This window comes from Tiliqua scincoides, chromosome 1 (assembly GCF_035046505.1).
Source record: "Tiliqua scincoides isolate rTilSci1 chromosome 1, rTilSci1.hap2, whole genome shotgun sequence".
NCBI classification, from domain to species: domain Eukaryota; kingdom Metazoa; phylum Chordata; class Lepidosauria; order Squamata; family Scincidae; genus Tiliqua; species Tiliqua scincoides.
Window position 1 is genome coordinate 313,877,050 of NC_089821.1, and position 142,133 is coordinate 314,019,182.

The window sequence follows — 142,133 nt, forward strand, 5'->3', positions numbered from 1 at the left end:
TGAAAGTCCAGATATATAATGTCCACGGGTTCTCCCGCATCCACATGCCTGTTGACCTTTTCAAAGAATTCACAATCCTGAGGTGCCCTTGGGCCAACACATCCTCAGACACAATCCTCAGACACATCCTCAGACACAATCCTGAGGTGCCCTTGGGCCAACACAAGTCCCTTGCACCAGCCCTGGAGGGTCACAAACATGCCGTAAAGCATGTTTGTGCCTCCTCATGAGTCAGCTGGGCTGGCGCAGGGATGTGCGCTGGTCCATGAAGGCTGAATTCAACCTTTGTGCCAACTCTGCTGGGGAACTTTGCGTTGACCAATCTTGGCTGATGCCAGACTCTGGGATGGGCGAGGAGAAGGCTGGGAGGGAGGCATTCTGTGGCAGGGAGAGGTTGGTTCCGGGGTCGGGTGGGTGGCTGAGGAGTGGGGGAAGGAGCTGGACCTGGCTCTTATGCTGGATTCCAAATCCCATTCCCAACCAGCGCGGAGCGGCTTCAAGCCACTCTGCTCTCCTCAGACTTCTGCCACCTCAGGAGGTGGTGCAAGTCTGAGGAGACCCATTGGGGCTGCAGTGGCTTACCCAGGGGTAAGGAGAAGAGTTTCCCCTTACCTCTGGCTGAGCCACTTTGACCTCCTATCTTGCTCCGGATACAGCATAGGCCTCCTGGCCTGCCTGTTCCAGCGCAAGATAGGATTGTTCTGTTAAGAGTCCCCCGTGACAACTACCTCATGTTTCCTTGCAGTGCCTGCCAATTGTTTCAAGAGAACATTGTCCGCTTCCTAATCCTGGCCTAGCAATCTATAATAGACGCCCACTATAATGTTACCCCTACCGTTTTGTTTGATTTCTGAGCAGATGTATAAATTTTTGACATGTAATGCCACCCCCGTCCCTTTTACCACATCTGTTCTTCCTGGACCACGGATAGCCTTCCATTTATGCATTCGGATCATGGGAGTCACCCCGCCAGGTTTCAGTTATTCCTATCAAGTCAAATTTTCCTTCACTTGCTAGAAGTTCAAGCTCATCTTGTTTCTTTCCCACACTCCATGCATTCATATATATGCAACAAAAGCTCTGGGGTTGTGACTCAGTGGGCACAATCCTAACTCACTTTCCAGCACTGACATAAGAGCAATGCAGCTCCAAGGTAAGGAACAAACATTCCCTTACCCTGAAGAGGCCTCCATGATTGCCACCCAACTGCAGGATGCAGCACACGTCCTATTGGCACAGCTATGCCAGTGCTGGAAAGTCGGTTAGGATTTGGGCCAATGTCCCTTCCCCTTCTTTAGCTAGGCTGGGCCTCTCCAGATATTTTTCAGAGGTGTCCTGAGGTGTCCCAAGGGTTCCCATCTGGAGCACTTACCTGTGAAATAAGCTTCTGGCTCACATCTCATTCAGTTTAAAGCCTTCCTGATCAGGTTTGCCATGGTTCTGACTGAAAACATTCTTCCCCCTCCTCATCTTGAGCTAGGCAGCCTTCATCCAGGAAGTATAGTCCGGGGTCCCAGAAGCCAAATCCCTCCTGACAACACCATCCCTTAGCCAGTCATTCACCTGGAGTTTTCTTCTCTCATAAGAACATAAGAACATAAGAACAGCCCCACTGGATCAGGCCATAGGCCCATCTAGTCCAGCTTCCTGTATCTCACAGCGGCCCACCAAATGCCCCAGGGAGCACACCAGATACAAGAGACCTCATCCTGGTGCCCTCCCCTACATCTGGCATTCTGACTTAACCCATTTCTAAAATCAGGAGGTTGCGCATACACATCATGGCTTGTACCCCATAATGGATTTTTCCTCCAGAAACTCGTCCAATCCCCTTTTAAAGGCATCTAGGCTAGACGCCAGCACCACATCCTGTGGCAAGGAGTTCCACAGACCGACCACGCGCTGAGTAAAGAAATATTTTCTTTTGTCTGTCCTAACCCGCCCAACACTCAATTTTAGTGGATGTCCCCTGGTTCTGGTATTATGTGAGAGTGTAAAGAGCATCTCCCTATCCACTCTGTCCATCCCCTGCATAATTTTGTATGTCTCAATCATGTCCCCCCTCAAGCGTCTCTTTTCTAGGCTGAAGAGGCCCAAACGCCGTAGCCTTTCCTCATAAGGAAGGTGCCCCAGCCCCGTAATCATCTTAGTCGCTCTCTTTTGCACCTTTTCCATTTCCACTATGTCTTTCTTGAGATGCGGCGACCAGAACTGGACACAATACTCCAGGTGTGGCCTTACCATCGATTTGTACAACGGCATTATAATACTAACCGTTTTGTTCTCAATACCCTTCCTAATGATCCCAAGCATAGAATTGGCCTTCTTCACTGCCGCCGCACATTGGGTCGACACTTTCATCGACCTGTCCACCACCACCCCAAGATCTCTCTCCTGATCTGTCACAGACAGCTCAGAACCCATCAGCCTATATCTAAAGTTTTGATTTTTTGCCCCAATGTGCATGACTTTACACTTACTGACATTGAAGCGCATCTGCCATTTTGCTGCCCATTCTGCCAGTCTGGAGAGATCCTTCTGGAGCTCCTCACAATCACTTCTGGTCTTTACCACTCGGAAAAGTTTGGTGTCGTCTGCAAACTTAGCCACTTCACTGCTCAACCCTGTCTCCAGGTCATTTATGAAGAGGTTGAAAAGCACCGGTCCCAGGACAGATCCTTGGGGCACACCGCTTTTCACCTCTCTCCATTGTGAAAATTGCCCATTGACACCCACTCTCTGCTTCCTGGCCTCCAACCAGTTCTCAATCCACGAGAGGACCTGTCCTCTAATTCCCTGACTGTGGAGTTTTTTCAGTAGCCTTTGGTGAGGGACCGTGTCAAACGCCTTCTGAAAGTCCAGATATATAATGTCCACGGGTTCTCCCGCATCCACATGCCTGTTGACCTTTTCAAAGAATTCTATAAGGTTCGTGAGGCAAGACTTACCCTTACAGAAGCCATGCTGACTCTCCCTCAGCAAGGCCTGTTCATCTATGTGTTTTGAGATCCTATCTTTGATGAAGCATTCCACCATCTTACCCGGTATGGATGTTAGGCTGACCGGCCTATAGTTTCCCGGGTCCCCCCTCTTTCCCTTTTTAAAAATAGGCGTGACATTTGCTATCCTCCAATCTTCTGGCACCGTGGCCGTTTTGAGGGACAAGTTGCATACCTTAGTCAAGAGATCTGCAACTTCATTCTTCAATTCCTTAATAACCCTTGGGTGTATGCCATCAGGGCCCGGTGACTTATTGATCTTTAATTTATCAATGAGGTCTGAAACATCTTCTCTTTTAACCTCTATCTGACTTAACTCCTCGGTCAGGAGGGGCCGTTCGGGCAGCGATATCTGCCCGAGGTCTTCTGCCGTGAAGACAGATGCAAAGAACTCATTTAATTTCTCTGCCATCTCTAAGTCTCCTTTTATCTCCCCTTTCCCTCCCTCACCATCCAGAGGGCCAACCGCTTCTCTGGCGGGTTTCCTGCTTCTAACATATTTGAAGAAGCTTTTATTATTCCCCTTAATGTTGCTGGCCATGCGTTCCTCATAGTCTCGCTTGGCCTCCCCTATCACCTTCTTACATTTCTTTTGCCACAGTTTATGTTCCTTTTTATTCTCTTCATTAGGGCAAGACTTCCATTTACGGAAGGAAGCTTCCTTGCCCTTCACAGCCTCTCTAACTTGGCTGGTTAGCCATGCGGGCACTCTCCTGGATTTAGTGGAACCCTTCTTTCTTTGCGGTATACACCTCTGCTGGGCCTCTATTACTGTTGTTTTAAGCAGCCTCCATGCACTCTGGAGAGACTGGACTCTTTTTACCCTCCCTTTCAACCTCCTTCTAACCAGCCTCCTCATTTGAGGGAAGTCCGCCCGTCGGAAGTCAAGGGTTTTTGTTAGAGATTTGCCTGGTATTTTTCCCCCAACGTGCACGTCAAAACGGATTGCAGCATGATCACTGTTCCCCAATGGCTCAGTAACGTTTACATCTCTAACCAGGTCCTGCGTACCGCACAAAATTAAATCCAGAGTCACCTGTCCTCTGGTGGGCTCCGTGACTAGCTGATCTAAGCCACAGTCATTTAGCACGTCAAGAAATCCGGTTTCCTTATCGTGACCAGAACACAAATTGACCCAGTCAATATGAGGATAATTGAAGTCCCCCATGATTACAACCCTGTCCTTCCTTGTCACCTCCCTGATCTGTTTCCTCATTTCAAGGTCCCCATCAGATTTCTGGTCTGGAGGACGATAGCACGCCCCCAGTATTACATCGCTGCACAAGCTTGGTAATTTAACCCACAGAGATTCTACGGTGGAGTCGGACCCACCTTCAATCTCTACTTTGCTGGATTCTATCCCTTCCTTAACATAGAGGGCCACCCCACCTCCAACACGCCCCTGCCTGTCCCTCCTGTAGAGTTTATAGCCCGGGATTGCGGTATCCCACTGATTCTCCGCATTCCACCAGGTTTCCGTTACGCCCACTATGTCAATATTTTCCCTTGTCACCAGACATTCCAGTTCTCCCACCTTTGCTCGTAGACTTCGGGCATTCGCATAAAAGCATTTATACACGGAATGCCCCAGGATGGGCTGCTTATTCGCTCCTTTGTCCCCGCATCCTCTCATTGTGCCAAACCGTCTATCACATCCCATCACCCTACCTTTCCCAATTTCTTCTCCTACCCTGCCTTTGTCTTGTTGTTCTCTAACCTCCCCATCCTCATCCCATAGGGATGAGGAGTCCCGAACCGGATGCCCCTCGGCTCCTGTCGGCCTTCCCCCAGGGATCAGTTTAAAAGCTGCTCTGCCACCTTTTTAATGTTATGCGCCAGCAGTCTCTCCCTCTGAAGTCCTCTGCCTGTTACCAGAACACCACCTGGGCCCCCTGGTCTTTCACCCTCCTGCCCATAGTGTGAAATGATCTGCTCATAGCTGCACCCAGCAGTATCATTCGTTCCTACATGGATGAGAAAGAAGGGATTGTGATCCGTGGGTTTGACCAGCCTCAGCAATCTCTCCATCACGTTTCAAATCCTGGCACCAGGAAGACAGCACACTTCACGAACAAGTGACCATTTGCTCACTGACCTCCTTTCAAAGCTTGGGCCACCAAGGCGACAAGCCACTATGGAGGGCCTTTTGGTTTGGCATGGTTCGGATGGCGGCTCATATCCTCACATGCTGGGAATTCCTAAGCTCCTGCTTAGGTTGGAACACCTGTGTGAAGCCAGGGAGGTGCTGGGGGTGGGGGACCGCTCAGCCTGTGCCTGCGAGTCTGGGTCCCAAGGGTGGAAGCAGAGTCCTGCAGGGTCAGGCCAAAAGAACCAGCATCGCTCAGGGCCCGCCTCAATGCTTTGCAGGCAGAGGGGCCCAGTTTAGTCCCTGCCAGCGCCTCTAAGGTGAGCTGGGAGAGCAAGCCCCCTGTGCCCGAAGCCCTGGAGAGCCCCTGCCAGTCAGCATAGATGAGAACCTGCCAGACAGGCCTGTGGGCTGGCGCAGCAAGAGGCTGCCGAGAGGCACTGAGGAACCAGCCACTAACTGCGAAAGGGACCCAAAGGCAGCAGCTCCCCCCCCCAGCACACTGTCCTGGAAGGTTCCGGTGGCCACTGGTGGGTCTCTTCTCCAACCACTGAGAATGGCAGAGGTGGGTTGGCTCAGCCAGGGCAGTGGCAGGGCTGTCCTGTGGTCCCTGCCTGAGTGGCTGCCCTTCTCTCTGTCCTGGTCCATCCAGACAGCTCCAAATTGGTTCCAGCAAATGACTCCCGTTCCCACGGAGACCCGGGCCCCCTCCTCCAGCTCCAGCTCCCCACAGTGTCATCAAGCCGGGAATTGGCACCACCTGCGAATCCTGCCGCTTCCCTGTCAGCCGACACGTCAACTGTCTCCAACTCCTGCCCCTCATCCAGCCGTCCATCAACAGCAAGACGCGACAGGCTCTGCCTCCCCGAGTCTTGCCGACAGCTGTTTCAATTCTTCCAGCAATTAAACGGGTGATGGCAGAAAATTAGATGCAATATTTGTTTGAGGCAAAATAACCCGGAAATGGGCAAAGCTGGGCTTGGAGGTGCAGAAGGACAAAGGGGAGGCAGGAGGAAAGGCTCTTCCGGGCAGCGGGGCTGCAGTGAGAAAAGGGCATGTGGCCAGGTGGGTGATGCGCAGGCTCCACAGTCCTCAGGCAAGGCCTGTCCCTGCCACACACCACCCATTGCCAGGATTCCTCCAAACAGAACTGGCAGGGTCTTCTTTAAAAAACATGAACGTTGGTGCTTTTTGAATTCCCTCCTGCTCAAGTCCTTCCACTTTGCCGTTTGGAATCTTGCTGACGCAGGTTCGTCCTGTCCTGCCTCCCTGTTCGTTGTAGAAAGCAAAATGTTGCCTTCTAAAGTCTTAGGAACCAGGCCGACTACTGAGTGACCTCTGCCCCTCCTCACTCAGGCTTCTTGTCCTGCGCTCTCCGTGCACAGGTGCTGGACTTTGCTCTGCTGAACTTGGTTGCCTGTTCTGTCCTGCTTCCCATTGGAGGGTCCCTGCCCTGGAGGGGCCTGCAGCAGGCTTGTTCCTCCCCAGGGAGGCCTCAGATTGGCTGGAGGGGGAGGGGGTTCCAGCACCCTTGTCCTCCTCCCTAGCAGGGCTGCCAAACCTGGCCTAGGAGCAGGAGCTCCCTGCTTCACACTGCCTGCCTCTCATCCCTGGCCTCCCTGTTCTACGGAGCAAGCCCACCCCCTTTGGCCCCGCCCCTTCCTCCAGGTGGGCCAGAAAAGGCCTTTCCTGTTCCTGGCTGGTTTCCTGCAGTGTTCCTTGTTGGCCCTGCCAGCCCCCTCTGGCTGGTTGGGCTGAGCCAACCTGCTTTGCCCCCTTCAAGGGCAGGGAAGCCTCCACACCCTGGGCATGGGGTGCCTGCTCCAGGGTAAGTCGGGGGTCAGGGCATCTGGGAGGGGCCCCGACACCACCCTTTGCTTTCTTCAACCCCCTTCTTGCCCTTGAACCCACAAAGGCAGTGTAAGGTTTGTTACCCAGCGCACCATGATCCAATTACACACCAAGGGAAGGGCTAGCAGAAAACAGCTTGTCTATTGCTGGTACATCCAAATCCAAATCCAAAGTCCAAATCCAAATCCAAATCCAAAGTCCAGCTGAAATGTCTGCGTGACTTCCTCTTTGCCGATGATGCAGCTGTCACTACCCACTCTGCCAAAGATCTCCAGCAGCTCATGGATCGTTTTAGCAAGGCCTGCCAAGATTTTGGACTGACAATCAGCCTGAAGAAAACACAGGTCATAGTTCAGGATGTGGACTCACCTCCCTGCATTACAATCTCTGAGCATGAACTGGAGGTTGTCCATGACTTTGTGTACCTTGGCTCAACGATCTCCGACACTCTTTCTCTTGATACCGAGCTAAACAAGCGCATCGGTAAAGCAGCTACCACGTTTTCCAGACTCACAAAGAGAGTCTGGTCCAACAAGAAGCTGACGGAACATACCAAGATCCAGGTCTACAGAGCTTGCGTCCTGAGTACACTTCTGTACTGCAGCGAGTCATGGACTCTTCGCTCACAACAGGAGAGGAAACTGAGCACTTTCCACATGCGCTGCCTCCGACGCATCCTCGGCATCACCTGGCAGGACAAAGTTCCAAACAACACAGTCCTGGAACGTGCTGGAATCCCTAGCATGTATTCACTGCTGAAACAGAGATGCCTGCGTTGGCTTGGTCATGTCGTGAGAATGGATGATGGCCGGATCCCAAAGGATCTCCTCTATGGAGAACTCGTGCAAGGAAAGCGCCCTACAGGTAGACCACAGCTGCGATACAAGGACATCTGCAAGAGGGATCTGAAGGCCTTAGGAGTGGACCTCAACAGGTGGGAAACCCTGGCCTCTGAGTGGCCCGCTTGGAGGCAGGCTGTGCAGCATGGCCTTTCCCAGTTTGAAGAGACACTTGGCCAACAGTCTGAGGCTAAGAGGCAAAGAAGGAAGGCCCATAGCCAGGGAGACAGACCAGGGACAGACTGCACTTGCTCCCAGTGTGGAAGGGATTGTCACTCCCGAATCGGCCTTTTCAGCCACACTAGACGCTGTTCCAGAACCACCATTCAGAGCGCGATACCATAGTCTTTCGAGACTGATGGTTGCCAACCAACCATAACACAGCTTATTAGTATTGTGCATTGTGTCTAGTGGGCAGTACAAAATTTGCTTTTCACCAGCATCAGGGTGACAAAGTTGTTGTCTTCATCCAAGGGGTGGCGCCTGGCACAGCTTGAACTCGAGAAGTGTGTGGATCCCATTCCATACATGGACCTGTTCATCTGGAGCATTGCCATGGCTCAGTGATCACCTTGCTGTCTCGCTGAGAGAGTCTGCAGGCTGAGTGAGGAGTCAGATTGTTCTGACAGCCGTGCTGCTTCCAAGACGAAGTACAGTCCAACAGAGCACGGGTCCAGCTTGTCTTGCAGTCCATGCCAGGGTTCCAGGGGTGTAAGGCTGCTCAACTCGTGTCCACCGACAGGATGCTTAAGGTGGCATTTGCACTGGCATTCATTTTCCCGCCTAGATACTAAAGACATCACTGCACGAGATAATGCTGAAACATTACACGATTTCTGAGTGTAAAACAAGAGCAAACACATCTTTAAAAAAAACAGCTTTAACAAAAATAACTGTAACTGTCTCACTTGGTGTTTCGTTTGGTTTTAGCTCTTAAGTCCATGGAGAAATGTTTCTTCATGCAAAACCTTTTATCTGCTCACTGCATCTCAGGATATGCCTTCCTTGGATCAGAACACATGAGGTACACTTGTTGGGTTTTCATTTACATGAATAGAGGTTACATGAATAGGGACTGTGAGACATAGACTTTAGAATTTATTATCACCCAATTTGTGCTGCAATGCCAGATTAGCATTGGATAGCCAATTTTAAGTTTTCTATCAACTGGACTTGACTGAGAGTCAGGAGGGCTGATAAACATCCTGATTCTCGCACTGTCCATCAGTTAAAGTGTCTGTTGTGGGTGACATACAACAGGCAAATTGGGGTGCTATATCAAACAAAATAAAATGTATACAGATGTCCTGTAAAAGACACAAAGAATAGGAGGGTTCCTCCTACTTTTCTTTTCCTTAGGAACAATGCACTGGCTTCTTGCATTGCATACATGAGAAACCTAGAAAGTTTTAAGGAAACATTATCATTCAAACTTATCTTGCTGACTGCAGTGGTAGGGAGTTCCAATGGCCAGTATGATCTATTGACTTTTAGTATCAAAGAAACAAAAATGTTATTAAGACCTTTTAATAGGTTTTAAAATGCATTGAACACACACATGGTTCAGTCTTTGCTCCAACACGATAATGTCTTCTTTGGGGTGTTGCTAGAAATCTTCCACTTCCTGTCTTCCAATCCTCTGGCACCGTGGCCATTTTGAGGGACAAGTTGCATACCTTACTCAAGAGATCCGCAACTTCATTCTTCAATTCCTTAATAACTCTTGGGTGGATGCCATCAGGGCCCGGTGACTTATTGATCTTTAGTAATGAGGTCTGAAACATCTCTTTTAACCTCTATCTGACTTAACTCCTCGGTTAGGAGGGGCCTTTCGGGCAGCGGTATCTGCCCGAGGTCTTCTGCCATGAAGACAGATGCAAAGAACTCATTTAATTTCTCTGCCATCTCTAAGTCTCCTTTTATCTCCCCTTTCCCTCCCTCACCATCCAGAGGGCCAGCCACTTCTCTGGCGGGTTTCCTGCTTCTAACATATTTGAAGAAGCTTTTATTATACCCCTTAATGTTGCTGGCCATGCGTTCCTCATAGTCTCTCTTGGCCTCCTGTAGCGCCTTCTTACTTTTCTTTTGCCACAGTTTATGTTCCTTTTTTTTCTCTTCATTAGGGCAAGACTTCCATTTACAGAGGGGCTTCCTTGCCCTTTACGGCCTCTCTAACTTGGCTTGTTAGCCACGCGGGCACCTCCTGGACTTAGTCGAGCCCTTCTTCCTTTGCGATATACACTTCTGCTGGGCCTCTATTACTGTTGTTTTAAGCAGCCTCCATACTCTCTGGAGAGATTGGACTCTTTTTACCTTCCCTTTCAGCCTCCTTCTAACCAGCCTCCTCATTTGGGGGAAGCCTGCCTGTCAAAAGTCAAGGGTTTTTGTGAGAGATTTGCACGGTATTCTTCCCCTGACGTGCATGTCGAAACGGATTGCAGCATGTTCACTGTTTCCCAATGACTCAGTAACATTGACATCTCTAACCAGGTCCTGAGTACCGCACAATATTAAATCCAGAGTCACCTGTCCTCTGGTGGGCTCCATGACTAGCTGCTCTAAGCCACAGTCATTTAGCATGTCAAGGAATCTGGTCTCCTTTTTGTGACCAGAACACAAATTGACCCAGTCAGTATGAGGATAATTGAAGTCCCCCATGATTACAACCCTGTCCCTCCTTGTCACTTCCCTGATCTGTTTCCTCATTTCAAGGTTCCCTTCCGGTTTCTGGTCTGGAGGACGATAGTACGCCCCCAGTATTACATCGCTCCTCTGGACTGGTAATTTAACCCATAGAGATTCAAAGGAGTTGGACCCACTTTTAGTCTCTGCTGCATTCTATCCCTTCCTTAGTCTCTGCTTTAGACCCACCTTTAGTCTCTGCTGGATTCTATCCCTTCCTTAACATAAACGGCCACCCCACCCCTCCCTGTCCCTCCTGTAGGGTTTATAGCCCAGGATTACCATATCCATATGACTGCAACAGGCAGACCTGGAAATCTGTGCACAAAGGATGGTGAGTGCAGTGGAACCTGCGCCTCTGTGCTGTTCATGTGAGGCTGAGGACACCACCCTTTTGCCTGCCAGCAAATGTGGCTCCACCCGCCTGCTCTGCTGGCTTGGGGAAGGTTGAGGCTTTTGCGTGTTGTAATGAGGCCAGGCCATTGAAGCGCCATAAATCCTGTTTATGGGAGGGAGCAGTTGTTGTTGTGCAAAAGCTCCTGTTTCCATGGGAGAGCGAGCTGCATACTGATGTTGAGAGCATCAGACACAAGGCAGGCACAGAGCGTGGCTTGTCTGCAGTGGGTGTTTAATGGTTCACTGATGAGAATTAAATATGGGGATGGTAATTAGTCACTTAGCCCAGTGGAGGGGGCAGACTCCCCTCCCAATTATGCCACAGATATGCAGTAGAAGCAGCTGAAGCAGTGGGCTTCAGAAGGAATGAAGGCCTGATTCATTGGCAAAAGAAGGGGAGGCCCAGCCTGTTGCTGCCCTCAGGACATGCCTGCCTTCCTCCCCTAGGCATGCAGAGAACATAAGAACAAAAGAACAGCCCCGCTGGATCAGACCATAGGCCCATCTAGTCCAGCTTCCTGTATCTCACAGCGGCCCACCAAATGCCCCAGGGAGCACACCAGATAACAAGAGACCTGCAAGGCTTTCTGGGAATTGTAGTTAAGAACATAAGAACAGCCCCACTGGATCAGGCCATAGGCCCATCTAGTCCAGCTTCCTGTATCTCACAGCGGCCCACCAAATGCCCCAGGGAGCACACCAGATAACAAGAGACCACATCCTGGTGCCCTCCCCTGCATCTGGCATTCTGACATAGCCCACATCCAAAATCAGGAGGTTGCGCACACACATCATGGCTTGTACCCCATAATGGATTGTTCCTCCAGAAACTTGTCCAATCCCCTTTTAAAGGCGTCCAGGCCAGACGCCATCACCACATCCGGTGGCAAGGAGTTCCACAGACCAACCACACGCTGGGTAAAGAAATATTTTCTTTTGTCTGTCCTAACTCTCCCAACACTCAATTTTAGCGAATGTCCCCTGGTTCTGGTGTTATGTGAGAGTGTAAAGAGCATCTCTCTATCCACTCTGTCCATCCCCTGCATAATTTTGTATGTCTCAATCATGTCCCCCCTCAGGCATCTCTTTTCTAGGCTGAAGAGTCCCAAACGCCGTAGCCTTTCCTTGTAAGGAAGGTGCCCCGGCCCAGGAATCATCTTAGTCACTTTCTTTTGCACCTTTTCCATTCCCACCATATCGTTGTTATGTGGAATTGTTATTGTTCTATCCAGTGTTGAACATCTGTGTGTTACGATTGCTTTGCTGGCTGCCTGGAGCAGTGGGACAGAGACTGCCAGGAGACCTGCGAGTGCACCCTGAGGCTTGCCACTGTCTTGCTGCGACCCTGTCAGGACAGCCCAGGCCTCCCCTGGGGGGCAGCAGCCTGCAGACCTGGGATGGCCCCCATGCCATGCATGGAGACTCAGCAGTCTCCGAGGGCCCCCAAGAAGGCATCGATGTGATGTTGGCATTTCTCCTCACTTGGGCTTCTTGTCTGGTTGGCAGCGTTCATCTTGTTGGTGGTTTTGTGCCGCATGCCTCACTCATGAGCCTGACACTCTCACCTGCTTTGGGAATGGATCCATTTCAGAGCAAAGTGAAGGTGAGGACAGTCGAGTGGGCCCAACTTCACAGCACTTGCCACTTTCTGGCTCTGCCACCTTCCCCCGCAGCGTGCCCAGGAAACACCCTAAGCGGGGGGGAGACACCCTACCTGCCCCCCCGTACCACTGCCCCTGGACACCCCCAGCCACCCACTTCATCCACCGCTGCCCTCAGGTTCAGGAGGCAGGCAAAGTGAGTCAGACTGCAACGTGTGTTGCAAAGAAGAGGGAGGGTTTCTTACTGTGCAGAAAAGGGTGCCAGGAGCGCTGCTGTCAGTCAGGGGCCGTAAGCACGGTGGCAGGGCAGGTGTTACAACTTCTGAGCAGGGCCTTTGGGCATGCTGGGAATTCCAGCAGCAGGCGGGCTCCAAGTCCGGGCACGCCTGATCTGTTCCTTGTCTGCTGGTGAGTTCCAAGGGGGCTGACCTTCTTTGGGTGGGGGGATATGGAGCGATTTCTGAAGCAGGAGTCTTGAGAGCAGCTGCTCACTCGGGGCCTCCCTTTGCCCCGCTGATCACGGCAGCGACTCCTTTTCCCACCAGAGCCTCGTCTGGCTGCTCTCTGGAAGGCACAGGAACAGGCAAGCAACGTGGGACGCTGCTCCACAACCAAGTTTGGGACAGGGAGGCACCCAGAACATGGTGGGGAGACCATTCTGGAAGCTGCGAACCAAAAAGGTCACCCACTTCTTTCGTGGGTCCCAAAACCTCCCTCCCTGTGGGCTGCAAACCCACAGCTGTAGGGCCCTGAGTACAGAAACTCTCCTCCAGGCCAAGGCAGAGACCCTTCAGCATTTGCCTCCAGTGGTCGGGAGGAGGGAGAGGCCGAAGAGGGACTGGCAGCAGGGCTGGGGTGTGCTCTGCTCTCAGGCTCTGCTGGGCCCGGCTGTCTCCAGAGAGAGCAGCAGCACCAGCTCCAGCACGCCTGGCCTGGGCCACTCCCTGGAGGCAGCAGAAGGGCTGTGGTGAAAGGGCCTCCGCAGAGCTCCAGGCCTTGCACTGGTCTTGCTCGCTGCTGCTGCTGCTGCTGCTGCTGCGCCCAAGGCCTGATGCGGGGCAGTGATTGATCTGCCCAGCCCTGTCTCTTTCTTGTGGGGCACTGCCTTCTTCCCTCTTGCCCGAGCGATGGCATATAAGAAAGCGCAAGGAGGAGGACTGGGGTTTGGGCCCTGGGCCCTTTGTTCTTGGCAACCTTTGTCTCCTATAACTTTGGCAACTGGGCGAAATGGAGGCAGAGGCTGCAGGAAGGGGGGGCCTTTGCATCTGTATGGGCCCAATTCGGAGACACTTGGGAAAAGACGACCTGGGGACAGAAGTGGTGGGCAAAAGAAGAGATGGGATACGTACTCACTCAGGCGATAAAACAATCTTTGCCGGAGTACATGAGGGAGGCACTGACTCTGATGAAGGAGATGGGGCTCTCGGCCAAGCCGTATAAAACCAGCAGGCTGGAAGGGAAACAACTCAAGCGTTACGTGTATGAAGCGACAGTACAGGAGTTTATCATGAGGCCTCACCAGGAGAAACAGCAAAGTAAGACGCACCTTTCTGCGTACCTCCTGCAGGAGAAGGTGGCGCACAGTGCCTTTAGCGAGTGCCTTCAGTTTATGGAATTAAGGTGGAGGGCTTTCCATCAGGTCCTCAGGGTGGGAGCGGCAAACCCATGGTTGCAAGAAGATCAGAAGAGGTGCAAGAGGTGCAAGAGGTTCAGGGTCGGGACCCTCTAGATCGGAAGGCGTCCCGCCGCTGATAGAAACGGTAGCCCATTTTGTCCAAGAGCGTATGCTGGTGAAGGAGTTGTGGAGGGGCGTAGCAGGGACCTTTAAGTGGCCCGAACTGGCCCAACAGGCCTGGGAGACTATCGTCTCTGGGAAGGAGCCGGCGGGAGGTATGAGGGGACCCAAGAGGACGAGTAATGCGGGACAACGGAGGGGAGGAGGCGATAGGTGGGAGGTGCCGTGGTCTACATGTTGTTGGCATCCTTCAGTCTCGGAAGGCTATGGTGTCACGCTCTGATTGGTGGTTCTGGAACAGAGTGTCCTCTCCAGTGCGCGAAGCCTGGGTAAGGTAGATATGGAGGATAGGCTGTTACCCATGCAGCAAATCCCCCCTCTCCACGTCGCTGAAATGGTCCAATGGAAAGGCAGAAGCCAATACGGTTGGTTCCAGTGGCGTTGCAGGAGTTGCCAGAACGTGACTGTGTTCAGCCATGAACTGCCTCAGGGACTCCGGCTCCGGAATTTGCCTCGAGGTTGACTCCTGAAGCCTTTTCCACAACTGGATGTAGCCACAAGGCAGTGGAGGTTTGGGATCAGAGTTTTCCTTCTCTCAGATGAGCTGCCTTCCCAGGCTGACGAGTCCCATCTACCCGGTGGCTGTTTAATCGCCTCTTATGACAAGTACAGCCAAACTGAGGGCCTATTCTTATCCCCAGCCCCCAGGGGATCTACAGTAAGACTGATAAATCTGTACGTCCTTTTTGGGCTGGGCATCCAAAGGGGTAAAGAAATAAAGGAGAAAAAGTCCACCAACACGCAGGGATGGGTCCGCTTTGTGGTCTCCAGAGCATACGGTGTCACAGCTTACGAAAGGGTGAGAACCGGTAGAGACAGGTGGAAAAAATGGTGGCAGTGCTTAGATGGGGTGAATCCACCTATAACGTGCTGTCTCTGTGTTCTCGTTAAACCGCTGATGTAATGTGACTGTAGTTGAAAATGTAAAATGTGATTTCTTTCCTTTGTATTATTTATTGTAGTATGAAAATTTTAAATAAAAATCTATATCCCCCCCCCCGAAAAGAAATCTCTCTCTCTCCCGGTCTGTTGCAGCAGGGGTGCCGGGGCTGAACTTAGGCCCTCGTCAGGCACAGTCCCTGCACCTGCTGGTCAGCTGCGGAGGAGCTTCCCCAGGCAGCGTCAGCCCAGCCAGAATCCTCTGCGCCAGAATCCTGTGAGCTGCCTGCTGCCGGGCCCCGTCCCTCCCTGCAGAAAAGGAGCTGCCTGCCCCTGGTTTGCCCTTGTTTCCAGGGCAGGGAGGGAGATGGAGCTGCTGAATCGTACTTACTCATCTGGTTTTTTGTGGCTCTGCGCCAAGGCGCTGGTGAGTCTCCAGTGTGCCGTTTGAACAATGCAAACTGTGAGCATTTATTAAACACAAGAACAAAAGCAGTTCATGCAAGAAGAGCCGTCTAAAGCACCAGTCCCATAAGACAGTCCTCCTGTCTCGGTGGTGGGGCTCCTCAGGCAGTCAGTTGCCTTGCAGCACCGATGGGCCGGCTGCCCCTCGGAAGCCCCTCCTCTGGCAACAGGCGCAAGGGGTGCGGCAGCTGGGGAAGGTGCAGGAAGCCTGGTGTTCAGGTTCTCTTGCACTTGGTGCCAACGGTCCTTGGGAGCCTCTGGCGAAGTCTCGTCCTTCACAGTCCTCCTTCATTGCTGCCCATGTGCAGAATCAGGAGGCTTCTTCGCAACTGGCCGCCTTGGCCTGCTTTGAATTGGGCATGTGTGTGAGTTCTGTGGTGCACCAGGGAAGGATAACCTCAATCGCCCCAGCATGTTTGCCACATAGCAGTGGCACTGCTTCCAGCCTGTCCCTAGCTGCCTCTTTCCTCCTTGGTCTGAGATACAGGAAGCTGCACCAGATGGGCCCATGGCCTCATCCAGTGGGGCTGTTCTTATGTTCTTAACATAAGCTTAACAGCTTCCTGTATCTCACAGCGGCCCACCAAATGCCCCAGGGAGCACACCAGATAACAAGAGACCTCATCCTGGTGCCCTCCCTTGCATCTGGCATTCTGACATAACCCATTTCTAAAATCAGGAGGTTGCGCATATACATTATGGCTTGTAACCCGTGATGGATTTTTCCTCCAGAAACTTGTCCAATCCCCTTTTAAAGGCATCCAGGCCAGATGCCGTCATCACATCCTGTGGCAAGGAGTTCCACAGACCAACCACACGCTGAGTAAAGAAATATTTTCTTTGGTCTGTTCTAACTCTCCCAACACTCAATTTTTTAGAATTTGGGGGAAGGTCATTTGTTAATAGGGCCGGCCAATGGGAGATGTAAGCCTCACTGGCAGCAAGGTGTGTCTTGTCAATTGTCAACAACCCGTTACTGTGCCTTGACCATTTTAGTGCCTTGTCAGTGCCGTGAGATGAAAATGGTTGAAAATCACTGCCTTAGAACATAAGAACAGCCCCGCTGGATCAGGCCATAGGCCCATCTAGTCCAGCTTCCTGTATCTCACAGCGGCCCACCAAATGCCCCAGGGAGCGCACCAGATAACAAGAGACCTGCAAGGCTTCCTGGGAATTGTAGTTAAGAACATAAGAACAGCCCCGCTGGAGCAGGCCATAGGCCCATCTAGTCCAGCTTCCTGTATCTCACAGCGGCCCACCAAATGCCCCAGGGAGCACACCAGATAACAAGAGACCTGCAAGGCTTCCTGGGAATTGTAGTTAAGAACATAAGAACAGCCCCACTGGATCAGGCCATAGGCCCATCTAGTCCAGCTTCCTGTATCTCACAGCGACCCAAGAAAATGCCTCAGGGAGCACACCAGATAACAAGAGACCTGCAAGTCTTCCTGGGAATTGTAGTTAAGAACATAAGAACAGCCCCACTGGATCAGGCCAGAGGCCCATCTAGTCCAGCTTCCTGTATCTCACAGCGGCCCACCAAATGCCCCAGGGAGCACACCAGATAACAAGAGACCTGCAAGGCTTCCTGGGAATTGTAGTTAAGAACATAAGAACAGCCCCACTGGATCAGGCCATAGGCCCATCTAGTCCAGCTTCCTGTATCTCACAGCGACCCAAGAAAATGCCTCAGGGAGCACACCAGATAACAAGAGACCTGCAAGTCTTCCTGGGAATTGTAGTTAAGAACATAAGAACAGCCCCACTGGATCAGGCCAGAGGCCCATCTAGTCCAGCTTCCTGTATCTCACAGCGGCCCACCAAATGCCCCAGGGAGCACACCAGATAACAAGAGACCTGCATCCTGGTGCCCTCCCTTGCATCTGACATAGCCCATTCCTAAAATCAGGAGGTTGCACATACCTGCCTTCTCCCAGGCAGGGCACCGCAGAGTAAAAGGGACAGTTTATCAGAGGTGAAAATGCGAGGAACACATCCGTGTCCACTCCAGTTCTCCTAAAGAAAACGAAGTTCCAACCATTTGCCAGGTTAAGGAAACCTGCACAAGAGACACAACTGCTGCACTGCCCTATTGGTGGATCTCTCCCATGCCTGACAAAGGTCTGCCTGTTCACCCAGCTGTGGCTTTTAGGGCACTCTCTGGCGCTGGAATAGGCAAGCCAGGAGGCTTGTGCTGTATCCAGAGCGAGATAGGGCACCACAGCGGCTCAGCCAAAGGTAAGGGGAAATTCTTCCCCTTACCCCCTGGCAAACCCCATGGGTCCTGAGGTGCGCAAGTCCGAGGAGAGCGGAGCAGCTTGAAGCCACTCTGCACCGCTCGAAGAGCGGGGTTGGGATCCGGCATAACTGCCGGGTCCAGCCCTGCCTCCCGCTCCCCACCCACCTGCCCCTGAGGCCACCCGCCGCCTGCCCCCCTCCTGCCTCCTCCCCACCCACCCCAGAGTCTTGCGTGGCCTGAGCTTGGCTGATGCAAGGCTGGGTGCCAGTCGGTGCAGAGACTTAAGTCAGCCTCCGTAGGCCAGCACGCCTCCATGCGCCAGCCTAGCCAACTGACAGGATGCCTCACAGCACGTTTGCGAGTCTCCTGGGCCGGCCCAAGGGCGCCTCAGGATTGTGCCCTTAATCTCTTGCATCAATGGCTGTTTTAAGCCCCACATTCTGTATGATTTGGAGCCTAAACCCATGGAACTTTCCAGTGCTGATGAAGCTGCGATGCCACTCCGAAGAAAGGGAACACATTTTCCCCTACCTCGAGGAGGCCTCCATGACTGCCCCCCCCAATGCTGCAGGATGCAGGGTGCTCCCCATTGGCACGACTGCATCAGTACTGGATTGGAGTCACGTGGCTTTGTCTCCAAATGACCCTTGTTTTGTTTCTGGGCATTCTGCTGAAGGGAAACGGCATTGCTTGACTGGCAGTCCCCAGGTGCTCAGCCTTGGAATGGCTTCAGGAAACACCTTCATTCCAGCCAGCTCAGCTCTGCCTGGCCCCCTCCCTGGCACTTGGGCCTTCCCTTGCAAACTGCCATTTCCTCCTTCTTCTTAATCAGGGTCTTCTTAATCAGGGTCGCATCTCTTTGTTCCAGGGAAGTTGCTCCCTACAGCCTGGTCACAGGGTTTGACCCCAGGGAGTCTCTGTGTCTGTGGGGCAAATAGAGGGGTGCAATAGAGGGTGCAATAGAGGGGCAAATAGAGGGGGCAAATAGAGGGGTGCTGGTTGGGGAGGGGGCATGGGGCCGTTCACTCCCAGGCAGAGGTTTTCCCTTCAAGGGCTCAAGAGTGTTTTCAGATGATAGGAGGGAATATAGAATTCATATCATGAAATGCCAATTCTTATTAATGGAATCATTTCTATTAGAAGTGTGCATGGAAGGAGGCTAATTTCAACAGAAGCCTGTGATTCTGTGAAAGGAGAACAGGAATGTTTTACATGCCCCTCTTCCCAGAAGGCTTGGGGGGAAATGGCAGGTTCTGAAATGCAAAATATTTATGGATTCCTTACTACATTGACTTAAAACAAGAGCTGAAAGGATGTTTGAAAGTGTTAACACAGCAAGTGCAACACCCGCCAAAGATGATTAACTTTGCTGTGCCTGCATAATTAACAGGAGTCTCTGCTGATTCCAATTTAAATTTATTCCTGCATTACACTGAAGTGGTTGGCACATGCATTCCATGGCGGAGTCTCCAGGAATTGCAGGTGCTCACTGTTAATATCAGGAAGAGTGCCAGAGGGAGTCTGGGCCTGCAAATGGGGTCCTGGAGCCTCCTTGTGCAGGTTGGGCCAACCTCCCCTGCATTTTTTTTTCCGGACCAAGAACAAGAGGGGTGTGCATGCGTGTGGGGGGGGGGGAACCAATGGGAGCCATATTGAGCCTGCAGGCTGATGGGGACAGAGCTGAATGGGGGGAAATTCAGTCCTGGAGCAAATTTGCTAATGAAGGAATAATAGATTTGCAGGTCTGCCATGAGTAAAGCAGTAAACATGCCAGGAAGACTCTGTCAGCATTTGCTAAAACAGAAATAATGTACTGGAGGATTATTTTACCACCACCACCACCCATCACACATCAGAGTAGGGCCAATCACACAGCCCCTTCAAACCCCTGGCACCAGGATGCAGGTCTCTTGTTATCAGGTGTGCTCCTCGGGGCATTTGGTGGGCCGCTGTGAGATACAGGAAGTTGGACTAGATGGGCCTATGGCCTGATCCAGTGGGGCTGTTCTTATGTTCTTAACTACAATTCCCAGGAAGCCTTGCAGGTCTCTTGTTACCTGGTGTGCTCCCTGGGGCATTTGGTGGGCCGCTGTGAGATGCAGGAAGCTGGACTAGATGGGCCTATGGCCTGGTCCAGTGGGGCTGTTCTTATGTTCTTAACTACAATTCCCAGGAAGCCTTGCAGGTCTCTTGTTATCTGGTGTGCTCCCTGGGGCATTTGGTGGGCCGCTGTGAGACACAGGAAGCTGGACTAGATGGGCCTATGGCCTGCTCCAGTGGGGCTGTTCTTATGTTCTTAACTACAATTCCCAAGAGGCCTTGCAGGTCTCTTGTTATCTGGTGTGCTCCTTGGGGCATTTGGTGGGCCACTGTGAGATACAGGAAGCTGGACTAGATGGGCCTCTGGCCTGATCCAGTGGGGCTGTTCTGATGTTTTTACCCAAATGACAAGTAGCCAAAAATCTGGCATTTCATTTTTTACCCCCAAAAAATTCTGTTGCACAGAATTTCAAAATAAGAGTAGCAATTAAAAAAAAAAAGTCCAATGATTTTTCATGCTGTTGAAGTACTGAAAGGGAGGTGCCAAGGGACCCCAGAGCACAGCCCGGCCTGCTGCTGCTGCCACTGCTGCCCCCTTAACCCCCCCCCCCAGGGAAGGATGACCTGGCCCAGTCCCAGGTTGGCAGGCAGCTGGTGGCAGGGCCAAGCGCCCCTCTCCAGGGAAGAGGCGCCAGGGCTGGGGCTTGCACACTAGCCCCCAACCAGAGGCATGTCAAAGAGTGACCAGAGACACAGGGGTGCCCCCCCTTGAGACAGAGCAGGTGAGCAGGTTCCTAGGGGAGGAAGTAGGCTCTGCTGCAGGCTTCCTGGGTATGCACGCCCAGGGGGGTCACCTGAACCCATCACTCCGAACCCCTCAGCCACCAGGTCCCTGCATTCTGGTCCGAGGCATTTTCACTCCAAAAGGATTTTGCTCTCCAGTCCTCCCAAGAGTCCATTGCCGGCCAATCAAACCGTGGACCTTTGCTGAAATGCTCACTTGATTGTGCTTCAGGGATCTTGCAGGAATGTTGGCTTGAGTATGGCCAAGACTCCTTGGGGCCATGTCAGAGCCATTAGTTTCCCCCTCCTAGAAGTGAGCCCCTTGGATCCAGCCATGGGCACTCCCCTGTGCAGGTTTATAAAAGGAAGGCACAGCGAGACACAGCCCCTGGGAGGCTGGTGGGATCTCTGAAGGGGGGGGGGGGTTTGCTGCTGCTATCAGCCTTTCTTCCTCTGGCTGCTGAAAACCCAGGACACTCAACTGGGGTAGAACACACCGTGGATGTGTCCCTGTTCTGGTTGTCTGACATCTGCACCTACTCTGGCTTCTGCATGATGGGGTGAAAAATGGTAACACTCAACCCACACTTCTTCTTAAGGTTGGGAACCCCACAAACCCTGCCTGTCCTGGAATCAGCAGGCTCTGAGTCAACGTTTTGGACTGTAGCCTGATGCCTGACCCTTGGCTTGGTGTGAAGCCCCCCTCAGCAGACCAGTGTACAAAACAGGTATCGCAGAAGCCACCTCGGGAGTGGGACAGGAACTCACTGCTGTTGGGGAATGTGCTGGCTCTCTCTCACTCTCCCCCCCAATCCTCCCCCCAGCCCTAGAAAGTTTCCAAAGTTCCACTCTTTTCATCTCTATTTGAAACTTGCCAGGCTATTTTGGGTCATTTTACTACATCCGTAATTTTTCCCCTGCAGTTTGAAAAGCGTCACAACTCAGGGCTAGAACACAGCAGACACTTAAAGGGCAATCTTGCTATTTCAGGCTCTGCAAGGCAGAAAATGATTGCAGTGGTGACAGCCTCATTTAAAGGTATTTATTTCTTAATGCACCCGTGAGAGAAATAAAGACTTGGACTGTGACAATGCCAGGGTGTAATCAGGGCTCTGGCGATTCTCGCTGTTTAGTAACTGATTCTTTAGTTTCACTGGAAGCCTTCTTGATAGAAACAGCAGCACCTGAGACATGGCTCCAGGTGAAGGCCACGGGCCAGACAGCAGCAGGACCATCTGCATGCGCCTGATGGCAGTGTGAAAGAGTGCTTGCCAAGGAGTAGAGCCCCCTTGGGCCAGTCTGCTTGCAAAACCTGGAGAAGTACCAGAAGTGCAAGAGGCACCCAGTGCCGTGAAGTTGCCTTTGTGCCTGGCCAGTGACCAGCTCCATGTTGGGCCAGGTGGCTCTTTGGACGGAGCTCACAACCAGGCTCTTCCTGCATTATTTTGGGAGCTGCAGACCTCTGGAGAGGGCAAAAGATGGAAAGGAAAACCATTCCGGCACAGCAAATACGAAGGCATAATGGCCCCAGGACAGTGCTCCCTAAGGCCCCTGGGGGGCCCTGTAAGATGCAGCAACCTCGCTGGGCCTGATCCAGCCGGGCTCTTCCAATGTGCGTATGATTCTGGCTCAGGTACAGAAATGGCCACTTATGGCACCAAACAAGGACATGTAGCCATTTCCCCCATGCATGCATATGCACAGCTGCAAATGCATCTGCCTTGAGCAAGTACCTTCCTCTCAGCCAGTGACAAAGAGGAAATGCGTGTGCTTTGGCAGCAGGTGCAGTGCCTGGCTCAGCCGAGCCATGGGGCACTAGTCAAGCCAAGCTGAGGCGCCGCACTCCTTTTCGAGTGTCAGGGCACTCTCCTGCTCACTGGCTTCGCTTGTGTGCAGATTCACACTCCCTCTGGAACTGCCCTAGTTTGGCTGACAAGGCCTGGGCTCAGTGCAGATGTCAGCTCAGGCTTTGCAGCACCCCCTTCTCCCCACCTTGGCACAACCCACCTGCAGCCTTTTCCACCGGTAAAGATGAAGGTGGGGGCAATCACTCTGTGGAAAAGCACACTTTGAATGCAGAGGACCCCCTCCCCAGTCTGACCTCAGGTGCACACAGAAAACACTTTGCTGTTCACTGCATTTTGTCCCACGCAAACTCCTCCAGGCAGAAGGAACTGGTCTGAGGTTCTTGCCCACTGGGAAAGGATTGCCCCCCACCCACCCGTCCCCGAGAGTGGGCAGGTCTCTTCATTCATTCATTCATTCATTCATTCATTCAAGCAGGGGGTCTTTTGAATTGAGTGTGGAGAGGGGTGATGAGATGAGACTTCCATCCGAGTGCCATTCCCCCCCCCCCAAAGAGATGCTGTTGCCGCATCTCCAAAGACACAATGGAAGCAGGACTCCGACATCAGTAATGTCTCAGTCACAGTTCAGTTCAAAGCAGAATCTCAAACACCAGCGAGAGGTTGGGGAGCCCACCTGCCTCCCTTCCACGCTGCTGCCTCTGTCCCACTCCCTCCCTGGGCTGTTGGGCTTGTCACACCATCACCTTCTCTTCCGTGTTGGCAGTTTCCTCCCAAAGGCTCCTGGAGCAGGTGGGCCCAGCCAGGCCCTGGACAACCACGAGCTGGCTCCAGAGGGCTGCCAGGTGGCAAGAATCACAGAATCACAGAGTTGGGAGTGACCTGAAGGTTATCTAGTCCAACACCCTGCCTGGAGCAGGAAATCCTTCTCCAATATCTCCAACAGGTGCTTGTCAATCTGCTTGAAGATCTCCAGTGAGGAAGAGCCCACCACCTCCCTCGGCAATCTGTTCCACTGCCGAACTGCCCTGACCGTCAGGAATTTCTTCCAGTCGGACTCTCTTCTCCTGCGGTTTGTACCCCTTGGATCTAGTTGGTTTCTGCCTCTACTTTTCGAGGCAGGGGAGAACAGGCGTGTCCCTTCTTCCACTTGACAGCCCTTTGAAGAAGGGTCTTTGAAGAAGGCTCTCAGATCCCCTTTTCCCCAGGCTCTCTCAACCTTTCCTCCAGCCCTCTGACCATCCTCATTGCTCTCTTCTGAACCCGCTCCAGGTTGGCTGCATCTGGAAAGAGAGGATCTTCTCTGCTGCAGTGCTGAGCTTGGGGGGAGCTTTCTCCCCACCAAGCCCACAGGGCCCAGAGTTGCCTTGGGAAGCAAGGAGGTTCACCAAACACCGTGGCCTGGAGTTTTGCTCTTGTGGCTGCTTCTGGGAACATTGAGAATAATAGACCAGGTGGATGAGGAGTAAATAGGAAGTCATGAGGCCCCTGATGTTCCCCCCCACACCTGTGACCATAATGTTCCCCCACACACACCTATGACCATGCACTTCAGCACTGACTGCACTGACTTGCTTTTCATCCAGAAGGGCTCCAGGCTGTCTTCCACATCAATGCAGATGGCCCAATAGGGTAGCCACTAGGCAGGCCCCACCCCAGATTTGCCCCCACCTCTGTGATGTCGCAAAGAGGGGCCCTCAGGCTGAAGCAGAGCACTAGCTGAGCACTACTTGGTAAACCCTGCGATGCCCGAGGAGGGTCTGTCTGGGGAGACAAGTGTCTGAGCCAGGCCCCCATTGGAGAGGAGCCAGGAGGGAGCCCTGGCTGCAGCCCAGCACAGGCAGGGTGTCTGCAATAGCCCTTCCTGCCGGCCTCAGCGGGCAGGGCCAGTTCCAGGAACGCTCATTGACTGCCCAAGGAGCAGGGCCAAGAGGCTCTGCACACGCTGCAGTTGTCTTCTGGTTTCCAGGGTAAGACGAGTGGTGCCTGGACCCAGCGCCTTTTTGCTCCCGCGCTGATTACCTCTGCACTAGTCAGGTAGCAGCCAGTGTCCAACTGGGTGAATTAACAGGTGCTTCCTGTCCCGCCCCTCCCCTTTTGGAGCAGTGACCACAGCTTGTGCGGGCCGTGACTGCCCTGCCTCCCCAGGAACAGGGACGGCTTTCTCAGAGTCCTCCACAGCCTGCAGACTCCAAAATCTCTCCTTGTGCTTGCATTTCCCTGCTTCCTTTCCCATGGTGCATGTGGGTGAGAAGTGAGTAATGCTGAGCCCTGGATCCATTTGCTCACCTTTTCCCTGCTAACTGGCAAAATGTTCAAATAACACACTTGGTGATATTTATAGTGCTGGAGATAATGTCATGCAAATGACGGAAGCTGCTATTTAGCAGGGACTGCCATTGGGACCACCAGGCACCTGCACTCAGCTTATCGAGCTGATGGCCCCGTGGCTGTGAACAGCTGGAAATGTGGGCTGCTGAATGACCTCCTTGAGCCTCACAGGTCCTGATGGCTGGTCAGACCAGTTAGGCATATGCACTGGTAGAACTCCTGGTCTGGTGCCATCAGTACGCCAGAGGCATCATCAACGGTGTGCTGCTGTTTGCCCTTTGGGGCACCTGGTGGGCCGCTGGGGGGTGCAGAAAGCAGGACTGGACAGGACCCCTTTGACCAGATCCAGCAGGGCTCTTCCGTTGTTCTTATGAACACAATGCTGGCACAGGCTAGTTGGCACAGGTGGTGGTTTGAGGGCAGGAGGAGGAGGTACTGGAACATAAGAACATGCCCCACTGGATCAGGCCAGAGGCCTCGGCGCCCCCCGCCCTGCCTCCCCGAGCGGCCGGAGCAGTTCCTGGGGCGAAGGCGGCTCCAGCTGCTCTTGGGCCGAAGCCTCCCCGCGCCGGGCAGCTTCGGGGCAGGCAAGCTGACTCGCCCCCAGCCCGCCGCCCTGCCCAGCTGCCGGGAGGAGCGCGGCAAGCACCGGCCGCGGGGACCTGCCTTCGCCCGCCGGGGCTCCTGCTGCATGTTCGTGGGGGCCTCCGGCGAAGAGGCCTGGCACCGGACTCCCTGTGCCCGAGGCAGCCGGGCAGGCAGTCCAGGCGGGGCACACTCAAGGCTTCCCGCGCACCGCCCAGGCGCAAGACTGGCTCGCAGCAAGTCGCTGGGGAAAGGTCTGCACGCCAAGAACTCAGGAGAAGGAGCAGCCCCTTCATTTTGGGCATAAAAACCCGGCGTGCCTCTTGCGCTACAGTCGCAGCCTGTGTCCTTTCGCTGTACCGGGAAGAGCTTTCCAGAGCAGTTCCTGAGTTCCACGTTCCTGGGATCAGGACCTTCGTGGTGTCCTTAAGAGTGCAAGAACATCAGAAGAGCCCTGCTGGTTCAGGCCTCAGGCCCATCTAGTCCAGCTTCCTGTATCTCGCAGCGGCCCACCAAATGCCCAGGGAGCACACCTGGTAACAAGAGACCTGCATCCTGGTGCCCTCCCTTGCACTGGCATTCTGACATAGCCCATTTCTAAAATCAGGAGGTGGCACATACACTTCATGGCTTGTACCCCGTAATGGATTTTTCCTTCAGAAACTTGTCCAACCCCCTTTTAAAGGCGTCCAGGCCAGTCGCCATCACCACATCCTGTGGCAAGGAGTTCCACAGACCAGCCACACGCTGGGTAAAGAAATATTTTCTTTTGTCTGTCCTAACCCTCCCAACACTCAATTTTAGTGGATGTCCATTTAGTGGATGTACTGGGCAAGAAGGGAGCATTTCAAGGGCAGGAGGGTGTGGATCCTGGTGGCAGCAGTGCATCCTTGCTGCTCCCTCAGGCCTTGCTGGGGGAGAACCAGCCTGGCTTCTGTAAGGGTAAGTCTTGCCTCACAAACCTTTCAGAATTCTTTGAAAAGGTCAACAGGCATGTGGATGTGGGAGAACCCGTGGACATTATATATCTGGACTTTCAGAAGGCGTTTGACACGGTCCCTCACCAAAGGCTACTGAGAAAACTCCACAGTCAGGGAATTAGAGGACAGGTCCTCTCGTGGATTGAGAACTGGTTGGAGGCCAGGAAGCAGAGAGTGGGTGTCAATGGGCAATTTTCACAATGGAGAGAGGTGAAAAGCGGTGTGCCCCAAGGATCTGTCCTGGGACCGGTGCTTTTCAACCTCTTCATAAATAACCTAGAGACAGGGTTAAGCAGTGAGGTGGCCAAGTTTGCAGACGACACCAAACTTTTCCGAGTGGTGAAGACCAGAAGTGATTGTGAGGAGCTCCAGAAGGATCTCTCCAGACTGGCAGAATGGGCAGCAAAATGGCAGATGCGCTTCAATGTCAGTAAGTGTAAAGTCATGCACATTGGGGCAAAAAATCAAAACTTTAGATATAGGCTGATGGGTTCTGAGCTGTCTATGACAGATCAGGAGAGAGATCTTGGGGTGGTGGCGGACAGGTCGATGAAAGTGTCGACCCAATGTGCGGCAGCAGTGAAGAAGGCCTATTCTATGCTTGGGATCATTAGGAAGGGTATTGAGAACAAAACGGCTAGTATTATAATGCCATTGTACAAATCAATGGAAAAGCCACACCTGGAGTATTGTGTCCAGTTCTGGTCACCAAATCTCAAAAAAGACATAGTGGAAATGGAAAAGGTGCAAAAGAGAGCGACTAAGATGATTACGGGGCTGGGGCACCTTCCTTATGAGGAAAGGCTACGGCGTTTGGGCCTCTTCAGCCTAGAAAAGAGATGCTTGAGGGAAGACATGATTGAGACATACAAAATTATGCAGGGGATGGACAGAGTGGATAGGGAGATGCTCTTTACACTCTCACATAACACCAGAACCAGGGGACATCCACTAAAATTGAGTGTTGGGAGAGTTAGGACAGACAAGAGAAAATATTTCTTTACTCAGTGTGTGGTCGGTCTGTGGAACTTCTTGCCACAGGATGTGGTGCTGGCGTCTAGCCTAGACGTCTTTAAAAGGGGATTGGACAAGTTTCTGGAGGAAAAATCCATTACGGGGTACAAGCCATGATGTGTATGCGCAACCTCCTGATTTTAGAAATGGGCTATGTCTGAATGCCAGATGCAAGGGAGGGCACCAGGATGAGGTCTCTTGTTATCTGGTGTGCTCCCTGGGCATTTGGTGGGCCACTGTGAGATACAGGAAGCTGGACTAGATGGGCCTGTGGCCTGATCCAGTGGGGCTGTTCTTATGTTCTTAACTACAATTCCCAGGAGGCCTTGCAGGTCTCTTGTTATCTGGTGTGCTCCCTGGGGCATTTGGTGGGCCGCTGTGAGATACAGGAAGCTGGACTAGATGGGCCCCAGGCCTGATCCAGTGGGGCTGTTCTTATGTTCTTAACTACAATTCCCAGGAAGCCTTGCAGGTCTCTTGTTATCTGGTGTGCTCCCTGGGGCATTTGGTGGGCCGCTGTGAGATACAGGAAGCTGGACTAGATGGGCCTTGGCCTGATCCAGTGGGGCTGTTCTTATGTTCTTATGTTCTTAAGTACCCTTGGGTGCCATCTGCGTTTTCCTGGTCCATCGTGCCCCCTGCCTACCCTCGGAACTATGCCAGCAAAATAGCTGAACATCCCTGCAGCCTTGAAGGGGTCCCTTAACTAAATATGTTTACTTCCCTTGCTGTCCGGTTGCCTTCCCCCCCCATGGCCTGCAGCAGGTGCTCCTGAAGATGGGGGGGAGGGTTGGCTCTTCATCCGCAAGAGGAAAGTGCTGTTGGTCAGCAAAACTACAGACTGAGGACTGGCATTACAGGCTGTTTCAGGAGAGGTGGGACCAGGAGCACAGAGTGGTTGTGCTCCTGAACCAGCTTGCTCTTGGGTGTTGCGTGGCAGCTGCAGCCTGGGGTCCCTCTGCACAGCTGTGGCTTGTGCTGGAGAAAGTTACTCCCCCCGTGGCTGCACATGTCTTGGCCACACCAGGTACATGGATGTCCCAAGGGACTTGAGGCTGCTGAGGCTGCTTCTGAAGAGGGCTCAGGACCAGCAGCTGGGCCACTCCTGGGTAGCTGATTTGGATCATGTGACACTTTCCTGGTTTGTCTGCTGCTGCTGTGCCATGGGGGCCTGTGCTGCCTGCTGTGGTGGGAATCTGCAGGTCTCCTCGAGATAACAGAACCTTTGCTCATCCACTTCCAGGGAGGCCCCTGATGATCTGGGGGTTTCCTTAGATCTGTGGGAGCAAAGTCAGGAAGGGCCAAATTGGGAGGCTGTGCTCTGGTGCCTGTCTTGCCCCCTTTGACCCACTCCCAGCCTCCTGCTCTCCCCTGACTTGCCCAGCTGCTCCCCATTTCCTCCCCCCCCCCGCCATTTTACTGGGGCCAGCACAGATCCCGGAGCTGCTGCATGCACCTCACCACCTGCAATTGCAGCAGTGGCTGGACACCCCACCACAGTGGCCAGCATTTTGCGATATGGTAAAGCAGGTTGCGCTGCCAAAATGTGGCAGCTCATCAGCTTGGGCTGTGCGTCATTCCCCCCCCCCCCCACAAGAGCTCCCGACAGGTTTACAAGGCTGACCGAAGGAACTCTTATCACCACCTTTGCAGCCCTCCACAGTGCGGGGCAGAGGATCTTCACCCTGCTCTCATGGGATCCTGCTTGTGGGTGTGGCCACTGGCCTCAGGGATTCCCTCCCCCAGAAAGCCCACCCCACCCTCCTCTATTGAAGAGAGGGGGGGGTTTGGGTCTGAATATGGGGCCCATGTTTAATTGTTTATCACAACCTAAAACCTTAATGTTTCTTTCCTCCGTTATAGATTCGTAGCCTTCAGTGGGTCTTGCCCATCTTGGTGAGACAGAGGAGGGTGAGAACCTGGTTGCTGAACCTCTTCAGAGAAACAAAAAGCCCTTTAATTAGACCCACCCGAGTGCCTGAATCCATCTTGTCTTAGGTACGCTCAACACGCAGGGCTGCGTTGCGGTTCAGGCTTGCGAAGAGTTCAGCACCACGAACAGCTCCCCGCAGAACCTCTGCCCGGGGCCTTCGGGGTGGCCGAGTCCCCTCCGCGCCCATCCAGGAGCAGAAGCCTTCCTGTGGCAGACATTGTGTGCCAGGGAAGGGGCGGCACAGCCTTCAGGTCATGAGGATGGTCCACACAAGGGCCATTGGTGCATGTGTGCATGTGTTGGGGGGACCATTTCAAGGCTCCTTCATTCCCATCCTTGCCCGGCACACATAAGAACAGAAGAACTGGCCCACCTCACCCCAGCACTGTCTGTTCTAGTGGCTGTCTGCTGGTGTTCTTTTGCATCTTTTTAGATTGTGAGCCCTTTTGGGACAGGGAGCCATTTAGTTATTTGATTTTTCTCTGTAAACCGCTTTGTGAACTTTTAGTTGAAAAGCGGTATATAAATACTGTTAATAAAGAACAGCCCCACTGGCTCAGGCCATAGGCCCATCTAGTCCAGCTTCCTGTATGTCACGGCGGCCCACCAAATGCCCCAGGGAGCACACCAGATAACAAGAGACCTCATCCTGGTGCCCTCCCTTGCATCTGGCATTCTGACATAACCCATTTCTAAAATCAGGAGGTTGCGCATACACATCATGGCTTGTACACCGTAATGGATTTTTCCTCCAGAAACTTGTCCAATCCCCTTTTAAAGGCATCTAGGGTAGATGCCAGCACCACATCCTGTGGCAAGGAGTTCCACAGACCGACCACATGCTGAGTAAAGAAATATTTTCTTTTGTCTGTCCTTTAAAGAGTAAAGAGCATCTCTCTATCCACTTTATACTTCCCGTGCATAATTTTGTATGTCTCCAACCAGGGAGGCAAGCCCCAGGGCGGCTCTCCTGCTGTCAAGAGGAGTGGATGCTTGGCAAGTACACCAAGAAAGCCGCCCTGGAGGAGTGTGCTCCTCGGATGTGGCTCTAGGGTGGGTGCTCAGCTGCGCTCCCTGGCCTTGTGCTTGTCCTGCTGCCCTCACAGTCCTCTTGCAGTGGAACCTGCTCTGTGGCTCAGCAGGTCAGGCAGAACCACCCAGGATTCCCCACAGGGCGAGTGCCAAGGTGCCAGGAGAGGGGGGCAAGGTCACTGAAGGGCTGAAGCATGTGGACCTGAGCCAGGACCCCTGGAGCAACACTGTATGGTTTGCAAACGGACCTCTGGATGCTTGACTCACCTTGGTCAGGGGTTCCCAAACCCCTCCTGGGGAGCTGGGAACACTACTTGCTTGCGGGAGCGGCAGGATCTCAGGATTGCACTACTGCCGGGAACAAAGGGAGTTTTCTACCTTACTTGGCGGCAGCACTAGGGTGGTGGTGGTGGTGCAGGGAGTTCCATTGGTGCCTCCACAGCACTCCCCAAGCCTCCGATGAAGTGAAATAAGCAATCTGAAACCATTGGAAGCATGAAGTGGTTTCCAAACACTTATTTCAGTTCATTGGAGCCCTGGGAGCCCTGTGGAGGCATCCGTGGGGCTCCCCACACCCTCCTGTTCTGTCCAGGGGGTTTACTCCTATGGAACTGGTGTAGGATTGCAGCCCAAGCAGCTTGCAGAGATGCTATGGCTTCCTCTAGGTTTGCCAGGGTGTGAGCAGACCACAACCAGGTCAAGCCTTGGGGAGGCTGTTGTTCAGGGCAAGACAGAGGCCAGGCTGCCAAGGGAGGCAGGAGGACTCAGGGATGTCCAGCACAAAGGGGCGCCTAGCGGGGTAGGTGCCAGGAGGCAGAGGGAGCTGCTCGCTCCGGGTCCCAAGGAAGAGGCCGCACAAACATGACTTGCCAATTTGGTTAGCTCTTTGCTCAGGCATAGCCAGAGGCATAGCCAACAACTGGTGCCAGGACAGTTGCAGGCAGCTGAGTCAGCTGGATGACACTGCACCTGTGCCTGCCACACCCTAATTAACTGGGCAGACTCTGATTGGGTGCTCAGCCCACTTAAGCCTCACTAGGCAGCTCCACCAGTTCAGTGGGTGTGAACTGGACAGCTGCTGCCTGCCGGAGACTTTGACTGACAGTTACTGTATATGAACTTGGACTGACTATGATTTGTGGCTACTGACTGGGATAAGGTAACTCTGGACTGCCATATTCTATGTGTATGACCTGGACTGCTTTGACTACTCTGTGTGTAACTCCTTGCTCAGAATACAACTGCTGTTCAAAGACTCTGCTGTGTCTACTACTCTGTGTGCACCCTGCTCTACAACAGGACACATCCAGGTTTCTACCTAACAAATTTGACAGCAGGAAGCCCAAGTGGAGAATGGCCCAGATGGGTTCATCTCCTCACCTTACCTGGGGGGAGGCCTGTGTGCTCCAGAGAACTGGAACCCAGAGCCCCCAAATGGAAGGCCTTCCTCTGCCACAGGCCTGGCCAAGGCCTTGCTAGGAACAAGCAGGGGAGGCAGATGTGGGCAGAGGTGGGGATGTACAAAATTAAGGATGGAGTGGATGGAGAGAAGCTCTTTACCCTCTCACACAACACTAGAAGGGGACCAGAACCAGGGACAGAACTGAGTGTTGGGAGGGTTAGGACAGGCAATAGAAGATATTTCTTTACTCAGCGTGTGGTTGGTCTGTGGAACTCCTTGCCACAGGATGTGGTGATGGTATCTGGCCTGGATGCCTTTAAAATGGGATTGGACAAGTTTCTAAAGGAAAAATCCATTACGGGTTACAGGACATGATGTGTATGCGCAACCTCCTGATTTTAGAAATGGGCTATGTCAGAATGCCAGTGCAAGGGAGGGCACCAGGATGCAGGTCTCTTGTTATCTGGTGTGCTCCCTGGGGCATTTGGTGGGCCACTGTGGGATGCAGGAGGCTGGACTAGATGGGCCCCTGGCCTGATCCAGTGGGGCTCTTCTTATATTCTTATCTCAGCCGCACCTGCACACTTCAGTCCGACTGCATCTTTCCTAGGCTGCCCCGTCCCCTTCTCTCCTGGGATATACGTCAGCAAAATGGCTGCCACAGGTCTGGGGAGACCCAAAGGCGATGCAGACATCTGTTTACTTTCCTCTTGCTGGTTGTCTGATTGCACTCCCTCCTCAGCATTGGATGCAACACGTGCTCCATCAACACAGCTGTATCGGTGGCAGTGGGGGGGGAGAGGACTGGGCACTCAGTCGCCTCAGGAGCCGGGGACCTACTCTTGGGACACCTGAGCAGAGCATCGATGGGCACCGTCACAGTCGAGGGAGGTCCTCCCTGAGCCCCCTCTGGGCCTTCCCCCTCCAGCTTCCCCCCTCCCACTGCAGGGAAATGGAGGCATCTGTTTCGACTCTTCCCTTCTCCTCCAGTCCTGGGGGGCAGGGAGGCCCTGCCCCACACCATCGCTGGAAGCAGTGTGGTCGGTGGGCACATGGGGCAGAGACCAAGTGCCAGGGTGTTGGAAAGGCCCCCAAGGCCTCCCAGTGCAGCCCACTGGCTTTTCTTCCCCACCTTTTCCCTGTCAGAGAGGGGCAGCCTGGATCCCCTTTGCCTGCCACCATTCACATCCAGCCTCCCTTTCCTTGTTAATTAAATGCCCTGATACTAATCTCCATTACTCAAGAGTACTCATCCTGAAACAATTCCCTGACCTTCAAGACATAAAACCCAATTACACACTTTTCAATACATTTCTTCTAATTGGCAGCCCCTGGCTGGATTGTGACTATCTGGCTGCAGGACCGAGGGCGGGGAGGAGGGGACAGCTTTCTCTGCCGCGGGGCAGGGAAGGGTTCCAGGCGGCAGGGCCAGAGCTGGGCTGAGCTGCACCCAGGGCCACTGCCCCAGTGCTGACCTGGTCTCTCTAATACCTCTTTTTCTCCCATGCTTCCTGTATCAAAAAATACACGCCGGCCAATAGTAGCATTTAAAATAGTTAAGTTAAAACAAAGAGAGTGAGAATATCCCCAAGTATCAAATGTCGTTGAGCAGCAGAGTAAAAGAAATCAGGCCCCTGGCAGAGGGGTCCAAGGGGCTCATTTCCCAGCCCTGAAGCCCAGCAAGAGCAGGTTGCTGGAAGGAACATCAAAGAAGGGGGGGGGATTGTGAGGAAAGGTGGAAAGAACTTGCTATGTTCTGCCTGGAGAAAAGAAGTGGGGTGGGGGCAGGAGAGCACTCTTCAAATGCTGCTGATGGGCTCTCATGTGGAAGAGGGGGGCAAATGTTTGTTCTCAGCTGCCCCAGAAAGTAGATCTGAAGGGTTGATGCTGCAGGAGGGGAGAGTTCAGCTGGATATCAGGAAGACAGCAGAACAGTTTGGCAACGGACCAGATCACTGCGGGAAACGAGCAATGGCACTTCCTCCCTGGCCGGAGAGCTTCAAGCAGGGCAAAACAGGCACCTTCTGGAGAAGATTTTCCCTTTTCTAGCAGGGGGCTGGATGAGAGCTTCAAAAGCCCCTTCCAGCTCTGAGACCCCATCCATCTGGCCTGGATGCCTTTAGAAGGGGATTGGACAAGCTTCTGGAGGAGAAATCCATTACGGGGCACAAGCCATGATGTGAATGTGCAGCCTCCTGATTTTAGAAATGGGCTACGTCAGAATGCCAGATGCAAGGGAGGGCACCAGGATGAGGTCTCTTGCTATCTGGTGTGCTCCCTGGGGCATTTGGTGGGCCGCTGTGAGATACAGGAAGCTGGACTAGATGGGCCTATGGCCTGATCCAGTGGGACTGTTCATATGTTCTTAACTACAATTCCCAGGAAGCCTTGCAGGTCTCTTGCTATCTGGTGTGCTCCCTGGGGCATTTGGTGGGCCGCTGTGAGATACAGGAAGCTGGACTAGATGGGCCTATGGCCTGATCCAGTGGGACTGTTCATATGTTCTTAACTACAATTCCCAGGAATCCTTGCAGGTCTCTTGTTGTCTGGTGTGCTCCCTGGGGCATTTGGTGGGCCGCTGTGAGATACAGGAAGCTGGACTGGATGGGCCTCTGGCCTGATCCAGTGGGGCTGTTCTTATGGATACAGCAATACACGTCCTGGCCAGGGGCAAGTGACTTCCATTCCTCCCCCGGCCGTTTTGTCCAGTGACCGTTTGCTGGGGCCCCTTTGGTGGGTTTTCTTACCCCCTTGGGGACCATCTTCTTATGCCACTCCTGTAACGTAAGCCACTTTGTGAATTTTTTCCAGTGTGGTGTGCAGATGTGAAGTGGTGCAGTGCTTTGATGCCCACTTTGTATTTGTGCACCACCCTGAAAAACGTTCTGCTCTGCCGGGCCTCGGCCCCTGCCTGGAGGCAGTGCTCCACACTGGCCGTGACCACCCTGGTCTCTCCCATCTGCTGCAGCCTGTGTGCTTCTTACTGGGCAGTGCTGATTCCGGAATTTATTTCAGTGCCACATCTACTCAGATGTGGGTGTGAAGTCTAGGGCAGAGTAAAGAAGAAATGGGAAAGGGTCTAGGGGAAGCCACTCCTGGTTGCAGAGCAGGAAATGGGTCTCAACCCTTCCTGGTCCAGCACAGAATTTGGCAGCCCCATGCCTGCTCTGCTCACCCACAGACCAGCTGGTTTTTGTCTCCCTGGTCTTTGTCAGGGCAGGTGGGCCTGATTCAGCCACTGCCTGCAGCTCAGAACTGACGCCCCTTTCCTTCATCAAGGGAACACAGTGAAGACCCACAAAGCACCTGCTCTGCCGATCAGCAACTTCAAACACATGCACACATCCAGCTTCTCATGCAAGGGGGGCTTTTTCCCGGCTAGTGGCCCAGAGACTGAGGAGGAATGCTAAACTCCAACCAGCCTGGCCAAAAGCATTGCCCTTCCCTCTGCTCCCAGCCTCAGGGTCCATCCCAGTAGCCAGCATTGGCTCCCTGAGGGTGCAGAGGAGGTAAAATACGCCTTTCTACGGGCAACAAAGACCACCTTTTCCCAGCCTTTCTGAAGCAGGACACATCATGAGCCCCTCTGGACACTGCACCACCCCTGACCAGCCAGTCTTCCTTCTGTAGACTGGACTGCTCTGCTGCCTAAAGTCCAGGTTTCCTGGAGCTCCTCAAATGCCTCACCTGGGCCCTGAGCCTGTGGAAATGCTTCCTCCCCCGCAGGCAGAGCTTCCTGCCCATTCCTGGACGCTGCCAAATGCCAGCAGGAGTCCTGTGGCATCAGGCCCGAAACCCACCTTGTCCAGCTTCCTACATCCATGATGCCCACCAGATGCCTCTTCTTGAGACGTGAACCCCACGTGGCACTGAGGGAGACAGACATTCCCGCACAGTCATCAGGCCCTCCGTTGTGAATGTGGCTCCTACCACAGCGGGAGCCGGCCAGCCTAGTTCCTCTGGCTCTCCAAGCCCCGTTGGTTTGGCAGCCACTGGCACTGGTCTGGAGGCGACTGACTGCCAATTCAGGGGCTTGAACCAGGCACATGTGACCAGAACCCATGGAAGCAGATTCAGGCACCAGAAGGGCTAATGGTGGTGGCTCAGTCTGCCTGGCACAAGAGCAAAGGCCGGGCGCCACCCCACCGGGATGCTGTCGCTGTTGCCTGCACTGAGCGGGGGGGGGGGGCTGGCTGGCTCTGGGGTTCTAGCAGAAGGTCCTGCTTAGGCGGCGAGGGGGTAGGGGAGGGACTCCCAGAATGAGGCTCTGGGGTTCCTGCCGGTCTTGACCTGTTTGCTGGCTAGAAAGCCGTAAGAACGTCAGAGTTCTTGGAAACCTTCTCCCAGCCCAGGGAAGCCACACGCTGCAGCAGATCCCTCCAGCGGCTGTTGGCTGCATCTCAGTGATCCAACCAGGTGGATCCAGAAGGAGGCCCCTGCCAGCACCAGCGAGATCTGTTCTCAAGTGCTGGCCAAATGCTACATCAGCAAACCCAGGGGCAAACTCTCCAGGTCAAGCATTTATTTTTTGTGTGGAGGAGGGGGTGACATCATGGAGCATTTCAGTCTCTGTGAACTCAACCGGCGGCAGCAGCGTCACAGCCTGAGCTGTGCCCAGCCCCTCCCCCACCTGGTCTCATTTGCTGTACAAAAAGGAGAGTCTCTGAGGCCAGCAAGAAGGAGGTGCTGGCCTGGCTGGGCAGTGACTGGGTGGCGAGGGGAGCGGGGTAGGGGCGCCACAAGGGAGGCAGGAAGGCTTTTCCTCCAGTAACTGGGGGGCTCTGGTTCTGGAGGCAGGCCTGAGGCACCAGGTGTGGCGGCTCTGCTGGGGGAGCAGAGGTTGGTCCCCTCAGTCATCCGTGGGTTGAAATCGAATGGATTTTGGAAACCACACCGGCAATGCTCTTGGGAGGCGGAGGAGGGCAAGCGCTCTTCGGGCCACTGCCGGCGCCTGTGTGGTGGAAACAGAAACAGAGAGGACTGTCAGGATACACCCTGGTGAGCTCAGAACACCCCACAGGCCTGGAGGAGGAGCAGCCCCTGAGGTCCTCCTGTTGGCTGCCGAGGAGTCTGAAAGGGGGCTGAGGGGCCTCTTTCCACACCTCCCAGCTTCTCCCTGCCAGCACAAGGGCACATCACTTCTTCTCACAACACAGAATTCCTGGCCACAGTTGGGGCTTGCCAGCTGTTGGCTTTTAATGGGGACCAAGCAAATCCATGGAGGAAGTGGGCGGTCAGCAGCGCTCGGCCAAGACCGGCAGCTAGTGGTGCCATTTTCAGAAGCAACATGCTCCCAGTTCCTTGGGGCCAAGGGTGGGAGTGGCCTCCAGGCCCTCCACTGGGGCATATATGGTTGGCCCCTGTGGGGAGCAGGATGCTGGGCTGGAGGGGCCCCCACAGAGTTGCTCCAGCAGCAGAGCTGCTCCCAGGAGGCCCTCAAGAGGTCAGTGCCGCAAAGGCCAGGCTTCAGAGGGGCTGCAGACATTGGCCAGGACACCGTGCCCCAGACTGGACTGCTAGATGAGGTCCATCTAGTGACCCCCTCCAGTCCAAGGCTGCGGCAGTTGCAGCTGGGTGAGCTCTGCACTGCTTCCTCTGCCCATTGCAGTCATGGTGCAGGGACCTGAGGTGGGGCCAAGAACTGCACTCTCACCCAGCAGGACCTCTCCTGCCCACCGGCACCTGCAAGCACTGCGGCGCACTCACCAGAGGTGGTCTGAGTCACTGAAAAACTCCCCCGGCGTCACTGGGGTGTGTCCTTCCCGTGCAGTGTTTTATTCCAATAGTGTTGGAATTGCTGCTTATGCAGAGGACACGGTGCTCAGTTGCAAGCCAGGAAAAGGATGAGCCATGCAGGGAGTCCCGCTGGGAAGCACTCTGGTCTCCGCGCAGGCAGATCTGGCCTCACTTGAGCACAGCCTCTGCTGTGCCCCCCCCCATGTGGGACTTGGGAAAGGCTCCCTCTAGAACAGAAATCGGAACGGTGCCCCCAAAGTGAGCAAGCAAATGCAGCATCCTGGCTGTGCAGCAATCAAGACGTGTGGCACACACTGTTCGGAGGAAGTGGGGAGGGCTTAGTGCTTTCTGGGATAATTGGTTGGAAACGCCTGCGAGTCTCAAAGTATGACCTCGGTGAACACTGAGAAGCCACTAGAGGTGCACCGTGACGCACCACATGCCACAGCCAGAGAAGTGCAGGCTTCAGACTCCAAGAGCCACAGATGGTCACATCACCAGGCCTGGACTTTGGTGCCAACCTCAGCAAACCTCCCTCTCCTCACCTAGACTAAGTAAAGCAGCTACTTCCTCTGCTGAGGTGCTGAAATAAAGCCACGGAGACCTGGAGGATGAATCCTCATCCAGGGCAGGTGCAAGTCTCTCAAGACATGATTTCAGTTGGGGTGGAGCTATTTTTAAAAATGCAATGCCTGAAATGTCTTTAAAAAAGGAATTTGGCTTAAAATGAATGTGATTTCAATGACCCAAAATGCTGACACTGACAGCGAAGAGTGTGGCTGTCCCAGCCTTTCGCTCGTGAACTTCAGGGAAGGCAAAGGGAGCCTCGGAGTCAGCCCCAAATGTCCTCTCCTCTCCCACCCGCCCTCTCATTCCCTGACTGCAGCTGCCTTCCTTCCAAGGGGCCCCATTTAAAGAAAACCCAGTGACCAGGAGGGGCACTTCAGAGCTGCCGGGAAGAGGGGATGTCCTGCTGACCGCACACAGGCCTGCAGATGTGACTTTGCATGGAAGTCTCCCTTCTCGTCCAGGCTGCTCTCTGGCCTGTCATGGGAGGAGGACTCTGCCCCCCCCCGAGCACCTGAGTGCCCCGGAGGGCTGTGTGCGGAGACCCCTGCCTGGCCCTTTGCTCCTGGCCTGCTTCTGCTTCCCTGTTCTGCTCCGTTCTGTCCACTTCCTGGACTGAGTCCTAACTGGCCTTGGCGTGAAGGGAGGGGCTTCCATCTGTGCAAGGGAGGGAGGGGACTCCCACAGATTTCCAGTTTGGCTCCAGAGAGACCCCTGAGCCTCAAAAGCGGGGCTGTGGGGGGAGGGGAGGATTTCTCATGCAGGAACTTCACATGAGGAAGGATCAGGGATTGCCCGTCGTCTGTCCTTGTTGCCAACTTCCTTGAGGCGGTTGCACAAGGAATTCTGAGAAGCGATGAACAAAACATCTGCTTTTCGAGGTCAAGCAGTTTGGCTCAAGACAGTGGACCTTCCCAACCCCAGTGAACCAGCAGGGCCAGGCAGAGACAGCACCCGGCGGAACGAACGCGGGCCTTGGTTCTTCTTACAAGAGCTGCGGCAGAGGAGATGCCCCGGCTCCTGCCTCCATTCTAGTTATCTGGCCTGACCTCTCTGGTCCCTGCACCTGCAGCTGGAAGTGGGAACGGGAACAGGTCCCAGTTGCCCAGGCAACCGTTTGCGGCAGGGTGTCCTGGCCCGCCAGGGCTCCACAGCAAGATGGTTGCATCTCTTCAGCCCAATCTAATTGGCAGCAATTAGTTCAATCAAGATGGGCTGGAAAGCGGCCCAGGCTATTGTGCAGGAGGGATCCGCTTAAATCAAGGTGATTTACTGTGGGGGCTGTGGGGCAGAGACCGGAATTGGGCCCCTCCTAGTGCCCCATTAGCTCCCTTGGGTGGCACCACTGCCTCAGGGTTTAGGAATCGGGGACCCCCAACCCTCACCTGGTAGCTGAGGGCCTTGGTCGCTGCCTTCCTGGACTCACAAAGGCCAAGTGGGGTGCCAAGGCAGCAGCAGAGCGACTCTCAGAAGGCTCCGCCTCCCCGAGAAGCAGGCTCCCTGCCCACCTCCGTGCATCTGGAGGGGGAGCCCAGCACACAAGTGGGTTGGACAAGCCTGCACTGAGATCACATTTTGACCAGGTCAGTAGTAAGAGGCACTTGGAGCCCAAACCCCCAGGGCTCTCTGCCCTGAAATGGTGAGCAGCTGGGTCCTCACTGCAAGTGGTGGAGAAGCCCCAGGAAAGCCTCAGCACCAGTAGGTGGGCAGGAGTGGGGGGGGGGGGTGGAGAAATGGGAAGACTGGAGCGGGGAGGGCTTGTGAAGGAGAGGAAGCAGCAGCCCCCCACCATGTCCTTGATCCCCCAACCCAGGTCTGCTCAGACCCATGCCGGTTTCCAAACAGTGTGCTCAGTCAGATGCTCAGACTGTGGCCAGCAAAATGCCACAGATTCAAGTAGGCCCACTGGGGCAGCAGAGGCTTGCTCTGGAACCAATGTCCCCTTACCCCCAGAAGGTCTCTGGGGCGCAGCATGTGCCCCATTGGTACCGGGGGAATTAGGTGGCACTATTTGAGTTACAAATTAATACACGCCTGATCTCAGTGTCTGCAACAGGCATTCTGTCTGTCCCGGATGCCGGGCCACTGCTGCACGCACAGCTTTGGCCCTTTGCAACGACACACCCGCTTGGGATGGCGCTTCAGAAGCCGGTGGCTGTTCCTGGGGCTCTTCCCAGCCACCGCCAAGGATGCTCTCAAGGAAGCCAGGAACTCTTTGCTGCTGCAACCTTCACACAGCAGGTGCTCTCACTGAAAAGGCCACCACTGCAGGACGGGGACTGGACTGGACCCCTCCCCCAAGCATCCTTGAGCCTCTGTGGTCAAGTGGTTAGAAGGAAGCAGGCAGGCTGGACCCAGACAGCTGCCAGAAGTTGCAGGTCACCCCAGAGTGCCTGGTGACTGCAGTGTGTGTGGGGGGGGAGGGGGCTGAACACCCCCCTCCCCCCAGGCAGGGGATGGGCCAAGGGAGGCAGCACAAGAAGGGGCTGCTATTCATCTCACAAGGATGCACTGAAGAACATCTCCCAAGGAGCAGGATGTCTGGATCTGTACCGGCGAAGCAGGAGGTGCAAAGCGACCCCAGGGCCACCTGAGGCCTCAACCGGAACAGCAACCAGAAGAGTGTTGGGAACAGAATGAACGGGATCCGGGGGACTTGAGAGCAAGAGCGCCAGGTCTCTGCCGGGTCACGGCAGCATCTGGGTTGCTTGAGGTGCACTGGACAAGCAGCCAGTAAGGTGGAGATGCTTTGCCGCCGCCACCCCCCAAGAGCCTGCCTTCCTCCCTTCGCATCACCCCTTGTTCCCGGCTCCCCTGGAGAGGCAGGTCCGGAAGCGGAAGCCGGAGAGAGCCGCCCGCAGAAGGCACAGCAGGGGACGGGCAGCCTTTTCTCTGCAAAGCAGTGCTGGCAGAGAGCAGTTCCTGAGTCATGCTGGAGAAAGAGCTGCAAAGGGCTGATCAGCCTCAGGAAGTGCCAAGCCCTGCAGAGCCCTCCTCACACTGAGTTGTCCTCCTCAGCAGAAACACACCTGGGGGAGGAGCCTTCCCAAACACAGCGGAGCTGGGCCCTGACTCCCTGTTCAGGCCTCCGCCCCCCCTGGCACATTCCCTGAGCAGGACGAACCATCGCCGAGAAGGTGGCACAACCAGCAGGCAGAGGGAAGCAGAGGTCCCTCCCACGCAGCTCAGACCACTGGGACCACTCCTTGGCGCCGGGGCCTGCTGCAGCCACGTTCGGCCACTCCAGGACCAGGTCTCTCTCCAGCAGTCCCCTGTAGCTGTTGGGGGGGGGGTTAAAAGCCTGCTTTCCTGGCCCCTGCCATTGTAACAGACATGGGAGGGGCCTGTGCCCTCCAACCCTCTGGGATTCCACTTCAAAGAACTGCCTTCAATGGGTGCCACCTCTCTCAAGCCACAATTTGCCCTCAGACTGGGGGGGAGTCTGTGAGTGCCCTTGCTGTTGGTGGCCTTTGAGGGGGGGGCGTCCTGGCCAGGGTCAGTCTGTTCACGAGCTGAATGGAGCAGCTGAAGCGGGTCCATCCAGTCCGGCATTGAGTGCTTTGAGCTCATCAAGGGCTCAGGCAGAGAAAGGCACGGCACCCTTGCTCTGCTTCAGGGTTGCGGCTCAGCCCGTCCAGCCAGGAGGCAAGCTGAAGAGGGCTGCATCGGCAGCGGATTCCCAAAGGTCCCAGGAGGTGACGGGTTTGGAGCGCCTCCCTCTAGGCAGCTGCTGACAGGAGCCACGGCCACCCACTCCCCACCCACTTACTTGAGGAGTGGCGCACCTCCCTCCTCACCTGGCTCCCCACATGTGGTTTCCTCAACACAGGAAGGGCTGGACCCCCAGCTTTCTGTCCTCTGAAAAGTGACCGGAAGCCTTGCACTTCCAGTTCTGAGGAAGGAAGAGAAACATGGCAAGGAGCCCTTTCCTCATTCACAGAGGCAGCAGCGGTGACGTTGGCACACTCCGGGTCACGCTGCCGGCCTTGGAGGGATGCCAGCCTGGTGTTCTCGGCTGTGACACCTCCAGAAGTCCCTCTCTGGAGTGGCCTGACTGGACTCCATGCGGATCACTGAGGACGGTGCGTGGGTGGCCAGCCGAGTTCCAGCTGGCTACCGGCCTTCTGCATCGAGGCCCTTTGACAGGAAGGGCTGAGCCGCAGCCAGCCCAGTCTACTGGCCTGCAAGGAACAAATGGGGGGAGCCCTGGAGAAGGGCAAGAGAAACAGGAGAAATTCCTCTCCAGAAAGCTCTTCTGGGCTCAAGGGGAGTCCAAGCATGGCTGCCGCTGGCTACAGCCTCTAGGCAAGAAGAAAACCTACTCGTGGTCACTGGACTCCCCTTCAGAGGTCCCAAGAGGTGCAATTTGCAGGCCAGCAGACCTCTCTTGGGGGAGGAGAATTACCCCATTCCATGAATGCTGCACAGGTCTGCTCTGCCCCAGACGTCACTGCGCCTCTGCCTTCCCAGTGGTCTTGGAGAATTTTGGAAATGGATGCCGAGACTGGCCCAGGCGGTTTGACACAGTTTTCCACTCCGGGTGGGGCTGTCTTTTCGTCTAGGTCACCAGCACAGGTGTGCATGAAAGATGCACCTTGATGCTACTACAGAGCGCAAAGGCAGCCTGTTGAGACCAATCACGACCGCTCGTGTTGCTGCAGTTTAATCAGTGTGTGCATCACTGGTGCGCATCAGCAACCTAGAAGAAAAAAGACACGCAGATGAACAAGTGTGAGCAGTGTGTGGAGGGCTACTCAGGGCCTCGCTGGCACTCTGCTGGGGCAGTGGCCTGCCCCTCCAACCCCAACACCCACAGGGCACAGGGTGGCTGCAGTCCCAGGAACCCTGTGGGTCAGCATCTCTTGGAGAGTTTGAGTTGGCTCTGTGACGCTGCATCAGGCAGGGGGAGATTCCCCCTCCCCTGACAGGGCACAGAAGTCTCCAGAAACAACCCACGGCTGTCTCCATCCACAGGGCTCCCCCGCCCATCAGCAGGAGCCAAGGAAGGCAGTGCCCTCCTGCGCTCCCGGCCTCCCCACACGCACAGCAGCTGCCCCCAGACCCGGAGAGCCGTCTGCCTGCAGGCCCAGCGGCACAGGAGTCAGCGGCAAGCAGGCCCAGCCCCAGGGGACCTCCCTCTCCCCCCAAGCAGACAGGGCAACCACAGAGCCCCCCAAAAAGGGCCCCTCTGTCACACTGGCCACGGGTGTGTTTATGGCATATTTTATTTTACACAACATAACAACACAGAGTTGTTGGTTCTGTACAGCATTTGCCTGAAAAGGAAGGCAACACCACGGTCATTGGGAGAAACGGAGGCTGAGAGGGAGAGACGGTCGGAGAACTTGGAAAAGACGTGTGTGTGCCTGTGGGTGGGTGGGTGTGCTGCTGGCTCCACTGAGTGGTCTTCCACAGGACTGAAGGAACGAGCACCCCCATTCCCAGAGGGGCTCCTCGGGGTGCTCCTGCTCCTGCGGGGCTAGGCTGCCAGTCCTAGCGTGGGGAAGGCACGGGTGCTTGGCTCCCTTCCACCTCTATCATTTGCTCTCAGGCTGTTATATGACAACACAAAATAAAGCCCCTCCCCCGGACAGAAAGGCGCCAGTGTGCTCAGTGCTGCTCAGGTGCGAGCGCAGCGAGGGCAGTGCGCCAGACTGCCCCCAGTCCGAAGACAATGTTTGATGGGGGATTCTCTGCCTGCTTCCTTAAGCAACCACAGAGACCCATCGCGGATCACACGGTGCTCTCCAATATCCACTCAGCACTCGAGAAGGCCACTCTGCCAGGCTCCGCGGCCGCGCAGTCCGTCTGCACGAGCATCCCATTCACGGACAAGCTCCGCCTGGACCAAAATCCGCCCGCGTGCGGGGAGGAGTTAACGCAACAACGGTATTCCATCGGCTCCCCGCTCAAGGAGTAGCGGCGCTTGGCCCGGGCCGGGTCGGCAGGTAAGGTGTGGAACTTACTTGGCTTGGCTTGTGCTCTTTTGTGCAGGAGGGGCCCCTGGGGACCGTCCAGGCGGGGTTGGCCGGCCGCCTGCAGGGAAGTGGAGTTGTTGCGGTTCGTGTTCTGAGACTCCAGGCCGGGACCGGCAGCCCCGTCGCTCAGCAGGGCCGGCTCACCGCCAGGCTTTGGCACAGACTTGCGCTTCAGTCTCTGCGACGCGGAGGGGCCCGGAGTCCACGTGTGGGGCACGGAGGAGGTAGCGGTGGCGGAGTCCTGGCTGGAGCAGGCGTCCGAGGCCTGCGCCGGGCCGTCGCTGCTGACCTTGCAGCACTGCAGGCTCTCCTCGTGCCCCACGGCCTGCTTGGAGCCCGACTGGGACACGGCAGCCCCACTGCTGCTGCAGCCCTGCGACTGGGCCCCGTTGGTCTGGGAGTAGACGTTGCTGACCTTGGCGGCCTTGGGGTGCTCACCGTTGTGGCAGACCTTGTAGCGGATCATGAGGATGATGATGAAGACCAGCACCGAGGCCACAATGATGCCCCCAATGATGATGATCATGGTCCCGCCCAGGAACTGGGACTGCATGAAGTGGCAGCGCACGTAGTCCTGCTCCGTCGAGAACTGGATGCAGCCCACCACGCGGGTGGCGGTCAGGGAGGTGATGCCGTCGTCGTAGATGGCCAGGACGCACAGGTCGTACAGGGTCCCCGCTGCCAGGTTGTTGACCAGGAAGGTTTTGCTTGTCGGGGGGATCATTCTAGGCAAAACGGGAAGAGTGTTAGTGGCCTGGGCCGGGGGAGGGGCTGGGAGGGCTGCCTGCCCCATGCGCTTCCTCCCCTCCCCTCCTCTGACCATCTGAGACGGGATTCAACCAGGACTGAGCCAATGGTGGGCAGTGAGATCTGGGGCTGGATCCCCCCACCCCGCCACGCCTGCTGCCTTCACGGCTCTGCCCCCCCCCGGCTCACGCTCCTCCTCACGGCACAGGCGGTTTCTGGGCCAGGCAGGGTGGAGAAGTCCTGCTTCCAGAGGCTGACACTGGAGGGATCCCTGCAGGCCGCTTGGAACGTCAGTTCACCCCCAACAGACAAGGCCTGGGAGGGGGTTTCAACAGGAAAGCAGAGGCCAGGGGAGGGGTACTCTTCAGGGCCCTGCTCCAGGCAGCAAAAGGTCCTCGGCAGGCACTGGAGTTCCCCTCCAGTGGACGAGCCAAAAGAGCGACACCTGTTGGTGCAGGGCAGGCAAAGAGGAGGCAGCCCAAGTGCGCCCTTGAGGCAAATGCTGAAACTGTCCCAGGCAAGAGGGGAGGTCTCTGGAGCACCCAAATCCAGGGGTCAGCAGGACTTGACCCAAGCCAAGGCAAGTGGCCAGGGTCACTTCCACCTCCTGCTTTGGGCAGGTTGTCTGCTCAGATAGGAAGAGTTCTGCCTGCAGGCCCTGGCAATCCACCAGAGCCTGCTGGGTCTGCAGAGTGGAGGAAGGAGCCGGCCTGAGGGCAGCAGAGCCAGAGGCTCCCTTTCCCAGAGCGAGCGGAGCAGGACCCTCCCGCAGCCAGGCGGAGGGGAGATGGGCCTGAAGAGGAGACCTCCCTGGAGCCAGGGGATGCCTAGCAACCCCCTTCCTGCTGGATCCAGAAGCACAACAGTAGAGCTCTCCTGGAGTCCTCCCACTCCTTGGGCTGCCTCCCCCTTGCCTGCCAGCCAGCCAGCCAGCCAGGTGCCTCCTGCAGGAGAGGGTGCTCCCCGGGTCCAGGTCTCAGGGCAGTCTGGTTGGCAGGAGAAGCGCCCCTCCTTCCACGCGCTCCATTTCCCTGCCGGGCTTTCTTCTCCATGACACAAACCAGCCTCCAGTGCACAGCAGGCGACAGGGTGAGCCTCCTTCCGACAATCAATGGTGGGGGGGGGCATCTGCAGCCCCTGGAGGCCTGTTGCTCATCCGGTCTTCTGGAAGAGGAGCTCCTGTCAGGCTCCCTCATCACGAGAGCACAACTGGCACTCTCAGGCCAGCCCAAATTGCTGGGGAGCGCCCCCCCCACCGTGGCTTTTCCACCCGAGGCCCCCCACCTGAGACCCCGAACTTGCATCCGTGGGAGCCTCCCGCGGGCTCCCAGGCCTCCTCCTGCCCTGCATGCTGTTCTCTGAGGGGCTGCTGCCAGGAAGGTCACCAGCAGGGTCTCCTTCCAATGCTTTCTGTGCACTCCCTTCTCATGTGACAAAGAAAAAGGGCCACAAACTCTGGTGTGGCGAGGAAATGCCCCGACTGAGGCAATTGCGATGCCTCCTCCTCTCCCCAAGAAGAAGCGGCCTTTTTCTACCACCAAGGAGAGTGTGGTGTGGCACGTCCTCGTCCCGGAAGGCAAAACTGCTCCATCCCAGGCCTCCAAGCCAATCCACTCAGCAAATGCAGCGCTCACACTCCTGCTTCTCTCCCTGACCAGACTGACTTGGCCTGGAAGGCAGTTCCCTTCCCCAGCACCCTTCGTCTGTCGTCTCTGACCCCACCACCAATGGACGGTGTTAATGTCCTCTTAGCTGGGCTAATTTCCCAATCCTGCACTAATCAGATTACCTGCGGGATTAGGATTATCCCAAAATAGACCACCACTTAACGTGTTTTCTCTCCTGCATTGCTGCCAACAGACTTGCCTGCCCCTAGCAGTGTCTGTGCCCCCTGGTCTGCAGCTGGGCTGGGCTGGACCAGGGCTAGACATCAGGGCCCCAACCCCAAGAACCAGCTGGCCTCTCGCAGTGCCCAGAATGGATAAAGGCACCACCAAGCAGGGAGAGCAGCAGGCACTGGGGCAAATGCCACAGACGGGGGCAGAGGTGGTGAGCCTGAGGCATACAAAATACTTTTGAAGACATCCCCCCCCCACCTTTCCACCCACCCATTGCCAGACTGGGTTGCATGCCCAAGCACGGAGCAAGTGGTGCACATGCGCTCAGTACTGCTTCGGGATTGGTTCAGTGGGGCCGCTCCTCCCCTTGCAGGGAAAGCGGCCACCTACCCACCCACTGGGGCTCTCCTTTCCTGGCCACTGCCCCCCTGCCTCTCAGGGTGTGGGAAGATTCCTCTGTGCCCAGCGGTGTACGATAAACACTCTCTTTCCCCAACACATGTGCAGCCTTGCCTGACTCCATCTGGCTGGTTTCTGGCCGGCCTTTCTGAGAGCCCAGCAGGACTTTGCTCTGCAAAGGGGGGGGGGGTTTGCACATGCCTTGCTGGCCTCTCAGGAGAGGTCTTGTTCATTAAGTGGAAGGAAGGCAGGCTGTGGTGCTGAGGGGCTTCTCTATGTCTACTCCCGGTCTTGCAGATTGAGGTGCTCCACCATTACAGACAGGCAGTGGGGCGACCTAGAGAGCCATTTGGAAACCCTAGCATGTCTGCACTGCTGAAACAGAGACGCCTGCGTTGGCTCGGTCATGTCGTGAGAATGGATGATGGCTGGATCCCAAAGGATCTCCTCTATGGAGAACTCGTGCAAGGAAAGCGCCCTACAGGTAGACCACAGCTGCGATACAAGGACATCTGCAAGAGGGATCTGAAGGCCCTAGGGATGGACCTCAACAAGTGGGAAACCCTGGCCTCTGAGCGGCCCGCTTGGAGGCAGGCTGTGCAGCATGGCCTTTCCCAGTTTGAAGAGACACTTTGCCAACAGTCTGAGGCGAAGAGGCAAAGAAGGAAGGCCCATAGCCAGGGAGACAGACCAGGGACAGACTGCACTTGCTCCCAGTGTGGAAGGGATCGTCACTCCCGAATCGGCCTTTTCAGCCACACTAGACGCTGTTCCAGAACCACCTTTCAGAGCGCGATACCAGAGTCTTTCGAGACTGAAGGTTGCCAACTACTTCATCCCCACATTCGGGAGGGGGGGGTGCATCACACTACTGCTGTCAGCGCATTCTTGTAACACAAAGGTTAAGTCCACTCACTGATTCTACCCCGCAGCTGGTCTACTGGCCAATGAGGGGCTTACAACAGCTCTCATTCATGGCTCTCTCCTCCTCCTATCACGCTCTGTTATACTTTTGTTAAGAGTAAAACAACGAATGCATCACAGGAGGAACAAGACTCCTCTTTTTGCCTCCAAAGAGGCCCATTATTGTTACTAGTTCATTCATTTCACTTCTTGTGAATAACAAGCTATTAATAACATACAATTCCTAAAAATGTCCCATTTAAAACTACTCAGAAGACTTATTGATTGCCTAAACAGACACTCCAAAGCATTCTCTCTCCATTGAAAACTGTATGAAATACAAATAGAACAATAACAACAGAAATTACCATCAATTGACTGCAAAAAGCAGCAATACTGGGAACAGCTTGCATTTTGTGATGGTATTTCGAGGAGAGAAACCAGGCATCCCAGGTCCTTGGGAAGGACTTGATGTCTGGATAAAACAAACCAGTCAATGACACTGTCTGATTGTGCAAAAACCGAACAACAACATGAAGACAAGAAATAGCTACCTATCCTAGGTCCTTGGGAAGGACTCCATAGGTGAATACAAACAAAATGCAGTCAAAAACAACACGTCTGTGAACACGCACCAACATCACCATCATCTTCTGCTCAAAGTTACCATCGGCAGGCAAGATAACTTTTCAGAAGGGCGTCACCAGATTGAGCACCATGTGCCATCAAGCAGCTTTGCGCCCTGGCCTGGGCTGGTGCTGCTGGAGGAGGCGGCTTGCTGCCTGCGGAGCCTAAAGCAGCCTTTGGTGTCACAACACTTCCTGTTGCTTTGCTTAATTTCTGCTTTAATTTGATGCTCAAAGACATTTTGCATCCAGAGGCTGCTCCTGATATTCCAGGGGAAGTGGTAAAGAGAGGAACGAAACAGTGAACCTCCAAGCATTGAGAAGCCTCTCACCAGGCAGGCCTAGGTTAGAAAAACTCCCTGCAGTTTTATCAAATGAAGTTCAGGTACCTCGATAACAATTAGGCTTTCAACATGGTCCCTCACCAAAGGCTGCTGAGAAAACTCCACAGTCAGGGAATTAGAGAGCAGGTCCTCTCCTGGATTAGGAAATGGATGAGGTCCAGGAAACAGAGAGTGGGTGTGAATGGGCAATTTTCACAATGGAGAGAGGTGAAAATTGGTGTGCCCCAAGGATCTGTCCTGGGACCGGTGCTTTTCAACCTCTTCATAAATGACCTGGAGACAGGGGTGAGCAACGAGGTGGCTACGGTTGCAGATGACACCAAACTTTTCCGAGTGGTGAAGACCAGAAGTGATTGTGAGGAGCTCCAGAAGGATCTCTCCAAACTGGAAGACTGGGCAGCAAAATGGCAGATGCGCTTCAATGTAAGTAAGTAAGTGTAAAGTCATGCACATTAGGGCAAAAAATCAAAACTTCACATATAGGCTGATGGGTTCTGAGCTGGATCAGGCTACAGGCCCATCTAGTCCAGCTTCCTGTATCTCACAGCAGGCCACCAAATACCCCGGGGAGCGCTCAAGACATGACCTGCATCCTGGTGCCCTCCCTTTCATCTGGCATTCTGACGTAGCCCATTTCTAAAATCAGGAGGTTGCACACACGCATCATGGCTTGTAATGGATTTTACCACATCATGGTAATGGATTTTTCCTCCAGAAATTTGTCCAGTCCCCTTTTAAAGGCATCTAGGCCAGATGATATCACCACATCCTGTGGCAAGGAGTTCCACAGACCAACCACGTGCTGAATAAAGAAATATTTTCTTTTGTCTGTACTAAATCTCCCAACACTCAATTTTAGTGGATGTCCCCTGGTTCTGGTGTTACTTGAGAGTGTAAAGAGCATCTCCCTATCCACTCTGTCCATCCCCTGCATAATTTTGTATGCCTCAATCATGTCCGCCCTCAGGTGCCTCTTTTCTAGGCTGAAGAGGCCCAAACGCCGTAGCCTTTCCTCATAAGGAAGGTGCCCCAGCCCCGTAATCATCTTAGTCGCTCTCTTTTGCACCTTTTCCATTTCCACTATGTCTTTTTTGAGATGCGGCGACCAGAACCGGACACAATACTCCAGGTTTGGCTTTACCATAGATTTGTACAACGGCATTATAATACTAGCCGTTTTGTTCTCAATACCCTTCCTAATGATCCCAAGCATAGAATTGGCCTTCTTCACTGCCGCCGCACATTGGGTCGACACTTTCATTGAGCTGTCCACCACCACCCCAAGATCTCTCTCCTGATCTGTCACAGACAGCTCAGAACCCATCAGCCTATATGTGAAGTTTTGGTTCTTTGCCCCAGTGTGCATGACCTTACACTTACTGACATTCTATGCTTGGGATTATTAGAATAGGTATTGAAAATAAAGTGGCTAATATTATAGTGCTGCTGTACAAATCAATGGTAAGGCCACACCTGGAGTACTGCATCCAGTTCTGGTTGCCACATCTCAAAAAGGACACAGTTGTCCCCAAAATGCCCAGCTCACAATACTCCAGTACCCACAATGCCTGGCTCCAAAGATCAGGCTTCTCTGGTTTAGTCCCTTCTCTGGCCTCTGCTCAGGAATGCCACTCATCAGCACCAATCACCCTCCTCTTCAGAAAGATCAGGCTAAACAAGATAAGCTGAATATGCAAAATATGGGCCTCCAAGGAAGGACAGATGGTAAGGAACAAAAGGGTGTGAGGCAGGACGCTTAGGATAAAGTGGTGTAATTGATTACCAACCCTCGATAATGGATATTTTGTATGTAAACACCCTGTCAATACACATTGCACTGTGCTTCCCACAGAACATTCCAAAATGATAAGGATGCTGTCCATGCTCTCTGTCTGATTACTTGGTAATTTTCCAAGAATGTTCACCTTCTTTCTTTGTGCTCTTTTGTACCCCTCCTTTATTCAGAAGACCCTATAAAAACTGTAGCATTGTAACCCATTCTTCGTCCATCATGCCTTTGTGGTGGACCCGTCTGCAAACGTAGTAAAAGCTTTTTCCAAAGCCCTTTGAATTTTCCTGTCTGTTTGTTTGCCTCTCTGTCATCCATCCTGTACTGCGCCCATTCGGGAACACAGTGGAAATGGAAAAGGCGCAGAAGAGCAACCAAAATTATGACTGGGTTGCGGCACCTTCCCTATGAGGAAAGGCTACAGCGTTTGGGCCTCTTCAGTCTAGAAAAGAGGCGCCTGAGGGGGGACATGATTGAGACATACAAAATCATGCAGGGGATGGACAGAGTGGATAGGGAGATGCTCTTTACACTCTCACATAACACCAGAACCAGGGGACAGCCACTAAAATTGAGTGTTGGGAGAGTTAGGACAGACAAAAGAAAATATTTCTTTACTCAGCGTGTCATTAGTTTGTGGAACTCCTTGCCACAGGAAGTAGTGACGGCGTCTGGCCTGTATGCCTTTAAAAGGGGATTGGACAAGTTTCTGGATGAAAAATCTATTACGGGTTACAAGCCATGATGTGTATGCGCAACCTCCTGATTTTAGAAATGGGCTATGGCAGATACCAGGGAGGTCACCGGGATTCAGGTCTCTTGCTGTCTTCTGTGCTCCCTGGGGCATCTGGTGGGCCACTGTGAGATACAGGAAGCTGGACCGGATGGGCCTGTGGCCTGATCCAGCAGGGCTCTTTTTATGTTCTTACAGTTAAGCAGCAGCCCCGTCTTCTCCTCTGCCCTGCTGCAGCTGGGCCAAAACGAGCATAGCAGGGAGGCTCGGAAGGGGACAGGGAAATGGTTCTCCCTTTCCCTCCGTAAGTCCCTTGATTGGCAATGGGTCTCCTTGAACCTGTTCTGCTCTTTAGTGGGCATTTTCAAGAGACAAAGGGGGCGAGTCAAGAGGTCTCAGAGGGGGTGTCATGGCGCAGGTTGCTCGCACTGGGATACCCCTCTCCTGCCCCTCCCTCCCCAAATCCACTGCATTCTGCCCCCCACCTATTCTGGCTTAGGCTGCCGCCTTGCAGGTGGCCAGGCACTCTCCTGTGATGGCATTTGGGACACTGTACAGCATGCTCCACTGCAAGTCTTGACGATGGTCCCACCTGATCGGGGCTTCGACTGTGGCTGGTCTTTGCACTCTACAGAAGCACAAGACCTGCCGGCCCTGGAAGAGCCTGAGGCAGTCTGGCCTTAGCTGCTGAGTGACAGCACCTCATGCCCACTGATGGTCCCAGGCCTGGCCAGGCCCGAGTCTCCCTCAGGGTGGGCAACGTGTTCCCTGGGGAGGCCACTGAGCCATCGCTTCTGTTCCGCCCCCTCAAACACAGCACCAGCACCCCGCTGGCCTCCCACCTGCTGATCCTGCACTTGCCACGGCCAGCCCTCCCACCTGAGCACCTGGGCGCTTTGCAACTGGGGCAGGCCTGGCCGAAGGGCCCGGCCCTGGCCCTGGCCTTGGACCGCTCGGGGCCAGCAGAACGTAAGCGGGAAGCGGCCCCAGGGCCGCCCAGAGCAAGGAGCGGCCCTTACCTGTACACCAGCGAGTCATCGTAAGTCCCGTTGTACTGGATCTGGAACATGCGGATTCCGGGGATGTTCCTCTGGAAATTGAACTTCAGCAGGGCAGTGGAGGACGTGGCTTCCGCCACCACCACCTTCTTGTCGGGGCTCGCCTTGACCTCCCCGTTGCTGGCGCTGGTGTTGGAGCCAGACTTGGTGGAGGTCGAGATGTCCGAGGAGCCCGGGTCCGGCTCGTGGATGTGGTTCGTGCTGTTCACGATGTGAGGCAGCTTGATGATGTGCAGGTCCACGGACTGGGTGGCCTCCCCGGCCGGGTTGGAAGCGATGCAGGTGAAGGAGCCCGTGTCCTTCACGGTGGTGATGTGGATGTCGAGCGTCCCATTGTCGTACACCAGGGAGCGCGTGGCGTTGGAGATCAGCTTGCCTTCCGGGGAGATCCAGTGGATCGCAGGCTCCGGGTCCCCACGAGCCTTGCACCGCAGGACGGCTCTCTGGCCCTCCAGCACCCGCAGCTCGTGGGTGTGCCTGGTGATGAGCGGCGGCTCGCACAGGAACTCCTCCTCGGGCACCGACCAGAAGTAGCGGCCGGACAGCAGAGGGGGCGAAGCGCACGTCTCCAGGTCGTCCTCCCGGGAGAGGCGCCGCAGCCAGAGCAGCTCGCAGTTGCAGTGCAGGGGGTTGCCCCCGAAGCTCAGCGCGAAGGTGGAGGGGCTGATGATGCCCGAGGTGGCCAGGACCTGGGCGCGCTGGAAGAGGGGGTCCGGGGGCAGCTTCTGCAGCTTGTTGGAGGTGACGTCCAGGCGCGTCATCTTGTGCAGGTGGGAGAAGGTGCCCTTGGGGATGCTCTCGATCATGTTGTGGTCCAGGCTGAGGGTGTGCAGGCTGACCATCTTCTCCACCGTGTCCCAGGGGATGGTCTCCAGGTTGTTGTAGGACAGGTCCAGCTCCTCCAGCGCCAGGACGTCGCTGAAGGCCGTGGGGGAGATCAGGGTCAGCTGGTTGTTGTTCAGGATCAGGTGGTGGAGGTTGGAGAGCCCGCTCAGCATGTCGTGGGTGATCTTGGTCAGCCGGTTGCTGTTCAGGTGCAGCGCCCGCAGGTTGCGCAGGTCGGCAAACGCGTGGGGGGTGACGAAGCTGATGGTGTTCCTGGAGAGGGTCAGGTCCACCAGGCTGGTCATGTTGGCAAAATCCTTCCGCTTGATGCTGGTCACAAAGTTGTCCGCCAGCCGCAGCTCCACGGTCCTCCTGTCAATATTGGGGGGCACAAAGAGCAGCCCCTTCTTTGCACAAAGCGTCGCGAGGTTTGGCGATAAGATCTGGCACACGCAGCGCTTGGGGCAGAGCTGGGCCTTCACCACAGAGCCAATGAGCAGCAGGCACAGAAGCAGTTTTTCCATTGTAGAGCAGGGTCCGGATCCTGGAAAAGAGCAGAAGGCAGAGCGTTACAGGGGGCTCCGGAGAGCCCCGACGACAACACCAGGGGGGTCTGGGGCCTGAATCTGGATGTCAGAGGCCTCCGCTTCAAGTCCTGTCTGTTGGACAAGACCAAGGAGATCACTGCCTGGCACAAAGGAAAGAAGGCTTCTGCGCACTCGCGCCAACATGCTGAGCCTCTGCGCGCCCTCCAAGGGCCTCAGATCAGTGCTCTCCCCGAGCATCACTGAGTATGTCTTACAAAGGGCGCAATCCTAGCGCACCCTTCAGCTGGTGCAGGTTCCTTGCATTAGCCTGGGAGGGCCGCAAAGCATGTCTGCACCTAATTTTGAGCACCGGGCTGTGCACCGGCTTCCCCGTGTCGAAGCAAGACTCAGCTGGGTAGGTTTGGCCGAGCTTGGGCGGCGCAGGGGTTTGCAGGGGGCGTGGGGAGGGCAGGGAAGAAGCATTCCAGGGTGGGTGGGGGGGCAGGTCCATAGGTGGGGGGCAGGGCCAGGATCCTAGCCCTGTTCCTAGGCAGCCCAGGGCAGATTCGGGCTGCTTGGATTTGCGCCACCTCATCAAGTGGCGCTTCTGCTGTTCTACACGGGGTAAGGGGAATTCTTTCCCCTTGCGCAAGCCAAGCCACAGCCAGCCCCAAACTCATGCTGGACACAGCACCAGCCTACTGGCCTGCCTGTTCCAGTGCAAGTTGGGATTGGGCTGAAAGTCTCCTTACAGCCCCGTCCTCACCAACCTGCAGTTGTAGTGAAGCCTCGGGAAAGAGAACAAAGGGAGCTGGGCTTCCAGGAGGCCTCTGTGACTCCCACCACCAGCACCAGATGCCGCTTGCTGGTCAGCACTGGAGAGTCAGTTCCAGATGCTTTGCCTGAAGTTGAGCTCTGTGGAGCTGATGAGCTGTCGGAAGACATCCAGCACAGGCACGGATCAGGGCCTCGGGGCTCCATCCGAGCTGACACAGCGCAACACACTGACACAGCCTCCCCTGCATCCTGTGGCCAGCTGCAGAGCAGGCCAGCCGGAGAGGTCTGTCACCAAAAGGTTCGCTCACCTCCCTTGCCACTCCCAGGGGACTCCTCAAAGCCAACTCTGTTGCTGGTGTATCTCTGAGGAGCCTTCGGGAGGCATTTCTGTGCTGGGGGGTGTTACGGGATTTGGTAAGTGCCAGTAGAGGCATCTCTAGGGTTTGCATGACCTGATGTGAGAGTTCATGCGTCACCCCCACGACAGCCGTCCTCCCATACCAGACCATACAGAATGAATTACAAGATCTTATGCACAGTCTCAGTGCTGCAGCAGCACTAGGGCTGGGGTCACCCCCATGCACTTTATTTATTTGTTCTAAGGACTGTGACCTTAGAACAGTCCAGGTCACCAAACAAGCCAGAAACCAACAGCAACAACAAAAAACAAAAGAAAGAAATCAGTGGCCAACTTCACACAGCTGAATAAGAGTTCTGGTGCTCATACTTGGAAATGAGAGCCGACTTATACGAACACCTCGTTGGTTCCCTGCTGTGACATCGTAACACCTCACTGGCTCTCGGAACACTCAAACTGCAATCCTAGACATACTTTCCTGAGAAAAAGCCCCACTGAACACAACAGGACTTACTTCTGAGTAGACATGCACAGGATTGCACTGTCAGTCCCACTGGTCAGTTCTGAGTTAAGGAAACTCACTTTCTGTGACACAAGGCAGTTGGGTTTTCCTTCTCTGCTTAATTAGCCAGAACCTTTGATAGAGTGCAGTACAAATCATTTCATTGCATGGACTTACTTTTCCAATGATATTATTCAAGAATACAATTTTTCCAGATGGTTTTCAAAATTTTGGCCCCTAGTGGTGTCACTGTGCTGTGAACTCCTGTATTGAGAAGCGACAGGTAAATGTAATAATTAACGAAAGCGCCACAACCAGTGCGGGCGCTGTTTCAAATCTGCCTGCGTATGCTGGATGACCAAGCTCCTCCTGACCCACTGCCTCCATCGTGCCCAGAGAGGCCTTTCCTCCCTCCCAGAATCAGAATGCTGAACTGGTCGTTCCTGGGCACCCCCCCCCCCACTCTCAGTCCCCACACCTACAGACACTCCAAGTCCCAGGGCCAAAGGCGGAGCTTGCCTGTCTCTTGCCAGTCCCACCACAGATGCCTGAGATAATCTGTGCGCATTAGATGAAGGTTTGGGAAGTGCTTCTCAAAACAAATCCATTTTTAAAGGGGGCAGAGAGGGCAATCTCTTCTCCGCAGAAGCCAATATTACTTCCATTTATATGTTCAGGCAGAGGAGGCTACAGGCTCCTGCGCGGAGAGCCAGGCGGCTCGGGACTGGAAATGTGCCAATTACACTTCCTCCCTTTTCCGCTCAGCCTGACTGCAAGAAATGGTAAAAACTCAGAATAAAGCCATTTGCACCTCTCCACGGAGAACAATTTTTTGCATTAATTCCGGCAGGAAGCAAATATCAAGGATGATGCTTAAGAAGGTTTTGAGGATGAGGTGCTGTGTCTGTTATGGCTGTGTGTGTGTTGAACGGAGAGGGTTGGAAGCAGACCTCCTTCGCCCCCCCCCAGCTAGGGAAAAGTTCCCCCACCCATCCCAGGGCCAGTCAGGCATGGATTTCTCTCCCTTTCCAGGCCATGTTGGCCTTCAAGGCAGCAGAGAAGTTGAAACGAATAAAATCCATCACATAACAGAGCAGCAGCAGTAGCAAGAACAAAGAAGTCCAGCACCCAAACAGCACAGGAGCCACCATACCCCAAGCCAGAGGGGCACCCAGGACATCCTCGTGGTCTTGACAATTCTGCTGAAGGCGTGAGCGGGAGGCCTCCCAGGGAATGGGTCATGCCCAGGCATCTGGCAACAGGCAGCTTCTTCTTTGAAGAGCAGCCAGCGGCTGAGCACCACAGGATCGGGTGGGGGGAGGGACGAAATGGTCCTTTCCCATAGCCCAATCTGGGCTGGGTCTCTGCAGTTGTTCCTTGCCCCGCATGAAAGCTCCCACTGGTACCAGTGACAAAGGGGAAGGAAAAGTCGCCCCACACCATCTCCCCAATTCAGTCCATCACACCCCACAGCCCTCAGTGCACAGAGTCAAGCACATCTACTCTCCTCACTGGGCTCACACGTAGCTGTTTCTGATGCCTGCTCCCCAGGGAACACTTGGCTTCTTGGTCAAGACTTGGGAGCCGGACTTCCAGAGACCAGCCTGACTCAAGGCCAAGGGGCGACTGGTGCGCAAGGGAATACTGGCGTTCTCCTTTCACTAGAGATCTGTGGTCACAGACTGGCTCCATTCACTGAGGGGATGCCTCGTCCAGTTCTCCCCCCCCCCCACCTTCGCTGAAGCTGCACAGCTTCCCTGGTCAGTCATGTCAATCATGCCCCCCATGCAGTCTAGAAAAAAGCGCATGGGAGGACACGATAGAGGCATACAAAATTATGCAGGGCATGGATAAAGAGATGGTCCTTTCCCTCTCACACAACACCAGAACCAGGGGACAGCCACTAAAATGGAGAGTTGGAAGAGTTAGAACAAAAGAATTTTTTTTTTAATTCAGCGTGTAATTAGTCTGTGGAACTCCCTGCCACAGGATGTGGTGATGGCATCTGGCCTAGATGCTTTAAAAGGGGATTGGACAAATTTCAGGAGGAAAAATCCATCACGAGTTACAAGCCATGACGAGTATGTGCAATCTCCTGATTTTAGAAGTAGGCTACCTCGGAGTGCCAAATTCAGGAGAGGGCACCTAATGCAGGTCTCTTCTGGTCTTGTGTGCTCCCAGAGGCACCTGCTGGGCCACCTTTGAGATTCAGAAAGATGAACTAGATGGACCTTTGGCATGATGCAGTGGGACTCTTCTAATGTGGGTGACACAAGGGCACCAGTGAGTTTTCCAGACTCACAAAGAGACTCACCAGTGAGTTTTCCAGATTCGCAGTCTAGTCTAACAAGAAGCTGACGGAACATACCAAGATCCAGGTCTAGAGAGTTTGTGTCTTGAGTACACTTCTGTACTGCAGTGAGTCATGGACTCTTCGCTCACAACAGGAGAGGAAACTTCAGCTTCTTCTCCTGTTGTGTGCGAAGAGTTCATGACTCGCTGCAGTACAGAAGTGTACTCAAGACGCAAGCTCTGTAGACCTGGATCTTGGAATGTTCCCTCAGCTTCTTGTTGGACCAGACTCTTTTTGTGAGTCTGGAAAACGTGGTAGCTGCTTTACCGATAAGTTTGTTTAGTTCGGTATTGAGAGAAAGAGTGTCGGAGATCGTTGAGCCAAGGTACACAAAGTCACGGACAACCTCCAGTTCATGCGCAGAGATTGTAATGCAGGGAGGTGAGTCCACATCCTGAACCATGACCTGTGTTTTCTTCAGGCTGATTGTCAGTCCAAAATCTTGGCAGGCCTTGCTAAAACGATCCATGAGCTGCTGGAGATCTTTGGCAGAGTGGGTAGTGACAGCTGCATTGTCGGCAAAGAGGAAGCCATGCAGACATTTCAGCTGAACTTTGCTCTCATTCTGGAGAGTTTGAAGAGCTTTCCGTCAGATCTGGTCCAGAGAGAGATGCCTTCTGTTGCAGTTCCAAATGAACAACACAAATAGCCAAACAGAAGAAAGCAGCAACAAACCACAAGACAAACTGCAAATCAGCTCCGTTCACACCCGGAAGCGCCTGGATTCATCAGAGCAGCTTTCCGCAGTCCCCACACAGCCAGTGGCTGCTGGCGGCAGACTGGGCTGCATGCTGGAGCTGGGCTGCCAGGAGTGAAAAGGCCTCAGCTCAGGTGGTGGCTGCACGCCAAGGAGGAGCCAAGCGTCCGGAAAGGTCTGCAGGGCAGGAGGAGGCCCTCCTCTGAATCCGGGGGCTTCCCAGAGAAGACCCAGTGCCCAGAGGCCAAAGCCCCCCCCCCCAACACAATCGTTCCCTGACTTGCAAGAGATTCTGAGGACCAGGCCCAGCAGCCAAGAGTCTCGCTGCAGGCTTCTGGATTTGGTGGTCCACCTCGCAGGCAAAGACAGCACCACGCATCATGCACTGCAGCAGTTGCATCGCAAACTTGCCAGAGAGTTGGTGACGCTGGCTGGGAGGGCTCCAGCTGGCAGGCCGGCCAGCCAGCGGGGAGCCACAGGCACCACAAATGTGGTTCCAGAGATCCTGCTGTTCTAGCTGAGGCCTTATTCTTCAGGGGAGGCGCGGTGCCGTCTAGAACAGGCTGGACACTTCACTGGACGCACGAACCACCTGCCTACTGAGGTGCAGTCAACCTGCCCACCCCAGGGTCACGCCTGCTTCCTGGCCCTGCTTAGGGAGTCCCAGCAGCTCAGTCAAAAAGGAGCAGAGCGCCGAGGGGCTTCAGTTGCCGATGACGCCTCGTTGCAAATCCTCGGGTGCCCTCACCCTGGGGCTGCAAGCAGGGACCACAAGGTGGACTCTGAGCACAAACACCAGGGACTGAGCAGCTGCCCCTCAGCACCCGCTCTGGAGTCAGCCACGGAGGCACCGGCCACCAGAGCACGATGCCCTTCACTCACCTCCATAGCAACATGGGCATCCCGCAGACATGGGGCTGGGGAGGACTCCCTGGAGACTTCACAGCAGAAACGGCTGAGAAAAGACAAGGCCCAGACCACCCCCCCGCCCCCCCAGCGTGATGCCAGGTGCCGAACAGCACCAGGAGGTGACATCACACACTGGCACCTGAAAGGCCAAGAGTGCCAAGGCAGGAGCAGACGCCGGCTGGGAGAGGAGAGGGAAGGAGCACAACCGCCCCGTCAGGACCCGCTGGGCGCTCTTCTCTGTTCTGCTACTGCAGCAGACAATTCTCAAACCTTTCAGCCCAGGACTCCTGACATCAAGCAGGAAAAACGTTTAACCATCTCAGGCTGCAATTCTATCCTCGCTGACCCAGGAGTAAGCCCCACTGACTACCACTGTTAAAAGCATATCCAGTGTAGTCTGTTGAAAGTACAGATCTCCCCACATGCAATCACACGCCGTGCGGGCATCAAGTTTAGTATACTAAAAATAAAATACTGAAATGAATGGGGATCCACCTGAAATTGGCTCACAACCCACCTGGTGGACCAACCCACAGTCCTGCTCACAGCATCCCAATCCAGCCCAGTGGACACCCGCGAAGGCCTGGACAAGGCGGGCTCCAGCACTGCCACACGCAGGGAGGTCCACCCCTTTTCTGGGCAGACTGGTTGCTGCCACCGGCATTCCAGTCTCCGGAAGGCAACCGTGGGAGTCCTCTGGAAAAGAAGCCAAAGGTGCCCCAGTGTGGACGAGGGGCGTGTGGGTGCTGGATCTAGACCAGGCTGGCTGGGTGGGGAAGAGGAGTGCAGCTCTTTTGGAACTCCTCTCCCAGGGAAGATGCCAGCCGAAGTCTCCCCTTTGCCCTCAGAGAGTCAGTCGAGGCCTTTCCCGTTCTGCGGAGAAGGAGGCGGCGCCCAGCTCCTCTTGCCAAGCAGGAGACAGCAATTTTCCTGCTCGCGTCTTTCTGCAATAACTGACTCTTAACTAGTACCTGGTATTAATACTTTATGGCTCTTTTTATGAATGTTTCATTATTTGTTGTAAGAACTCGAGAGGCTCTAAATGAAAAGAAATATGCCATTTTAATGGAAGCCCAGAAGCAAATCTCAAGCTTCACAAGAAACATTCAGGGAACGGACAAGGTGGCCTTCCATAAGAACAGCTCCACTGGATCAGGCCATAGGCCCATCTAGTCCAGCTTCCTGTATCTCACAGCAGCCCACCAAATGCCCCAAGGAGCACACCAGATAACAAGAGACCTCATTCTGGTGCCCTCCATTGCATTGGCATTCTGACATAACCCATTTCTAAAATCAGGAGGTTGCACATACACATCATGGCTTGTAACCCATAATGGATTTTTCCTCCAGAAACTTGTCCAATCCCCTTTTAAAGGCATCCAGGCCAGATGCCGTCACCACATCCTGTGGCAAGGAGTTCCACAGACCAACCACATGCTGAGTAAATATTTTCTTTTGTCTGTTCTAACTCTCCCAACACTCAATGTCCCCTGGTTCTGGTGTTATGTGTGTGTAAAGAGCATCTCCCTATCCACTCTGTCCATCCCCTGCATAATTTTGTATGTCTCAATCATGTCCCCCCCTCAGGCATCTCTTTTCTAGGCTGAAGAGGCCCAAACGCCATAGCCTTTCCTCATAAGGAAGGTGCCCCAGCCCCGTAATCATCTTAGTCGCTCTCTTTTGCACCTTTTCCATTTCCACTATGTCTTTTTTGAGATGCGGCGACCAGAACTGTACACAATACTCCAGGTGTGGCCTTACCATAGATTTGTACAAGGGCATTATAATACTAGCCGTTTTGTTCTCAATACCCTTCCTAATGATCATAGGCATAATGATTCCTAAGGCATAGAATTGGCCTTCTTCACTGCCGCCGCACATTGGGTTGACACTTTCATCAACCTGTCCACCACCACCCCAAGATCTCTCCCCTGAGGGCCGCTGTGAGATACAGGAAGCTGGACTAGATTGGCCTGTGGCCTGATCCAGTGGGGCTGTTCTTATGTTCTTAACTACAATTCCCAGGAGGCTTTGCAGGTCTCTTGTTATCTGGTGTGCTCCCTGGGGCATTTGGTGGGCCGCTGTGAGATACAGGAAGCTGGACTAGATTGGCCTGTGGCCTGATCCAGTGGGGCTGTTCTCATGTTCTTATGTGTTTAGGCCTGTGCAATGCTTTCCTAAAGCTGAAAATGCCTAATAATGCTGAACATAAGAAGCCCGCTGGATCAGGCCACAGGCCCATCTAGTCTACTTTCCTGTCCCTCACAGTGGCCCACCAGATGGCCCACCAGGAACAAATATTAAGCCACCCAGCATGCAGTTTTCTGGATCCAGAGATCCTTTTTCAAATATTGGTGCTGCCTTTGCCACCTTCCAGGCCTCTGGCATGGGGGCCAGCTTACAGGCAGTATTTTTGCAAGAAGACCTGCAATTTCACATTTGGGTTCCTCACCAACTCTTGGATGGCTGCCAGTTAAATTCAGTGATTTGCTGCTGTTTGCCAATACGCTCTAGAACCTGATTCCTTTCACTTCCACTCGACTCAGTTAGGCAAGCCCAAACCCGAGAAGGCAGCTGCAGGCCCCACCACGATCTGCCCTCATCTGCTGCAGCGAAGGCAGGTACAAAAACGCGCTTTTCTGCACAGCCTTCCTGTCCTCTTTCAACAGCCCCGAGCCCCTTGCCATCCAGCAGTCCAAATGCCTCCCTGGCAGGTTTCCTGCTTTGAAAACATTTCCAGAAATGTTCACTGTTTGCCTGGCTGTTTTTAGCCACTCGTTCCTCATATTCTTTTTCCACATCTCTTGGTTTGGCAGAGGTTGTGGCTGTTCCTCTGGGCAAGACTCCCATTTTCCAAAGGGTGAGCCATGCTGACCTGTGATGCTTCTTCTACTTACTGAGCTTCCATTATGGGCTTTTAAAAATTATGTTTTTAGAGTTTTTTAAACTATTTTTTTAATGTTCTTATTATTGATGGTTTTTATTGTTGCTGCTCACTGCTGATTAGTTTTCAATGGGGTATTTTAAACTACAGGCGTGCACCGCTTAACAACCTTCCGCTTAAAGACGGACTGCAAGTACAACAGTGGTAGAATAAAGGTCTCCCATAGCCTGCAGCAGAGTGTCTGTTTACACAAAAAAGAGGCTCTTAGTGCAAAGAAGAGGCAATCAGTCTTCAGCAGCCTGTGCAGCCAGCTAGTGTCTGGAATGGAGTGTCTGGTTACACAGCAAGGGCACTAGATTGGGCTGAATGGTCACTTAACGACATGCAGTGCAATCCTAGAACAGACAAGCCAGGAGGCCTGCTCTGTATCCAGCCCCAATGGGTCTCCTCAGACACACGCTGCTGGAGGAATGGGGTTGGCACAGCTGCCAGATCCCAGCCCCACCTCCTGCTCCCCACCCGGCCCTGGGACTGCCCTCAGGGACCACTAGTCCCCTCATCAAAGGAAAAGGAAGACGATTTCCACCTAGTCGGGCTGGTGAGATGCAGTTTAGTGAAAAGGGGGAGGTGGGAGTCCTTAAACCACCTGGGGGAGGGAGATGATCACACAGTCAGTGGATGGGACACTGGAGGCTGGAGAAGGGAATGCAGGTGACATCCAGGTGACAAGGACTGCAGCAATGAGAAATGCTGGTGCGAGGGACCAAACCGAGAAGTGGAATGGGGGTCAAGCCCATGGCTCTGGGTGTCTCCACACCAATGCAAAAAAGAGGAAGACCAAACAAGATGGACTCAAACTGTTGCTATGGGGAGAGGCCTGCATTTGCTTTTCTGGTGACATTGTTATGCCATACACCATGCGTCCAACTCCTGAACCAGGGCACTACCCTGGCTGCCCAGTCTCCGCAAGACAGGGTGCAACATGAACGCAAGGAACCTGTCAGGCGCGGTGGGGGAGATGGAGACGGGTGTCCTCACAGGGGCTTTCCTGGCCTGCTTTGCTGGTCCTGCCCTCGGAGAAAGCACAAGTCACAAGCAGCTGAAGCCACTCAAGTTCCTTCCTGGTCTCTGGCATGTTGCTTCTGGGCTGCCTTTCAACCTCAGAGCCAGCAGCCAACTGAGAGTGGGATTCTCGGGCTCGTTTTCTTGCTGACACAAGCCCAACTACTGCTCCACAGAAGAGGGCTGAGGCTGTGGATGCCCATGTCAAGGAGCTGCGTTCAGCCATCCTCCTGCGGAAGCGAACCAAGGTGACGTGCATCAAATGGAACGTGCTCACTCACCCCAATAATAGGAAAGCGAGTAGCGGGAAGGCTGAAGGCGGACCCCTGGGAAGGCGACTCACAGCTCCACTGGGAGGAAGGCTCTCTGAAGGCGGGGAGGACAGGGTGAGCGATCTCCTGACAAGGGCTTAAAGGCAGGCAAATGGATGTGGAAGCAGCAGGTGCCCTGGGCGTCCCCCACTCGTTCCCCACCAAGGATGCCCTCTGCAGACGGGCTGGTCATTCTCTGGCAGCGTGCAGAACAAACGGGTCAACAGGCACCAACTGCACGCAACATAAATAAATAAATAGGGAGAAACCAACACCCAGTGCAGCCCTGGCCACTTGTTCAACCAGCATGGAGCCGGGGCACTTCTTCCTTATCCAGATCCAGCAACTGTCATGACCTCTCATTCTCAGGTGCTGCTCCCTCCAATACCACCAAATCTCCACGGCTTCTGGTGGGGGAAGGCATCCGAGCCCTCCATGGTTCCTCAGGATCCATCTCCGTGCACAGCCGCAAGGTGTGTCTAGGGGGTCCAAACACTGGTCAGCCTGCCTGTAGCTGGCCACGGTGGCTGGCAGGACCACGCTGGATGCAACACACACACCCCGCCATTGCCCGGCCCCCAGGACTGCTTGCCTCTGCAGCACCCCGAGCAGGGCAACACTCGCACTTGACAGTTTCCAGGGCAGGCATTAAACCAGCCGCCTGCAGCCTGTTTCATCTCACAGCTCTTGACAAGGCACTAAAATGGTCAAGGCGCACCCTCACTTTCTGGACAACCGACAAGGCACGCTGCACGGCAGGTGGGGGCCGAAGACCCCCCAGTGCAATGCTAAGAAGAGAAGAAATGAAAGGGAGGGGTGCGCCACGGAGGGGTCCCTGCTCTTCCCGAGAACTGGGAGGAAGCCACCAAGAGCCCCGAGGCCCTTCCAGACCGTCCCACTGATTTCAGCACAGCCCTTCGCAGGCTGCTTGAACTCTGAAGGAAGGCAGCTGCTCCTGACACAACACAAATATCCCAGACCAAGGAATTTGGGGAAGATCCTCCAAAGATATTTAAGCCACACTCAAAACCATCAGGGGCTTTTAAAACGTTTTGATTACGGAATCTGTCAGTCGTGGTAGATGAGCTCCCAGTCAGATCAGGGCACAACTTTCCCCAGAAAACCTGCCTCACTCCTGCCACAGAAGAGCCCTGCTGGTTCAGGGTCAGGGTCCACTGAGTCCAACTTCCTCTATCTCACAGTGGCCCACTAAATGCCCCAGGGAGCACACAACACGAGAACTGCATCCTGGTGCCCTCCCTTGCATTCAGATAAGAACATAAGAGCCCCACTGAATCAGGTCATAGACCCAACCAGTCCATCTTCCTGTATCTCGGTGGCCCACATCACGGAGCACACAAGACAACAGAGACTTGCACCCTGGTGCCCTCCTTTGCACCAGGCGTTCTGTGGTAGCCTATCTCTAAAATCAGGAGGCTGCACGCACACATCATAGCTGGTAACCTGTGAAGGACTTTTCCTCCAGAAATTTCCTCCTCCCATTCCCTTTCAGAGGCATCTAGGCCAGACACCATCATCATGTCCTGCAGCAAGGAGTTCCACAAACTAATTACACACTGGGTAAAAAAAAAATATTTCTTTCGTCTGTTGTAACTTTCCCGACACTCAATATTAGTGCAAGTTCCCAGTTCTAGTGTTGTGTGAGAGGGAAAAGAGCACCCTCAAGCCACTCTATCTGTCCCCTGCATACTTTGGAAATCCCAATCATGTCCCCCTCAGGTACTTCTTTTCTAGATTGAAGAGCCTCAAACACTGTAGCCTTCCCACAAAAAGGAGGTGTCCAACCCAGTAAACATCTTGGTAGCTCTCTTTGCACCTTTTCAAGTTCCACTATGCCCTTTTTAAAATGGGACCAGAACTGAACATAATACTCCAGGTGTGGCTATACCATTGATCTATACCAGGGGTGCTCAATAGGTGGATCGCGATCTACTGGTAGATCGCGAGGCAAAATGAGTAGATCGCGGAGTGCCGACCCCCCCCTTCAGGTGCCTCTGGGAGGAAACGCCGGGAGTAAGGCCCATTGTACTCAATGGGGCTTACTCCCAGGTAAGTGTGGCTAGGATTGCAGCCTCACAGCCTAATCCTAGGTATGTCTACTCAGGAGTAAGTCCTGTTATACTCAGTGGGGCTCAAGGTACACCAACATACATTGTACACATAAATGTTATATGTTATGATGGTGCGAACATTGTAAAAAAAACTCTGGTAGATCTCCGGGCCTTGCTGGGTTTCAAAGTAGCTCTCGAGCCAAAAAAGTGTGAGCACCCCTGATCTATACAGTATTATAATATTAGCTGTTTTATTCTAAATTCCCTTTTTAATGATCCCAAGCGTGGAATTAGCCTTCTTCACCGCTGAGGCTGGACACTTCCATCGAGTTGTTCATCAGCACTCCAAGACCTCTCTCCTGATCCGTCACAGACAGCTCAGAACCCATTAGTCCAGAGGTTCTCAAACTGTGAGTTGGGACCCACTAGGTGGGTTGTGAGCCAATTTCAGGTGGGTCCCCATTCATTTAAATATTTTATTTTTAATATATTAGACTTGATGCTACTATGTATGTGACTGCATTTGGGGAAATGTAAGTGCATTCATTTAAATGTTAATGCATTCATTCAAATGCCTTAAAGACCCAACCAGACCTGTGCTCCAGTTGCATTTGGAGGGTTACGTGTCGCCCCTGATTAGGACTCAATGCAGGTGGACCTGTGTTAAGCCAAATCTGCAGATGATCAGATGTGACCTGTACTACTGTTGTTTTAAACAGCCGCCATGCACTATAGAGAGACTGGACTCTTTTTACCTTCCCTTTGAACTTCTTTCTAACTAGTCGCCTTATTGGGGGGAAATCCACCCTTCTTTTGTGTGTGCATGTGTGAGATTTGCCTGGCACTCTTCTCCCGGCACACATGTCAAAACAGATCGCAGCGTGGTCACTTCTCCCCAATGGTTCAGTAACATTGACATCTCTAACCAAGTCCTGAGTACTGCACAGTATTAAATCCAGAGTCACCTGTCCTCTAGTGGGCTCCATGACTAGCTGCTCTAAGGCACAATCATTTAGCATGTCAAGGAATCCGGTCTCCTTTTTGTGACCAGAACACAAATTGACCCAGTCTATATGAGGATAATTGAAGCCCCCCATGATTACAACCCTGTCCCTCTTTGTCACCTCCCTGATCTGTTTCCTCATTTCAAGGTCCCCTTCCGGTTTCTGGTCTGGAGGACAATAGTATGCCCCCAGTATTACATCGCTCCACAGGCCTGGTAATTTAACTTGAGTTTATAGCCCGGGATTGCAGTATCCCACTGGTTCTCTGCATTCTACCCGGTTTCCATTATGTTCACTATATCAAAGATTTCCCTAGTCACCAAACATTCCAGTTCTCCATATTCGTTCAGCGACATCAGGCAACTGCAGAAAAGCACTTGAACATGGACTCCCCCAAGACGGGCTGCTTATTTGTGCCTTTATCCTTACAGTCTCTCATTTTGCTGGACCAGCTATCACAACCCATCATGCTTCCACTCCCAATTCCCACTCTGTCACTACCTTGTTGTTCTTTAACCTCCCCATTCTCATCCCCGAGGGATGAGGAGTCCCGAAGCGGATACCCCTTGGCTCCTGACAGTTTTCCTGAAGGGTCAGTTTAAAAGCAGCTCTGCCACTTTTTAAATGTCCTGTTTTGGTTCTCAAGTGAAGCCTATCCCTCTTGTACGAGTCTGGCATGTCCCAAAACATTCCCTGGTGCCTAACACATCTAAACCTCTCCCTCTCACACACCACCATCTCATCCACGCATCGAGATCTCACTAGCTGACCCAGTGTGTGGAACAGGTAGCACTTCCAAGAACGCTACCTTTGGGGGCCTGGCTTTGTACTTCATACCAGCCTAAATTTGGGTCTCTAGGACCTCCCGGCTATATTTCTGCATGTTGGTGCCGACACATACCATAACCGCTATCTCCTCCCCAGCACTATCTACCAGCCTATCTAGACAAAACATTATGTCCCGCACCAGGCAGACAAGTCACCATGCAGTCCTCACATCCATCACAACCCCCCACTCTATATTTCTGACAATCAAATCACGCACTACAAGAAGCCCCGACCCCCCTCCCGCTGAGTATTCTTAGTGTGACTGGGTATGGGCCCTTCCCCTGAGGAAGGGTTCCCCCGAGGGGATCGTTTCCCTCTTCAACAGAATGATGTCTTTGAGCACTGAGGTCGCAGCTGGAGAGCTACCTGCCTGAGGGTAGGACAACACCTGCAAGTCTGCAGAATTCTCCGCATGGTCCCTCTCTGCCTGCCTCAGGTTCTCCAGTTGGGCAACCAAGGCTTCAAGGGAGCAGACCCGTTCCCCAAGTCCCTGGAGCAGCTTGCACCGACACACCTATGACTTACACTCCAGAGCAGTGTTTTTCAAGCTGTGGGTCGGGACCCACTAGGTGGGTCAAGAGCCAGTTTCAGGTGGGTCCTCATTCATTTCGATATTTCATTTTGAATATATTAGACCATACTAGCATGGTATGTGGCTACATTTGGGGAAATGTCACAAATCTGTACATTTAACAGACTACTGTGAAGATGCTTTTCACAATGAGAAGTACTCCTGGGTCAGTGTGGGTAGGACTGCAGCCTCCCCCCCCGCTACGAAAACAGCTCCATGGTCAGCATCCAGCCATGCACTCACTGAGCCTGTGCAGAAGCCAGGCTGCCGATGTGAGGGGCCGTGTGGGTTGGATGCGGGAGGGGGGGCTGGCATCACCCTCGGAATTTTCACTTCTGCCAGATGAAAGTGCCGGGCACAGGCCCAAGCCAGGCAGGCCATCTCCAGTGTGATCTCTAAGCCTTGGCTAAGCCTTGGGCCGGAGGCACATAAGCCCCAGCCGAAGCACAGGGTCCCTGGGACAGGGCCAGAGCAGCAGGAGCCTTTGCAGCACCTCAGACTATCCCACTAAGCCACCTATCGCACAGTGTAATGGATGCTCCAAGGACCACGTGGGGCTATTTGCGGCAGGAGGGCTCAGGAATAGCTCAGTACTGGGGGCAGGAGGGGAGGCCAAAGAGCTCAACGCCTCCTCTGCCCTGCAGCAGCAACACTGCACCACTAAGCAGCAGTTAAAGAACCTGGACGTTCATCCCACCTCCCCCCCCACACACACACACTATCAAGGACACTGGCAGGAACCCATGGGTAGCCCAGTTCAAAGCATGCCGGGCGTGGGCACAGAGTGGCAGACGCCATCATCGGTGCATCAGTCCCAGGCCCCTCTTCTCTTGGTGTCAGTCTTCCATCTATGAAAGGGGAATCCCACACGCAACTTTCCCAGAGTTTTGCAAGGGTGACCAGAACCACATTCATGCTGCTCTGCTCTGCTGGGAACCGCCTCAGTCACTGCAGGATTCAAACTCGCAAGTAAATCAGATGAGCAGGAGGCCATTTCGGGAAGCAGAAATGCCACAGTGAAGCAGCGGCACTGCTGTCCCAATCCCCCGCCTTGCATACCCCCAACGCACACATGAAGAGGATTTCCACAGAGAGAGATCCACATACTCCTGACCAGCTGGGAGGTGCGGTGGTTACACTGTTGGACCAAAACCTGGAAGGCGGCACTCAACATTTTTGGCAGACGACACCAAACTTTTCCGAGTGGTGAAGACCAGAAGTGATTGTGAGGAGCTCCAGAAGGATCTCTCCAGACTGGCAGAATGGGCAGCAAAATGGCAGATGCGCTTCAATGTAAGCAAATGTTGAGTTATGCACATTGGGGCAAAAAATCAAAACTTTGCATATAGGCTAATGGGTTCTGAGCTGTCTGTGACAGAACCAGAGAGAGATCTTGGGGTGCTTGTGGACAGCTCAATGAGACTGTCGACCCCATGTGTGGCAGCAGCAAAGAAGGCCAATTCCATGCTCAGGATCATTAGAAAAGGTACTAGAATTAGGTACTAGTCACTATTCTAATGCCATTGTACAAGGTGATGGTGGGCCCCACCTGGAGTAATGCACTCAATTCTGGTCACCTTGTCTCAGAAAGGGCACATTGGAACTAGAAAGGTGCAAAGAAAGTTACCAAAATGATTTCTGAGTTGGGGCACCTTCCTTACAAGGAAAGGCTACAGCATTTGAGGTTCTTCAATCACGAAAAGAGGCACTTGCGCGGGGGCATGACTGAGATGTACAAAATTATGCAAGGGATGTTTAGAGTAGATGGGGGATGCTCTTTTTCCATTCAAACAACACCAGAACCAGGGATGTCCACTAAAATTGAGTGTCAGGAGAATTACAACAGAGAATTACAAAGAAAACATTTCTTTACCCAGTGTGTAAATAGTCTGTGGAACTCCTTGCCACACTATGTGGTCATGGCACCTGAAGGCCAAATGCCTTTGAAAGGGGATTGGACAGATTTCTAGAGGAAACTCCATCACACATTACAAGCCATGATGGATATGTGCAACCTCCTGGTTGCAGAAGTAGGCTACCTCAGAAGGCAAGGTGCGAGGGAGTGGCTCCAGGATGTGGGTATCCTGCTGTCTTGTGTGCTCCCTTATGTGGGCCTTGGCCTGATCCAACATGACTGTTCATGTTTTCTTATGTAAGACCAGGCTCAAATCTCTCCTGAGCCATGAAGCTTCCTGACTCACTATCTTTTAGCCTACTCTATCTCACAGGGTTGTTGTGAGGAGGGAAGAGCCCATGTGCAAAGCCCTGGGCTCCTTGGAGGAAGGCTGACTTAAAAATGTGAAGAACAGTAGGAATCACCTAACTGTGCTTAAACCATCAAGTTTTAGCCAATCTGATTTAAAATCCTATTACTGCTTTGTGCTTTCAACTTGTCTCATTTGAATTCAGATTAGATATTAGCATAAGAGTGTTAATTCCAGATACCGGCACACACTGCTGCTTTGATATTAATTTGCTGTGGCCTATGAATTTTTCATGCATTTGGGGCTACATTTTTCTGTTTAATTGCTGCAATGCAGAACAGCTTTGGGGGGCAGCCGGAGAAGGGGCTGGAAGCCAGGACAGTGACCAGCTTGCTTCAGTCACAGGGGCTCGGTGGGATGTCCCACAGTGGGTGGGCGGGCACCCCCATCTTGGGTGTTGCAAAAATCTCACAAGATTTGGGCAGTGTTATCACGGACCTCGGGAGATTTTATGAGATTCAAGATGGTGGCACTTGACTGAGCTGAGAAGAGGCTGTGGGGCACCCTGACTCTGGTGAGTGTGGGAAACACTTCTGCAAGTGGACCAGGCAGACTTGGGAGGGGGGAGGCAGTGCTGCAGCAGAGGAGAGTTCCCTTGCAGTAATGACTCCCCCCCCCCCACGCTGCTGGGCATCATTCTCAGGAATCCCAGCACAGGCACAAAGGAAGGAGGAGGACTGGCTCCCATTAACAAGCGAAAGAGGCTCAGACTTCCCCACAACAGGCTGCGTCCACAGTTCATAAGCAACACTGAACCTCAGCAAAACTGAAGACATTTGGTTCCTTCTCACAATTGTATCAAAACAGAACTAAGGGGGGGAGGGTTTGAAGTAAGTAAGTTTCCTGAGTCCATGACAATAGCTGCTGCTGGTGCTGGGCTGGAGTGCAACATCGCCAAACCATCCAAAACTATCCCTCAACCCTTCACTGAAATCAGGACAGTCATGTGGATGTCTCTCTTTTTGCCTGCTATAAAACCCTGCTGCCCTCAGCCGGAACCCCTGCACTGGGGTACAGGAGCCGGGAGCCCTGATGTGGCCGCAGAGCGTGGCTGATCTTCACAGCCCCCTCTGTGTGCTGGGCAGGGGGTGGCAGGGGAGGCTCGAGAACCGAGCAGCCAGAGAAATGCTCTGGGAGAAGAGGAGGGGGTTCTTCCAGCAGACACCACAGAAGAGGGGCAGGAGGGGGCAGGCAGGGCACCCCCAGCCTGTCAAGGAGGGAACTGCTGTTTGGGGACTCTGGAGAAAGGGTAAAAGTGGGGGAGCCAAGGCCGGCTCCATGAATCAGGCAGTGGGAAAGCGTTCGCTGAACCTTCCAACACAGGCCTACGAGCACACCAAAACCCACTTGGTCAGCCACCAAACCCACTTCCAGGGGGCAGCTTTTGTACCTCCCCCATCAAACAAACCTTAGGGTATGCTGGAAGGGTGCTGCTGGGGAGTTCCAGGAGGTCCTGGTGGACCTCCTGGGGTCTTGCTTGCTTTTCTTGGGCCTCTAGTCCAATGGCTCCAAGAACCCCCAGCCCGGATTCACGCTGGTGCAGCCCCACCAGCTCCTGCAGAGCGAGAAGTGATCAGTGGGGAGTTGTGCCACACGTCTGCTGGGGAGAGGAACGTCACACATCCCAGTCCAGTAAGGGACCCCAGGTGAGTCTAGTCACACAAAGGTATGGACTGGTCCCTGTCAACAACTGGTTGGGGTGTGGCCCTTTCACCCTCCACCCAGCCCAAAGATGTGAGGGCGGTTACCTTTCTCTGCTCAAATGGCCATGGCCTCGCTGGGGAGGGCCTGCCACAGAGGGCCGGTTTCTGCTCACCTCCACTCAGTAGTAGGACTCCATCTTCCCATCAGGTTTGGCAGACCTGCCCTGAAGGTGCCCCCTGACCGCCACTTTCTAGGCAAAGAGCTGCACTTATCCAGATGGGGCAAAAAACTGCATTTCTGAATAGATGGGAATGAGAGTCCAGCTGCGGACTCGCTTCTGTGGATTTGGAAGGGGGGGCCTGAGTAAGCCTGGCCGGCCAGCCAGCCAGCCAGCCAGCCAGCCATCTCTCTCTCTCTCCCTCTCTCTCTCTCTCTCTCTCACACACACAACGGATCCTAGAAGGGCCAGCCATGAGCAGGGCACACAAAAATGGCAAACCCGACAACACGACACCCCCCGCAACAGGCTGTCAAAAGGGCCTCCCATCACGAGCAGGGCACTGAGGTCGCTGAGAGGCGCCTGCCCTGCCCTTTGAGAACAGGGAGAGCCTGCCAGGCCAGCCAGCGCTGCAGCAACGATCCCTGCGCGACAGGTGCAGGTGCAACCTGGTGCAGGTTCGCAGGAGAGTGAAGGCTGCTTGGCTCTCCACACTGCTGAGGAGGGGAAGGACAGCAGGACAGAAGCTTACATGGTTGCCCCCAAATGCCCACAAGAGTTAACATACAACTGGGAAGTTCTCAGTCCAAACGTCTGAGGGGAGCACATTCAAGGTCACATCATGTTGCGCCCCCGTGCGGCAGCCCCACAGCACAGCCCCCCCAGCCACTCCCTCTCCAGGAGCAAGGATTTCCCTCTCCCAACCACACTTCCCAGGACGGGGGTCGGAGGTGTGGGAAGGGGCTGCCGACCAGCTTCCCACCTTCCTCCCTGAAATTCCCATTCCAAATTGCTCCTGAAATTGAGAGAAGCACCAAAAGCTCCGGCTACTCTGAGGATCGCCAGCTGAACGCCTCACACTTCAGGTGGAGGCACCGGCATGGCCCTCACTGGGAAGCGGCCTGTGAGGATGTGGGGGAGTGCCCTGCCCAGAGGCTGCAGCAGCAGTGGCAAGGCCGCCCGAAAGAGGCAGATGCCGGCAGAGCCACGTCCCCCAGCACACCCCTGCTCTCGTCACCGTCGCTGTGGCAACGCTCCCCTAGCAGCAGCCTGTGCCCCCCCCCGCTACAAGCAGCAGCAGAGGAGTTGCTTGGGTGCCAGCTGTACCTTCGACTTCCACCAAGGGCTGGCCAGAGTGGAGGGAGAAGTAAACCCACAAGGCAAGACCCGCACCCTGTTGGTCGGAGAAGCACAATCCCAGCAAGAAAGGAGGATTGTGGACCTTGGAGAGCCCAGTCCCAAAGAGGCTCTGTTGTCAAGGAAAGCACCGCAGGGCCAGGCACGGAGACCAGCGGGACCGCACAAAGTGGGGACCAGCTGCGGGCGCTCTTCTCCCAGGTAACTGGTATGCAGATGGACCTTGAAGCTGGTGGGAGAGCAGGGTCCACGCAACCTAACAGACCCCCGTCCTCCATGAGTGTAGCCCATCCCCGTCAAACAGCCTCCAAGCAAGGAAGTGGCAAGTGGCACCCCAGCCTTACCCAGCACCGGGTGAGTCATTTGCCTGTCCTGAATCACCCAACCATCAAGGTCACCGGACACCCCTGAATGGGCCTGGAACACTCCCTCTCCACCCTCACACCACCAGAAAAACTGGGCCTCCCCTTTATCACTCGTCTTCCATTCCGTCCCAAGGAAGGAGCCCCAGCCCCCTGCTTGCTCTGGCCACTCTCTGCAGCCCCTTCCCCAGCCCTGTGCCAGCCCAACGGAGGGAGACAACCAGGATCAATCGGGTCATTTAGCACAAGAGCCAAACCGTTTGCCCCACACGCTCAGGAACTGGGCAGAGAATCCACCACACTGTCATCTGACCAAAGGTCCAATCCTGCCCAACTCCCTGTGCGGCGATGCTGCGAGTTACAAGCCACGATATGAATGCACAACCTCCTGATTTTGGAAATGGGCTATGTCAGAATGCCAGATGCAGGGGAGGGCACCAGGATGCAGGTCTCTTGTTATTAGGGGTGCTCCCTGGGGCATCTGGTGGGGCCGCTGTGAGATACAGGAAGCTGGACTAGATGGGCCTGTGGCCTGATCCAGTGGGGCAGTTCTTACGCATCTGCTGAATCCCATGGGGGAGTTTTGGCCTGCAGAGGCCTCCGCAGGGAGAGGGAACACATGGTTCTTTGCCCCGCGGCAAACCAATGCTTACCCAGCTGGTCTGTTCAGACCATGTGGAACCGTGAGGTTCGGTCAAGCTCAGGAAGGGGGCTTGGATTCAGCAGATGCCAATGCCACTGAACCCACCCACCCCCCTTCTGGTCTCAAACACCCTCCTGCTCCACCCACCTCCTGCTTCCCTCCCATCCCCTGCATGATCCGACCTGAGGTGACAGGTGGCTGCTGCCAGCACCTTGCTGCTCTGGTGGCGGCCAGACCATGCGTTCAGGCGCTGCTGGAACAAGTGTGTTCTGGCAGTGTGAGGGACTGTTAGGATTGGGCCCTGGATCAGAGAAAACTCTGGAGAAGAACAGCTGAATTACAGCAGTTCACCTTCAACCTTTTGGGAGTTTAGATGGCGTCCTGATTCAAGGCTAGTGCAGAGCTGGGACGGTCTCAGGGAAAATCCAGGAGGCATTCCTGAAGTCAGAGGACTCCGAGGGTTCCACCGCAGAGCCCTCATTTCACAAAGGCTGCAGTCCTGCTGGTGGCTGGCAACTTTCAGCCTCGAAAGACTCTGGTCTAAGCCTACAGCACCCAGTATTCCCAGGCGGTCTCCCATCCAAGTACTAACCAGGCCTGACCCTGCTTAGCTTCCGAGATCAGACGAGATCGGGCACGTGCAGGGTCACAGTTGCTGCCGCCAGCCGCATCTGTCTGGAAGCGGCCCTACGGCAACAAGCTTCCTGTGTGCCTCAGTGTCTCTGTGTGTATCGGGGGCTGCCTACTCCACTGCGTGTGTTCAAGCTGCTACGTGTGTTCGTGTATGATTCACTGTGCCTACCTACATGTCCACACACATGCGGTATGTGCGTACAAACATAAAAACATACATGTGTGGGGCGTGTGCCACAGCAGGCATTTATACGTGCCAGGCTTGTGCTTATCATTTACACGGCACAACCTGCACCGTTTTTTGACCGAGGAGGCAAATGGTGACAGGAATTGGGGCCCGCCCAACCACATGGCCCCAGACAGCATATGAATGGGGGGCTGCCCACCTCTGCCTGCCCACTTCCTCCACCTCTTTCTTGTATTGAGAGAGCAGGAGGAGGATGGTGCAGAGGAAGATGGGAGTGGGGGGCCAGGAAGCAGCACCCCCTTCTCCCTCCGCTCCTCCCCTTCCTTTTCCAGCCCAGCAGGGGGAGGAGCAGAAGCTGGCATACTGCCAGTGTGGGGGGCAGCCTTGAGGTCCCGGGCCTGCCCCGACAGCCATCACACGAGCGTCTTAAATCCCGAGCGGGCCCTTTCACAACTGTGGAGCAGATGCTGCCCACCGCAGAGCCACAGGGAAGCCGAGCCCTGCCTGCCCCCGCCAGCTCCCTTGCCGTTCCAAAAATAAGGACGTTCTGGGTCCGGCGCCTGCGGCCTCACAGATGCACTGGCGCATCAAAAAGCAGGACTGCTGCAAGGGAAGAGCAGGCATTGACTTTCACAGCCTGCAAGCAGTAAACGTGCTTTGCAGTTTCATAACCTCTATGAGAGATGCACTTGGCTTCCCTTGAACAGTCACAGACTTTTCTCCTCAGGAGCAACTCTAAGACCCACTTCAGGCTCCTCTAGGGCTGAAATCCGGCTGCCAGCCCTATGGCCTACCTGGCCTCCAAGGCACCCACGCTGCCCCTGGATCTTTCAGCCCAATGGCGGGGGCAACAGTGAAGCAGGCGTTTGTGCAATATTCAGGTTCCACAGGATCCATGGTTTAAAATGTAAAAGTCTTCATTCTGGCAACAAACGACCAGTTCACCTCCTCCCAAGCTGCAGGGCAAGATCCTGGCACTGACGTACTTTCAGACACTCTGGATTCTGACTATCAACGTCATGCAAAGTAGATCTTCAGCCCCAGAGTCCAGCCTCCTGCATCTTTCACCAAAGGTAGACCTGGAAAAGGAATTCCTCCGATAGGATCAGCATATCGGATTTGCTCTGCCTGTACATTTGACAAGGTTTAATTCTTCTGTTTCAAAACCATCAATCTGCTGCCAGAGCCAGCCTTAGGCAGTGCAATGTGAGTCCTGTTCCTTTCTCTCGCCAACTCAGTCACGTCTGACTGCCTCTGTCCATTCTCCACCCAGCAAACATTGTTTTCTTACACACAGTACATCATTTCACTGCAAAGTTATCACATCTCTTTCCTTCACATCTGCCCGCCCCCCCCCCCCCAATAAAAGGCTGGTCTGTGCAAAGCTTGTGCAAAACTTGCTCCAAGCTTCTGGGGCAAGCCAGCTGGCAGCTGTAGGTGGAAGGCAGGGCAGGAGAGGGTGAGGATATGGGGCCAGCACAGATGGAGCTTGGGAAAAGAGGAGCTGGAAAGGGAGGAGGGTGATTGGGCAGGGGAAGGCAGAGGGGAGAGGCAGGAGACAGGAGAATGAGGAGGAGGGGGCAAGGGAGAGGGACCTGAAAGGGATCCGTGGAAGGAGGAAAAGGGAAGCAGCCAACCAGCGTTGGGAGTCGAGCAGCCAGGAAGGAGGACCTCAGCAGGGAGGTGGGGGAGCCATGACCCCCAAAACGACCTCACGGAGGAGCCAGGACAATTCACCTCACCAGCCCCTGTGCTGTGGAGCTCCTGCCTTGGGAGGAGGCGGCCAGGAGTGCAAGCTACACCCCTCCCCACAATGCCCCAAGTGCCAGGGTTGCCTCCAGCCTGCAGCGAAAGGCTGAATGTCAGGAGGCTCCGATATAAGCAAGCATCTTCGCACATAGTCAACAGGCGCCAAGCAGACCGGCCTGGTGCAGATGGGGGGGGACAGAACTTGTGCAGATGGGGGGGACAGAACTTGTGCAGATGGGGGGGACTGAACTTGCACTGTCCCTGCACGTCGGTGCATGAGCAAATTTCTCAGCACCATCACTTTTCTCATGAGCCGAAGGTTTTTGAGCCTGCAATCTAAAGTCTGAGTCACCAGATCTTGTAAGTGGGATGGAAACTTGTAAGTGGGAGAGCCTGTTTCACACTGAAACCCTCACCCCGCCCCCACCCATCCAGCTCTTAGCTGCTCAGACAGCTCACAGAATGCAACGGAGGAGGCAGCCGAGGAGAACAAGTCACAGGGTCTGTGCACTGCTGCACCCTGTTCCGACTGCAGCCACCGCTGCTCACTGCAGGAACAGAAGCATAGCCGGGCCGGTTGGAAAGCTGCTCTTCTGGGAGGCCGTCTTGCTGTTCCGTCCTGGAAATGCAGGGGCGGAGCAACAGTGAACCACCTCAATCACCAGGGAGCAGAGTTCATGGTTGAAGTGGTGAAAAAACAGAAAGATGGCCCTGGTGGGAAAGGATGCCGAACGACTGGACAGGGACCAGTGCGTGCTGGCAGACGTCTTGAGACGGCAGGGCAGACACGTCAGCTGCAGGAGTGCAGGGCCGGAAGCTCTGCAGGCACCCAAATGGCAGGTGCACTTCAGAGCCTAAGACGCGTTTGTCACGTGCCCAAGACTGCGTTCTAACTCTTTGGTGGCGACCCAGAGCAGCCTCGTGGTCCACGGGGGAAGAGCTTTCACAGTTCTCCCTGGGTCTTCACGCCCACTGCTGAAGGGGGTCTTTTTCTTCACGGCCCTCAGACCCTCCAGTGCACCTGCTGCTCTAATCCCCTTTGACCCCTGTCTGGCTGAGCTCCTGATCAGCCTGTCTTGAGTCACTTTTGCTACATGGCAAGTGGTCAAGCAGAGGACAGCCCAAGGTGGGTCCATACAGTCCAGTGGCCCACTTCCCTGGCAGGCAACCAGAAGCCCCAGCAAGAGGCTCCCAAAGAGGTCACAAGGCCACAGAGTGGCCCTGCTTTTGCTCCTCCACAAAGAGTGCTCAGAAAAACACTGCTGGCAAGTGTTCCATTCAGCAACCAGGAGCAGCAGCCACCGATACGCCTCTCTCCCTCTCCCATGCAGTTTCCCAAGCTCTTTTTAAAAGTTGCCTCCTGCCCCTGTGGCAATGGAATGCAAAAGCCAATTCCACATGACCTCCTGCCTGTCCTGAACTGACTACTCATCGCCGTTCCACTGGATGACACCATGTTCATCAAAAAGGAAGAAAAGCAAACAGCTCTCTCAAAGCAAGAAACCACAGCCTCTGCATTTGGGAAAATAGGAGACAAGCAAAGCCACACTGAAAAGGAGCAGAGCAGCCCTGCTGGATCAGGCCACAGGCCCACCTAGTCCAGCTTCCTCATCTCAGTGGCCACTCAGATGCCTCAGGGAGCAAACAAACACCTACACCCTGTTGCCACTGCCTTGCACCTGGCATTCAGAGACAGGAGGTTGCACATACCCATCGGGGCTTACAACTTGTGATGGACTTTCCCTCCACCAATCTGTCTGGTCCCCTTTTAAAGGCATCTAGGCCTTCAGGTGCCATCCCAGCATCCTACTATTTTGCTGCCCATTCTGCCAGTTTGGAGAGATCCTTCTGGAGCTCCTCACAATCACTTCTGGTCGTCACCACGCCGAAAAGTTTGGTGTCATCCACAAACTTGGCCACCTCGCTGCTCAACCCTGTCTTCAGGTCATTTATGAACAGGTTGAAGAGCACCCGTCCCAGGACAGATCCATGGGGCACACTGCTTTCCACCTCTCTCCACTGTGAAAATTGCCCATTGGCACCCACTCTCTGTTTCCTGGTCCTCAACCAGTTCCCAGTCCAGGGCAGGACCTGCCCTTTCATTCTGACAGCAGAGATTTCTCAGGAGTCTTTGGTGAGGGACTGTGTCAAAGGCACCAGCAGACCTCTGAGCATCAGCATCCACATTAGCAGCTCTCCAGAGCATTCCAAAGTCCACAAACTGGAGCAACCCCCCCCCCAAGCCAGGAAAAAGCCTCCGCCATCAGGAGCAGCATTTTGCCCCCCCCCCAGGCTCAAAAGGAGAGCTAGCAAATGAGGCCCACAGTGCAGCCTCAGGGCACATGGCCTCCCCAGTACAGCCTGCAGCCCTTCCAAGGCGGTGGCTAGCTGCTCTAGGCAGTGATTCCCCCCCCCCCCAAACATGAGGAGAAAAAAGAGCCAAAGAGGTGATCTGAGGGTCTGCTATCAATCTGTGTTGGCCACTGGGGGGAAACCGTCAGGAGCCGAGGGGCATCCGGTTGGGGAATCCTCATCCCTACGGGATGAGGATGGGGAACAACAAAGGCAGAGTAGGAGAAGAAATTGGGAATGGTAGCATGACGGGACGTGATAGATGGTTCGGCATAATGAGAGGATGCGGAGACAAAGGAGCTAATAAGCAGCCCATCCTGGGTGATTCCATGTACAAATGCTTTTATGCAAATACCCGAAGTCTCCGAGCAAAGATGGGAGAACTGGAATGTCTGGTGACAAGGGAAAACATTGACATAGTGGGCATAACGGAAACCTGGTGGAATGCGGAGAATCAGTGGGATACCGCAATCCCGGGCTATAAACTCTACAGGAGGGACACGGAGGGGCGTGTTGGAGGTGGGGTGGCCGTTTATGTTAAGGAAGGGATAGAATCCAGCAAAGTAGAGACTGAAGGCAGGTCTGACTCCATAGAATCTCTATGGGTTAAATTACCAGGCCTGAGGAGTGATGCGTACTATCATCCTCCAGACCAGAAACCAGAAGAGGACCTTGAAATGAGGAAACAGATCAGGGAGGTGACAAAGAGGGACAAGGTTGTAATCATGGGGGACTTCAATTATCCTCATATTGACTGGGTCAATTTGTGTTCTGGTCACAAAAAGGAGACCAGATTCCTTAACATGCTAAATGACTGTAGCTTAGAGCAACTAGTCATGGAGCCCACCAGAGGACAGATGACTCTGGATTTAATATTGTGCAGTACTCAGGACCTGGTTAGAGAGGTCAATGTTACTGAGCCATTGGGGAACAGTGACCATGCTGTGATCCGTTTCGACATTTTTTTTTAAACATTTTTAACAGTATTTATATACCGCTTTTCAACTAAAAGTTCACGCCTATCTTTAAAAAGGGAAAGAGGGGGGACCCGGGAAACTATAGGCCGGTCAGCCTGACATCTATACCGAGTAAGATGGTGGAATGCCTCATCAAAGATAGGATCTCAAAACACGTAGATGAACAGGCCTTGTGGAGGGAGAATCAACCTGGCTTCTGTAAGGGTAGGTCTTGCCTCACAAACCTTATAGAATTCTTTGAAAAGGTCAACAGGCATGTGGATGCGGGAGAACCCGTGGACATTATATATCTGGACTTTTAGAAGGCGTTCAACACGGTCCCTCACCAAAGGCTACTGAAAAAACTCCACAATCAGGGAATTAGAGGACAGGTCCTCTCATGGATTGAGAACTGGTTGGAGGCCAGGAAGCAGAGAGTGGGTATCAACAGGTAATTTTCACAATGGAGAGAAGTGAAAAGTAGTGTGCCCCAAGGATCTGTCCTGGGACCAGTGCTTTTCAACTTCTTCATAAATGACCTGGAGACAGGTTTGAGCAGTGAGGTGGCCAAGTTTGCAGATGACACCAAACTTTTCCGAGTGGTGAAGACCAGAAGTGATTGTGAGGAGCTCCAGAAGGATCTCTCCAGATTGGCAGAATGGGCAGCAAAATGGCAGATGCAATTAATTATAATAATAACAACAACAACAACAACAATAATAATAATAATAATAATAATAATAATAATAATAATAATAATTCAATATTCAATGTCAGTAAGTGTAAAGTCATGCACATTGGGGCAAAAAATCAAAACTTCACATATAGGCTGATGGGTTCTGAGCTGTCTGTGACAGATCAGGAGAGAGATCTTGGGGTGGTGGTGGACAGGTCGACGAAAGTGTTGACCCAATGTGCGGCGGCAGTAAAGAAGGCCAATTCTATGCTGGGGATCATTAGAAAAGGTATTGAGAACATAACGGCTAATATTATAATGCTGTTGCATAAATCTCTGGTAAGGCCACACCTGGAGTATTGTGTCCAGTTCTGGTCGCCACATCTCAAAAAAGACATAGTGTCTTTTTGCCCTTTTGGCAAAAAGGCGGGGTACAAATTAATAAAATAAAAAATAATAAAATAAATAATAGTGGAAATGGAAAAGGTGCAAAAGAGAGCGACTAAGATGATTACTGGGCTGGGGCACCTTCCTTACGAGGAAAGACTATGGCGTTTGGGCCTCTTCAGCCTAGAAAAGAGGAGCCTGAGGGAGGACATGATTGAGACATATAAAATTATGCATGGGAAGGATAAAGCCATGATGTGTATGCGCAACCTCCTGATTTTAGAAATGGGCTGTCAGAATGCCAGATGCAAGGGAGGCACCAGGATGCAGGTCTCTTGTTATCTGGTGTGCCCCCTGGGGCATTTGGTGGGCCACTGTGAGATACAGGAAGCTGGACTAGATGGGCCTATGGCCTGATCCAGTGGGGCCGTTCTTATGCTCTGCTTGGTCTACTCTGGAGCAAACTGTTCATACACTGCAGCCTTGGAACCCGATTCTGCAGTTTTATGGAGGTTGATCTGGTCAGGTCCCTGCCTGGGAGACTCCTGGGAGCCCCAGGTCAGAATTGGAGAAGGGCAGAATCCAACTCTGAAAAATCCAATTCACCTCAACTTGGAGTAGTGCACCATCACTACCAGCTCAACCATGAAGCAAGGTGAAGCAGGCTGCAGCAGGACGGCAAAGAGTTCCAGGGGCAGCAGATTCATGGTGCACTTCACCCCCAGTCTGCCGCCACCTCCCACTGGCCGGCTGCTGCGGTTGCAGGCTGCAATGAGCCACTCCACACTTGCCCTAGAAATAAAACCAGAACCTTCACACTTTTGAGTTTGGCACAATCCACAAGACACCCAAAAAGGGCTTCTTTTTTCCCTACAACGCCCCATCAGGGGTACCACTCCAGGTCACGCCACCCCTGCTCAAGAAGAGCACCTCGTTTCCCACAGCAGGAAAATCAAGTGGCAGGTGACCCCAAAGTACCCTACCCCACAAGAAAAGCCCGTTCAATGCCCACAAGCTATAAAAAGTGGGTTGTGCGCTCCCCTTCCTACATTTGACAGTGGAAGCACCAAACTCTAAGGCACTGCATCACACCGCGAGCGCAGCACCTCTCCTTCAGGGCAATGACCAAAACACGCTCTGGCCTCGGCCCGAGAACCAGCGCTGCTGAGCAGTGGCCCTTCTTTCCAGGGAAGCCAGTGCAGGACAGGGCTGAGGAGCACGAGGCGGGAACAGGCCGCAGCTGGCCCAGGGGCTCCTCAGAAGAGCCACGCGACAAACCGTGCCTCTGTCGGAAGGCCCCAGGCGCCCGTGCCAGTCGCTCCAGACTCCAGTTCTTCCACACGCGCAGTGCTGCCTGTCCTCACCAGCCCCAGAAGCCAAGCCTGCCACCAAGCCGGGAGTTGGCAAAGGGCTCCTCCTCATTCCTCGCCTGGGCTGCTGATGGCAAAGCCAGCACTGATTCACACAACCATCTGGGCTCCAGCTGGTCAGCGCATGAGTTGGTGCTCTGCCCACAGCAAGAGAGTCACAGGCAGGCAACACTTCTACGCGTGAAACGTCACAAAGTGCTGCGCGCGCACACATGTTCACTGCTGTGTGCAAGGTGTGTGGTCATGCTCACACAAGACTGCCCTGCCCTGCCCTGCCCTGCCTGGAAACCAGGACGCATATACAAACCACCCCTTGCTGTGCTCAGCGTGGCTTCTGCTTCCTCTCCACATTTCATTCTTTCATAGGTCAGTGAGGATCTCACAGCTGTGCAAAAATGACATCAGCCTCTGGACACGATGGCCTGGTGACAGACAGGTGCATGGATGGCCCAGGTCACAAAGGCACATGCTGCTGCCAGGACCTTGCCAGACCCACTAATGGGGGGGGAGAGCCTTCCAATCTAGCTGTTCACTGTGAAGGGAGCCTCACACATCTGTCAGAAACGCTTCTCCACCCAGGCCCTGGAGAGTGGGGTGTCCGCTCCACAGGAGTGGTCTTTCCAGTGGACAGAACAACACAGCGAGCACATCAGAAACATCAAGCTGAACCTGGCAACAGACAATGGTTCACATGCAGGGTCTGCTACTGCCTCTGGCCAAAGAGTGTGAGCAGGTTAGAAAATGCCCCCAAAGACCACCATAACTCCCTTTAAATACCATTGCTGGATTCCAGCCCATGTCATGCTGTGGCAGTGAGTTCCACAGATTCTTTCATGCACTGTGAGAAGAAGTACTTGCATTTGTTCCACCCCTCCCACCAGTCCATTTCCCGCCTGGATGACCACTGATCCTCACGCTGACGCCGAACTCCATTTGCCCTTTCGTTGTGCTTTTGCCCAGCTAGAAAGACCCGCAAGAAGAGCTTTGCAGTCCACTGGAGCGATCAGGATCACGGAGCATTTAGCCTCATCTCCAGATGGTGCCATCTCCCTTAGTATGCAGTGGGCTGTGGCTGGAGACTGCCAGAGGTGGAGAAGCAACCACTAGCCTTCCTGCTCCAACTGCCACCCTGCCCACTGCTCCTGGTTCCACCCTGGCTCAAGGGAGCTGCCTCAGACTTCCACCTATTCCTACATCCCCCCTTCACTGGAGCTGTCTGGGCTGAGCCCCCATTATGCACCTTCATTCCAAAAAGCACACTGGGAACTGAGTGGCACAAGAACAGAGGCAGACTGATCTGCTGCTGCTCCACCTGCCTGTGGCATCTGCCAGCCCCTTTCTTCATCCCACTCCAAAGCGGACAACGGTGCCCGTGACACAGACGCGCCCCTTTGGTTCTGAAAGAGTCCAGGTGCCTCTGCAACATTTCCCATCCCCAAAACCTGGACGCGAGAGAGAGCAAGTCCAGCCAGGCCCGGGGGGCAGGCAAGCTTGGAGACCTGACAACGTCCTTCTCAGCGTACGGAATGGTCACAGCAGGAGACGGGGAATAATCATGCCCAGCAAAAAGGACATGCTCACAAGGGCAGTGGTTCTGCAGGGCCAAGAAGGGCGAGCGACTGGTGCGCTCTTCCCTTCAGGGCTTTCCTGGGCTGCAGTCAAGACATTCTGAAGGCATGAAAAATTCATGGGGCACACCGAGGAGAGTCTTCCTGAAAGCAGCTGGGGCTGCCAGGGAAGCAGCAGGCCCTTCCAGGACGCCGCCTGGGTGTCCAAGAGGCCAGTGAGGCCTCTCCTCTCCCCAGCGCAGCCACAGCCACGGCTGCTGGATCTAAAGCAGCCCCTGCAGGGTCAGTCAACCACCAAACGTCCATCAGATGCAGCTGTGTGCCCACAAGCAGGCCACAACCGCCTCCTTCTCTTGCTCACCAACAGCTGGCCTGCAGAGACAGGTTGCCTCTGAGTACGGAGGTTCCACCCAGCTGACCGCCTCCTCCCACTCCCGCTATAGCCACTGTGGGGCCTTTGGCAGCCTCTTCTTGGGCTGACTCTCCAGCCCACCAGCTGCACGGGGTGGCATAGCTGTCTCGGCCTCCCCTGGCCTTGTTCCTAAAAGAAGCCCCAAACAGCACAACCCTTCGGCACGAGGGAAGGATTCCACCCCCACCCAAGCCTCTGAGGTGCCTTCCTCTGAACCCTGTCCAGTCATCCAAGGGGCAGCCACACCCGGACATCTGCAAGAGGGCACCTGGGAGGCAGCAGCTGTGCCCTCTTCTCCCTGAGAAGCCACCTCCCTGCCCTCCGCCAGTGGGCAGCTGCTCCATGAGGCCCCACAGAAGGAGCCTGGAACTCAGGCCAGGCATGACTCCAGTCTTAGCCCAACCTCCCTTGTGCCTTGCTATGGTACAAACGTCTCCTTATGCATTAGCCAGAGGGTTGGGCAGAAGGGCCAGGCACCTGCTAGTGCCCACTGCCAAGAGCTCCAAGTCTCCTGTTCAAGACTGCCATCCACGACAATTCTGAAATCTCTGCCCTGTGCCAGTGGCTCCTGAGGGCACAGGTAGAACCAGTGGGTTGAAACTGTAGGGAAATCCATCTGGGTTAGAGGTTAGGAAGGCTTTCCTCGCTGTAAGAGCTTCCTGGCCCTGGAACAACCTGCCTCAGTCAGCAGCTCTCCCTTGCTGGAGGTTCTCAAGCAGAGGCTGGATGGTCACCTTTCAGGGATGCTGCAGCAACTCCCTGCACTAAGCAGGAGGTTGGAGTAGATGACCTCCAAAGGACCAGCTATCTCTAGTACCCAGTGGAGCCTGTAAAATCCACAGATTTTACATCCGCAGATCAGGCTCAACGCGGGTTCTCTGCACCTGCACTGAAACAGGCCTGCATTCCGATTGCCTCCAGAGGTTTTCTGAAGCCAGCAGAGGCCACGCACATCTGCCCACTGTAGGTCTTAGAACGGCCGTTAAGGCAAAAAAAGGGGCTACTTCCGGTTTCCCTCTCTGGCCCTCAAAATGCCTTTAAAGGTATAAAAACATCTGGTTTCCCTTGGAAACCGGAACTATTTTTGCCTTAAGGGCCATTCTGAGGCCCGCAAAGGCCACGGCTGGACACAATGCAGCCTCTGCGGGCTTCAGAAAACAATCCAGAGCACAGCACCAGTTGCCTTCAGTTGTTTTAAGGGGCTGAAAACCAAGGCAGTTTTCGGTATCCACCGGTGGGGGGGGGGTGAGATCAGATCCCTCGCAGATACCGAGGCCCCACCTGTATTCCAAGATTCTTCTGAAAGTCAGAATGGCATTTGATCCATCGTAAAGTGCAATAAAACAGCCCACAAAAAAGATAAGAAGGAATGTTCTATCGCATATGGTGAACCTGTACAAAAGGGCAAAAAATATTGGACTTGATGTGCAGCAAAGGCAGTTGATTTACAAATGAAACTAGAAGCTTTTTTGCTGGGAATATTGGATGATTTGATTCAGAAAGATTATGTATGTTTTTATATATGATCCAATATGCTGCAGGAATATTGGATTTGGCAGAAAGGGATAAACTTACAATTCTTCTTAAAGACAAGTCAGTAAAATCTTTTATGGATAATTGGAAACCATTCATGGACTTTCTGCGCATTGAGGAGAAAACAGGCCAAATAATCTATGCATTTGATGAGTAGATAGGAGTTAATTTTTATGCTGTTTTTTAAAAAAAAAATTATTTGTCTGGAAAATGCACTTTATAATAAGTGTAGACTGTTTAAGCTCTTCCAGCACAGGCAGGCACTCAATGTTGTTCAGTGCTTCTTCGGTGACTACATTTTCTCTGGAATATAGCTCAGAGTAGTGCTGCACCCAGCGTTCCATCTGCTGCGCCCGATCCTGGATGACCTCGCCTGTGGCAGACTTCAGAGGGGCAATTTTCTTCTGTGTTGGACCTAGGGCCTGCTTGATACCATCATACATCCCCTTGATGTTGCCCGTGTCAGCTGCTATCTGTATCTCGGAACAGAGCTGGAGCCAGTAGTCGTTAGCACATCTCCTGGCAGTCTGTTGGACTTTGCTGCGAGCAGTTCGGAGGACCTGCAGGTTGCGCTCACTGGGACAGGCCTTGTATGCTGCTTGAGCTCTCCTCTTTTCCTCAATGACTGGCGTCAACTCCTCAGAGTGGGCTTCAAACCAGTCTGCCGCCTTGTTGGTCTTCTTGCCGAATATGGACAAGGCGGTGTTGTAAACGGTATTCTTGAAATGTTCCCATCTGTTGGATGCGTTTGCATCGGCCGGGCCTGGAAGAGATTCCTCAAGCGCTTGTGCAAATTCCTCCACTTTTCTCTGATCCCGGGTCTTGCTGGTATCAATGCGAGGTCTTCCTTCCTTTTTCGTGTGATACAGTCGCTTTGTTTGCAGTTTCACTCTGCTGCACACCAGGGAGTGGTCAGTGTCGCAGGCAGCACCATGATAACTGCGTGTGCTGCCTGTGCCTGCCTGTGCTGGAAGAGCTTGACAGTGAACCAACCCTAGAAGAACTTCACGTGGCCCTGGACTCCCTTGCCTTTGGCAAGGCACCTGGAAAAGACAGCATCCCTGCTGAAGTCCTAAAATGCTGCAAAGAGATCATCGTCACTGAGCTGCATGAAATCCTCTGTCTCTGCTGGAGAGAAGGTGAAGTACCTCAAGACATGAGGGATGCAAACATCATCACGCTGTACAAGAACAAAGGTGACAGGGGTGACTGCAACAACTACCGCGGCATCTCTCTCCTTAGCGTTGTAGGAAAGCTGTTTGCCCGAGTTGTACTAAAGAGGCTCCAGGTACTTGCAGAGAGCGTCTATCCAGAATCGCAGTGTGGATTCCGAGCCAACAGGTCCACCACTGATATGGTATTCTCCCTTAGACAACTGCAGGAGAAATGCAGGGAACAACGACAGCCACTCTTTATAGCCTTCATAGATCTCACAAAGGCTTTCGACCTGGTCAGCAGAGACGGCCTCTTCAAGATTCTCCCCAAGATTGGATGTCCACCCAGGCTCCTCAGCATCATCAGATCTTTCCACAAGGACATGAAGGGCACTGTTGTCTTCGATGGCTCCACATCAGACCCTTTTGACATCCGAAGCGGAGTGAAGCAGGGCTGTGTTCTTGCACCAACCTTGTTTGGGATTTTCTTCGCTGTCCTGCTGAAGCAGGCCTTTGGAACTGCAACAGAAGGCATCTATCTCCGGACCAGATCAGACGGAAAGCTCTTCAACCTCTCCAGACTGAGAGCAAAATCCAAAGTCCAGCTGAAATGTCTGCGTGACTTCCTCTTTGCCGACGATGCAGCTGTCACTACCCACTCTGCCAAAGATCTCCAGCAGCTCATGGATCGTTTTAGCAAGGCCTGCCAAGATTTTGGACTGACAATCAGCCTGAAGAAAACACAGGTCATGGTTCAGGATGTGGACTCACCTCCCTGCATTACAATCTCTGAGCATGAACTGGAGGCTGTCCATGACTTTGTGTACCTTGGCTCAACGATCTCCGACACTCATTCTCTCGATACCGAGCTAAACAAGTGCATCGGTAAAGCAGCTACCACGTTTTCCAGACTCACAAAGAGAGTCTGGTCCAACAAGAAGCTGACGGAACATACCAAGATCCAGGTCTACAGAGCTTGCGTCCTGAGTACACTTCTGTACTGCAGCGAGTCATGGACTCTTCGCCCACAACAGGAGAGGAAACTGAGCGCTTTCCACATGCGCTGCCTCCGACGCATCCTCGGCATCACCTGGCAGGACAAAGTTCCAAACAACACAGTCCTGGAACGTGCTGGAATCCCTAGCATGTATTCACTGCTGAAACAGAGACGCCTGCGTTGGCTTGGTCATGTCGTGAGAATGGATGATGGCCGGATCCCAAAGGATCTCCTCTATGGAGAACTCGTGCAAGGAAAGCGCCCTACAGGTAGACCACAGCTGCGATACAAGGACATCTGCAAGAGGGATCTGAAGGCCTTAGGGATGGACCTCAACAAGTGGGAAACCCTGGCCTCTGAGCGGCCCGCTTGGAGGCAGGCTGTGCAGCATGGCCTTTCCCAGTTTGAAGAGACACTTTGCCAACAGTCTGAGGCTAAGAGGCAAAGAAGGAAGGCCCATAGCCAGGGAGACAGACCAGGGACAGACTGCACTTGCTCCCGGTGTGGAAGGGATTGTCACTCCCGGATTGGCCTTTTCAGCCACACTAGACGCTGTGCCAGAACCACCTTTCAGAGCGCGATACCATAGTCTTTCGAGACTGAAGGTTGCCAATACCAGACTGTTTAAGATTTGATAATTTTTATATGATTTTGTAGTAGAACAAAGGAATGTAGTTCAAGATCTCCGCACCATAAAACACCATAAAGATCACATAGTAACAACATAAGAAGAGCCCTGTTGGATCAGGTTAAGGACCCATCTTGTCCCGTTTCCTGTATCTCACAGCAGTCCCTCAGATCTTCAGGGAGCACACATACAAGTCCTTAAGATACCTGCGTCCTATTGCCACTTTGTTGCACCTGACAGCCAAACCAGAAGGTGATGTATACCCATCATGGCTTGTAACCTGCAATGCACTTTTCCTTCAATCTCTTTTTAAAGGCCTCTTAGACAGGTGCCATCAGCACATTCTGTAGTAAGGAGTTCCACAGACTTTTTATTTTCTTTTGTCTGTTCACACTCACACTCTCAAGTGGCTGTCCCCCGATTCTGGTGTTTTGTGCAAGAGAAAAGTTTCCCTGGGGAGGGCACTGCACAGCCAGGTTGGTGCCAGGACTGAAGGGACCCTCCGTCCCAGACTCCAGCCTATCCTGGCCCAGTCAGGAACAAGTCAAATGTCTGCCACATACTTGTGGGCCCCAAATGCTGCCACTGCTGATCCCCCCACCTGAGTCCTCCCTGGGTTGTAGTGAAGCCATTCTTTGCTGGCTCCCCCCCTCCCCCGAAAATAACATGAGGTTGAGCCAACAGGCTGTGGAGTCAGCAGAGGAAGGAACATGACTGACTGGTGTGCTTGTTTCTGGGGCAACTGCATCTCTTCCTGCCTGCATCTTCTTCTCCTTCTCCCAACAGAATCTCCTCAACTGTTGACCTCTTCTTTACAATAAGAGCCCCTTCGTTGTGTAAACAGACACTCTGCTGTGGGCTATGGGAGACTTGGCTGCCTCATTAAGTCTCTTTGTTGTGCTTTGACCACCCTCATATACATTAGGTGAGTTCAAAGCTCTTGAACAACCATTCCCAGCAAGTGCTACTAAAAAGAGAAAGGCCCCTGGATCAGGTCCAGGGCCCACCTAGTCCATGTTCTGGTAATTTGCAGGGGTCACCAGGTGCCTCTGGGAGCATCCAGTCAATGAGATATTATCCAGGTCAACCTGGAGGGAGGTTGCAAGCGCCAAGCCATGCAGGGCTGTGTCTTGGGCTCTGGGCATTCCACATTTTTGTAAGTGATCAGAAAGACAGGCTGGAGCTGCTTATCACATTTGCAGATGACACAAAGCTGGGGAGGGTTTTCTGGCAAGGCCCTGGCTGACCTGCAGAGTGGGGAAGCGCAGGGCTCACACCCCAGTCTAGCCGGAATGCCCTCTCACCACTTGCGGAGACGAGACTCCGTGATGTTGCATGTGGTTGCCTGCAGTGCAGACCTTGGTGAGACAACTTGGTGAGGGCGAAGAAGCCGTGTGCTGCGCTGTGCTGGGGCTGACGAAACACAGACTGAAGTCCACCTGGGAGAGTGAGAACCACTGTGGATCAGCAGGCATGTCTGCACTCTGCACAACTGAGCCCTGCTCTGAAGTCACTCCTTTTTCACAGCTTGCCATTTCTTTCGTTCCTTGACTGTTATTGCACTTTGTGAGCATCCCTCGATACGGCAGAATCAGAGCAATCTTGAGCTGCAGAAGATCTTTCCATGGCCACTTCTGTGGCTTCGCCTCAAGCGCTTGGCTGGTCATTGCTTCTGAAAATGCAATGGGCTGCCTGGCAAGAGGGATCCAACTGCTTGAAGAAATGCCAACCGGACAGCAAGAGCACCAAGAACCCCGTGACACTCTCAAGACCAGGGCAGTGGTCTGGCCAATGGGGAGCAGAATTCCAGGGCTTCTGCTGCAGACACAGGGAGGACAAAGGCAGGAGGGCTTCGGTGTGGCCTTTGAGGTTGTTCTTCAAAGGACCTGAGCCAAGAAGCAACAGGCTCAGCCTAGATGCCTTTGAGAAGGGATTAGACACATTTCTGGAAAAAAGTTCATCATGGGTTAGAAGTCATGGTAGGTATGTGCAAGCTCTTGGTTTCAGGCTACCTCAGATTGCCAGACACAGGGAGGGCACCAGGACACAGGTTGTTCCTTGTCGTCTTCTGTGCTCCCTGAAGCATTTGGTGGGCTATTGGGAGATCCAAGATGGGCCTTTGGCCTGATCCAGCGGGGCTCTTCTTATGTTCAACAGGAGGCAAACTGAGACATCTGCCTAGGGCATGTCCCTTCGCAGGACAGAAACCACATAATTCATATTATATGAACAGTGTGAGCCTCAGCATGTCTGCTCAGAAATAAGCGCAGGCTGCAAGTTCACCTGGGAGTAAGTCCTGCTGAACACAGTGAGACTTTCTCTGGTGGACTCATGCATAGGTTAGCTAGCACTCTAATGTTCCTGTCAACTTTATTTGAGATTTTTTAAAATTCCATTTCTCAATTTTTATAAATTTGTCGTACACTAGAGAGTGGGATGAAACCAGCTGCTAAAGCGTTCCAGGAAGTGTCACCAAATATCACAAACCTGAAATAAGTGGCAGGGAAAAAAAACATGAAAGGCAAAGTTCTGCTGTAATAATCTTCACGGGGTGTGACTTTAGGGGCAGGGCTTCAGGGGGTGCCAGGATGAGCTTCTGCCCCGCTGAAGCGACCGCCAGAGTGCCACTGGCCAGAGTTCTGGCCGACTACAACTCTCAGCTCCTGCCCACCAGAGCAGATGTCTCAGCATCCGGCCTCAACCCCGAGGAGGCACTGGAGGAAGCAGCTACTGGGACAAAACTGCAATTTCCTATTCAATTAGGTTTTTAAACAATTTTGATTCAATCTCATTATTAGATTCATTTTAATTAATCCCAAAGCCCTGAAGGAATTTCTCCCTTTTTCAAAGAGGCGGATCAAGCATCTCATCTGTGAACATAAGAACAGCCCTGCTGGATGAGGCCACAGGCCCATCTAGTCCAGCTTCCTGTATCTCACAGTAGCCCACCAGATGCTTCAGGGAGCACACAAGACAAGAGACCTGCATCCTGGTGCCCTCCGTTGCATCTGGCACTCTGGGGCAGCCTACTTCTAAAAGCAGGTCTAAAAGCAGGTCTTCTAAACCCTACTTCTAAAAGCCTACTTCTAAAAGTTGTACGTACACATCATGGCTTGTAACCCATGATGAACTTTTCCTCCAATCCCCCCTTAAAGGCATCCAGGCGAGATGCCATTACCACATCCTGTGCCAAGGAGTTCCACAGACTAATTACATGCTGGGTAATGAAATTTTATTTTATCTGTCCTGACACTCCCAACACTCAATTCGAGTGGCTGTCCCCTGGCTCTGACGTCGTGTGAGAGGAAAAAGAACATGCCGCTATCTGCTCCATCCATTCCCGTGCATAATTCTGTACGCATTTTCTTCCTGCAGGGAAGCCTTTGTCCTCCTTGTCCTAAAGTTCCAAACTCTGCATTCTGAGTGTGAGGCTTCTGGGTGAGACACTTACAGCTTTGGCACAAAAAAGTCATTCTCTGTTTGAGTTGCTCCATAAAACACTCATCAAGAAAGATGACTGAGGGAAGAACACCCTGCCCCAAACACTGAGGCCCACACCCTACTTGGCTGCAGGGGGAAAGGCCTCCTCTTTTCTGGGCCCCGAATGAGGATGGAGGCCAAAGATCTGTCCAAGGTCCTGATCACAACTTCCAAAGCACTCGCAGATCTAGGAGGGATTGCCAGGAGCCTACCTCAAAATGTAGGGACCTGATCCTGTACAGCAGTGCACAGGTTGCCTGATATGCGTAGATGCCAGCAGCACATCTCCTGGTCCCCAGCAGCCCTGGGACCCCTCCAGTATGACAGTCAAAGGGCCATTCCTCAGTTCAGAGCCAGGACCCCGCCTGCTTCCTGAGAGAGGAGGAGGTGGGGGGAGGAGGTTTCTCGCCGTCCCAGCGCAGTACCCCAGGAGGCGGAATGCCAGAGTTGTGGAGCAGCTGCCTCAAACCGCAAGACCTTTGCTGAAGCAAGTCACCCAGCTCGGACTGCCCAGTCTGTGCCTCCTCCCTGCTGCCCAGTCACCCTCTGGACAGCAGCCCTTGGGCCAAAAAGGCACTTCCACCAAGAGCTCCACCCCTTCCCCTGCAGAATGCACCAAACATCGACACCCGGAAGAAGCAGGGGGCTTCGGCACCTCCTCCCCAACTAGCTTCTCAGGCACCCACCAAGTCGCCTTCCCAACCTCTGCCACGGGGCAGTGGGGGCCTGGCCCTGTTGACACAGTGGGGAGTGCATTCGAGGGGGGGCCGCTGTGCCCCTCTCAAGCAAAGCCTCCTTCAGGGGTGGGTCCGCTGACAGAAACAGATAGATGAGGGAAGCCTCCTTGGCTAAAGTTTGCACAGGTGCACCTGCATGCCCTAAATGCTTCAAGAGGAGGCACCCAGAGCTGCACCAAAGGCTTCCCGTCACCCACACCTCCACCACCACCACAAACACATTCAGTGAGTTTTTAAGGTGGCGCAAGACTGCCTTCCTCACCCGAACACACAATTCACAGACTCAGAATGCTGAGAGGGGGCCAATGGCTGCCAGGAAGAACTCTTCGCAGCTTGCACTTCCCCCCAGACAAACCCACACCTGATTTCCAAATCCTCCCCTGAACCACGAGGGCTGGGAAAACCACAGGCACGCTAGCAAGATGGCAAAGCCCCCGTTCCATTGTCCCCAAACACAAATGGTGGCCCTCGCTTCTGAATAAGGCTCCTCCATCAAGGCTTTGGGTAGCCCCACAGGTCATCTCCTCACCCCTCCTCGCCTGCTGCTGACTCACGTGAAACTGCAGGGCGGCACCAATGCCAACTTCTCCCCAAAGTAAAAGCTGTGACAGGATACCCTCCCCCGACCATCCAGCCAGCACACTAAGATTCAACATGCAGGCTGGGTGGTGACAGCCCGGGGCAACCGAGAAGAGAGGCAGGTTTGCCCATAGCAGCTGAGCTACGATTCCTCTGAGCACATGCAGAGTGTCTTTTCTGCATCCCTGAACAACCGCAGCCTGTCTGCACACACTTGGGCTGAGGAAGATGTTCCCCCAGGTGAGAAAAACTGTGGTTCCCCAAAGCTTGACTGGCCCTTCATGCATCCAGCCAGCCTCCAGGTTGTCATGAGAGGAACTCAGGACAGCCACACCAGAGGCATGGCCCCACCACCACAAGTCACCCCCAACTTCGTTCCGACAGACGTTCCTGACAGTCAAGATGGTAGGAAACTCCTGTGCCAAGCACAGAAGCCAGTTTCTGGGGGTTGTGGGAGTTGGTCTCCATGGGGAGGAGCACACTTCCAAAAGCCTGCACAGGTCTCTTCCGTTCTGATTAGGAGCCAAGTGGAAAAGAGGGGCCGGTTCCCCACTTTTCACATGGCAATTGTGGCTCACTTCCACAAGGTAACTGAAGCACTGCCCATCATGGGGTCACTAAGAACATAAGAACAGCCCCACTGGATCAGGCCAGGGGCCCATCTAGTCCAGCTTCCTGTATCTCACAGCAGCCCACCAAATGCCCCAGGGAGCACACCAGATAACAAGAGACCTGCATCCTGGTGCCCTCCCATTTCTAAAATCAGGAGGTTGCACATACACATCATGGCTTGTACCCCGTAATGGATTTTTCCTCCAGAAACTTGTCCAATCCCCTTTTAAAGGCATCCAGGCCAGATGCTATCACCACATCCGGTAGCAAGGAGTTCCACAGACCAACCGCACGCTGAGTAAAGAAATATTTACTTTTGTCTGTCCTCACTCTCCTAACACTCAATTTTAGTGAATGCCCCCTGGTTCTGGTGTTATGTGAGAGTGTAAAGAGCATCTCTCTATCCCTTTTATCCTTCCCATGCATAATTTTGTATGTCTCAATCATGTCCCCCCTCAGGCGCCTCTTTTCTAGGCCGAAGATGCCCCAACGCCGTAGCCTTTCCTCATAAGGAAGGTGCCCCAGCCCCGTAATCATCTTAGTCGCTCTCTTTTGCACCTTTTCCATTTCCACTATGTCCTTTTTGAGATGTGGAGACCAGAACTGGATACAATACTCCAGGTGTGGCCTTACCATTGATTTGTACAATGGCATTATATGGCTGGTTGGCAACCTTCAGCCTCGAAAGACTATGGTATAAGCCTACAGCACCCAGTATTCCCAGGCGGTCTCCCATCCAAGTACTAACCAGGCCTGACCCTGCTTAGCTTCCAAGATCAGACGAGATTGGGCATGTGCAGGGTATTCCACTTTCCACCTTTCTCCATTGTGAAAATTGTTCACTAAAACCACACAGTCATAGCACAGCATCACAAACTAGCATAAAACCATACATGGCCTTTCAAGACCTCAGAGATCTAAGGCAAGAGCCTGTTGGCCTCAACCGTCTCCTAAAAAGCACAGGAAAAGAGGGAGCTTGTCAGCTCTCTTCCGGGAAGGAATTCCAGCACAAACGTCTCCCTCTCCCTGGCAGCTACTCACGCCTCTATCCAGCAAGGACAGACCAGAAAGCAGGCTGCAGCCATACGTGGAGCTGGGGCAGGTTCACAAAGGCTTGGAAAAGCTGCCTGAAAACTGCGCAGGGAGGAAAGGGACAAAGAGAGCACCACAGCAGCTTCCTCCTGGTGCACTGGTGGGGTGTAGCCAGGATTTCACCCTCCCCAATACTACTGGCCACCTTTTCATTCACTCCGTTTGAGATTTTTTCTATTCCTAAGTTCACAAAGAGAGACTCTGTGCCCCCCCCACCCCCTCCAGCCTGCATCAATCTCCACCATGTCACCACCAAGGCAGCCCATCCTTTGGGGTCATTTGCAAGCAGCTCCACATTCAAATATCACATAGGAGTGTGAAGAGAGACTGGTTAAAACAGGGCTGATTATTGGCTGCACTACGTTTCCCAGGACGGACCTGCTCCAGATCGCGCCTTTGTGTACAAACACTGACCTAAAGAAGCCCAGAAGAGCAGGGTCAGAGCGTGCACAGGATGTGACCCCCTAGCTGGTGCCAAGCGGGTCCAGTCAGTGCCTGGAGGAGAAGTCACTTAAAACCCCACTCCAGCATTCGCGATTGGGGGCCTATCTTTGTTCTCTCCCATCACATTACAAAAATCCTCAAGGCAACTTACAACAGAGCGAAAATAAGACACAAACACACACTATATAAAACTCTCAACGGACACAAGCTGAGACAGTATTCACAACAACCTTATTGGGCACAAATGACAGCAAGTCCTCACTTAAAGTCATTCCATTATAAAGTTGATGGGGAAAAAAGTTGATTCCCTGCTGGGGCCGCTGTCAGTGTAGAGCTTGCTCATTCTCCCCATGTCTGTGTGGGTTTTCTCCAGCCCAGAAAGTTCACATTTATTTAAGTTTTATTTAGAAGTTTGGTGATGCTTTTGTGACCAGAAATATGCCACAGAAACTTAACTCCTGGATTTCCTCAAGTCATCGTTTGGTATCACATCCAACTCAAAGCAAAGAATGAGGAAGTCTAAGCACAAGTTGGGAAGGGGAAATCACATCAATCGGACACAAGTGGCCAAGCCACAACTTGTGGTTACACCTGAACTGCGCCTCCTAGGAAACCAGACCAGCATACCATGCCATGCCATGCCCAGAAGGCCCCTGGGAACCCATGATGACAGATCACCAATGGCACATGGACCACCACTGGGCAGGTTGGCATCTTGGTCCCATGACAACCTCTCCAGTCAGACAAGAGCCCTGTCCTTGGCAGGCTCTCTAGAACTCCCTCTAGCATCAAGGTCTGGTGCTTGCTCAGGTGTGTACCTAAGCCAACCTCCAATTTCCAGGACAGAAGCAGCACAGTATGGGAAGCCACAGCAGCATTACCAGCAACCAGCCAGGGACGCTCCCAGGTTGCACAGGCCCCCAGTTCCCTCTCGGTTGCCTCTGCCCTTGGGCCAGCCATCTGGAGGGAGGAGTCATTGCTTCCCTTACTCTTGGGAACAGAGCCCTGCTCAAGTCCAGCCCACCCTGAGACATGGTGGCAAAAACAGGCTTGAGCCCTGGTCACCTGCACCCACAAGGCCAGACAAGCAGAAGAGGGTGAATCTGCCAAGTGGCAGACGGAAGCCCACAGGCCGCATCTGCAGGACTTGGGTTCCCTGAAGCACCTCTGGCAACACCCAACTACAACTCAATGCAACCTGCAAGATGGCAGCATCCAGACAGTGAGAGCCATAACTACGAATTCTCAAGCAACACGGGAGTTCTTGAAGGAGCTAAGAACATAAGAACAGCCCTACTGGATCAGGCCAGAGGCCCATCTAGTCCAGCTTCCTGTATCTCACAGCGGCCCACCAAATGCCCCAGGGAGCACACCTGGTAACAAGAGACCTGCATCCTGGTGCCCTCCCTTGCATCTGACATAGCCCATTTCTAAAATCAGAAGGTTGCACATAAACATCATGGCTTGTAACCCATAATGGACTTTTCCTCCAGAAACTTGTCCAATCCCCTTTTAAAGGTGTCCAGGCCAGATGCCATCACCACATCCTGTGGCAAGGAGTTCCACAGATTGACCACATGCTGAGTACAGAAATATTTTCTTTTGTCTGTCCTAACTCTCCCAACACTCAATTTCTGGTCTGGAGGACAATAGTATGCCCCCAGTATTACATCGCTCCTCAGGCCTGGTAATTTAACCCACAGAGATTCTACGGTGGAGTCGGACCCACCTTCAATCTCTACTTTGCTGGATTCTATCCCTTCCTTAACATAAACGGCCACCCCACCTCCAACACACCCCTGCCTGTCCCTCCTGGGATTGCAGTATCCCACTGATTCTCCGCATTCCACCAGGTTTCTGTTATGCTGACTATGTCAATGTTTTCCCTGGTCACCAGACATTCCAGTTCTCCCATCTTTGCTTGGAGACTTCGGGCATTTGCATAAAAGTATTTGTACATGGAATGCCCCAGGATGGGCTGCTTATTCGCTCCTTTGTCCCCGCATCCTCTCATTGTGCCAAACCGTCTATCACATCCCATCATGCTACCTTTCCCAATTACTTCTCCTACTCTGCCTTTGTCTTGTTGTTCTCTAACCTCCCCATCCTCATCCCATAGGGATGAGGAGTCCCGAACCGGATGCCCCTCGGCTCCTGTCGGCCTTCCCCCAGGGATCAGTTTAAAAGCTGCTCTGCCACCTTTTTACTGTTATGTACTAGCAGTCTGGTTCCATTCTGGTTTAAGTGAAGCCCGTCCCTCTTGTACAGGCCCCACTTGTCCCAAAACATTCCCCAGTGCCTGACTGTTCCCCAGGAACTGATCTGGATCCTGCTTTCCCCCCCACAAATGAGTCCATTGCCTGCAAGGGGCATGAAGTGAAAAATCATGGTTGCCCCATTGTAATAAAACCCTCTCCACAGAAGATGGAACTGGCTGGGGGAAGTGATCCCCAGCAGTAGTGGAAATGATCAAGGATGTGATCTACAAGCCTGTGTAAAGAGGAGACCACCAAAGTCCAAGGTGTGGGCATCCACCTGCCAGCTCAGACCACAAGGTGTCCAACAGAAGGGGAGGTGAGACAACCACAACTGAAGCTCCATGCTGCCAACCTGGGCTGTTTACTTGGGAGCAAGTCCTGCTTTCCCCCTGCCTGGACAGGCATTCAATCAGTCTGGTCTCCTATGGCAGTAAAACAAATGGGAATGTAAGATCCATTACTTGCATTACAAATGCAAGTGTGAAAGACAACCACAATGGAGAGAGAGCTCCACCCCCCCCCCCCCCCAGAAGGCTGAGGACAAGATTGGTCAGCACAGGTGAAGCTCAGGTCAGGAGAAGTCCACTGGCTTGGCCTGCTCTACACTGGCTGGCAGCAGCTCTCCCAGCTCTGCATGTGGAGATGCTACATGAGTGGGACCTGCCAGGACCTTCTGAATGCCAACCAGCAGGGCTCAACCTCAGAGTGCCCTCCAGAGACTCACCCACACTCCCAGCACCCCCATAAATGGGTTTTTTTCCCTTCCCATAGGAGAAAGCAGGCACATGGCAAACACAACTTCAACCAGGACAACAAGGCTCCTGAGGTCATGGGAAGAGAGACATGAATCACGCAATGAGGAGAGGAGGAAGACCCCAGTTTCTGAACTGACAGTCAGGGACCTCAGCTGTTTGTGGGGCATCTTCAGATACATTAAAAGAGCAAGTTGGACGGTCTGCCAACACCTCAGTGGCAGCCCTCCTGCCTCCTCTGTTGGCTGCATGTCTGTTCAACCAATTGATGCCCCACCATTCAAACAAAACTCTGCGCTCTGCCTTCAGATCCCCTCCGCAGACGCGAGATTTCAAAGCAAGCACATTGCGACCACATATAACGTGCAGAGGTTGCGAGAGGAGCCTTGACGCGCCATTTCTAGGTCTTTCTGGAGCACAAGTGGCTTTGCACAAGACCTGACTTCTCTTACAGCAAATGATTCTGGAGCTGAGAATCACAAACGCCTAGAATCAGGGGAGACTTGGCAACAGTCCAAGAGTTGCAAACTAGATTAGTGGAGTTCACCTGCCAAGGTGACACCAAGGTCACTGCTCTGGCCCACAAGCATTTTTCCGACACGCGCTCCCACAGCTCCTCCTCTTCCCCCTGCACAGAACTGCCCGGCGTGGAGAGTTCCCAGGGAGCCCTTTGGGGTGCCCCCTTGTTGCCCTACAGCATGACGAGTGCCTTCGGATGGGTGTCAGGGCGCACTTCCTTCCCCTGAGGCCAGGGCTGGGCCACTCCAAGCTGCTGGGAGAGCAAGGGGCGGGGCTTTGAGAGGGGTGTGGTTCTCTTCCAGGCAGGTGGCTCCGCCTCTCCTCCTGCGATTCCAACCCCCAGAACCCTTCCTGGCTCTGGCAGGTGTGGCTGCTTCCTGTGCTCTTGGAGAACATCCTGGAATTGGTTGTGTGTCCTTCCCACAGCAGCAGAGCACAGAACTGAAAGGGAAGTCGCACTCCCTTCCTGCCCAACACCTGCAGGAGTACAGGGACGGAACCATGAAGATAAAAGGAGACTTGGAGATGGCAGAGAAATTAAATGAGTTCTTTGCATCTGCCTTCACGGCAGAAGACCTCGGGTAGATACTGCTGCCCGAACGGCCCCTCCTGACCGAGGAGTTAAGTCAGATAGAGGTTAAAAGAGAAGATGTTTCAGACCTCATTGATAAATTAAAGATCAATAAGTCACCGGGCCCTGAAGGCATCCACACAAGAGTTATTAAGGAATTGAAGAATGAAGTTGCAGATCTCTTGACTAAGGTATGCAACTTGTCCCTCAAAACGGCCATGGTGCCAGAAGATTGGAGGATAGCAAATGTCACGCCTATCTTTAAAAAGGGAAAGAGGGGGGACCCGGGAAACTATAGGCCGGTCAGCCTAACATCCATACCGGGTAAGATGGTGGAATGCCTCATCAAAGATAGGATCTCAAAACACATAGACGAACAGGCCTTGCTGAGGGAGAGTCAGCATGGCTTCTGTAAGGGTAAGTCTTGCCTCACAAACCTTATGAAAAGGTCAACAGGCATGTGGATGTGGGAGAACCCGTGGACATTATATATCTGGACTTTCAGGAGGTGTTGGACACAGTCCCTCACCAAAGGCTACTGAAAAAACTCCACAGTCAGGGAATTAGAGGACAGGTCCTCTCGTGGATTGAGAACTGGTTGGAGGCCAGGAAGCAGAGAGTGGGTGTCAATGGGCAATTTTCACCATGGAGAGAGGTGAAAAGCGGTGTGCCCCAAGGATCTGTCCTGGGACCGGTGCTTTTCAACCTCTTCATAAATGACCTGGAGACAGGGTTGAGCAGTGAAGTGGCTAAGTTTGCAGACGACACCAAACTTTTCCGAGTGGTAAAGACCAGAAGTGATTGTGAGGAGCTCCAGAAGGATCTCTCCAGACTGGCAGAATGGGCAGCAAAATGGCAGATGCGCTTCAATGTCAGTAAGTGTAAAGTCATGCACATTGGGGCAAAAAATCAAAACTTTAGATATAGGCTGATGGGTTCTGAGCTGTCTGTGACAGATCAGGAGAGATATCTTGGGGTGGTGGTGGACAGCTCAATGAAAGTGTCGACCCAATGTGCGGCGGCAGTGAAAAAGGCCAATTCTATGCTTGGGATCATTAGGAAAGGTATTGAGAACAAAACGGCTAGTATTATAATGCCGTTGTACAAATCTATGGTAAGGCCACACCTGGAGTATTGTGTCCGGTTCTGGTCGCCGCATTTCAAAAAAGACATAGTGGAAATGGAAAAGGTGCAAAAGAGAGCAACTAAGATGATTACGGGGCTGGGGCACCTTCCTTATGAGGAAAGGCTACGGCGTTTGGGCCTCTTCAGCCTAGAAAAGAGACGCCTGAGGGGGGACATGATTGAGACATATAAAATTATGCAGGGAATGGACAGAGTGGATAGGGAGATGCTCTTTACACTCTTACATAACACCAGAACCAGGAGACATCCGCTAAAATTGAGGGTTGGGCGGGTTAGGACAGACAAAAGAAAATATTTCTTTACTCAGCTTGTGGTCGGTCTGTGGAACTCCTTGCCACAGGATGTGGTGCTGGCGTCTAGCCTAGACGCCTTTAAAAGGCTTTGGACAAGTTTCTGGAGGAAAAATCCATTATGGGGTACAAGCCATGATGTGTATGCGCAACCTCCTGATTTTAGAAATGGGTTATGTCAGAATGCCAGACGCAAGGGAGGGCACCAGGATGAGGTCTCTTGTTATCTGGTGTGCTCCCTGGGGCATTTGGTGGGCCACTGTGAGATACAGGAAGCTGGACTAGATGGGCCTATGGCCTGATCCAGTGGGGCTGTTCTTATGTTCTTATGTAAGCTTGGGGAAGACTCCAAGGACAGCTGTCCATCTGGCCCTCCCTGGAGCCTCTCCACTGCACAGAAGACGGTCCTCGGCTCAACCCGCCCAGGCCTCCTGGCTGAGCAGGCATTTCCACTGGCATCATTCTGCACATTCAGACCAGAGCCCTGGAGGAACAGTGTGGGGCTTGGGAAAGCACACCACAGCCCGGCTCTCCCTGCATGAGCTCAGCCAAGGAAGGAAGGAGAGTCCAGTGGGAGCCCAGATCTCTCCGGTGGGGGATTTCACCCCAGTGCAGCCTCAACCAGCATGCCCTTGACCCTGTGCTCCTCCCAGTTCCACCCTGGGAAGGGTCTCTGCCACAGCCAGCCCAACCTTCTGTGATTCCCACTTGGACCAAGGTGGGGGCTGCAGCTCATTGGCAGGATGCATCCCTCACAGAAACAGCCCACCCCCCTGGCAAACCCCCTGCACCCCTTTTGCTGCACCTGGCGCTTTGCCAGCCACTGCTCTCACTGCCACAGCAGCAGCACATGCGCCGATCCCAGGCAAGCACTCAACTTGTTGTTTTGTTTTAGAGCAGCGTCTATTTCGGGCTCAAGGGCACTGAAGACACGGCAAAGATAAACCAGCCACTCCGGAGACAGCCTCTTTCCGGCGTGCAGAAGGCTGGACTGAATCACGCAGCACCGAAGGCTGGCTTCCCCCATATCTTTGGAAGCGAGGAGGGACACGCCGGCGCTTGGGCTCCCTGCAGCCTCGTTCTGGCCAAGCAGATAATCTGCCAGCCACCCACTGCTCAGCGGTGCTCCTTTAGCCCAGCACAGCAGCTGCCCCTCCACTCAGCCCCCTGGCCTGGGTCCCTCCCTCCCTGCCTGGCCGTGGGAAAGCCAGGCAGGGCCCTCCCTGCCCCCAGCTCAGTCAAGGAAGGGCTCCTACTGCCCTTCCCACTGCCCCAGAGCCCTGTTCTGCCTCAAAAGCCTGGCCAAGCAAGCCACTGGATCAGGCCATAGGCCCATCTAGTCCATCTTCCTGTATCTCACAGCGGCCCACCAAATGCCCCAGGGAGCACACCTGATAACGAGACACAACCTGCATCCTGGTGCCCTCCCCTGTCTCTGGTATTCCGAAGTAGTCTACTTCTGGAATCAGAATGAATCTGGTCACACCCAGTCAGAAGGACCTGCGTGCCCAGGACACAGCAGGTCCCCAAATGCCTCCACTCAGCTTGGCCACTAACAACCAGGCTGCACTAATGATTTTCAGAGTAAAGCCTTTACTCTGCAAGCAGTCCAAAGATTTCCCTACAAAGCTAGCCCTGTTACCAGCTCCTCAAGCAGAAAATGTATTGATTCCCTGGGCCCACCAAGGCCTCTGTGCTCAGCTTCCCCTCCTCACTGACAAAAGAGGCAGCACCAGCTCCTCCCCCACCTGCTCCCCCCCACCCATCTTTACTCAGCATGTGGTTCTTTACTCAGCATGTGGTTGGTCTGTGGAACTCCTTGCCACAGGATGTGGTGACGGCATCTGGCCTGGACACCTTTAAGGGGGGATTGGACAAGTTTCTGGAGGAAAAATCCATTACAGGGTACAAGCCATGATGTGTACGTGCAACCTCCTGATTTTAGAAATGGGCTATGTCAGATGTAAAGGGGGGGGGCACCAGGATGCAGGTCTCTTGTTATCTGGTGTGCTCCCTGGGGCATTTGTTGGGCCGCTGTGAGATACAGGAAGCTGGACTAGATGGGCCTATGGCCTGATCCAGTGGGGCTGTTCTTATGTTCTTAACTACAATTCCCAGGATGCCTTGCAGGTCTTCTTGTTGTCTGGTGTGCTCCCTGGGGCATTTGGTGGGCTGCTGTGAGAGATACAGGAAGCTGGACTAGATGGGCCTATGGCCTGATCCAGTGGGGCTGTTCTTATGTTCTTAACTACAATTCCCAGGAGGCCTTGCAGGTCTCTTGTTATCAGGTGTGCTCCCTGGGGCATTTGGTGGGCTGCTGTGAGATGCAGGAAGCTGGACTAGGTGGGCCTCTGGCCTGATCCAGTGGGGCTGTTCTTATGCCGGAGCGCTCTGGGGCCCCCTTCTCTGCAGGTGCCTCCAGAACAGCACCTTGGGGTAGAAGAGCCAGGAACATGGGGGTCCCAAGCCTAGTGGGCTTCTCCAGCCCCAACACTCCCAGGGAGCGCTTCTCTGAGACCCCTGCAAGGTGGCTACACTGCTGCGCCCAGACTGCAGAGGGGAACCAAGGCAACCAAGGCCTACAGGAGGCCAATCGCCCCCCCCCCGCACTTGCAGCAGAGGCAGCGTCTGAAGGGGAGAGAGGCTTCCGTGCAAAGACAACAGCTTTCCGGCCTGGCTCAGCAGCCAGATGAAAAGCAGACAGACTGACGTCCCGCAACAGGCACAAGACCCGCCTCTGACCGAGGCACCTGCAGAGACCACCTGCCCTGCCAGTCTGGGTGGGCAGCCAGAAGGCTCCCAGGCCCGGGAAAAGCAGGCTGTGCCCCGTGGAAGCGCAGACCCCGCCAGGGCCCCAGGCCCAGCACGCCAGACCCCAGGGAAGCCAGGCAGCCCCCCCCCCCGGGCTCCCAGGTCTCCAGGCCCGGGAGGCGGCGCCGTCCTCGGCTCCGCTCTGCTCCCCAGCGACGCTCACTGGCACTGCGAGAGAGCAGCAGGCGCCTGCCCGGGCCGCGGAGGGCCAGGAAGGAGAGCCGGCGGCCCCTCGGACGGCCAGGAAGGGGCCTCCCGGGCGCCCGCTGCTCCCCCCGGGCCCGCCCCCCCGGCATCGGCGCCGCCCGTCGCGCCGGCCAGGACTCGTCCGCAGGCAGCCGCGGCGCCCCCGCAAGGCGCGCAGCTCCTCCGCAGGCGTCGAGGCGCGGAAGCCGCTCGGGGTCCCCGCCCGCGGGGGAGGAAGGGTGCGGGGCCTGACCCGTCCGCCCGCTGCGGAGAAAGCACTGCGCAGCCGGAAAGACCCGCCGAGCGCCGGGGAAGGAAGGGGCACGCGCCGCCCGGGCATCAAGGGCGCGCCGCCCCCCCCCACGCGCGCCGGGGAGGGGCCGGCCCTGGAGCTCCCCCACCCTGCCCGGGTGCCCGAGGGAGGGGCGCGCGTCCTCCCGGGCGGGGCTGGCCGGGGGCTCCGCCGACCGCCCCGGCAGGTACCCGCTCACCCCTCCCCCCCAGCGCCGCAGCCGCCCGACGGGTCCCCGGAGGGCGCCGCTCCCTCCTCCCCAGGAAGGGCCGGTTCTCGGGAGCCCCCCGCCCGCCCTCCCTCCCTCCCGCCGGCCGGCCGGCCGGCCGGCCAGGCGGCGCGGCTGCACTGCGGAGGCGGGCGCGGCGCTTCCTACCTGCAGCCTCCCGGGGAATGCGGCCGCCCGCCCGGAGCGCTCCTCCTCGGCCCGCGGCCGCCCTGCCAGTCCGTGGCCCTCCGCGCCGCTCAGCAGCCGCCGCATCCTCGAGGCGAGGGGCGGCCGGCGCGGCCGGGGTCGGGGCCGGGGCGCCCGGCTCGGGGGGCGCGCTGGGGCCGCGCCGCCCGCCCCATGGAGAGCGCGGCCGGCCGCGACCTTCCGCTCTGCCCTCGGGCCGCCGTGCGAGCGCGCCAGTCACATCCCCGCCCGCGGCCGGAGCGGGAGCAGCGGCGTCGCCCTCAGTGCCGGCGGCAGCAGCGACGCAGCCCGGCGCTCCCCGCCCGAGCGCGGGCGACCCTCCTCCGCCGAGCGCCGCCGCCCGCCGCCAGCCCCATCCCCGGCGTCGCCGCAGGAGGGAGAGGGAGAGGGAGAGGCGGCCGCCGCCCGCACCAGAGCCGCTCGCCCCGCCGCTGCCGCATCCAGCCTCGGCGCGGCGTCTCCTCCGCAGTCAGAAGCGCGCCCGAGTGGCGGAGCCTGGAAGCGCCGCGCGCCCGGCGAGGGGGAGGGGCGGCGGGGCGGGCGCTCCTCCCTCCTGCCCGCGCATAAAGGCGCCCGCGGACGGGCGCGCCGCACTCGCTCGCCGGGCCCGGCCCTGCCGCAGGGGGACGGCCGCGCCTCGGCCTCGCCGCAGGTGGGAGCCGCGCGTGGACGGGGCCTCGCCTGCGCCGCGAGCCCCCCGTCGCCGGCCGCGCCTCGGTGGAGCCACACCGCCCCCAGCGGCGGCCCTTCTGCAGGCGGCGCGCGGGCGGAGGCCGGGCCGGGGCGTGGCGGGCCGGGCCGCGGCGCTGCCGCCGAAGCCCCCTCGGTGGTCCGGCGCGGCCCTCTGCGGCGGCCACGAGCGGGCTCCGTCCGGGAGGGGCCCTGGAAGCCGCCCGGCTGGCCCGGAGCGGCGGGCGCGCCCCTCGCCTGTCCGCGGCAGAGGCCTCGGCGCCCCCCGCCCTGCCTCCCCGAGCGGCCGGAGCAGTTCCTGGGACGAAGGCGGCTCCGAGGCTCGGCCGCGGCGCCCGTCCGCCAGCTGCTCTTGGGCCGAAGCCTCCCCGCGCCGGAAAGCCGACTCGCCCCCAGCCCGCCGCCCTGCCCAGCTGCCGGGAGGAGCGCGGCAAGCACCGGCCGCGGGGACCTGCCTTCGCCCGCCGGGGCTCCTGCTGCATGTTCGTGGGGGCCTCCGGCGAAGAGGCCTGGCACCGGACTCCCTGTGCCCGAGGCAGCCGGGCAGGCAGGCAGGCCAGGCGGGGCACACTCAAGGCTTCCCGCGCACCGCCCAGGCGCAAGACTGGCTCGCAGCAAGTCGCTGGGGAAAGGTCTGCACGCCAAGAACTCAGGAGAAGGAGCAGCCCCTTCATTTTGGGTGTAAAAACCCGGCGTGCCTCTTGCGCTACAGTCGCAGCCTGTGTCCTTTCGCTGTACCGGGAAGAGCTTTCCAGAGCAGTTCCTGAGTTCCACGTTCCTGGGATCAGGACCTTCGTGGTGTCCTTAAGAGTGCAAGAACATCAGAAGAGCCCTGCTGGTTCAGGCCTCAGGCCCATCTAGTCCAGCTTCCTGTATCTCACAGCGGCCCACCAAATGCCCAGGGAGCACACCTGGTAACAAGAGACCTGCATCCTGGTGCCCTCCCTTGCACTGGCATTCTGACATAGCCCATTTCTAAAATCAGGAGGTGGCACATACACTTCATGGCTTGTACCCCGTAATGGATTTTTCCTTCAGAAACTTGTCCAATCCCCTTTTAAAGGCGTCCAGGCCAGTCGCCATCACCACATCCTGTGGTAAGGAGTTCCACAGACCAGCCACACGCTGGGTAAAGAAATATTTTCTTTTGTCTGTCCTAACTCTCCCAACACTCAATTTTAGTGGATGTTCGCTGGTTCTGGTGTTATGTGAAAGCGAAAAGAGCATCTTGCTATTCCCTCTATCCTTCCAGTGCATAATTTTGCCTGTCTCAATCATCTACCTCCTCAGGCGATTCTTTTCTTGACTGAAAAGTCCCAAAAGCTGTATCCTTCTAAGGGAGGTGCCCCAGCCCAGTAATAATTTTGATTGCTCTCTTCTGCACCTTTTCCATTTCCACTATATCCTTTTTGGGATATGTTGACCAGAACCTAATACTCCAAGCATGACTTTACACATACTTACATGGAAACGCATCTGCCATTTTGCTGCCCATTCTGCCAGTCTGGAGAGATCTTTCTGGAGCTCCTCACAATCACTTCTGGTCTTCACCACTCCGAAAAGTTTGGTGTCATCTGCAAACTTCGTCACCTCACTGCTTAGCCCTGTCTTCAGGTCATTTATGAAGAGGTTGAAGAGCACCAGTCCCAGGACAGATCCTTGAGGCACTCCGCTTTTCACCTCTCTCCATTGTGAAAATTGCCCATTGACACTCATACTCTGTTTCCTGGACCTCATCCAGTTCCTAATCCAGGAGAGGACCTGCTCTCTAATTCCCTGACTGTGGTGTTTTCTCGGTAGCCTTTGGTGAGGACCATGTCGAAAACCTTTGGTGAAAGTCCACATATATAATGTCCATCGACTATAATGGGATGTCTGAGTAGCCCATAGGATTGGGCTCTGAGATGATTACTGGGCTGGGGCACCTTCCATATGAGGAAAGGCGCGTTTGGGCCTCTTCAGCCTAGAAAAGAGGCACCTGAGGGGGGACATGATTGAGACATACAAAATTATGCAGGGGATGGACAGAGTGGATAGGGAGATGCTCTTTACACTCTCACATAACACCAGAACCAGGGGACAGCCACTAAAATTGAGTGTTGGGAGGGTTAGGACAGACAAAAGAAAATATTTCTTTACTCGGCGTGTGGTTGGTCTGTGGAACTCCTTGCCACAGGATGTGGTGATGACGTCTGGCCTGGACGCCTTTAAAAGGGGATTGGGCAAGTTTCTGGAGGAAAAATCCATTACGGGGTACAAGCCATGATGTGTATGCACAACCTCCTGATTTTAGAAATGGGCTATGTCAGAATGCCAGATGCAAGGGAGGGCACCAGGATGAGGTCTCTTGTTATCTGGTGTGCTCCCTGGGACATTTGGTGGGCCACAGTGAGATACAGGAAGCTGGACTAGATGGGCCTCTGGCCTGATCCAGTGGGGCTGTTCTTATGTTCTTAACTCCAATTCCCAGGAAGCCTTGCAGGTCTCTTGTTACCTGGTGTGCTCCCTGGGACATTTGGTGGGCCACAGTGAGATACAGGAAGCTGGACTAGATGGGCCTCTGGCCTGATCCAGTGGGGCTGTTCTTGTTCTTAATCTCTATCTGACTTGGGGCCCAATCCTAACCAACTTTTCAGCAGCAGTGCTGCCGCAAAGCATCCCCAACATAAGGGAACAAATGTTCCCTTACCTTGAGGAGCCCTCTGTGACTGCCTCCCCCCTCACTGTGACTGTGACTGCCTCCCCCCATAGGATGTAGTGCATGCCCCACTGGTATGGCTGGCAGTGGAATATTGGATAGGATTGGGCTCTCAATTCCTTGGTCAGGAGGGGCGATTCGGGCAGCGGTATCTGCCCAAGGTCTTCTGCCATGAAGACAGATGCAAAGAACTCTTACTAGTTGGGTAAGAGGCACTTTTTCAAGTGGGTGCTCCTCTTATTTAGCAGGGGGAGAGTAACTGGCCCTCCTCACCCCAGCAGTATCTTTTCTAGTGACTGAAGCACAAATTGACCCAGTCTATATGAGGATAATTGAAATCCCCCATTATAACATCCCTGTCCCTCTTTGATGCCTCCCTGATTTGTTTCTTTATTTCAAGGCCCCCTTCAGGTTTTTGATCCAGAGGATGATAACTCTTCCCCACTATTACATCACTCCTCAGGCCTGGTAGTTTAACCCACTGAGATTCTATGGTGGAGACAGTCCTTCCTTCCATCTCAACTTTGCTGGATTCTACCTCTTCTTTAACACAGGCCACCCCACCTCCAAACTCACCCTTCTCTGTCACTCCTATAGAGTTTATAGCCTGGGATTGCGGTATCCCACTGATTCTCTGAATTCCACCAGGTTTCCATTATGTCAGAATGCCAGATGCAAGAGAGGGCACCAGGATGAGGTCTCTTGTTATCTGGTGTGCTCCCTGGGGCATTTGGTGGGCCACTGTGAGATACAGGAAGCTGGACTAGATGGGCCTATGGCCTGATCCAGTGGGGCTGTTCTTATGTTCTTATGCCCACCATATCAAAGTTTTCTCTCGTCACCAGACATTCCAGTTCTCCCATCTTTGCTCGGAGACTTCAGGCATTTGCATAAAAGCATTTGTACATGGAATCACCCAGGATGGGCTGCTTATTTGCACCTTTATCCCTGAAGCCTCTCATTGTGCCAAACCGTCTATCACATCCCATCACGCTTCCATTCCCAATTCCTTCTCCTACTCTGTCACTACCTTGTTGTTCTCTAACCTCCCCACCCTCATCACATGGGGATGAGGAGTCCCAAACTGGATGCCCCTTGGCTCATTGGCTTTCCTCCAGGGGCCCTGCACTCTGCTTCACCTGCTCTTTGATAACAGCCAAGGCATGGTTGCTTACCTGCAAGTAAACTTACACACATGGCTCAGTTTTGCTTTTCATAGGGCTCAATACATTTTCCTGGTCGACTAGCAGCTTGTCTGTTTCAAGTCCCATGAAAAATCAGGTTGCAACCCACAGTTTGGACTCCACTGTCCTAGAGCAGGGGTCTCCAAACCCCGGCCTCGGGGCCAGATCCAGCCCTCGGGAGGATTTTATGCACCCTGTGCTTTTCCTCATTCAGGGCTAAAAATAAGTTAAGAGATGCTTTTCCAGATATATACCGCATTCAGCCACTAGAAGTGCTGAATTTAGCACTGTGTAATGAAAATAAATGGTTCCATTCCATTGCATTACATTCAGCACCTCTAGTGTTGAATGAGATCTATGCTGATGCTGGGAGACCTGGAATATAAATATAAATTAACATTTGTTAAACTGAAAACGGGGCAGAAACTGAGACAGAAAAAGTTTATGATTTGCGCCGAAGGTTGCTGATACTTTTTCAAATCCATTTCCCCCTTTCCTGTGCAAGTCAGTTTTGCCTTCTGCTCCCCTCTTTCCACCTCCGCATGAATTTATTCATTTCCAACTGGAATCTCCTACCTTCAGTTTGTACCCATTTGCACTAGTTCTGCTCCCAGAGGCAGTTGAGATCAAACTTGTTCTTTCTTCCTTCTGGTATTTCAACTTCACGTGGCTCTGGACTCCCTTGCCTTTGGCAAGGCACCTGGAAAAGACAGCATCCCTGCTGAAGTCCTAAAGTGCTGCAAAGAGATCATCGTCACTGAGCTGCATGAAATCCTTCTGTCTCTGCTGGAGAGAAGGTGGAGTACCTCAAGACATGAGGGATGCAAACATCATCACGCTGTACAAGAACAAAGGCGACAGGGGTGACTGCAACAACTACTGTGGCATCACTCTCCTTAGCATTGTAGGAAAGTTGTTTGCCCGAGTTGCACTAAAGAGGCTCCAGGTACTTGCAGAGAGCGTCTATCCAGAATCGCAGTGCGGATTCCGAGCCAACAGGTCCACCACTGATATGGTATTCTCCCTTAGACAACTGCAGGAGAAATGCAGGGAACAGCGACAGCCACTCTTTATAGCCTTCATAGATCTCACAAAGGCCTTCGACCTGGTCAGCAGGGATGGCCTCTTCAAGATTCTCCCCAAGATTGGATGTCCACCCAGACTCCTCAGCATCATCAGATCCTTCCACAAGGATGTGAAGGGCACTGTTGTCTTCGATGGCTCCACATCAGACCCCTTTGACATCCGAAGCGGCGTGAAGCAGGGCTGTGTTCTTGCACCAACCTTGTTTGGGATTTTCTTCGCTGTTCTGCTGAAGCATGCCTTTGGAACTGCAACAGAAGGCATCTATCTCCGGACCAGATCAGACGGAAAGCTCTTCAACCTCTCCAGACTGAGAGCAAAGTCCAAAGTCCAGCTGAAATGTCTGCGTGACTTCCTCTTTGCCGACGATGCAGCTGTCACTACCCACTCTGCCAAAGATCTCCAGCAGCTCATGGATCGTTTTAGCAAGGCCTGCCAAGATTTTGGACTGACAATCAGCCTGAAGAAAACACAGGTCATGGTTCAGGATGTGGACTCACCTCCCTGCATTACAATCTCTGCACATGAACTGGAGGTTGTCCATGACTTTGTGTACCTTGGCTCAACGATCTCCGACACTCTTTCTCTCGATACCGAGCTAAACAAGCGCATCGGTAAAGCAGCTACCATGTTTTCCAGACTCACAAAGAGAGTCTGGTCCAACAAGAAGCTGACGGAACATACCAAGATCCAGGTCTACAGAGCTTGCGTCCTGAGTACACTTCTGTACTGCAGCGAGTCATGGACTCTTCACTCACAACAGGAGAGGAAACTGAATGCTTTCCACATGCGCTGCCTCCGACGTATTCTCAGCATCACCTGGCAGGACAAAGTTCCAAACAACACAGTCCTGGAACATGCTGGAATCCCTAGCATGTGTGCACTGCTGAAACAGAGACGCCTGTGTTGGCTCGGTCATGTCGTGAGAATGGATGATGGCCGGATCCCAAAGGATCTCCTCTATGGAGAACTTTGTCTGCACAGACAATGGACCCAGCATGACTTGGAAGCAGAGCCCAAGCACTGATCCTTGATGGCTTCTTGAACAGGTCTTCCTGCAAAAATGGCCTGGATCCTGGCAAGCTGTGCTGGAGGGGACATCTTTGCAGGACAGGCACAGCCACTGTGGGAGCTGCCGGTGTGTTTGAGGGGCCACCCTGTGAAGACAGCTCTGCATAACACACAGTGGTGGCTTCCTCTCTGCAGTCTGTTCAGCTGCACATGACTCACCACCTGCATCCAGCCACCGTATTTTCACCACTGGAAGCCTGCATAAGAACATAAGGACAGCCCCGCTGGATCAGGCCATAGGCCCAACCAGTCCAGCTTCCTGTATCTCACAGCGACCCACCAAATGCCCCAGGGAGCACACCAGATAACAAGAGACCCGCAAGGCTTCCTGGGAATTGTAGTTAAGAACATAAGAACAGCCCCACTGGGTCAGGCCATAGGCCCAACTAGTCCAGCTTCCTGTATCTCACAGCGGCCCACCAAATGCCCCAGGGAGCACACCAGATAACAAGAGACCCGCAAGGCTTCCTGGGAACTGTAGTTAAGAACATAAGAACAACCCCACTGGCTCAGGCCACAGGCCCATCTAGTCCAGCTTCCTGTATCTCACAGCGGCCCACCAAATGCCCTGGGGAGCACACCAGATAACAAGAGACCTGCAAGGCTTCCTGGGAATTGTAGTTAAGAAGATAAGAACAGCCCCACTGCGTCAGGCCATAGGCCCAACTAGTCCAGCTTCCTGTATCTCACAGCGGCCCACCAAAAGCCCCAGGGAGCACACCAGATAACAAGAGACCTGCAAGGCTTCCTGGGAATTATAGTTAAGAACGTAAGAACAGCCCCACTGAATCAGGCCATAGGCCCATCTAGTCCAGCTTCCTGTATCTCTCAGTGGCCCACCAAATGCCCCAGGGAGCACACCAGATAACAAGAGACCTGCAAGGCTTCCTGGGAATTGTAGTTAAGAACATAAGAACAGCCCCACTGGATCAGGCTAGAGGCCCATCTAGTCCAGCTTCCTGTATCACACAGCGGCCCACCAAATGCCCCAGGGAGCACACCAGATCACAAGAGACCTCATCCTGGTGCCCTCCCCTGCATCTGGCATTCTGACAAAGCCCATTTCTAAAATCGGGAGGTGGCACATCATGGCTTGTACCCCGTAATGGATTTTTCCTCCAGAAACTTGTTCAATCCCCTTTTAAATGTGCACAAACACATGCAAATGATTTGCAGGGACACAGCACAAAACCACCAGGTCTCTGTGGCCACCTGGGCAGCCTGACTGACATGCGCCCTGTGTGGGAGGCTGGTGCTGTGGCAGGTGTGAGGAGTGAGCTTGTTGTTGCCTCGCAGGTGAGGTGCATTTGCACATGCAGCTCAGGGTCAGTCCCAGTCCTCACATCTAAGGCCACTAGATCCACACAAAAACCTGCCAGGCAGTTCAAGGGCACACTCGCATTCAGGACATCACAATTCCGACTCCAAGTAGAGCAGACTGGTCAGATGTTTCCAGAGCCGCCACCTTCCATGCCAGCCACCTGTCCACTCTGGTCAGCTGGCAGTGCGGCCCTCTTGCATGCCTCATCACCTTCTGGGATGTGGTTGGTGAGAATGCACAAAGATGCACAGGGTGTGTTGCCCCCTGCCCGGGGAGAGCTCTGCTGCTGTTCTGCTGCTGACTGCCGACTCCAAAGTTCCAGTCTGCATCTGGGATGAATTCCTCCCAATTGGCTGGGTTGTTCGGCAAAGAGTGCCCTCACTCGGCATCCACCATCCTGACTGGCAGAAATTTGCTGGGGCTGCAGGCAGGAATTCTGCTCTGCCCAACCCGGAGGTGCTGCCTTCTGTGTGCACTGACCAGTGCTTTTCAACCTCTTCATAAATGACCTGGAGACAGGGTTGAGCAGTGAGGTGGCTAAGTTTGCAGACGACACCAAACTTTTCCGAGTGGTGAAGACCAGAAGTGATTGTGAGGAGCTCCAGAAGGATCTCTCCAGACTGGCAGAATGGGCAGCAAAATGGCAGATGCGCTTCAATATCAGTAAGTGTAAAGTTATGCACATTGGGGCAAAAAATCAAAACTTTAGATATAGGCTCTTGTCTCTTAAAAGACATAGTGGAAATGGAAAAGGTGCAAAAGAGCGACTAAGATGCTTACATGGGCTGGGGCACCTTCCTTATGAGGAAAGGCTATGGCGTTGGGACCTCTTTGGCCTAGAAAAGAGACGCCTGAGGGGGGACATGATTGAGACATACAAAATCATGCAGGGGATGGACAGAGTGGATAGAGAGATGCTCTTTTCCCTCTCACATAACACCAGAACCAGGGGACAGCCACTAAAATTGAGTGTTGGGAGAGTGAGGACAGACAAAAGAAAATATTTCTTTATTCAGTGTGTGGTTGGTGTTGGAGTTTGGTGCAACTCCGTCTGCTGTCCAGAGGTGGCAGGATACTGTCCTGAAAGGGTTAAGCCATGGACCAGGCATGTTTCTTAAACTGAGACTAGCACCTGCCAGAGCAGTCGGACACCTTGGAGTAGGCAGGAAAAAGAGTCGGAATGGAATCAGCTTATTATGCATCCGAAAGGAAAGGAATTCAACCAAATGGGCAGATGGGCAAGAACAAGCAGGCTGGTAGGAAATGCCTGAACTCAGGTGGGTGCAAGCTAGCTTAGGGCCCAATCCTGTCAGCCCAGTGCCAGCCTCCACAGGTGCCACTCCAGCGGAGTGTCACAAACATTCCCAAGGCGTGCCTGCGACACTTGCCACTGGCTCGGCACCAGCCGATTGCAAGCCTCCTGGAGCTCATCCCTGCTCAGGGGGCGGAGAGGTAGGTGAAGAGCCGCCCTGGACCAGGCCACAGGCCCATCTCGTCCAGCCCCCTGCATCTCACAGCCGCCCACCAAATGCTTTAGGGAGCACACCAGACAACAGACACGACCAGCGTTCTGGGGCCCTCCCTGCCCTATAAGAACACGGGGGGGGGGAGCAATTCCAGGCTAGGAGGGGGCAGGAGCTGGGTCGGATCCGAGCCCCACGCAGGCTTCCCGCCCGACACGGGGCTGCTTCTGGGCCCGCACGGCCGAGCGCCCCCTTTGGCCAGGCAGCTCAGGAGGACCCGCACCGGCCAGGAGGCCGCCCTTCCCGCTGCCCCTTCCGCCCGGCCTGCGCACGCAGCCTGGCCGGCAGAGAGGCGCGCGCGGGGCCGGGACCCGGCCGGACGACCTCGCAGGGCGGGCGGCGCTGTCCCGGCGGGCCACGTGCTCCGGAGCCTGTGCGGCCGTCCGGCCACACGCCCGCGCCGAGGCTCGGAGGCCGGACCCGCCGGAGGGCAAGAGCGCGGCAGCCGCGAGGCGAGCAGCGCCTGCCGGTGCCCTCCTGCGGGGCCGGGCGCGCCTCCGCCGGGGAAGGCGCCCCGCAGAAGCCCGGCAGCCCGTCCGCGGGGCGCCCTTCAGGCGGAGCAGCTGCGCCCTCGCCGCCGCGGTGCAGTGAGGACAAGCCGGAGGCGCGGCTCCCGAAGGGGCAGGCGCGCCAGGCCAGCCCGCTCCGCAGGACGCCCTCCGGCCACTGCAGCGCAGCCCCCGGAGGGCGGCGCGCTGAGACTGCCCGGGACTCCGCCCGCCCGCCCGCCCGGCTCGGAGGAAGAGAGCAGCTGCCCGCTGCGGAGGAGGCTGCCCAGAGCTCTGGCCGCGTTTCTGCTCCGCTCAGGCGGGTGCGGGGACCCCGCAGGAAAGGACGCGGCGGCGCGGCCCGAGGGCAGGCGCAAGGGCCGCACGCTGCCCGGGCGAGGGCTGTGGCTCCAGACAGACCTTTGTTCGGTGCTGCGGCGCCCACGCGATCCAACGCTGCTCTCACCCAGGGCCGCCTGTCCCGGAGGTTGAGAGGGGTGCAGAAGCAGGCCATCGAACTCAGGGAAGCCATGAACAGGAATCCCTCGGGAGCAGTGGTGAATCCTGCTCCCCTCTGCCCATTTCCTCCCCATTTGCCTGTGTTGGGGACACCCTCACCTAGCCAGAAACTCCTGTGCAAATGCAGCAGCCTTCGTCTTTGCTTGAAACTCCAGCCCTGGTGGGAAGGTTGGGGAGATTCCGCCATGCCTAGAGTCCTGAGATTGGCACGTGCTTAGAGATTGGGTAGCCAAACCTGTCCCCCAAGGGCAAGGTGGAGAGCCCCAGGAGTTAAGAACATAAGAACAGCCCTGCTGGATCAGGCCACAGGCCCATCGAGTCCAACTTCCTGTGTCTCACAGCCACCCACCAAATGCGCCAGGGAGCACACCAGCTAAGAGACCTGCCCTCCCTTGCATCTGGCATTCTGATACATAGCCCATTTCTAAAATCAGGAGCTTGACTTGTAACCGATATCATGGCTTGTAACCGGTAATGGACTTTTCCTCCAGAAACTTGTCCAATCCCCTTTTAAAGGCGTCCAGGCCAGACACCGCCATCACATCCTGTGGCAAGGAGTTCCACACACCAACCACATGCTGAGTAAAGAAATACACTGCTCAAAACAATAAAGGGAACACATCCAAGATCTGAATGAACGAAATATTCCTATTAAATACTTTGTTCCTGACATAGCTGAATGTGCTGACAACAAAATCACACAACAATCATCAATGGAAATCACATTTATTAACCCATGGAGGTCTGGGTTTGGTGTCATACTCAAAATTGAAGTGGAAAAACACACTACAGGCTGATCCAACTTTGATGTAATGTCCATAAAGCAAGTCAAAATGAGGCTCAGTAGTGTGTGTGGCCTCCACGTGCCAGTATGACCTCCCTACAACACCTGGGCATGCTCCTGATGAGGTGGCGGATAGTCTCCTGAGGGATCGCCTCCCAGATCTGGACTAAAGCATCCGCCAACTCTTGGACAGTCTGTGGTGCAACGTGGCGCTGGTGGATGGAGCGAGACATGATGTCCCAGATGTGCTCAATTGGATTCAGGTCTGGGGAACAGGTGGGCCAGTCCATAGCATCAATGCCTTCATCTTGCAGGAACTGCTGACACACTCCAGCCACATGAGGTCTAGCATTGTCCTGCATTAGGAGGAACCCAGGGCCAACCGGTCCTGGTCTCACAAGGGGTCTGAGGATCTCATCTCGGTACCTAATGGCAGTCAGGCTACCTCTGGCGAGCACATGGAGGGCTGTGCGGCCCTCCAAAGAAATGCCACCCCACACCATTACTGACCCACTGCCAAACCGGTCATGCTGGAGGATGTTGCAGGCAGCAGAACGTTCTCCCTGGCGTCTCCAGACTCTGACACGTCTGTCACATGTGCTCAGTGTGAACCTGCTTTCATCTGTGAAGAGCACAGGGCGCCAGTGGCGAGGTTGCCAATCTTGGTGTTCTCTGGCAAATGCCAAACGTCCTGCACGGTGTCTGGCTGTCAGCACAACCCCCACCTGTGGACGTCGGGCCCTCATACCACCCTCATGGAGTCTGTTTCTGACCGTTTGAGCAGACACATGCACATTTGTGGCCTGCTGAAGGTCATTTTGCAGGGCTCTGGCAGTGCTCCTCCTGTTCCTCCTGGCACGAAGGCGGAGGTAGAGGTCCTGATGCTGGGTTGTTGCCCTCCTACAGCCTCCTCCACGTCTCCTGGTGTACTGGCCTGTCTCCTGGTAGCGCCTCCATGCTCTGGACACCACACTGACAGACACAGCAAACCTTCTTGCCACAGCTCGCATTGATGTGCCATCCTGGATGAGCTGCACTACCTGAGCCACTTGTGTGGGTTGCAGACTCCGCCTCATGCTGCCACTAGAGTGACAGCACCGCCAGCATTCAAAGGTCACCCAAACATCAGCCAGAAAGCATAGGGACTGCGAAGTGGTCTGTGGTCACCACCTGCAGAACCACTCCTTTATTGGGGGTGTCTTGTTACTTGCTATGATTTCCACCTGTTGTCTACTGCATTTGTGCAACAGCATGTGAACTTGATTGTCAATCGGTGTAGCTTCCTTGGTGGACAGTTTGATTTCACAGAAGTGTGATTGACTTGGAGTGACATTGTGTTGTTTAAGTGTTCCCTTTATTGTTTTGAGCAGTGTATTTTCTTTTGTCTGTCCTAACTCTCCCAACACTCAACTTATGTGGATGTCCCCTGGTTCCGGTATTATGTGAGAGTGTAAAGAGCATCTCTCTATCCACTCTATCCTTCCCATGCATAATTTTGTACGTCTCAATCATGTACCCCCTCAGGCGTCTCTTTTCTAGGCTGAAGAGGCCCAAACGCTGTAGCCTTTCCTCATAAGGAAGGTGCCCCAGCCCAGCAATCATCTTGGTTGCTCTCTTTTGCACCTTTTCCATTTCCACTATGTCCTTTTTGAGATGTGGCGACCAGAACTGGACACAATACTCCAGGTGTGGCCTTACCATCGATTTGTACAACGGCATTATAATATTAGCCGTTTTGTTCTCAATACCTTTTCTAATAATCCCAAGCATAGAATCAGCCCTCTTCACTGCTACCACACATTGGGTCGACACTTTCATTGACCTGTCCACCACCACCCCAAGATCTCTCTCCTGATCTGTCACAGACAGCTCAGAACCCATCAGCCTATATGTGAAGATTTGATTTTTTGTCCCAATGTGCATGACTTTACACTTACTGACATTGAAGCACATCTGCCATTTTGCTGCCCATTCTGCCAGTTTGGAGAGATCCTTCTGGAGCTCCACACAATCACTTCTGGTCTTCACCACTCAGAAAATTTTGGTGTCATCTGCAAACTTAGCCACCTCACTGCTCAACCCTGTCTCCAGGTCATTTATGAAGAGGTTGAAGAGCACCGGTCCCAGGACAGATCCTTGGGGCACACTGCTTTTCACCTCTCTCCATTGTGAAAATTGCCCATTGACACCCACTCTCTGTTTCCTGGTCTTCAACCAGTTCCCAGTTCATGAGAGAAACTGCCCTCTAATTCCCTGACTGTGGAGTTTCCTCAGCAGCCTTTGATGAAGAACCGTGTCAAACGCCTTCTGAAAGTCCAGATGTATGGTTGGTTGGTAACCTTCAGTCTCAAAAGACTATGGTGTAATATAATGTCCATGGGTCCATGCCTGTTGACCTTTTCAAAGAATTCTATAAGGTTCATGAGGCAAGACTTACCCTTACAGAAGCCATGCTGATTCTCCCTCAGCAAGGCTTGTTCATCTATGTGTTTTGAGATCCTATCTTTGATGAGGCATTCTACCATCTTACCTGGTATAGATGTTAGGCTGACCAGCCTATAGTTTCCCGGGTCCCCCCTCCTTCGTTTTTTAAAGATCAGTGTGACATTTGCTATCCTCCAATCCTCTGGCACCGTGGCCATTTTGAGGGATGAGGTTAAAAGAGAAGACATTACAGACCTAATTGACAAATTAAAAATCAATACATCATCATGCCCAGTTGGCATCCACCCAAAAGTTATGGAACTGAAAAATGAAGTTGCTGATCTCTTGACTAAAATGTGCAGCTTGCCCCTTAATGGCTACATCCCTCCAGAAAGATGCAGTTAGAATGTCCTTGGCCGTGGACGAACGAGCTAAGCAGAAGCTGAAGCAGCGGCAATGTTTGTGCAGAAAGTTGTCTTTCTGCATATACGCAGCCCCTGAAGATGTCAGCAAAAGTATTAATTTCTCTTCTGGTTTGATGTGTGTTGCGATTTTCATCAATGAAATGTCATCTAAATGTGAGCCTTAATCAGGCTTGGCACCCACCAGCTCCTGGCTTGGTTGAATTTGCACTGACCTGACTGTCCGGAGGCTCTGGCAGGGTTTGTATCTTGACGTCACCTCTGCTGGAAAGACACAAGGTCATTCTTTTCAGTGAGAGATCTGTGGACCACAACGTTATAGAAATATGAATTGGAGCCATATTCACCTGCTAAATTAACACTGTAGGTTAACCCTACTACACTAAGGAGAGAGATGCCACGGTAGCTGTTGCAGTCACCCCTGTCGCCTTTGTTCTTGTACAGCGTGATGATGTTTGCATCCCTCATGTCTTGAGGTACTCCACCTTCTCTCCAGCAGAGACAGAGGATTTCATGCAGCTCAGTGACGATGATCTCTTTGCAGCACTTTAGGACTTCAGCAGGTATGCTGTCTTTTCCAGGTGCCTTGCCAAAGGCAAGGGAGTCCAGGGCCACGTGAAGTTCTTCTAGGGTTGGTTCACTGTCAAGCTCCTCCAGCACAGGCAGGCACTCAATATTGTTCAGCACTTCTTCGGTGACTACATTTTCTCTGGAGTATAGCTCAGAATAGTGCTGCACCCAGCGTTCCATCTGCTGCATCCGATCCTGGATGACCTCGCCTGTGGCAGACTTCAGGGGGGCAATTTTCTTCTGTGTTGGACCTAGGGCCTGCTTGATACCATCATACATCTCCTTGATGTTGCCCGTGTCAGCTGCTATCTGTATCTGGGAACAGAGCTGGAGCCAGTAGTCATTAGCACATCTCCTGGCAGCCTGCTGGACTTTGCTGCGAGCAGCTCGGAGGACCTGCAGGTTGCGCTCACTGGGACAGGCCTTGTATGCTGCTTGAGCTCTCCTCTTTTCCTCAATGACTGGTGTCAACTCCTCAGACACCAGTCGGGCTGTTTGCCCAAGTTGCACTAAAGAGGCTCCAGGTACTTGCAGAGAGCGTCTATCCAGAATCGCAGTGCGGATTCCGAGCCAACAGGTCCACCACTGATATGGTATTCTCCCTTAGACAGCTGCAGGAGAAATGCAGGGAACAACGACAGCCACTCTTTATAGCCTTCATAGATCTCACGAAGGCTTTCGACCTGGTCAGCAGGGACGGCCTCTTCAAGATTCTCCCCAAGATTGGATATCCACCCAGGCTCCTCAGCATCATCAGATCTTTCCACAAGGACATGAAAGGCACTGTTGTCTTCGATGGCTCCACATCAGACCCCTTTGACATCCGAAGCGGAGTGAAGCAGGGCTGTGTTCTTGCACCAATCTTGTTTGGGATTTTCTTCGCTGTCCTGCTGAAGCATGCCTTTGGAACTGCAACAGAAGGCATCTATCTCCGGACCAGATCAGACGAAAAGCTCTTCAACCTCTCCAGACTGAGAGCAAAGTCCAAAGTCCAGCTGAAATGTCTGCGTGACTTCTTCTTTGCCGACGATGCAGCTGTCACTACCCACTCTGCCAAAGATCTCCAGCAGCTCATGGATCGTTTTAGCAAGGCCTGCCAAGATTTTGGACTGACGATCAGCCTGAAGAAAACACAGGTCATGGTTCAGGATGAGGACTCACCTCCCTGTATTACAATCTCTGCACATGAACTGGAGGTTGTCCATGACTTTGTGTACCTTGGCTCAACGATCTCCGACACTCTTTCTCTCGATACCGAGCTAAACAAACGCATCGGTAAAGCAGCTACCACGTTTTCCAGACTCACAAAGAGAGTCTGGTCCAACAAGAAGCTGACGGAACATACCAAGATCCAGGTCTACAGAGCTTGCGTCCTGAGTACACTTCTGTACTGCAGCGAGTCATGGACTCTTCGCTCACAACAGGAGAGGAAACTGAACACTTTCCACATGCGCTGCCTCCGATGCATCCTCGGCATCACGTGGCAGGACAAAGTTCCAAACAACACAGTCCTGGAAAAAGCTGGAATCCCTAGCATGTATGCACTGCTGAAACAGAGACGCCTGCATTGGCTTGGTCATGTTGTGAGAATGGATGATGGCTGGATCCCAGAGGATCTCCTCTATGGAGAACTCATGCAAGGAAAGCGCCCTACAGGTAGACCACAGCTGCGATACAAGGACATCTGCAAGAGGGATCTGAAGGCCTTAGGGATGGACCTCAACAAGTGGGAAACCCTGGCCTCTGAGTGGCCCGCTTGGAGGCAGGCTGTGCAGCATGGCCTTTCCCAGTTTGAAGAGACACTTTGCCAACAGTCTGAGGCAAAGAGGCAAAGAAGGAAGGCCCATAGCCAGGGAGACAGACCAGGGACAGACTGCACTTGCTCCCGGTGTGGAAGGGATTGTCACTCCCGAATCAACCTTTTCAGCCACACTAGATGCTGTGCCAGAACCACCTTTCAGAGCGCGATACCATAGTCTTCCGAGACTGAAGGTTGCCAACAACTAGGTTAACCCTGAATTCAGTGGGGAAGGAATCCCTGTTTATGATTTGGGTTGTGTTACAAAGTAGCTACACTTCAGGAGTGTGCAATTCCCCCTCTGCCTGCTTTCTCTGTGAGATTCTGTGATTCCTAATGGTGGACATGTTAGCAAACCCCCCCCCCCCCCCAACAAAAGCATTTCAGAGACCTGGTGTCTGCTGCAACTTCATTCACAGAGCTCTTCTCATTGAAAACCAGGGAAGTGCCAGGTTACTGCCGGTGGCTCTCTCCAGGCAGAAAAAGGTGGGGATCAAGGCTCAAGAGAGGCTGGACAAATAACTGGGCAGCTGACACTCTTCCCGTCAAGGAGCAGTGAAGCAATGACGACTCGGAGTCACATTTTCAGGGTTCATGTAGGGAGCAAGGCAGGCTGGCAAGCTTCAGGGAGAGAGCGCACAAACCAGCCAGCCTCCTCGCCTTCTTTTATTAACCTCCCTCTCAGCCCAGTACAAAGGTCAGTAGGTTAACACTGTAAGTTCATTAGCTCCACTCTAGCCCAGTACAAAGGTCTGTTGGGGAACAATGCAAGTTCCTCAAGGGATTTTTCCCTTTGTTGATTCAGCCTGTTTACCCGGTCTGTTTCCTGACTCAGACATCACCCAGTCTGCTTCGTGACCCAGGCGTCACCCCAGAGTGTGACGTAAGCCTTTGTCATGTAAGCAAAAGGGTGAGGTCCAGGTAAGGTGCAGGTAAGCAAAAGGGTAAGGTCCGGTATTCCCCTGATTATTTCCTTCAGAGCAGGATCACCTTTTCCAGCTAAATGATACACTCCCCTGCAGGTGGAAGTTCTTCTTTTCCCTGGCCATTGAGAGGGCAGTCAGGGAGAGCCTGTCGCCCTCTGGAAGTGAGGGCAAGGGTTGGTGCTTCCAACGTCCAGGACAGTGAATCAGAATGGTGTCTGTGTTGATTGTAAGGTTGTCTTATTTACACTGCTATTGTTTTCCAAGTTCTTTCAAAGTTCCTCATAAAGCTGAGTTAAACCACACAGGTGTGAGATTCCTCAGTGCCTCAGCGCCATCTGCTGGTGACTGGCATGATTACAAAATTAACCTTTTAATCAGTCATTTATTTTTACTTTTTTCTCTTGGTCATTTGATTTGTGTTATTTCCATTTTAATAAATTTTATTAAAAATTAAAATTATTTAATTTTATTTAAAATTATTTAATTATTTAATTAAAAAATATTAAATTTTAATAAAATTTTTGCATATTATTCTGTCTTGTTTTGGGAAGAAACAGTGAATTGTCACATCTCTCTGCTGTGCTGTGAGAGTGATTTTGATACCCCGAGGTTCTAGGATGGGCATCCTGCCAGGGAACTCCTCTGGCTAGCCTGATCTCCTAGGCTGGTGGCAGCAAGTCAGTCTACCAAGGCATTTCCCTGGTATGCGACATGGGCAAAAGTGGGGAAGAGAGACCCACAGGAAGGGAGAAAGCATGCTGCACTACGCTCTACTGCCCTGCATCAGTGTACTTTGCTGACAGCCCCTCTCTGGACTCTGACAGAGCGAGAGGGCAATTTTTACTTCGGATCAATTAATTGGTCAAGATCAGAAGTTTCTTTAATTTATATTAAAGGGTAAATATGATTTGTCACCATTAGCTGAATGGCAATATTTGTTAGTATTACATTTTACTAACAAATTATAACATTAATAATGTTGTCTAAATTTGGTCCAACTGCATTATCTGCTTCTGAATCTCCTGCACATTCAGCAACACTTGCTGAATCAATGGAGAAAAAGAAGTCTGCAACATTTGTTGATAAATATCTGTTGTCACTTAATAAATATGATATCCAAAACCTTGGCGAGGAATGGATGGTCCTGTCTTATAAAACCAATGGGAAATTTACTTACTTGCTTAGAGCCCAACGCCGTGGTCGGCGGCATGGCTCCGTGCCCCCAGCCACAGTCACAAACATGCCATAAGGCACATTTCTGAGGCTCACTGTTGGGCTCCCGCCAGTGCTGGGCTAGCGCTGGGCGGTGGCCCAAGTTCCGCAGCTCAGCGGTCTTCCAGACCGCCGGGCTGTGGAACGGGAGGCGGGGGGGAGGCGTTCTGGGGAGCGGGGAGACCAGCAGGGGTGGGCAGGAGGTGTGCCAGGGGGTGGGCAGGAGGAGGATTCGCAGAGCTGAGCTCCGCAGGATGCAGGGCGCTCGTGCAGGGCTGCACTTGCAGGGCGCCCTACACGAGCACCTTTATGAAAGTAAAGTGAGTAAAGTGGAAAGTGAGCAGCTCCATTGCAGGGCTGCTTACCTTACTTGGGGGAAGGGGACAAATATCCTCTTCTCCTGAGGAGCCTCCTGCAGCAGCATGGGAGGCGCAGGATTGGGCTGCAGCCCTTTTCGATGCCGCTGAGCCTGGGCGCTCCAGGCAGCTCAGGATTGGGCTGTTACTTACTTACTTAGAGCCCAATCCTGTGCTTGGCGGCATGGCTTCTTGCCACTAAGCACTTACAGCACATTTGCAAGCCTCTCCGCTGGGCTCCCACCCATGCGAGCCCAGCGCCGGCTGGTGCTGGACTAGCGCAGGCCGGTCGCCCAGGCTCCGTGGCTCGGTGATCTCATGAACCGCAGAGGTGCTTCACGGTAAGCGGGGGCAGGAATGGGAGGAGGCGTTCCGGGGAGAGGGAGGCTGGCGGGGGCGGGGCGAGGTGTGACGTGGAGGCGTGATGTGGGGAGGGGGCGGACTGGAGGCATGCCTGGGGGAGGGAGGGAGGTGGGTCCACAGAGCTGTGCTCCATAGGATCCAAGGCACTCATGGAGGGCTCAGTGCCCCACACAAGTGCCTTTACTATACCGCTGACCTTTTGGTCAGTGATAAAGTGAGTAGACCCATTGCAGGCCTGCTTCCCTTACCTGGGGGAAGGGGTAGAAAGTCCCCTTCTCCCGAGGTGCCTCCTGCGGTAGCCCGGGGCACACAGGATCAGGCGGCAGCCATCCTCGGTGTCACTGAGCCTGGGCGCCCCAGGCAGGCAGCTCCGGATTGGGCTGCCCCTTGCTTACTTAGTCAGGGCCCAATCCTGTCCAATTTCCCAGGGCTGGTGCAGTTGTGCCACTGGGGTTTGTGCTGCATCTTGCAGTGGAAGGGCAGTCACAGGAGCCTTCTCAAGGTGTGAGAACACGTGTTCCCTTGCCACGGGGCTGCATTGTGGCTACACCGGAGTGGGAAAGTTGGATAGGATTGGGCCCTTACTTACTGCATTTCTATCTGCCTTACTTCCCAAAGGAATCCAAGGTAGCTTATAATAATGAATGAAAAATACAGAAACACAAAATGCCTTCAACAGCAATATCTATGGATCTTGAAGTGCTATTAATTCCATGCAAAATATTTTTTCAGAGTTTCTTGGATCCCACGGTGCCTTCATCCTAAGGCTGACTAAAGAATGATCTGCTGGCCGTGCACTTTGCCTGAAGTGTCACTCCTGCATTTGACGCGGTCTTGTCCTTGGCACAATTTTTGAGGGAGAATTATTAACTGTTCGGCATCACAGTGTCTCCTATTTCTGCCACACAGAAACTGCACTGTGTTTTCCTGGACTCCCTCTGTGTGTTTTGGAATTATTATTATTATTATTTTTTTGCCAATTTGTGATGGGGGCAGTTTTAACCCACACACCCCCACCCCCCCACACACACCCACACACCTTCTGTGCCCTTCATGTTCTGAGATGTGCTTTGCAGGCAGCCTTGTTTCTTTGTCCCACAAATGCCATAAGTCAGGAGGGAGAGGAGGGCTTTTCTCTCCCTGAGTCGGAATTCCCCAAAGACAGGAATGGGCCTGCTGATTGGCTCCTGTTCCTGCCAGTTCTCCTCCAGAAAGGGAGGAAGCAGAGACCCAGTGAAACGGTGACATCATGAAGGCCAGCTGATAAAACGTCCAGGCTGGCAAGAAGGAGCAGGTCCAGCTGCTCATGTTCTCAGGTGGGGAGCTCCAGGAAGAAGAGACCCCCTCACAGGGAGGCAGCAGAAAGACTGGCAGTCCAATACTTCTAGAAATGAAGACAAGGGATAAGCTGAGCGAGTAACCAAAGGGGCTGCTTGTTTGCAGTCCTTCCAGCAGGCCTACAAAGTATCTGGGTCAACTTGCAACCAGTCCAGTTTATGCGCCACCTCCATCTGCCGGCATCAATTATTATTGCATATCTTGGAATACTTGATGTTTTCTGCCAAGCCAAGGAACGTAAGAAGAGCCCCACTGGACCAGGCCACAGGCCCATCTAGTCCAGCTTCTTGTATCTCACAGCGGCCCACCAAATGCTTCAGGGAGCCTACAAGACAACCTGTGCCCTAGTGCCTTCCCTGCATCTGGCACTCTGAGGTAGCCTACCTCTCAGATCAGAAGCTTGCACATTCCTGTCATGACTTGTAACCCACGATGGACTTTTCCTTCAGAAATTTGTGCAATCCCTCTTAAAGGCTTCCAGGCAAGATGCCATCACTGCGTCTTGTGGCAAGGAGTTTCACACACCAACCATACGCTGAGTAAAGAAATATTTTCCTTTGTGAGTCCTAACCCTCCCAACACTCAATTTTAGTAGCTGTCCCCTGGTTCTGGTGTTATGTGAGAGGGAAAAGAGCACCTCTCTATTTCTTCTTTATTTGCCTTTCCTACCGGTTTTGTTTTTTTCTCTTTGGATAGACTTTTAACAAACTGTCTTTCAATCCTGGGTCTACCTGGTCAGGGAAGTGCAGTGAATCATCATGTCTCCTCGCCCTACAGGTGCCACTGAGAGTGATTTGATAGGGATCCCTGAAGTTCAGTGTTTTTTCTGGGGGGGGGGGAGGGGATGCTCTGCAAGAACTGACTGCCTGGATTGTTGGCAGCGGGCACATTTCCGAAGGCTTTTCCTCATGCAGCTGTGTGACCAAACAGGGAAGAAAGGAGAGATGGGATGGAGTGAGCACACTGACCACTTGGCTGCGCTGCCTTGAATCAGCCGGCAGATGCGTAGAGCCTCCTCCCTCTGCCTTGACACCTCCCTGTTCCAACAAACACTTGTTGATGCTTTCATTGCTTTCAAATGTTTGCCTCTTGCCTGGAAGTGAACTGCAGGCCAGAAGAAATGTGCTCTTTCTGTAGCTGAAAGACTGAGACAGTGGAAGGAGAGGGCCCCTTCATGCTTCATCAATGGACTGAAGACCTCTGAAGCTTCTCAACTCTTGAACACATGGCTTCTAGGTGGCAACTGTGTACAGATAAATTTGGGGTACTTGGAAACTTTTTGAGAAACTTCTGTAGAGATTCCCGATTAATATTCTTTGTAATCTTCATGTATTTTATTTCTATTACGCATTCTCCCCCTATTGAGTACCCTGAGGGTGGGCTGCACTCTCCACCTGCTAAATGGGCTCCAAGGCTCTTTTCTAAGTGGAGCTCTCCCTGTGTTGAGCAGGGGAGAGTCACTGCCGTGCTTCACCCCAGCACGGGGTCTTTTATCCTAACGGTTTGCTGGTGTTTCTTCTGCTCTTTTAAGACTGTGAGTCCTTTCTGGGTCAGGGAGCCATTTAGCCATCTGTAAAAGGGGGGGGGAGGCAGGGTAAAAATGCCATCAATAAAAAAAATCGCTTTGTGAACTTTTTTTGTTGAAAAGCAGTATATGATATTATGAGAAATGGCAAGTGAAAAGATGGGAGGAAGAAAAAACCCCAAAGAGTCTTCTGGAGTCTGAGAAATCCGAAGACACAAATATCTTATAGACGTGAAACAGCCTCTGAAACATGTGAGAAGGTGCAGCCCAGGGGCCCTTGGACAAAGGACACCAAGCAAGAGTCAGCACCTTCCATAGCTTGGACATGCCAAGTCTGGGAGTAAACTCAGCCCAGCCTAATGGTGTCTGACACTCCCCGCTTCCTTCCAAGGCAGAGGTCAGGAACAGGCACAGAAAACAGGCTGGACTCCTGGTCGCAAGGCAGGAGGCAGTGGCCAAAAGTCCGTCAGAGCCTGACGGGGTGTGTTGTCTGTTGCCACTGCAGGGAATTTTACGCACACACATCCCAGCAGAGTGGCATCATCAGGTGGTTGCAGATCACCCCCTTTGCTCCAAAACCTCTATTCTGGAAGGCCAGTCGCAGCATTCTCCAAATCACACCTTCTGAAGGTTTCCTGAGGCAGAAAGCAGGAAGGAGGGAGGTGGGATTTTCTTCCAACAGGCTCAAATCTGAATCTCCCCCATGCTTTGCTTCAATAAATCACAGTTCCTGTAATTTAGATTGAATCAGTTTTGTTTGCCAAGAAGAAAACATTTACAATTTCCCATAAATTCCACTTGAATGACTGCATGGAAATGGTTGATTTCGGTGCCTGCAATTATGCCATCGCATGAGGAAAGCAAATGATCAACATCAACATTAGAGTACACCACAATATATGAGCCCCAAACGTTAACTCTTAACAGTCATAAGAACATAAGAAGAGCCCCGCTGGATCAGGCCAAGGGCCCACCTAGTCCAGCTTCCTTTATCTCACAGTGGCCCACCAAGTTCTTCAGAGAGCACACAAGACAACAGGCACAACCTGCGTCCTGGTGCCCTCCCCTGCATCTGGCAATCAGAGGCAGCCTGTCTCTAAAACCAAGAGCTTGCACAGACCTACTATGACTTACTATGACTACTATAACCCTTAATGAACTTTTCCTTCAGACATTTTTCCAATCCCCTCTTAAAAGCAAGATGCCATCACTACTCCCTGTGGCAAAGAGTTCCACAGACTAATACACGCTGGGAAAAGAAATATTTTCTTCTGTCTGTCATAACTCTCTAAACACTCAACTTTCGTGGATGTCCCCTGGTTCTGGTGTTATGCGAGAGGGAAAAGAGCGTCTCTCTATCCACTCTGTCCATCCCCTGCATAGTTTTGTATGTCTCAATCATGTCCCCCCTCAAGGGCCTCTTTTCTAGGCTGAAGAGGCCCAAATGCCGTAGCCTTTCCTCATAAGGAAGGTGCCCCAGCCCAGTAATCATTTTGGTTGCTCTCTTTTGCACTTTCTCCATCTCCACTATATCCTTTTTTGAGACGTGGTGACCAGAACTGGACGTACTACTCCAGGTGTGGCCTTACCATTGATTTGTGCCTTTTGTCCTTTGTGTCGTGTCCTTTTGAGATGCGGGGACCAGAACTGGACGCCTGACTCCGGGAGGGGCCTGACACCCAGGGCAGGTGTGGGTTTTGCGGGGAGCAAGGGTGTCTTTTCTCCGGCTGAGAACAGCCCTGCTTCCTCCGCTCCGTCTGCCTTCGGGTTCCGCGGGGATTGCCTGCCCGTCCCGCAGGGATCCCGCCCTGGCAGGGAAGGCCTGCGGGCCGGGCACGGGGGAGCCCTCGCGCCCTGCAGCTGCTCCGCCGGGCGGCCCCCCGCCCCTGCTGTGAGGCTGCCGTTGGCGGCCGCGGGTGGTGCTCCGGCAGGCGGCGCGCCGTCGGGCACTGCCGCGGAGCAGGGAGGGCGCTTCGGCAGCGGCAGCTCCGGCGGCGCGCGCTTCCCGGCGGGGAGCGGGGCGGCTGGGACGCCCGGCGCTGCTCCCAAAGGGGTGCTCAGCGCCGCCCTGGCTCCCCGCGGGCCGCCCGCGCCCAGGACCCGGCGACGCGCACAGCCCTGGGCGGCGCCCCCCTCCGGCCAGCGTCCGCACCGCAGCCCTCGCCCCGCCCCCCTGCCTGGGACGCGAGTCTGCCGGGCGCTCCGCCAGCCGGGGCTGTGCGCGACGTGCGGCTGCGGAAGGCCGGCTCAGCGAGCCAAGCAGCCCTCGCGCCGGCCCTCGCCCTCGCCGGCAGCCTCCCCTTCGGGCCGCTCTCCCGGGAAGCCGCCTTTCCCGGCGCTGAACCGGCGAGCGCCATCAGCAGCCTGGCCCAGGCCCCTCCTGTTCCAACTGCCCGCAAGGGGGGGCGCTGGAGGCACCCGCTGGCATTCGCTTGCCAGGCTGTCGGCCATGCGGCTTGCGCGGCCGGTAGGAGAGGGGCATCTTCCCTTTCCCTAGCTATCCAGACTTGCTGCCTGCGTGGCGTGCTGGCGTCTCTTCCACCAGCATGCGGCTGCAGCTACTGGCCAGCCATACCTGCTTAGGAGTGTGCTTGGTCTTCCGGATTACTGACTCTGTCTGCCAGTCCACATGGGTGGGCGGACCGGGGCTCAGAAGATTTTTCCAGCTGTCTCCATCCTCCCACCATCCTGTTTTCCCCCTCCCTGCCTGCATTCTGCTTGCCCATCTCCACCCTCCCCTGCTCTGCTTCACCCCCCCCTTTGCAAAGGGGCCCCAAAGAAACTTTGTATCCCCTGATAAAATTCCTCTCAAAGGTCCTGCTGTGGACAAAGGTGTAGTGCAGCAGACAGTGATCCAAGATAGCTCAAAGAAGCAATGAAAACACAGGCAAGGCAGATTTCCAACACCAAGTTGGATTTACATATACAGGTTGAGCCTCGTTATTCCTGGGGGTTCCAAGCACTCATGTGGATGGCAAAAAACACACTAAAGCAAATCAATTTTAAAAAACAAAGTTTCTTTGCTCCAGTGATTTAAAAACAGCCTTGCTGACTTTTGTGATGTAAGTTACATAAGAACAGCCCCACTGGATCAGGCCAGAGGCCCATCTAGTCCAGCTTCCTGTATCTCACAGCGGCCCACTAAATGCCCTGGGGAGCACACCAGATAACAAGAGACCTCATTCTGGTGCCCTCCTCTGCATCTGGCATTCTGACATAACCCATTTCTAAAATCAGGAGGTTGCGCATACACATCATGGCTTGTAACCCATAATGGATTTTTCCTCCAGAAACTTGTCCAATCCCCTTTTAAAGGCGTCCAGGCCAGATGCCATCACCACATCCTGTGGCAAGGAGTTCCACAGACCGACCACACGCTGAGTAAAGAAATAAAGTTAAGAGTCATTAAGAAGACAATCCATCAATCAGTCCAAGCGCTTACCAAGGCGCTTCACTCAGCCCCTCCCTTCACCAATGCAAAGTGATCACCTTTCTTTCAAGTGCTCAGGAGAAAGGGAGAGGTCGCCTGGAGAGAGAAGGATTGATGGATTGTCAGCCAGCTGCCCCCCCCTCTCATTAAAGAGGCTACTGTTAATGGACTGTTCAGTGTTTTAAACTGATTTTAAAGGGGTGCATTTTTCCCGTTCTCCAGGGATCAGCACATTCCTTCTCATTTGCAGTGGCCATTCGTATTGAGTCAAATCCATGTATAAAAAATCCGTGTATAAATAGGCTGGATCTGTATTACAGAGAGCAAGTCTCACCGGCAGCAAAACAGCAAGCACGGTCTTCGGACACTCCAACATAGACACAATCTTCCAAACTCCTCACATCCCGCTTCCCAATGTGACCCGCAGGGAGCCCCCAGTCTCCAATGAGCCTCTGGCCCTCCGGAGATTTGTTGGAGCCCACACTAGCCCGATGCAATTGCTCTCAGCATGAGGGCAACTGTTTGTCCTCTTGCGTGAGCTGTGGCATGAGGGCTCCCTCCACTGCTTGTTGTTTCACGTCTGTGATGCAGCAGCGGCAGCAAAGGAAAGGCCAGCCTTGCTTTGTGCAGGGCCTTTTATAGGCCTTGAGCTATTGCAAGACCTTCGTTCATTCATATAAGTTCATCTTTAATATATTCATTTATGTAAATTTATTCAACTTTTAAATGTAAATTAATTCTTTTTTTCCCCAGCCCCCAACACAGTGTCAGAGAGATGATGTGGCCCTCCTGCCAAAAACTTTGGACACCCTGCTCTACACTGACTTGAGGTTAACAGCCCAGCCCCAGCATGTCCTCATCTAGCATGCAGCTGTGCCAAAACAGGCTATGCTGCAAGCTATGGTGGGGAGTGGCTTATTGGGAGGCTGGGAAGGGCAGAGAGAAAATCATTTCCCTCGCCCTCCATAAGCTCCTCAGTTGCCAGTGGGTCTCCTCTGACCTGCACCAGCCCTTTTAGCTGGAAACAAAGGGGGGATTGTCAGTTTGCTCTAGACGGGGTAGGATCCAGCACAGTCCATTGATGCCGGGTACTACCAGCATGCCTCCAACACACCCCTTCCCTCCGCTGTTCCGCCCTGTTCCATTCACTCCACTGGAGAAGGGCACCACTGTCACACACGTTGGCTTCCTTCAGTCTTGGAAGACTATGGTGTCACGCTCTGAATGGTGGTTCTGGAACAGAGTGTCCTCTCCAGTGCGCGAAGCCTGAGTAAAGTAGATATGGAGGACAGACTGTTACCCATGCAGCAAATCCACCCTCTCAACGTCGCTGAAATGGTCCAATGGAAAGGCAGAGGCCAATACGGCCCAGCGGCGTCGCAGGAGTTGCCAGAACGTGACTGTGTTCAGCCATGAACTGCCTCAGGGACTCCGGCTCTGGATTTTGCCTCAGGGTTGACTCCTGAAGCCTTTTCCTTAACTGGATGTAGCCACAAGGCAGTGGAGGTTTGGGATCAGAGTTTTCCTTCTCTCAGATGAGCTGCCTTCCCAGGCTGACGAGTCCCATCTACCCCAGGCTGTATGGGTTATATGTGTTCATCCCCACCAGCAGGGGGAGCCGTTGCCTCTTCGTTTCCTAGTGGTCAGTACTTGTGGATTGCTCTCTCTTGCCCTTGCATCTCCCTGCCGAAGCAGTCCTGACAGTTGCTTCTCTTGTATTACTCTGCAGTATGCATGAAGTGCTTTCGGCCACTCCCTCCTCCTAGAATGAGCTGTGTTTGCCACAACTATGGCAAGCTAACAAGAGAGGCTGGGACCTTTGCAGTGAAACTCTGAGCACTGCAGAGGTGGGATTCCAGCATCTGCTCTCCAGGTGCCACTCGGGCCACCACTGAACTAGCCCTGTGCTCTGCCTGGTCTTGCACATCACCCAGGAAGGGTGGCGGCTCTTATGCTTTAATGTAGGGTGTGGTGAGTGTCACGGGGTGGGGCAAGTGCCTTTCCCTTTAAGATGGATTAAGTTGGGTGTTTGCTGCCCAGGTGTAGTGCATCAGAAATTGAGAGAATAAAACTGTTTCTGTGCCTGAAGACACACAGCAGGAGGAAGGGAGCTGCGGGTTAACAGCTTTTATACTGAAAATGCTGAGAGACCTGCATGATGGTAATTTTAGCCTCTTGTTTTTAGCTACTGTAATAATATAATAATAATATATAATATACAGTATTTATATACCGCCTTTCTTGGTCTTTATTCAAGACTTTATTCAAGGCGGTTTACACAGGCAGGCTTATTAAATCCACGCAGGGATTTTTACAAATTGAAAGAAGGTTCTCTCTTTCAAGAACCACCACATGTAATGCATGTAAATATGTCTTTTGGAGTAATTGAAACTCCCTTAAAATAAAAACCTTTTACATGAAAAATTGGGTGCAATTATTGACCAAGGAATTGCATGTTAATAGGACCTGGGGCGTGGAGTAAGCTAAATAAAAAACCATTGTTCTTGGGGGTTTGTGGAGGATGGTGTAAGATTGGAGGAGGGTTAAATCCTGGTTGGCTTGGGAATCTCCCCTGGTCCTTCCCTACCCCAAGGGTGATGTTTGTGACAGTGAGTTTGGAGGTTGTGTGGCTGATTGCAAAACTGAGAAAGTGCCAACTTGGCTCCCCCACTACAGTGGTGTGGCTAAGCCATTTGCTGCCCAGTGCAAAGAACTTTTTGTAGCCCCCCCAATGAAATCAAATTTAATTAATTAAATTGGGTCTTTTTTATTAATTAAAGTGAGTGAGAAATATTAACTAACATTTTGAAAAAGCAAGCATTTGTTGAAAGTTAGGATTGGCCATAAGTAGTATGAATTAAAACTAAGTTGAGTTATTTATTTATTTACCTATTTAATTCTTCATCCCACTCTCTTCTGAGGGACATCCAAAATGGCTTACAACAATTTGAACATATATACATCTAAAATAAAACTGTAAAATGCAATGTAAAAAAGCAGCAAACAATCACAGGCATTATGGATGAGCACAAAAGCACATAAAATACAATAAATCATAAAACCATCAATAAAAGTAGCAGGTGTCAGGTGCTAGAGAGGACTGAAATTAGAAAAGTTCTTAGAGATCACTGGAGGCTTCTAAAAAGGGAAGAAACCAAAGGGACCCTCTTTCAAACCACCACCCCTCTTACTTCCACAAATCTAAAAGGCATATCCAATTTAGAGCCCAATCCTGTGCCTGTCTACTCAGAAGTAAGTTCCATTATAGTCAATGGAGCTTACTCCCAGGGGAGTGTGTATATACAGTTTGAGAGGTGTAGGGAGCTGGAGAAAATCATAAGAGCCAGCAGCTTACCTTTAAGAACTGGAATAGAATAGGGATCATGAATTACAAATAAATGATGAGATGATGATGATGATTACTAAGAGGCCAGGCCTGCTCTGAGTGCCAGGTGCTGCTCAGTGCTCCTGCAGCTTGCCTTGCCTTGCCTGCTGCTCTCCTCTTCAGGTTCCTGTGCAGGGAACTCATCACAGCCAGCCAGCCAGCCAACTGAGAGCCCAATCCTATGCATGCCTACTTGGAAGTCAGTTCCATTATAGTAAATGGGGCTTACTCCCAGGAAAGTGTGCATACGACTGCAGCCTTGGAGCCAGGGCCACTGAGAGGAATTTTATCAGGGGGTACAAAGTTTCTTTTGGGCCCCTTTACAAAGGGGAGGGGCCAAGCAGAGTGGGGGAGGGTGGTGATGGGACAGCAGAATGGGGTGGGGGCAAAACAGGATGGGGAAAGTTGGAGGCAGCTGGATAAGTCTTTGGAGCCCAGGTCTACCCACCCAGCTGGCATTGGCAGCTAGATACAGTAATATGGAAAACCAGACACACTCCTAAGTCTCTCTAAAATCTTTTAAATACAGAAAATCATGCAGAAAATTTGCATCATCCTATTTAGACTCCCACTAGAACAGAAAGTGTCCTGTGTGCCCCAAAACATCCTTCTGTAGTTCCACAACTGTGTCCCTGAACTCCTATATGCTCCTTTATGCTAAGCAGATCCCACAAGCCAAAGAGCTACTTTAGCAGGCCAGTTGCCTCCCAGGTTATATGATATATGATAAGGAGCATCATATATGCATTCCCAGGTTATATGATATAACTCCCAGGTTATGTATTGGCAACCTTCAGTCTCGAAAGACTATGGTATCGCGCTCTGAAAGGTGGTTCTGGCACAGCGTCTAGTGTGGCTGAAAAGGCCAATCCGGGAGTGACAATCCCTTCCACACCGGGAGCAAGTGCAGTCTGTCCCTGGTCTGTCTCCCTGGCTATGGGCCTTCCTTCTTTGCCTCTTAGCCTCAGACTGTTGGCAAAGTGTCTCTTCAAACTGGGAAAGGCCATGCTGCACAGCCTGCCTCCAAGCGGGCCGCTCAGAGGCCAGGGTTTCCCACTTGTTGAGGTCCATCCCTAAGGCCTTCAGATCCCTCTTGCAGATGTCCTTGTATCGCAGCTGTGGTCTACCTGTAGGGCGCTTTCCTTGCACGAGTTCTCCATAGAGGAGATCCTTTGGGATCCGGCCATCATCCATTCTCACGACATGACCAAGCCAACGCAGGCGTCTCTGTTTCAGCAGTGAATACATGCTAGGGATTCCAGCACGTTCCAGGACTGTGTTGTTTGGAACTTTGTCCTGCCAGGTGATGCCGAGGATGCGTCGGAGGCAGCGCATGTGGAAAGCGCTCAGTTTCCTCTCCTGTTGTGGGCGAAGAGTCCATGACTCGCTGCAGTACAGAAGTGTACTCAGGACGCAAGCTCTGTAGACCTGGATCTTGGTATGTTCCGTCAGCTTCTTGTTGGACCAGACTCTCTTTGTGAGTCTGGAAAACGTGGTAGCTGCTTTACCGATGCGCCTGTTTAGCTCGGCATCGAGAGAATGAGTGTCGGAGATCGTTGAGCCAAGGTACACAAAGTCATGGACAACCTCCAGTTCATGCTCAGAGATTGTAATGCAGGGAGGTGAGTCCACATCCTGAACCATGACCTGTGTTTTCTTCAGGCTGATTGTCAGTCCAAAATCTTGGCAGGCCTTGCTAAAACGATCCATGAGCTGCTGGAGATCTTTGGCAGAGTGGGTAGTGACAGCTGCATCGTCGGCAAAGAGGAAGTCACGCAGACATTTCAGCTGGACTTTGGATTTTGCTCTCAGTCTGGAGAGGTTGAAGAGCTTTCCGTCTGATCTGGTCCGGAGATAGATGCCTTCTGTTGCAGTTCCAAAGGCCTGCTTCAGCAGGACAGCGAAGAAAATCCCAAACAAGGTTGGTGCAAGAACACAGCCCTGCTTCACTCCGCTTCGGATGTCAAAAGGGTCTGATGTGGAGCCATCGAAGACAACAGTGCCCTTCATGTCCTTGTGGAAGGATCTGATGATGCTGAGGAGCCTGGGTGGACATCCAATCTTGGGGAGAATCTTGAAGAGGCCGTCTCTGCTGACCAGGTCGAAAGCCTTTGTGAGATCTATGAAGGCTATAAAGAGTGGCTGTCGTTGTTCCCTGCATTTCTCCTGCAGTTGTCTAAGGGAGAATACCATATCAGTGGTGGACCTGTTGGCTCGGAATCCACACTGCGATTCTGGATAGACGCTCTCTGCAAGTACCTGGAGCCTCTTTAGTACAACTCGGGCAAACAGCTTTCCTACAACGCTAAGGAGAGAGATGCCGCGGTAGTTGTTGCAGTCACCCCTGTCACCTTTGTTCTTGTACAGCGTGATGATGTTTGCATCCCTCATGTCTTGAGGTACTCCACCTTCTCTCCAGCAGAGACAGAGGATTTCATGCAGCTCAGTGACGATGATCTCTTTGCAGCATTTTAGGACTTCAGCAGGGATGCTGTCTTTTCCAGGTGCCTTGCCAAAGGCAAGGGAGTCCAGGGCCACGTGAAGTTCTTCTAGGGTTGGTTCACTGTCAAGCTCTTCCAGCACAGGCAGGCACTCAATGTTGTTCAGTGCTTCTTCGGTGACTACATTTTCTCTGGAATATAGCTCAGAGTAGTGCTGCACCCAGCGTTCCATCTGCTGCGCCCGATCCTGGATGACCTCGCCTGTGGCAGACTTCAGAGGGGCAATTTTCTTCTGTGTTGGACCTAGGGCCTGCTTGATACCATCATACATCCCCTTGATGTTGCCCGTGTCAGCTGCTATCTGTATCTCGGAACAGAGCTGGAGCCAGTAGTCGTTAGCACATCTCCTGGCAGTCTGTTGGACTTTGCTGCGAGCAGTTCGGAGGACCTGCAGGTTGCGCTCACTGGGACAGACCTTGTATGCTGCTTGAGCTCTCCTCTTTTCCTCAATGACTGGTGTCAACTCCTCAGAGTGGGCTTCAAACCAGTCTGCCGCCTTGTTGGTCTTCTTGCCGAATATGGACAAGGCGGTGTTGTAAACGGTATTCTTGAAATGTTCCCATCTGCTGGATGCGTTTGCGTCGGCCGGGCCTGGAAGAGATTCCTCAAGCGCTTGTGCAAATTCCTCCACTTTTCTCTGATCCCGGGTCTTGCTGGTATCAATGCGAGGTCTTCCTTCCTTTTTCGTGTGATACAGTCGCTTTGTTTGCAGTTTCACTCTGCTGCACACCAGGGAGTGGTCAGTGTCGCAGGCAGCACCATGATAACTGCGTGTGATCTTGATGCTGGGAAGGCTGGAGCGTCTGGTGAGGATCAGGTCGAGCTGGTGCCAGTGCTTTGATCTTGGATGTCTCCAAGAGACTCTATGTTGGGGCTTTGTGTTGAAGAATGTGTTGCTGACACAGAGACCGTGATGACAGCAAAACTCTAGCAGGCGTTGGCCATTTTCGTTCATCCTCCCAGTGCCAAACTGACCTAAGCAAGTGGGCCATGAACTGTTATCAGCACCAACTCTAGCATTGAAATCGCCGAGGATGAACAATGGCTCTTTTACAGGGATTTTCTTGACAGTGGTGGCCAGGTCATCATAGAATTTGTCTTTGGCTTCTGCTGGAGACGACAGAGTCGGTGCATAAGCACTGATGAGAGTGATAGGTCCTGCTGATGACTGGAGCTGCAGGGACAAAATTCTTTCACTTCCCACAGTAGGTGGGATGATGGATTTCAGCAGGGTATTTCTGACCGCAAAGCCAACGCCATGTTCCCTGGTTTCGTTTGGTGGTTTTCCCTGCCAGAAAAATGAGAAATTTCTCTCCTTGACAGATCCGGAATCTGGCAGCCTAGTCTCTTGAAGGGCGACGATGTCCATCTGCAGTCTGCTCAGCTCCATGTCGATGACAGCTGTTTTGCGTGCGTCGTCTATTTCTTGCAGGTCATCAGAGAAGCCAGGTGTCATTGTCCTAACGTTCCAGGTGCCCAGCTTTAGGGCAGTAGTTTTCTGTTTTCTGTTGCATGGTGCAGAGTTGTCGATCCGCTTGTCGGTTTTCACCCTAAACCCCACGCACCCCATGAGGTTAACGGACCGTGGCGAGGCAACACCTTACTGGCTGGGGACTGCCCAGCTTAAGGCGGGCGGTAGCTGCCCAATGAGATGCAATGATCTCTCCCACCGTCGGAAGCAGCCCCTGGCGTCATGCTCTACGCCAATCGAGCGAAGACTTATAACCGGTAAACTGCTGCTTCCCGTGTTGTGCCGACGCCGTATGGCGAAGTTGGAGTGTCCTCTCCAGTGCGCGAAGCCTGGGTAAAGAAGGTATGGAGGATAGGCTGTTACCCATGCAGCAAATCCCCCCTCTCCACGTCGCTGGAATGGTCCAATGGAAAGGCAGAAGCCAATACGGTTGGTTCCAGCGGCGTCGCAGGAGTTGCCAGAATGTGACTGTGTTCAGCCATGAACTGCCTAAGGGACTCCGGCTCCTGATTTTGCCTCGAGGTTGACTCCTGAAGCCTTTTCCAGAACTGGATGTAGCCACAAGGCAGTGGAGGTTTGGGATCAGAGTTTCCTTCTCTTAGATGAGCTGCCTTCCTAGGCTGACGAGTCCCATCTACCCGGTGGCTGTTTAGTCGCCTCTTACGACAAGTACAGCCAAACTGAGGGCCTATTCTTGGCCCCCAGCCCCCAGGGGTAATAACAGTATTATTTAATGTATTATTATTTAATTAGTTTAATGTATTAACTCAAAGTAAAGTATACTTAAGTTAAGTATACTTTACTTTTAAAGTATACTTTACTTTTGACTGAGATACAACCAAAATAAATTGTAACACAAAATCTCTATTTTGATGAAATCTGTGCCTTACAAATCAAATGTGAAACTATGAAGCACTAAGCCTTGACTACACTCTAGTTCAGGGATGTCAAATAAGACCTGCGGGCTGGACATGGCCGGTGGAAGCTCATTATCTGTATCCCATGATAACTAGGCTCTCCCAGCATCCCCATAAGCTGCTCTCAGCTGCAAAGTGATGCATCAGTAGTAGTGGCACTGTTGAAAGGGTGGCGCTAGGAGAGCCCAATTATCATACAGGTCACCCTTTTAGCAGCACTGTTTCTATAGAAGTGCTGGGAGGGAAAAACAGGAGGTGGCCTTGGAAGGTAAGGAGCAGTACAGGGGAAGAGGCAAGAAAGGTGAGAAAGGGAGAAGAGAGGAGATGCCAAGACTCTGGGAGAGCCCAATTATCATGTGAGCTGCCCTATCAGTAGCATTGCTTCAGCTGAGAAGATATGCAAATCTTGATCATGTTTTCAAAATATGAGAGAACCCAATTATCATGAGAACTGCCATTTCAGCAGTGCCACTTCTGCCCGAGGCAGCACTTCGCAGCTCAGCAGCAAAGAGGTGCTTTGCAAAGCAAAATAACTTGCAAATTACTATTCAAGAAAAGGGAATTTCAAACAAATTTGTGACACACCTATAACATATGCAGCAGAAATAGCCCAATGTATTCCTGACTCAGAATAGGGAGTCATCACAAAATGCTGCTGTTCTGTAAGAATAACTGAGATCAAAAATTGTTAAAATAGCATCAAAGCTGCATGGAAGACATTTAGTAATATCTTAATAAATTCAAATAAATAGTTATGGGATAAAAAGTGGGGAGCACAGACAGCTTTACTAAATTTCATTACAATGAGACTCTTTTCTCTCTCATAGTAGCATTAGGGTCCAATCCTATCCAACCTTCCAGCACCAGTGCAGCTGCAATGCAGACCCAAGGTAAGCGAACAAATGTTCCCATACCTTGTGGAGGCCTCTGTGACTGCCTCCCCAACACCAGAAGCAGCACATACATCATTGGCACAGCAGCACCAGCACTGGAAAACTGGATAGGATTGGGCCCTAATACTGGACAGCATAATCACTAGTTACAGATGCATAAATAAGAAAACTTTAGACCTGAAAATGGAAACTGAACTATTAACTATGGCAAAACAAAAATACATCACCACTGCACATTTTTCTTTTGGTCCTCAAAGTGGCCTAGGTACATTCCTGGATAAGCTAAAATTAGGATTTTTAGGGGGGAAGGGGAGGAGAAATGTATTTTGCCAGTGTGCCAAAGTACCAGTGAACCACAATAAAAAGGGAAAAATAGAAAGACCACCAGTCGATACACTGAAACCTATACAACTGTTTTGTTTGTTTTTTTGAATTATTCTGATATATCACAACTTAACTCCAATTTTAACCTTTTTGCAACATACATGTACCCAACCCTTTTGGTGTTTGGTACAAAAAAATTAGATTTTTTTTTTCAATCATAAAACATACAATACATATAGTATGAAGTCATATATTACCATATTGGGATAAGCGTGTTTCTCAAAATGTGGACACAATTTAAAATGCATGTAATTATTCTAGAATAATGGAATATTCTAGAATAATAGAATATTCTAGAATTTCCATCTGTAATAGACTCTCCCTGTAAAGTGAGCTCAGTTCCTTTATTGCATCATCAGGAATATTCTTTGTCTAAGAGTCTAGGGCTCAAACTGACAATGAGGAAAAGATGTCCCAACTCAGAGCCCAATCCTATCCTATTTTCCAGTGCCAGTACAGCTGTGCCAAAGGGGCATGCACTGCATCTTGTCATGGGGCAGCAGTCACAGAGGCCTCTTTAAGGTATGGGAACATTTGTTCCCTTACCTTAGGGCTGCATTGCAGCTGCACCGGTGCTGGAAAATTGGATAGGATTGGGCCCTCACCCATTAAAGAACTGAAGTCTCATTTTTATAGGTTTTAAGAAACATTAACTATGCATTTTCATCATTTTACATGACTCAGGGTCCAATCCTATCCAACTTTCCAGTACCGGTGCAGCCACAATGCACTCCCACGGTAAGAGAACAAATGTTCCCATACCCTGAGGAGGCTTCTGTGACTGCCTCCCCAACACAGGAAGCAGTGCATATAGTGCATTGGCACAGTAGCACCAGCACTGGAAAATTGGATAGGCTTGGGCCCATAATTGGGAAAATACAAGTACTCACTTTATATACTCACTCATATAACTCCCAGGTTATATGGGGCTATATCATATAACTCCCAGGTTGTATGATATATGATAAGGAGCATCATATATGCATTCCCTGACCCAGCATATATGACTTGCCAGTGGCTGTGGCTGTGGCTGCAGCTGGAGGGTCGTGGTCATGTTCCCAGCATCCCATGCAAGCAACAAGTCTGCGCAGATAAGAAAATGTAAGATCCCAGAAAATTTCTGGGCCCCTCCTATGGCTCCTGGGCCCTGGTACAAATTACCCCCTTTATCCCCTCTTCTAGGCCTTGCTTGGAGCACAAGCCTATGCTTGCCTACTTGGAAGTCAGTCCCATTATAGTAAATGGGGCTTGCTCCCAGGAAGGTATGGATAAGATTGCAACCCTGGTGGGCAACTTAGATTGGGCTGCAGTTGTAGGACACACTGGCTAAACTTTTGCCCCCCTCCCTGGTGCTGGTTCCAGCACCGAGTGTCTGGCTGTGAGCTCTTCCCTCCCGCCTGACAAAGTTTGGAGGGGAAGATCATGGCGCCCAAGCCCACATAACTGGCACTGTGAGATCGCAGCCAGGAGGGCAGGGAGGAGGGAAGGCGAGGGGAGAACGGAAGAGGAGCAACATCAAGCAGTTCCCTCTGGGCTGCCAGTCCGTGCCTACAGTGGAACCTAGGCTGCAGCCCTATGCAGTTTCCTGGGAGTAAGCCCCATTGACTATAATGGGACTTACTTCTGAGTGGACATGCATAGGGCTGGGCTTTTAAGTCTCTCCTCTCTC

General features: G+C 53.4%; 1 protein-coding gene and 1 pseudogene across 5 annotated transcripts; both read right to left on the reverse strand.

The window, feature by feature from the left end:
• Positions 1 to 42,464: 42,464 nt before the first annotated feature.
• Positions 42,465 to 105,291, reverse strand: LOC136638225 (leucine-rich repeat and fibronectin type-III domain-containing protein 5). Of its 5 annotated transcripts, none has more exons than XR_010793590.1 (4): positions 105,150 to 105,234; positions 52,417 to 53,824; positions 43,317 to 44,743; positions 42,465 to 42,739 (listed from the first exon to the last, which is right to left on the reverse strand). XR_010793590.1 is itself a non-coding variant. In XM_066612602.1 (4 exons), the coding sequence occupies exons 2-4, from the start codon at positions 53,802 to 53,804 to the stop codon at positions 42,732 to 42,734; spliced, it is 1,683 nt and encodes a 560-aa protein (XP_066468699.1). In that variant the 5' UTR covers positions 53,805 to 53,824; positions 105,150 to 105,234; the 3' UTR covers positions 42,465 to 42,731. The 5 variants fall into 5 exon arrangements, 4 of the variants coding, with proteins under 4 accessions (XP_066468699.1, XP_066468581.1, XP_066468637.1 ...); XM_066612602.1 differs by having other exon boundaries at positions 44,457 to 44,743; XM_066612484.1 differs by having other exon boundaries at positions 44,007 to 44,743.
• Positions 74,946 to 75,065, reverse strand: LOC136638010 (5S ribosomal RNA; annotated as a pseudogene).
• Positions 105,292 to 142,133: the final 36,842 nt, after the last annotated feature.

Excerpts from the sequence above, each read along its gene's own strand:
- LOC136638225 (XM_066612540.1), bottom strand. The coding sequence starts at position 53,804 with ATGGAAAAACTGCTTCTGTGCCTGCTGCTCATTGGCTCTGTGGTGAAG. Across the intron at positions 44,744-52,416 it reads GATGACTCGCTGGTGTACAG|AATGATCCCCCCGACAAGCA; the intron begins GTAAGGGCCGCT and ends CGTTTTGCCTAG.